The sequence below is a fragment of the Panulirus ornatus genome, chromosome 44, assembly GCF_036320965.1.
Source record: "Panulirus ornatus isolate Po-2019 chromosome 44, ASM3632096v1, whole genome shotgun sequence".
NCBI classification, from domain to species: Eukaryota; Metazoa; Arthropoda; class Malacostraca; order Decapoda; family Palinuridae; genus Panulirus; species Panulirus ornatus.
The window spans coordinates 6,199,674-6,343,852 of NC_092267.1; the positions used below are offsets into that span (position 1 = coordinate 6,199,674).

The 144,179-nt window shown below is 40.3% G+C and overlaps 2 protein-coding genes and 1 long non-coding RNA gene across 23 annotated transcripts in view; 2 read left to right on the forward strand and 1 right to left on the reverse strand.

The window, feature by feature from the left end:
- The window catches only part of LOC139762694 (uncharacterized), a 74,312-nt gene extending 33,436 nt beyond the window's left edge, over window positions 1-40,876 (reverse strand). For 2 of the 21 annotated variants that reach the window (XR_011715794.1, XR_011715795.1), the window contains exons 1-8: window positions 40,803-40,876; window positions 26,253-26,832; window positions 25,946-26,034; window positions 25,640-25,728; window positions 25,091-25,179; window positions 21,884-21,972; window positions 14,657-14,762; window positions 4,733-4,875 (exon numbers count right to left, since the gene is read on the reverse strand). This is a non-coding gene — a long non-coding RNA (uncharacterized lncRNA). The other 19 variants (XR_011715791.1, XR_011715780.1, XR_011715782.1 and 16 more) reach the window with 19 other exon arrangements.
- A 1,393-nt stretch (window positions 40,877-42,269) lies between these two features.
- LOC139762795 (uncharacterized) lies at window positions 42,270-120,739 on the forward strand. The gene is made up of 49 exons (XM_071687951.1): window positions 42,270-42,442; window positions 42,590-42,739; window positions 43,486-43,615; window positions 46,364-46,523; window positions 47,364-47,472; window positions 47,721-47,947; window positions 48,392-48,521; window positions 50,655-50,823; window positions 50,929-51,041; window positions 51,780-51,972; window positions 52,154-52,416; window positions 55,387-55,530; window positions 55,748-55,882; window positions 57,768-57,927; window positions 59,424-59,653; window positions 60,246-60,435; window positions 66,623-66,850; window positions 69,747-69,913; window positions 70,808-70,935; window positions 71,825-71,921; window positions 72,301-72,426; window positions 74,130-74,241; window positions 74,369-74,395; window positions 77,322-77,515; window positions 77,600-77,798; window positions 88,420-88,586; window positions 89,481-89,608; window positions 90,498-90,594; window positions 90,974-91,099; window positions 92,803-92,914; window positions 93,040-93,219; window positions 95,991-96,184; window positions 96,269-96,461; window positions 98,529-98,692; window positions 98,984-99,176; window positions 101,411-101,523; window positions 101,622-101,838; window positions 102,956-103,065; window positions 105,330-105,444; window positions 105,615-105,832; window positions 107,993-108,182; window positions 108,455-108,627; window positions 110,167-110,270; window positions 112,513-112,670; window positions 112,812-112,933; window positions 114,886-114,996; window positions 118,999-119,157; window positions 120,202-120,366; window positions 120,459-120,739. Exons 1-49 carry the CDS (start codon window positions 42,293-42,295, stop codon window positions 120,615-120,617), a joined length of 7,599 nt encoding a protein of 2,532 aa, XP_071544052.1. The 5' UTR covers window positions 42,270-42,292; the 3' UTR covers window positions 120,618-120,739.
- LOC139762690 (uncharacterized) lies at window positions 77,323-85,436 on the forward strand. Its single transcript, XM_071687653.1, has 6 exons — window positions 77,323-77,515; window positions 79,861-80,024; window positions 80,330-80,522; window positions 82,777-82,889; window positions 82,988-83,204; window positions 84,326-85,436. Exons 2-6 carry the CDS (start codon window positions 79,896-79,898, stop codon window positions 84,454-84,456), a joined length of 783 nt encoding a protein of 260 aa, XP_071543754.1. The 5' UTR covers window positions 77,323-77,515; window positions 79,861-79,895; the 3' UTR covers window positions 84,457-85,436.
- Window positions 120,740-144,179: the final 23,440 nt, after the last annotated feature.

Sequence of the window (144,179 nt, forward strand, 5' to 3'; positions counted from 1 at the left end):
TTGGAGAGAGGGGCAAGTATGCAGTCTGTTGCGAATGAGAGAGCTTGGGAAGTGAGTCAGTTGTTGTTCACTGATGATACAGTGCTGGAAGCTGATTTGGGTGAGAAACTGCAGAAGTTGGTGACTGTAAAGTGTGTGAAAGAAGAAAGCTGAGAGTAAATGTGAATAAGAGCAAGGTTATTAGGTTCAGTAGGGTTGAGGGACAAGTCAATTAGGAGGTAAGTTTGAATGGAGAAAAACTGGAGGCAGTGTTTTAGACATCTGGGGGTGGATTTAGCAGTGGACGGAACCATGGAAGTGGAAGTGTGTCACAGGGTGGGGGAGGGGGCGAAGGTTCTGGGAGCGTTGAAGAATGTGTGGAAGGCAAGAATGTTATCTCAGAGAGCAAAAATGGGTATGTTTGAGGGAATGGTAGTTCCAACAATGTTATACAGTTGCAAGGCATGGGCTGTAGATAGGGTTGCGTGGAAGAGGGTGGATGTGTTGGAAATTAAATGTTTGAGGACAATATGTGGTGTGAGGTGGTTTGACCAAGTAAGTAATGAAAGGGTAAGAGAGATGTGTGGTAATAAAAAGAGCATGGTTGAGAGAGAGCAGAAGAGGGTGTGTTGAAATGGTTTGGTCACATGAAGAGAACGAGTGAGGAAAGATTGACCAAGAGGATATATGTGTCAGAGGTAGAAGAAACGAGAAGAGACGGGAGACCAAACTGAAGGTGGAAGGATGGAATGAAAAAGATTTTGAGCAATCGGGGCCTGAACATACAGGAGGGTTAAAGGTGTGCAAGGAATAGAGTGTATTGGAACGACGTGGTATGCCAGGGTTGACATGCTGTCAATGGATTGAACCAGGGCATGTAAAGCATCTGGGGTAAACCATGGAAAGGTCTGTGGGGTCTGGATGTGGAAAGGAGTTGTGATTATGATGCATTACACATGACAGCTAGAGACTGAGTGTGAACGAATGTGGCCTTTTTGTCTTTTCCTAGCGCTACCTCGCAGGGGGTTGGGGTGGATGCTATTTCACGTGTGGCGGGACAGTGAGGGGAATGGATGTAGGCAGCAAGAATGAATATGTAAATATGTATATATGTATATATATACATATGTATATATGTATATGTATATGTATATGTATGTATATATATATATATATATATATATATATATATATATATATATATATATATATATATATATATATATATATATGGACTGACATATGGAACTGTATATCCTTAGACTTAATCCTCTGTTCTAATGTTTATAAGGAACTTTAACCTCTCTTGAAATGGTTTGGCCACATGGAGAGAATGAGTGAGGAAAGATTGACCAAGAGGATATATGTGTCGGAGGTGGAGGGAACGAGGAGAAGTGGGAGACCAAATTGGAGGTGGAAAGATGGAGTGAAAAAGATTTTGTGTGATCGGGGCCTGAACATGCAGGAGGGTGAAAGGAGGGCAAGGAATAGAGTGAATTGGATCGATGTGGTATACCGGGGTTGATGTGCTGTCAGTGGATTGAATCAGGGCATGTGAAGCATCTGGGGTAAACCATGGAAAACTTTGTAGGTATGTATATTTGCGTGTGTGGACGTATGTGTATACATGTGTATGGGGGTGGGTTGGGCCATTTTTTTCGTCTGTTTCCTTGCGCTACCTCGCAAACGCGGGAGACAGCGACAAAGCAAAAAAAAAAAAATATATATATATATATATATATATATATATTGTGTGTATATATATATATATATATATATATATATATATATATATATATGGGAGCGGGGGGCTGGAAATCCTCCCCTCTCATTTTTTTTTAAATTTTCCAAAAGAAGGAACAGAGAAGGGGGCCATATGAGGATATTCCCTCAAAGGCCCAGTCCTCTGTTCTTAACGCTACCTCGCTAATGCGGGAAATGGCGAATAGTATGAAAAAAAAATATATATATATATATATATATATATATATATATACAGAAAAGAAGAGAGAATGTTGGGGTGAAGAGAGTGGTGAGAGTAAGTGAACTTAGGAAGGAAACTTGTGTGAGGAAGTACCAGGAGAGGCTGAGTACAGAATGGAAAAAGGTGAGAACAAAGGACATAAGGGGAGTGGGGGTTGGAATGGAATATATTCAGGGAAGCAGTGATGGCTTGCGCAAAAGATGCTTGTGGCATGAGAAACATGGGAGGTGGGCAGATTAGAAAGGGTAGTGAGTGGTGGGATGAAGAAGTAAGATTATTAGTGAAAGAGAAGAGAGAGGCATTTGGGATGATTTTTGCAGGGAAATAATGCAAATGACTGGGAGATGTATAAAAGAAAGAGGCAGGAGGTCAAGAGAAAGGTGCAAGAGGTGAAAAAGAGGGCAAATGAGAGTTGGGGTGAGAGAGTATCATTAAATTTTAGGGGGGATAAAAAGATGTTTTGGAAGGAGGTAAATCAAATGCGTAAGACAAGGGAACAAAGGGAACTTCAGTGAAGGGGGCTAATGGGGAGGTGATAACAAGTAGTGGTAATTTGAGAATGAGATGGAGTGAGTATTTTGAAGGTTTGTTGAATGTGTTAGATGATAGAGTGGCAGATATAGGGTGTTTTGGTCGAGGTGGTGTGCAAAGTGAGAGGGTTAGGGAGAAAGCCAGCAAGGCAGTGGGTTTGGATGGATTGCAGTGGAATTTATTAAAAAAGGGGGTGACTGTATTGTTGACTGGTTGGTAAGGTTATTTAATGTATGTATGACTCATGGTGAGGTGCCTGAGGATTGGCGGAATGCTTGCATAGTGCCATTGTACAAAGGCAAAGAGGATAAAAGTGATTGCTCAAATTACAGAGGTATAAGTTTGTTGAGTATTCCTGGGAAATTATATGGGAGGGTATTGATTGAGAGGGTGAAGGCACGTACAGAGCATCAAATTGGGGAAGAGCAGTGTGGTTTCAGAAATGGTAGAGGATGTGTGGATCAGGTGTTTGCTTTGAAGAATGTATGTGAGAAATACTTAGAAAAGCAAATGGATTTGTATGTAGCATTTATGGATCTGGAGAAGGCATATGATAAGAGTTGATAGAGATGCTCTGTGGAAGGTATTAAGAGTATATGGAGTGGGGGCAAGATGTTAGAGGCAGTGAAAACTTTTTGTCGAGGATGTAAGGCATGTGTACGTGTAGGAAGAGAGGAAAGTGATTGGTTCTCAGTGAATGTTGGTTTGTGGCAGGGGTGTGTGATGTCTCCATGGTGGTTTAATTTGTTTATGGATGGGTTTGTTAGGGAGGTGAATGCAAGAGTTTTGGAAAGAGGGGCAAGTATGCAGTCTGTTGTGGATGAGAGAGCTTGGCAAGTGAGTCAGTTGTTGTTCGCTGATGATACAGCGCTGGTGGCTGATTCATGTGAGAAACTGCAAAAGCTGGTGACTGAGTTTGGTAAAGTGTGTGAAAGAAGAAAGCTGAGAGTAAATGTGAATAAGAGCAAGGTATTTAGGGATAGTAGGGTTGAGGGTCAAGTCAATTGGGAGGTAAGTTTGAATGGAGAAAAACTGGAGGAAGTGAAGTGTTTTAGATATCTGGGAGTGGATTTGGCAGCGGATGGAACCATGGAAGCGGAAGCGAATCATAGGGTGGGGGAGGGGGCAAAAGTTCTGGGAGCGTTGAAGAATGTGTGGAAGTCGAGAACATTATCTCAGAAAGCAAAAATGGGTATGTTTGAAGGGATCGTGGTTCCGTCAATGTTATATGGTTGCAAGGCATAGGCTATAGATAGAGTTGTGTGAAGGAGGGTGGATGTGCTGGAAATGAGATGTTTGAGGACAATATGAGATGTGAGGTGGTTTGATTGAGTAAGTAATAATAGGGTGAGAGAGAGGTGTGGTAATAAAAAGAGTGTGGTTGAGCGAGTAGAAGAGGGTGTTTTGATATGGTTCGGTCACATGGAGAGAATGAGTGAGGAAAGGTTGACCAAGAGGATATATGTGTCAGAGAGGAGGGAACGAGGAGAAGTGGGAGACCAAATTGGAGCGGGAAGAATGGAGTGAAAACGATTCTGAGCAATTGGGGCCTGAACATGCAGAATGGTGAAATACGTGCATAGAATAGAATGGTTTGGAATGATGTGGTTTACTTTGGGTCGACATGTTGTCAATGGACTGAACTAGGGCATGTGAAGTATCCGGAATAAACCATGGAGAGGCCTGTGGGACCTGGATAGGGAGCTGTGGCTTTGGTGCATTACACAACAGCTTGAGAATGAGTGTGAGTGGATATAGCCTTTTTTCGTGTTTCCTGTGAGTTGGGATGGTACCGAGAATGAAGACAAACAAGCATGAATATGTATATATGTATATGAATATCCCTGGGGATAGGGGAGAAAGAATACTTCCCACGTATTCCCTGCGTGTCGTAGAAGGCGACTAAAAGGGGAGGGAGCAGGGGGCTGGAAATCCTCCCCTCTTATTATTTTTTTTTAATTTTCCAAAAGAAGGAATAGAGAAGGGGGCCAGGTGAGGATATTCCCTTAAAGGCCCAGTTCTCTGTTCTTAACGCTACCTCGCTAACGCGGGAAATGGCGAATAGTTTGAAAGAAAGAAAGAAAGTATATGAATATGTATATGCATATATGTATGTATATATACAAGTGGATGGGTCTTTCTTCATCTGTTTCCTGGCACTTCCTCGCTAATGCAGGAAACGGCGATCAAGTATAATTCAGACATGACTGCGTTCCTACATTCACTGCAGTTACCTACCTTTCATATTCCTCCCTGCATTTCTTCTAGTTCATCTTCTGGCTTGCCATTACTTTTACCTCTACATTCTTCCTTGCACCATGCCTCCACCGGACTCCTGGCCGAAGTATTCTGATGAAACGCTTGATGACCATGGTACGTACCTGCAAAATGTTCAGTTTTATAGCAAAATCAATGGATATAATTACAATACATCCAGGCTGTTATATTTGAGTAATAGTCATAAGGAAACATAATGGATGGGATTGTGTCATTTTGTTGTATATGTGGATTGTTTCTAGCGCAGGAATATCAGTAATTGCCATTTTGTCAGAAAAAGTATGTTTTTTTCTTCCAGAAACTTCATATGATTTGACTTTATCAATATTTTTTCTCCCTTTTGCAGGATTGGTTCTGCTTGAGACCTTCAGGAGAGCAGTGTTGATGATGGCACCCACTCTGAGGAAGAAGGTTCAAGTGTTCTCCATGGAACATAAATGTCCATCTCATCAGGACTTCATAAAGGAGGAGTTGGGGGTGCTCCCTATGGTTACACCCCTGGTATCATATGTACATTGTCATGTTTATCCCCACCAGAAATCTCTCGACAACAATAGCATCAGCTGGATGGGCAGGAGTGAAGATGAGAGCGGAGCAATTGGTTGCAAGAAGATACTAATCAATTTTCCTCTTTACGTTGACAGATTGAACAGCAACAGCAGCAGCAGCAGTAAGGGGAGGATGAGAGTTTGGCACGAGAATGAAGCAAGAGTGTGGGGTACAGGGGATGCTAATTCTATTTGTGTTTACAGACTGAGAAGCAGCAACAGTGGCAGCAGCGGCAGCAGCGGAGTAGCAGGAAGGGAGTTGGTTTGGGTGGGAGGGGGGTGGAGGAGGGTGGGCGGGGGGTGCGGGAAGGTAGGCAGGGGGATGGGTGGGTGGGGGGGGTGGGGGGCAGGGGGGTGGGGGAGAGGGCAAGGGGGGAGGTTTGGGAGGGGGGTAGGGGAAGAAGGGAGGGGGTAGTAGGAGAGTGGGAGGTGTGAGAGGGAGGGAAATAACCCCCCATGCTCTACCCCCACTGCTGCAGCAACAAGAGCAGCAGCAGCAGCAGGTTTAGGTAGTGAGGGGGTGAAGGTAGTGGTGGTCTGGTATAGCAGGTAAAGGGTAATAATAATCTTTGCTTTCAGTATGAACACTGCCACCACCCTGCAGCAGCAGCAGCCACTGGAAGAGAGAGACAGAGTACTAGTCATCTTTGCTTTTAGCTTGACCATCAGCAACAAATCTGCTGAGAACATCAATATCTAATGGTCTTGCTTTACATTTTTCAGATTGTGAAGTGGCTGTGAGAGGGAGGGAGAGAGGTCCAGGAAACAGGCTGCAGTGATGAGAAGAACCAAGAATACATTTGATGTATTATAAGAAAAGATCAATAAAAAAATGAAAGGGAGATACATTTTTCATTGATCCACAGTACAATGAACTTAGAAAAATACTTATGAAAGCACTGATCAGAAAAATGAGTCTTTGATACTTATGAACTTAAGCCAAGTATTGGAGTTATTTATGAAGAAATTTAATACAATGGGACTTATAGGAATTCTTGTTATAAATACTTAAATCCAATTTACCATTTATGAAGGATAAATTCAACATACTTATAGTGTAAACATTTGCCTCCTACTTAAGTCTAAATTATATAACTAATTTCTTAGTATAAAAGAGCTACAGTAATGTGTGAGCTCAAGTCCCCATTATGTCATTTACTGACTTAGTACTTTATTGAAAGTTTATAGCAGGTTTTATCTTACAAATTTACTTAATTACATGCCATTATCTCTGGCTGTTATCAAAGTTATTCTATTTCAACTTGAGTAAACCTTAGTGTGCTCCTTTCCCCATTTATTCTCAGAGATGGGCAATCTCATAGCCTGTAAATTTATAATTATCCCATGTAATGAAGGTGCCATTAGACATCTTATGGGATAATTTAATTGTAATGCCCATGTAATTAGCTTCCTTATGTACTTCTAATGCTTCCCTAATAGCATCCATTAGGTAACTTCAACATTCTGCTATGGGATCTCATAAGGTGATTACTCCCTCAGTCTTGCTGCAGCTGCCCTTTAATCAAAAATAGCCAGCTCACTTGTAGTTTAAGCTGCTAAGCATGTATGTCATTTGGTGCAAGGGAGTTAATGGCAGACAGCCAAATATCTTTAAAATTTTTTCATTGGTTTTTCTTTAAACTGTTTAGGATATAAGTGCTCTACAGTCGATTTCCCTAATCTTTATTATTTTGGAATTCATACAAAAGGTACTTTTAGCAATATGAAGTATTTTTACAAACTTCAGTGCAAACATTTTTAACAAGATATACAAATTCAATGATCAAAGTTTCTTCAGTGCAACTGCATACAGATTTACATTGCAGAATTTCCTTTTTCATAAAGCACAGTAGAAAGACTCATCTTTACAACCATTCCCTCATCAGTCGCATAATGCATCCTGTATAATTTTACAAGTGACAATGTACATCTTAAAAAAAATATACACAAATAAGGTGTCAAGGAATAACATACACCAATTTCATAGTTAGATAGCTAGTAAGGCGGTTAATTCAAAATGATCTATCAAGGCAAGGGTTACTTGGGGAAAAAAATTCATATTGGTTTCATTTACATGTAACCCAACTTAACACATTCCTTTTCTTTGGCTTGGTACAAGATTAGATAGCAGGAAAAGCTTTATTATTTGGCTCAGATATGCAAAATCACTGGTTCCACAAAAGGTCCCCAAAGATATTTCACTGGAATTACTTTAATGACGTGAAAATATATAAATTGATCAGTATTGGACCAAAGATCTGTGCATCTCATGTAGTTTAAAGCCATTCATACAGGATCATCTTTAGCTGCCATCTTCTGTCCCCAGGATCCCCTTGCACAACATAGAGGGGAGGGGACCACCAAATAAAGAGGTATTGTGGTGACATGTAGTCATCCTTGTGAGGAAAGTAAACAATGGAGGAGTAAATGTACAGCATCTTCAGTGGGGAAGCTGCGTCTTGGACATGCAGGACCTTGCAATATTTCCAAAGGGAACATTGGTAGAGTCCAGAACACACAAGATTTAATTTTCATATTTGAGGAGTTTAGTTTCAAGTGGACATGTGCCTGGGTTGGAAACATTGCCTATTAAGCCATTAAATTGTAAATAATCTATGTTTTGTCAATATACTGCATTTCTAGGGTAGGGAAGAGGGTACTACAAGTACAGTTTACAGCGATTGAGAGCAGAATTGGGTTTGTCAACATCACAACAAGATTTCCTGTTCAATTCTACCATAAAAATTCTACAAGCATAGAGGGGAAAAGTAAACATGGTGGATAAAATTGTCTGGTTACTGTATGCTTTTCCACAGTGAAATATTAGAGCTTTCCAGTCACTGAAAATCTAGATTAGAACTTTTACTCTAACTATCATCCTTGTTCCTGGATGGCAGACAATATGAAGTGGTTTTCAAAATTGATTTATACAACAGAATAATGACATTTAATCAGTCTTATGTCTTAAAAGTAGTTTTTGATGCAAAATACAAACTGTCATCATTGCCATCATTCAATGACAACAACTAAAGCTTTATCCAACATGTTACATGCTTCCCTGAACAAAAGAAAAATTGCCACTTTCTCTTCCTAACACAAATACCTGTACTTCTCACCATCATTCACCTTTTGAATTTACCTCCAAGAATGTAGAGGTAAAACTTGGTATGGTTAGCACAGTTCCATGTGTGATGCATGGTGAATGAAAAGCAATTTTGTCATTTATATCTCATATATAAAGACAAGAGTTGATAGAGATGCTCTGTGGAAGGTTTTAAGAATATATGGTGTGGGAGGCAAGTTGTTAGAAGCAGTGATAAGTTTTTATCGAGGATGTAAGGCATGTGTACGTGTAGGAAGAGAGGAAAGTGATTGGTTCTCAGTGAATGTAGGTTTGCGGCAGGGGTGTGTGATGTCTCCATGGTTGTTTAATTTGTTTATGGATGGGGTTGTTAGGGAGGTGAATGCAAGAGTTTTGGAAAGAGGGGCAAGTATGCAGTCTGTTGTGGATGAGAGAGCTTGGGAAGTGAGTCAGTTGTTGTTCGCTGATGATACAGAGCTGGAGGCTGATTCATGTAAGAAACTGCAGAAGCTGGTGACTGAGTTTGGTAAAGTGTATGAAAGAAGAAAGTTAACAGTAAATGTGAATAAGAGCAAGGTTATTAGGTACAGTAGGTTTGAGGGTCAAGTCAATTGGGAGGTAAGTTTGAATGGAGAAAAACTGGAGGAAGTAAAGTGTTTTAGATACTTGTGGATCTGGCAGTGGATGGAACCATGGAAGCAGAAGTGAATCATAGGGTGGGGAAGGGGGTGAAAATTCTGGGAGCCTTGAAGAATGTTTGGAAGTCGAGAACATTATCTCGGAGAGCAAAAATGGGTATGTTTGAAGGAATAGTGGTTCCAACAATGTTGTATGGTTGCAAGGCGTGGGCTATGGATAGAGTTGTGCGCAGGAGGGTGGATGTGCTGGAAATGAGATGTTTGAGGACAATATGTGGTGTGAGGTGGTTTGATCGAGTAAGTAATGTAAGGGTGAGAGATGTGTGGAAATAAAGAGAATGTGGTTGAGAGAGCAGAAGAGGGTGTTTTGAAATGGTTTGGTCACATGGAGAGAATGAGTGGGGAAAGATTGACCAAGAGGATATGTGTGTCAGAGGTGGAGGGAACGAGGAGAAGTGGGAGACCAAATTGGAGGCGGAAAGATGGAGTGAAAAAGATTTTGAGTGATCGGGGCCTGAACATGCAGGAGGGTGAAAGGCATGCAAGGAATAGAGTGAATTGGACCGATGTGGTATACCAGGGTCGACGTGCTGTCAATGGATTGAACCAGGGCATGTGAAGTGTCTGGGGTAAACCATGGAAAGTGTGTGGGGCCTGGATGTGGAAAGGGAGCTGTGGTTTCGGTGCATTATTACATGACAGCTAGAGACTGAGTGTGAACGAATGGGGCCTTAGGTGTCCTTCCTAGCGCTAACTCGCACACATGAGGGGGGAGAGGGTTGTTATTCCATGTGTGGCGAGGTGGCGATGGGAACAACTAAAGGCAGACAGTACGAATTATGTACATGTGTATATATGTATATATCTGTGTGTATAATATGTGTACATTGAGATGTATAGGTATATACATTTGCGTGTGTGGACGTGTATGTATATACATGTGTATGTGGGCGGGTTGGGCCTTTCTTTCGTCTGTTTCCTTGCGCTACCTCGCTAACGCGGGAGACAGCGACAAAGCAAAATAAAATAAAAAAAATTAATTGATAGGCAGGTAAAAGAAAGACTTGTGGATGTTAATGTGCTGAGAGGGGCAGCTGGAGGGATGTCTGATCACAATCTTGTGGAGGCAAAGGTGAAGATTTGTAGAAGTTTCCAGAAAAGGAGAGAGAATATTGGGGAAGAGATAGTTGTGAGAGTAAGTGAGCTTGAAAAGGAGACTTGTGTGAGGAAGTATCAGGAGAGATTAAGTGTAAAATAGCAAAAGGTGAGAGCAAATGACATGAGGGGAGTGGGGGAGGAATGGGATGTATTTGGGGAAGCAGTGATGGCTTGCACAAAAGATGCATGTGGCATGAGCAAGGTGGGCAAATCAGAAAGGGTTGCGAGAGGTGGGATGAATGAAGAAGTAAGGTTGTTAGTGAAAGAGAAGAGAGGCATTTGGACGATTCTTGCAGGAAAGTAGTGCAAATGACAGTGATGTGTAAAAGAAATAGGCAGGAGGTCAAGAGAAAGGTGCAAGAGTTGAAAAAGAGGGCAAATGAGAGTTGGGGAGAGTATCATTAAATTTCAGGGAAAATAAAAAGATGTTTTGGAGGGAGGTAAATAATGTGCATAAGACTAGAGAACAAACGGGAATATCGGCAAAGGGGGAGTTAATAAGTTGTTATCAAGCAAGGAGATGGAGCAAGTATTTTGAAGGTTTGTTGAATGTGTTTGATGATAGAATGGCAGATATAGGGCATTTTGGTCGGGGAGGTGTGCAAAGTGGTACAGGGGCTGAAAAAGAGGGCAAATGAAAGATGGAACGAGTGTGTCCGTAAACATCAGGATAATGTTTTGGAAAGATTTAATAATTCATGAAAACAAAGCAAATGGAAACTTCAGTGAAGGGGCCAATAAAGTGGTAACAGGAAATGACGAGAGATCAAGTATTTTGAGGGATTGTTGAATGTTTGATGATAGGGCAGCAGATGTAGGGTGTTTGGGTCAGGGAAGTATGTGAAGTGATCCAGCCATGGAAAAGAGTTTGGTGAAAAAATGAGAAATTGAAAGCCTTACATGTGATGAAACATAGCAAGGTAGCAGAAGTGATGATATTGCAGATGAATTTCTTATGAAAGGACAATTGTTTTAGATTGTTTAGACAGGATTTCCAATGTACATATGGATCATGGAGAGGTCCCCAAGGATTGGCAGAATGCATGTATAGTGCCACAGTCTAAAGGCATGGGGAACAAAAATAGAGTTTTCAAAATACAGAGCGTACATGGTAAGCTGTAAGGAAGAGTGGTGACATGGCAAAGGCAGGTACAGAACAGTACACTGGGGAAGAGCAACATGGTTTCCCAAGTGGTAAAGGATCTATGGATCAAGTGTTTGCATTCAAGACTGCGAAAAACAAATATGGGTATGTGGAATTTATGGACATGGATAAAGAATTTGATAAGGTTGACAGATGCCTTGTGGATGGTCTTACAAATACTTGGTCTAGGAGGAAGCAGCTAGAAGCAATGAAAATTATGATGGGTGTAAGGTACGTGTGTGTGTGGGTGGGTAGGAAGAAAGGAAAGTGGCTCCATGTGAAGGTTTATGTTATGGGTCTGGGGTGTCACTATGACTGAAGTGGTAGGAAGATAAATACAAAGGTCTTGAATAGAGGGGCAAGTATGCATTCTGTAGGTAGTGAGGGCCTGGAAAGAGATTCAGTTTGCCGATGACACAGCAGAAGTGGCAGATTATCAATTGAAACTGCATAAGTTGGTGACCGAGTTGGTATTGTGTGTTAAAGACGGCAGTTGCGAGTAAATGTCAATAATTGCAAGGTTATTAGGTTTAGTAGGATAGAGGGACAGGTTTCCTGAGTTGAAAGTACGAATTGAGAAGATTTGAATCGTTTTAGTTACCCGTGTGGTGCTCGCGTGCATGCATACATGCATGGGTATGTGTGCTCATGCGTGCATGCACACGTATGTGCACATGCATGCATACCTATCTATACGTGTGCATGGATGTGTGTGCATGCACACGCATGTGCACATGCATGCATACGGATATGTACGTGTGCATGGATGTGTGTACATGCATGCATACATGCACACGTACATTCACGTGCATGCATACATGCACACATATGTGCACATGCATGCATACATGCATGCATATGTGCACATGCATGCATGCACGCATATGTGCGCATGCATGCATGCACGCATATGTGCGCATGCATGCATGCATACGTGCATGCGTGTGTGCACGTGCTCGCATACGTGTGCACATGCATGCATGCCTGTGTGTGCATGTGCATGAGGGGAGGGGCAAGAAACAAGAACTAACTTCTTATACCAAGAGCTGCAATTACTACACTATACTTCTACAGTCTATCCCTTGCTACTTTTCAATTAGAAAATATTTTACTACATACAGTGCACTAATACATCTACTACAATCTATGCTACAATACACATGCAGTTTTAATGAAATTAACAAAACATGCACAATATCATATCTAAATTGGTAAACCATAGTCGTCAGTCAAGTCAGTCCATCAAACAGCTGTTTGTTTCTGCCGGAGTCATACACACAATACCAAGCACCAAACATCCTCAGAAGCACATACCAGAAGAGGAGAATATCTAATTAACTCTATGAAGGAGCCAAGCAGAGAGTTCTCATCCTCTTTGAAGGCTCAGGCTGGGGTGTCTAAATGTATGTGAAAGTAATCAAGATGAGAGATGGTGCATTTCAGCAAAGAAACCGGGATGTTCTGGCTGAGTGAAACGAAGCTCAAGGATAAACAGTAAGAATGGTTTGGAAATGCCATTGTGCTACATTCAGGGGTTTGTGAGTGGATAAGATCCAAGGCAGTAGCAGCATTACTCCTGAAGTTGTGGAGCCATTTGAAAGAATAAGGAATTGAATTCTAGAAAGATGCAAGGCATGGAAGGCAGAGGAGGGTGGATGTGTTGGAAATAAATGTTTGAGGAGAATATGTGGTGTGAGGGGGTTCGATAGAGTAAGTAATGAAAGGGTAAGAGAGATGTGTGGTAATAAAGAGTGTGGTTGAGAGAGCAGAAGAGGGTGTGTTGCAATGGTTTGGATACATGGAGAGAATGAGAGAGGAAAGATTGACAAGGAGGATATATGTGTCAGAGGAGGGAAGGAGAGGCAGGAACCAAATAGGAGGTGGAACAATGGAGCGAAAAACTTTGAGCGATCAGGGCCTGAACATACAAGAGGGTGAAATGCATGCAAGGAATAGAGTGAACTGGAATGATGTGGTATACCAGGGTGGACATGCTGTCAACGGATTGAACCAGCACATGTAAAGTGTTTGGGTTAAACCATGGAAAGGTCTAAGGGGCCTGGATGTGGAAAGGAAGCTGCGGTTTCGGTGCATTATACATGACAGCTAGAGACTGAGTGTGAACGAATGTGGCCTTTTTTGTCTGTTCCTGGTGCTGCCTCACTAGATGGGGGGAAATGGTATTTCATGTGTTGCAGGGTGGCGAAAGGAAATGGATGAAGGTGGCAAGTATGGATACGTACATGTGTATATATGTATATGTCTGTATGTACATACATGTATATGTTGAAATGTATATGTATATATGCGTGTGTGGGTGTTTATGTATGTGGGTGGGTTGGGCCATTCCTCGTCTGTTTGCTTGTACTACCTCGCTAGCGCAAAGAGACAGTGGTTAAGTATAATAAATAAATATATGTTTTCAGAAGTATCTAATCTCATGCCTTGAAAGCCATTTTCTATTGAATGCATTTTGTTCAATAGACACTCAAATTTTGCCATTAATATTGGTCTCCCTTAAAACAATTTTCAATATATATCAACCAATTACCACAACTCATTTGTCATATATCCATAGCAGTGCCGACAATGCTATTGAAGAAAATTTCTTTTTCCAAATTGCTGGTGTGCTACACAGTGTACCTGAAAGTCAATGCTAAATATTAATTTCTACAACTGAGCAACAAAGTTAAATCAACCATTCAACAAAGTGCAAGAATGTTTTCTTCCATAATTTAATTTTCAAGTCTAATATATACACAAAATCATTTTTATGTGTAAGAAAATGCTCTCTACAAGTTCTGTAAAGTATGTTTTAACATAAGCCCTGCTGGACCATATCTATGAAAGTCTTCATTGCATTTAAAACTATTTAAGAATCATCTTTCGATGAACTTCCATGCAAGTAAAAATTTTATTCTTGCTGGATTTTATAGATTTATCACTAAATCCTCAAGTATTTGGAAGACTGGTAAACTAAACTTACAGTTATACAAAAGCATACTTCTATTATCAGCTAAGTTCTCTTGAGTCTACGATGACCATGTAAAGTATGTTCAAATATAAGCAACTCTGGACCATATCTATGAAAGTCTCTCGATCGCATTTACAACTATGATTCAAAAATTATCTTTTAATGAACTTCTATGCAAGTAAAAATGTTATTCCTCATTCAAAAATTATCTTTTAATGAACTTCTATGCAAGTAAAAATGTTATTCCTCCTAAACTCAATCTGTAAGAATGACATCACTAAATCCTAAAGTATTTGGAAGCCTGGTAAATAAACTAAACTGGCACTTATATACAAACATACTTCTATTATCAACTAAGTTCTGTCGAGTCGGCAGTGGTCACGTGTTTCTTGCTGCTGCTGCTTCATATCATGCACTAACGCCATTCCACATTCGTACAGAAGACACCTGGAAAATAAGTCAACAATAAAAAGAGCTTAATAAAACTAAGCAAGTGCAAGGAGCACTGCTACTGCTATCGAGTTATAACTTAGGTATAACACTGCACCTATCATTTGTTGCCATATATATGTACTCCACCCAGTGCTGTAATTCTTACATTAACATGTACACCAACATGAGCTTGCTACATCATCATCTCTTACCTAATCGCCAAATATTTTCATAGTTTCAGATGCTAAAAGCTACCAAAACTAAGTCCTCTCACAAATATAATCAAAATCAGAAAACACAGCCTCAGCAGTACATACACAAAAACAAAATCAAGAGTTTATACTTATCTAATTGCACAGATTGTGATTTTCCAAATCTTCAAGCCTCACCTACATGTGGACTGCAGGCACTATGTCCATAAACATATAATCTCTCCTTGTCACACACAACACTAAACACTTGGCTCATCTCATTCTTTGCAACTCTATTTTCCTGCAGTAAGCACTATGAGTTAGCCCTGCCTTTTAGCACAATGGTAGGATCAATAGATATTAGAAATAGTTATGAACATTATGTAGTAGTAGGAGATAGGAGCATTAGCTGGAAGCATTAGACAGAAGCAGTAGGTTGGAAAATTAAGCAGGAATATTAAGTAAACACATTAAGCAATAGTAGTTGGTAGGAACACTAAGCAGGAGCCTCAAACACTAAACCAGAGTTCCCTCTGCCAATGGCCTGTTAAGACTGAGGCAACAAATGGTAAGAAGTAGCACTGGATTCACCAGTTATGAAAAGAACTATGGATGGTGGTACCTAGCACTGTTTATACTGTAGAGTAAATGGTCCAACAATGTTAAGTTCTTTTAAATATATATTTTCATTAAGTTCCTTTATATATTTCTATGATAAAGCTATTCATAATCTAATTTGATATACAATAATAAAGAAAAAACACACTAACCCTTTAAAGCCATTACTCTGATGTGGTTCAGGCTTGTAGAAAAAGCGAAAGAAGTTTACAAGGAAAGTATAATTAACGGGGTTGGAGTGAGGATCATCATCAGTGACCTGAAGAAATAGATTAGAGGAGTACTGGAGGTAAAAAATGAGGCAAGAATGTGTGGAAGTATGTAAAGAAAGAGCGAGCGGAAACTAGCCATTACCATTCCCTTGTAGAGTTTTGAGGGGAACGGTAGTCAGAGAGACATATCTATAGGAACATGAATCTGGAAATTTATCTACCAGAAGCAAAATTTCATAAAAGTATGATGTGTAATCCAATCTTTGCCGACTACATGACATTCTCAATTAATGCCAACATCCTAAAATTTCAAAAAAGTTATAAGTGAGAAATACCATGTTATTGACAAAAATGGCAAGAGTAAATGAACCTAGGGGAGTGATAGAATTGGGAGGTATTTAAGGGGGCAGTGTTGGCATGTGCAAGTACAAGGTGGGAGATGGGTAGGTGAGAAAGGGTAAAAAGTGGCGAGATGAAGTTACAAGTGAAAGCGAAAAGGGAGGTACATGGGAAACACAAGGAAAAAAGTACAAACGATTGAGAGATGTATCAGAGAAAGAGGTCGAAAGGAAGTTGAAAAGGCTGCAGATAAATGAGGGCTGAGGTGAGCACCTATCAGGAAACTTCAGGGTGAATGAGAGTTTTTGGAAGCTCAAACGGTACGAGGAAAACAAGAAAAACGAGAACTTCAGCGAAAGGGGAAAATGAAGTGGTGACAAGTAGCAATGAGATGAGATGGAATTAGTATTTTGAAAGATTGGTTAAATGTGGTTGATGAAAGGCTGGCTTATGTAAGGAGTTCAGGTCAAGGAAGTATGCAGTACGTCATTGTCATGGAAAGGAGTTTGGTGAAACTAGTATGCAAGTCTTGCACAAGATGAAATGTGGCATATCATCTGGAGATGAAGGCATTGCATTTGAATTTCATATAGGGTTGACTGCTGTAATTTGGTTGATTAGGATTTTCAATGTATGGATGGATTGAGGGTTGGTGGAATACTTGTATAATGCCACTGTACAAGATCAAGGAGACAAATGTTGAGTTTTCCAAATTCATTGGTACAAGATGTTTGTCAATTGTACCTGGCAGTTTGTTTGTGAGTGGTGACTGAGAGGGTGAAGGCAAGTACAGAGCAGCAGAGGAAGGATGAACAATATGATTTCATAAGAGGCAGAGAATGAATGAATCTGGTGTTTGCTTTAAAGGATGTGTGTGAAAGAAACAACTGGAGAAACGAGAATTTGTATATGGCATTTATGGATCTAGGGAAGAATATGATGGGGCTAATAAAGATGCCTTGCCTAAGTTCTTACAAACTAGTCCAAGAGGAAAGTTGCTGTAAGCAGTGAAAAGTTCTAATGAAGGTTGTAAGGCTCATGCAAGAGCAGGGAGAGATGAAAGAATTGTTCCAGTTGAAGGATTGTCTATGACAGGGGTCGATAATGTTATGTAATGTTATCATGGCTGTTAAATTCACCTATGGATGAAGTAGTGAGGGAGGTAAATGCAAGGGTCTTTGAGAGGGGCATGTATGCAGTCTGTAGCAAGCGAGGACCTGAGAAGCAAGTCATATGTTTGGTGGTGACAAAGCACTGGGAGCAGATTGCAATTTGAAACTGCGCTTGTTGTTTAAAGAGTTCAGAAGTGTTTATTAAAAGAGAAATAGTAAATGTGATTAGAGTAAGGTTATTAGGTTTAGCTAGGTTAGGGACAGAGATTGTTGAGGTGTGAATCTGAATGGAGAAAATTTGGAGGAGTGAAGTATTTCAGATACCTCGGAGTGGACATGGTAACAAATGGAACCATGGAAACAAAGAAAATATTAATTTGGAGAATGACAGGATGTGTAGGAATTATAGGGGACATGGACAAGGGAAAGACCAAACAAGATGGAAAAATGGGATGAGAAAGATTATGGTGGTCAAGGCCTGAACATACAGGAGGATGAAATGCGTGCATTAAACAATGAATTGGAATATGTAATACAGGGGTAGAAGTGCAGTTAAGTGACTGAAACAGAATGTGAAGCAGCTGGAGGAAACCTTGGAAAGGTCTGTGGGGCCTGGCTTTGGATAGAGGGCTGCAGTTTTGGTGCATTTCATGCAAAAGCTAAAGAATATACATGTATGCAAGTGAATGCGGCCTCTCTTAGTTTGTTCGCGATGCTGACTCACTAACACGAGATACAGCAAACAGAAAATAATAAGCAAGTTTTTCCTTGTTGTAGTGCCTAAATTTGCCAAATAACACATACTGACCACTTAAAAGGAACGGTTATGCACACAAGATATCGCACGAATCTACCAATTTTCAGAATTAACAAATGCTCTAGTAGATAAAATCAATTTTGTTAATTCAGAAACTTCCATTACTAGTATATGCTTTCATGATTATCCTAATACAACTATGCCTATCAGATCTTTAAATCTTACTTGATGCTGACCAGAGATATAAAACCATTCCTCTCCAAGGTATTTATTTTATTTTTATTTTGCTTTGTCGCTGTCTCCCGCGTTAGCGAGGTAGCGCAAGGAAACAGACGAAAGAATGGCCCAACCCGCCCGCATACACATGTATATACATACACGTCCACACACGCAAATATACATACCTATACATCTCAATGTACACATATGTATACACACACAGACATATACATATATACACATGTACATAATTCGTACTGTCTGCCTATATTTGTTCCCATCGCCACCTCGCCACACATGGAATAACAACCTCCTCCCCCCTCATGTGTGCGAGGTAGCGCTAGGAAAAGACACCAAAGGCCCCATTCGTTCACACTCAGTCTCTAGCTGTCATGTAATAATGCACCGAAACCACAGCTCCCTTTCCACATCCAGGCCCCACACAACTTTCCATGGTTTACCTCAGACGCTTCACATGCTCTGGTTTAATCCACTGACAGCACGTCGACCCCGGTATAACACATCATTCCAATTCACTCTACTCCTTGTACGCCTTTCACCCTCCTGCATGTTCAGGCCCCGATCACTCAAAATCTTTTTCACTCCATCTTTCCACCTAAAATTTGGTCTCCCACTTCTCCTCGTTCCCTCCACCTCCGACACACATATCCTCTTGATCGATCTTTCCTCACTCATTCTCTCCATGTGACCAAACCATTTCAAAACACCCTCTTCTGCTCTCTCAACCACACTCTTTTTATTTCCACACATCTCTCTTACCCTTACATTACTTACTTGATCAAACCACCTCACACTACATATTGTCCTCAAACATCTCATTTCCAGCACATCCACCCTCCTGCACACAACTCTATCCATAGCCCATGCCTCGCAACCATACAACATTGTTGGAACCACTATTCCTTCAAACATACCCATTTTTGCTTTCCGAGATAATGTTCTCGACTTCCACACATTCTTCAAGGCTCCCAGGATTTTCACCCCCTCCCCCACCCTATGATTCACTTCTGCTTCCATGGTTCCATCCGCTGCCAAATCCACTCCCAGATATCTAAAACACTTCACTTCCTCCAGTTTTTCTCCATTCAAACTTACCTCCCAATTGACTTGACCCTCAACCCTACTGTACCTAATAACCTTGCTCTTACTCACATCTACTCTTAACTTTCTTCTTTCACACACTTTACCAAACTCAGTCACCAGCTTCTGCAGTTTCTCACATGAATCAGCTACCAGTGCTGTATCATCAGCGAACAACAACTGACTCACTTCCCAAGCTCTCTCATCCACAACAGACTGCATACTTGCCCCTCTTTCCAAAACTCTTGCATTCACCTCCCTAACAACCCCATCCATAAACAAATTAAACAACCATGGAGACATCACACACCCCTGCCGCAAACCTACATTCACTAAGAACCAATCACTCTCCTCTCTTCCTACACGTACACATGCTTTACATCCTCGATAAAAACTTTTCACTGCTTCTAACAACTTGCCTCCCACACCATATATTCTTAAAACCTTCCACAGAGCATCTCTATCAACTCTATCATATGCCTTATCCAGATCCATAAATGCTACATACAAATCCATTTGCTTTTCTAAGTATTTCTCACATACATTCTTCAAAGCAAACACCTGATCCACACATCCTCTACCACTTCTGAAACCACACTGCTCTTCCCCAATCTTATGCTCTGTAAATGCCTTCACCCTCTCAATCAATACCCTCCCATATAATTTACCAGGAATACTCAACAAACTTATACCTCTGTAATTTGAGCACTCACTCTTATCACCTTTGCCTTTGTACAATGGCACTATGCAAGCATTCCGCCAATCCTCAGGCACCTCAACATGAATCATACATACATTAAATAACCTTACCAACCAGTCAACAATACAGTCACCCCCTTTTTTAATAAATTCCACTGCAATACCATCCAAACCTGCTGCCTTGCCGGCTTTCATCTTCCGTAAAGCTTTTACTACCTCTTCTCTATTTACCAAATCATTTTCCCTAACCCTATCACTTTCCACACCACCTCGACCAAAACACCCCACATCTGCCACTCTATCATCAAACACGTTCAACAAACCTTCAAAATACTCACTCCATCTCCTTCTCACATCACCACTACTTGTTATCACCTCCCCATTAGCCCCCTTCACTGAAGTTCCCATTTGCTCCCTTGTCTTACGCACTTTATTTACCTCCTTCCAAAACATCTTTTTATTCTCCCTAAAATTTAATGATACTCTCTCACCCCAACTCTCATTTGCCCTCTTTTTCACCTCTTATACCCTTCTCTTGACCTCCTGCCTCTTTCTTTTATACCTCTCCCACTCATTTGCATTTTTTCCCAGCAAAAATCGTCCAAATGCCTCTCTCTTCTCCTTCACTAATAATCTACTTCTTCATCCCACCACTCACTACCTTTTCTAATCAACCCACCTCCCATGCTTCTCATGCCACAAGCATCTTTTGCACAAGCCATCACTGCTTCCCTAAATACATCCCATTCCTCCCCCACTCCCCTTACCTCCTTTGTTCTCACCTTTTTCCATTCTGTACTCAGTCTCTTCTGGTACTTCCTCACACAAGTCTCCTTCCCAAGCTCGCTCACTCTCACCACTCTCTTCACCCCAACATTCTCTCTTCTTTTCTGAAAACCCCCACAAATCTTAACCCTTCGCCTCCACAAGATAATGATCAGACATCCCTCCAGTTGCACCTCTCAGCACATTAATATCAAAAAGTCTCTCTTTCGTGCATCTATCAATTAACACGTAATCCAATAACGCTCTCTGGCCATCTCTCCTACTTACATACGTATATTTATGTATATCTCGCTTTTTAAACCAGGTATTCCCAATCACCAGTCCTTTTTCAGCACATAAATCTACAAGCTCTTCACCATTTCCATTTACAACACTGAACACTCCATGTATACCAATTATTCCCTCAACTGCCACATTACTCACCTTTGCATTCAAATCACCCATCACTATAACCCGGTCTTGTGCATCAAAACCACTAACACACTCATTCAGCTGCTCCAAGAACACTTGCCTCTCATGATCTTTCTTCTCATGCTCAGGTGCATATGCACCAATAATCACCCATCTCTCTCCATCAACTTTCAGTTTTACCCATATCAATCTAGAATTTACTTTCTAACACTATCACATACTCCCACAACTCCAGATTCAGGAGTAGTGCTACTCCTTCCCTTGCTCTTGTCCTCTCACTAACCCCTGACTTTACTCCTAAGACATTCCCAAACCACTCTTCCCCTTTACCCTTGAGCTTCGTTTCACTCAGAGCCAAAACATCCAGGTTCCTTTCCTCAAACATACTACCTATCTCTCCTTTTTTCTCATCTTGGTTACATCCACACATATTTAGACACCCCAATCTGAGCCTTCGAGGAGGATGAGCACTCCTCGCATGACTCCTTCTTCTGTTTCCCTTTTTAGAAAGTTAAAATACAAGGAGGGGAGGGTTTCTGGCCCCCAGCTCCCTTCCCCTTTAGTCGCCTTCTATGACACATGAGGAATGCGTGGTAAGTATTCTTTCTCCCCTATCCCCAGGGATAAAATACCTCTCCAAGGTATAAGTAATTATTAGGTAAATATATGGAGGTATGGTATAATAACTTACTTGAGAGCAGCCATTCCTATCAATTATATACAACAGCAGGGACTTCTATTTTCTTGAATGATGCCTTCTCACTACATCATACAACAGGACTGAAAATAATAAATGAGAGGTTGACATAGGATACACGTGTCAATTCAGAAACTTCCATTACTAGTATATGCTTTCATGATTATCATAATACAACTATGCCTAACAGATCTTTAAATCTTACTTGATGCTGACCAGAAAGACATAAAACCATTCCTCTCCAAGGTTTTTATTTTATTTATTTTGCTTTGTCGCTGTCTCCCGCGTTTGCGAGGTAGCGCAATGAAACAGACGAAAGAAAATGGCCCAACCCACCCCCATACACATGTATATACATACACGTCCACACACGCAAATATACATACCTATACATCTCAATGTACACATATATATACACACACAGACATACATAAATACCCATGCACACAATTCACACTGTCTGCCTTTATTCATTCCCATCGCCACCTCGCCACACATGGAATACCATCCCCCTCCCCCCTCATGTGTGCGAGGTAGCACTAGGAAAAGACAACAAAGGCCTCATTCGTTCACACTCAGTCTCTAGCTGTCATGCAATAATGCCCAAAACCACAGCTCCCTTTCCACATCCAGGCCCCACACAACTTTCCATGGTTTACCCCAGACGCTTCACATGCCCTGATTCAACCCACAGACAGCACGTCAACCTCGGTATACCACATCGATCCAATTCACTCTATTCCTTGCCCGCCTTTCGCCCTCCTGCATGTTCAGGCCCCGATCACTCAAAATCTTTTTCACTCCATCTTTCCACCTAAAATTTGGTCTCCCACTTCTCCTCATTCCCTCCACCTCTGACACATATATCCTCTTGGTCAATCTTCCCTCGCTCATTCTCTCCATGTGACCAAACCATTTCAAAACACCCTCTTCTGCTCTCTCAACCATGCTCTTTTTATTTCCACACATCTCTCTTACCCTTACATTACTTACTCGATCAAACCACCTCACACCACATATTGCCCTCAAACATCTCATTTCCAGCACATCCACCCTCCTGCACACAACTCTATCCACAGCCCACGCCTCGCAACCAAACAACATTGTTGGAACCACTATTCCTTCAAACATACCCATTTTTGCTTTCCGAGATAATGTTCTCGACTTCCACACATTCTTCAAGGCTCCCAGGATTTTCGCCCCCTCCCCCACCCTATGATTCACTTCCGCTTCCATGGTTCCATCTGCTGCCAGATCCACTCCCAGATATCTAAAACACTTTACTTCCTCCAGTTTTTCTCCATTCAAACTTACCTCCCAATTGACTTGACCCTCAACCCTACTGTACCTAACAACCTTGCTCTTATTCACATTTAATCTTAACTTTCTTCTTTCACACGCTTTACCAAACTCAGTCACCAGCTTCTGCAGTTTCTTACATGAATCAGCCACCAGTGCTGTATCATCAGCGAACAACAACTGACTCACTTCCCAAGCTCTCTCATCCACGACTTCATACTTGCCCCTCTTTCCAAAACTCTTGCATTCACCTCCCTAACAACCCCATCCATAAACAAATTAAACAACCATGGAGACATCACACACCCCTGCCGCAAACCCACATTCACTCAGAACCAATCACTTTCCTCTCTTCCTACACATACACATGCTTTACATCCTCGATAAAAACTTTTCACTGCTTCTAACAACTTGCCTCCCACACCATATATTCTTAATACCTTCCACAGAGTATCTCTTCACTGCTTCTAACAACTTGCCTCCCACACCATATATTCTTAATACCTTCCACAGAGCATCTCTATCAACTCTATCATATGCCTTCTCCAGATCCATAAATACTACATACAAATCCATTTGCTCCTCTAAGTATTTCTCACATACATTCTTCAAAGCAAACACCTGATCCACACATCCTCTACCACTTCTGAAACCACACTGCTCTTCCTCAATCTGATGCTCTGTACATGCCTTCACCCTCTCAATCAATACCCTCCCATATAATTTACCAGGAATACTCAAACTTATACCTCTGTAATTTGAGCACTCGCTCTTATCCCCTTTGCCTTTGTACAATGGCACTATGCATGCATTCCGCCAATCCTCAGGCACCTCACCATGGGTCTTTTTTTTTTTTTTTTTTTTTGCCGCTGTCTCCCGCGTTTGCGAGGTAGCGCAAGGAAACAGACGAAAGAAATGGCCCAACCCACCCCCATACACATGTATATACATACGTCCACACACGCAAATATACATACCTACACAGCTTTCCATGGTTTACCCCAGACGCTTCACATGCCCTGATTCAATCCACTGACATGACATGAGTCATGCATACATTAAATAACTTTACCAACCAGTCAACAATAGTCACCCCCTTTTTTAATAGATTCCACTGCAATATCATCCTTGCCGGCTTTCATCTTCCGCAAAGCTTTTACTACCTCTTCTCTGTTTACCAAATCATTTTCCCTAACCCTCTCACTTTGCACACCACCTCGACCAAAACACCCTATATCTGCCACTCGATCATCAAACACATTCAACAAACCTTCAAAATACTCACTCCATCTCCTTCTCACATCACCACTACTTGTTATCACCTCCCCATTAGTGCCCTTCACTGAAGTTCCCATTTGCTCCCTTGTCTTACGCACTTTATTTACCTCCTTCCAAAACATCTTTTTATTCTCCCTAAAATTTAATGATACTCTCTCACCCCAACTCTCATCTGCCCTCTTTTTCACCTCTTGCACCTTTCTCTTGACCTCCTGTCTCTTTCTTTTATACATCTCCCACTCGATTGCATTTTTTCCCTGCAAAAATCGTCCAAATGCCTCTCTCTTCTCTTTCACTAATAATCTTACCTCTTCATCCCACCACTCACTACCCTTTCTAATCAACCCACCTCTCACGCTTCTCATGCCACAAGCATCTTTTGCGCACTCCCTACATCATACAACAGGACTGTAAAAAATAATGAATGAGAGGTTGACATAGGATACATGTGTCACTTCAGAAACTTCCATTACTAGTATATGCTTCCATGATTATCCTAATACAACTATGCCTATCAGATCTCTAAATCTTACTTGATGCTGACCAGAAATATATAAAACCATCCCTCTCCAAGGTATAGGTAATTTTTTGGTAAATATATGGTGGTATGGTATGATAACTTACTTAAAACAAGCCATTCCTGTCAATTATATACAACAGCAGGGACTTCGGTTTTCTTGAATGATGCCTTCTCACTAAATCATACAACAGGACTGTAAAAAATAAATGAGAGGTTGACAGATGATACATGTGGTTTTGGCATATTTCATGCAACAGATAAAGACTGGATGAGAATAAACGCAACCTTACTTCATATGTTCCTGGTGCTATTTCACTAACACGCAAAATGGTAAATATAAAAAACCAATTTTCTTGTAGTGCCCAAGTTTATCTAATAACCCAGATATTCACCATTCTAAAGGAATGGTCATATACACAAGAGATACCTCAGGTGAATCCTACCCAATTTCAGATGTACAACAAATGCTCTAGTACATAACTCCTACTGTCATCTCAGTTAACATGAAAACTGCAAACTTCTATGTTTTCATTATAATACAACTATGCCTATCTTTAAATTTTATTGTGCTGACTAGAATGATGAGAACAATCCCTCTCTAAGGTATAGGTAATTATTTGGTAAATATATGGTGGTATGGTATAATAACTTACTCGAGAGCAGCCATTCCTGTCAATTATATACAACAGCAGGGTCTTCTGTTTTCTTGAACGATGCCTTCTCACTACATCATACAATAGGACTGTAAAAAAATAATACATGAGAGGTTGACAAAGGATACACATGTCAATTCAGAAACTTTCATTACTAGTATATGCTTTCATGATTATCATAATACAACTATGCCTATCAGATCTTTAAATCCTACTTGGTGCTGACCAGAAAGATATAAAACCATCCCTCTCCAAGATATAGGTAATTATTATGTAAATATATGGTGGTATGGTATAATAACTTACTTAAGAGCAGCCATTCCTGTCAATTATATACAACAGCAGGGACTTCCGTTTTCTTGAATGATGTCTTCTCACTACATCATACAATGGGACTGTAAAAATTAATAAATGAGAGGTTGACAGAGGATACACGTGTCAATTCAGAAACTTCCATTACTAGTATATGCTTTCATGATTATCATAATACAACTATGCCTATCAGATCTTTAAATCCTACTTGGTGCTGACCAGAAAGATATAAAACCATCCCTCTCCAAGGTATAGGTAACCATTTGGTAAATAAATGACAGTATGGTATATTAGTACTTACTTAACAGCAGCCATTCCTGTCAGTTATATACAACTGACTTGTGACCTTGAATGCTGACATCACATTATACAACAGGCCTGGAAAAAATAAAAATCCAGAAACAGACATTGTTGAAGAAAGGAAAAAACAAAACAATGCAAGTGTGTGTGTGTGTGGTGTGTGTGTGTGTGTGGTGTGGTTGTGTGTGTGGAAGATGCAAAGAACTGCAGCTGCTTACGCAAAGAGTTGCAATAATTGTAGTCTACTACGATATTTTTATCCCTTGCTACTTCCTCAAACTAATTATCAGATATGTTACTATATACAGTGTATTACTACATCCACTACAACATATGCTAAAATATGCATGCAATATTAGTAAAGTTAACAGTAACATATAACCAATACCATTTCTAAACCAATAAAACAAAGCTGTCAGTCATGTCAGTCACTCTGTCAAATTGGGTCATGTCAAAAAATCACCAGACACGAAACATCCTCAGCATGTATCAGGAACACTCGGAGAGGATATCTTCTAATGACCTCGATGATGGTTTGGAAGATCAAGTGGATGACCCTTGCGGCTGCATTTGTCCTGCTCCTGCAAAATGAGTGAATAGTCTCGTATTAAAAACAGTCATTTGTTAAATGAAGATATTCTCAACATTCCCAGCGTAAGCAGTTTCTCCTTTAAAATCAAATGACTTTCATGATCCTCAATATATTTATCAACTAGTTACCACAAAACCAAAAATACTGACGTACCCATGAGTACAAAAGAAAAAAATTGGGCACACTTCCTAAACTGTACATAGGATAAGCAGATTGTTTTAACATGTTCTCTCTTGTGCACATACTAGAAATTACATCTTCCGCAGATCTTTATGCCAATCCACAAGCAACCTACTTAACTGTACAATAAATTAACTGCATCTTTCCTTTAACAGAAATATGGGTGATAAATGAAACGCTTGATCCATACATCATTGGAATTACTGTAACGTAACAATTTTTACCCTCCCAGAAGTGAAATCTTATGCCATACATTCCTCGATGCTCCATTACCATTGCGACATAACCATTCTTACCCTCCCAGATAGTGAAATCTTATCCCATACATTCCTCGATGCCCCATTACCATTAACCAAAACCCCTTTCTCTTAAGTAAATCCTGCAGTTTCATAGCTGCACTATTTCCAGTAGCACGGAAATAATGGGGCTCCTTTGGGGTAACAAGTTCATCACTGAGAATGACATTCTTTTGTCGACAGACTATTTAGTTTGGCCTAATGTGACTTGTCACATGACAATCATAGTCAATACATAACTGATGGTTTAACGGCAAACTACACAATTATTTCCGCTATGGAAGTACAGGTATAGATTTCAAGTCTCCAGTGATATTCTAAAAGGATTATCCCCATACTTCTAAATAATCCTCGACAACTGCCTTATTTAAAACCATTGAATAAAGTCATGATTCGGGTCATGCTCCACTGATATTAAATTCTTAAAACATTACCACAGGAGAAAGTAGCTTAATATTCAAAGCTAGAAGTCATGAAGAACTTAAGTGGTAAATTACCCAATTTACTCGATGCTGTATATACCTCAATCCATCAACATAGGTTTCAATGGGCACCTGAATAAAGTCAACCTATCAACCAATTCCAAGTACAGAACTACTGTTGTTGTTTATATTAACCGACGCCATGTTGGATCTGATTTCCTCGATTGGTAAATAATTATGTAAAATAATCAATGTTAATGACAAAAGATTTACGAGGTTTAAAACGATCCTAAGGGGCAGATAAATGTAAATTATAAAAATACTAAACTATCTGCTGAGCAAGGTCAGAAGACGTTTGGATAAATTTATACCAAATGTGTATCATCCAATTACCCTCCATTTTCCCTGGCAAACATATCCCTTAATGCTTTATTTAATCGCTGTAAAACATTCTACGAATCATAACTTGCAGCAAGTAATTCTGTAAAAACTACACAATTATGGAATAAATGAAACATTCAAGCTGTTGGTCAATCAAACCTAACCTACACATTCAACTAATGTCAAAATAATGTTAAAGACCCCAGACCAATCACAAATCTGCCATTGATATAGTGAAATAGACTTCCAATCCGCCACTATGTACCAAGACGAAATAAAGTCACAATTCGCCATTAATAGGTTTTCAAATCTGCCAAAGTTTAATATATATATATATATATATTATATATATATATATATATATATATATATATATATATATATATATATACGAAACCGTCGATTAATGGCGTCAAATTTCAATTCCTCCCTATATCAAGTAGGGAAATAATGCACATCATAAAACCCAAGAGGATTGAAGAACTTACCCTCACGGAGCCGATGAACAAAGAGGTTGCAACTGGTAAGGACTCGTTCTCGAAACCTCGGTATGTTGAAGATTCGAAGCTGCTTCGAACACAAACCTTCAAACGAATATTGATTTTTTCCCCATGTCTTTCTCATTATTTCCAGAACAAACTCAATAAAATCTCCTCGAATATTAAGACAGAGAATATATATGTAAATGTAATAAGCTCATCCATCAGATAATGATAAAAAATAAACCCGAGATATTTCTTGAGTTCATTCACGGTTCAAAGACGAGTTGAGCGGGGTGAAGCAACCCGAGTCGTTTTAACAAGCCATTAAGAGCGGTTCGGTTGTTTCAACTTTAACCGAATATTTGCTACAGATATAGATAAAGATACTCAAATTTTGGTTTGAACAACTGTGAAGGTAAATTTTTACTTTAAAACGTCAAAAAGACTATAATCATCGAGATACGTATGTTAAAAGTAATGATTCACGATATAAGTGTCTATTTGGTAATTTTACATGATTTAAAATGTGATGTTAAGGACCACGACAGCAGCGACATCTTGCTCGGATCAGGAAAAGTAAAATGTGTCCAAGAAAATATATAAATGAATAACATTGATGTGGTTGTTTGGCGGCCGAGCCGAAGTTCTGCATTCATTCCCATATGAAAGCAATCATTTTACCCGAATAAACGTATTATAACGCAATCTTAACATTAATTGAAAATTAAACAGCCACTTCAACAATTGGAATATGACATTGTCCAGTCTAAAGTACGAGACGCGACATTCCATTCATCTAGAGACATTTGCGAGTTCATGAACATTCTCGCTGGGGAAGCCCTGTTAGGTTTAGGTCATCTTGATGTAATCTAAGATGTAGAGTTACGTTGCTTATGAAGCCATGTGAGCGAACTACAGTAACAAATTATACTGTTAACGGAGAGGTGTTCCATATTAATTCCTTCCTTATCATCTCCTCTCTTACCTGCTTCAGAAAATACGTTCAAATCGGCTTCCATGTGTATTCAATGGACACAAGTTATCGATATTCAAATATCAGAGAAGAATGAAGATATTTCACAAAGTAAACATTTTCATTTAATTTCCCTCTGGATGGTCTCATATTTTTCCTTTCTCGTTATTTCCCCTGCAGTTATTGGTGTTCATCTGAACAAAATGCTACTGTTCTGTCTTTTCCGTATCAAAAACAAACTAATTCTATCTATATACAATATAACATTTATGTCTCTTTCACACTCTGCCTCTCCTTTTATCTATATGCATGTATTGCTTAAATCAAATGTCTACCAGAGTCAATAAAACAAAATTCCTTGTATTTCTTATGGACTAAATGTCTAAAAATGTAATAAATCAGTTACTAAAAGGCGACTAGAGGGGACGGGAGCGGGGGGCCAGAAATCCTCCCCTCCTTGTAATTTTAACTTTCTAAAAAATGGGAAACAGAAGGAGTCACGCGGGGAGTGCTCATCCTCCTCGTAGACTCAGATTGGGGTGTCTAAATGTGTGTGGATGTAACCAAGATGTGAAAAAAGGAGAGATAGGTAGTATGTTTGAGGAGAGGAACCTGGATGTTTTGGCTCTGAGTGAAACGAAGCTCAAGGGTAAAGGGGAAGAGTGGTTTGGGAATGTCTTGGGAGTAAAGTCGGGGTTAGTGAGAGGACAAGAGCAAGGGAAGGAGTAGCAGTACCCCTGAATCAGGAGTTGTGGGAGTATGTGATAGAGTGTAAGAAAGTAAATTCTAGATTGATATGGGTAAAACTGAAAGTTGATGGAGAGAGATGGGTGATTATTGGTGCATATGCACCAGGGCATGAGAAGAAAGATCATGAGAGCAAGTGTTTTGGGAGCAGCTGAATGAGTGTGTTAGTGGTTTTGATGCACGAGACCGGGTTATAGTGATGGGTGATTTGAATGCAAAGGTGAGTAATGTGGCAGTTGAGGGAATAATTGGTATACATGGGGTGTTCAGTGCTGTAAATGGAAATGGTGAAGAGCTTGTAGATTTATGTGCTGAAAAAGGACTGGTGATTGGGAATACCTGGTTTAAAAAGCGAGATATACATAAGTATACGTATGTACGTAGGAGAGATGGCCAGAGAGCATTATTGGATTACGTTTTAATTGGCAGGCGCGCGAAAGAGAGACTTTTGGATGTTAATGTGCTAAGAGGTGCAACTGGAGGGATGTCTAATCATTATCTTGTGGAGGCTAAGGTGAAGATTTGTATGGGTTTTCAGAAAAGAAGAGTGAATGTTGGGGTGAAGAGGGTGGTGAGAGTAAGTGAGCTTGGGAAGGAGACTTGTGTGAGGAAGTACCAGGAGAGACTGAGTACAGAATGGAAAAAGGTGAGAACAATGGAAGTAAGGGGAGTGGGGGAGGAATGGGATGTATTTAGGGAATCAGTGATGGATTGCACAAAAGATGCTTGTGGCATGAGAAGCGTGGGAGGTGGGTTGATTAGAAAGGGTAGTGAGTGGTGGGATGAAGAAGTATGATTATTAGTGAAAGAGAAGAGAGAGGCATTTGGACGATTTTTGCAGGGAAAAAATGCAATTGAGTGGGAGATGTATAAAAGAAAGAGACAGGAGGTCAAGAGAAAGGTGCAAGAGTTGAAAAAGAGGGCAAATGAGAGTTGGGGTGAGAGAGTATCATTAAATTTTAGGGAGAATAAAAAGATGTTTTGGAAGGAGGTAAATAAAGTGCGTAAGACAAGGGAGCAAATGGGAACTTGATTGAGAGGGTGAAGGCATGTACAGAGCATCAGATTGGGGAAGAGCAGTGTGGTTTCAGAAGTGGTAGAGGATGTGTGGATCAGGTGTTTGCTTTGAAGAATGTATGTGAGAAATACTTAGAAAAGCAAATGGATTTGTATGTAGCATTTATGGATCTGGAGAAGGCATATGATAGAGTTGATAGAGATGCTCTGTGGAACGTATTAAGAATATATGGTGTGGGAGGCAAGTTGTTAGAAGCAGTGAAAAGTTTTTATCGAGGATGTAAGGCATGTGTACGTGTAGGAAGAGAGGAAAGTGATTGGTTCTCAGTGAATGTAGGTTTGCGGCAGGGGTGTGTGATGTCTCCATGGTTGTTTAATTGGTTTATGGATGGGGTTGTTAGGGAGGTGAATGCAAGAGTTTTGGAAAGAGGGGCAAGTATGAAGTCTGTTGTGGATGAGAGAGCTTGGGAAGTGAGTCAGTTGTTGTTCGCTGATGACACAGCGCTGGTGGCTGATTCATGTGAGAAACTGCAGAAGCTGGTGACTGAGTTTGGTAAAGTGTGTGAAAGAAGAAAGTTAAGAGTAAATGTGAATAAGAGCAAGGTTATTAGGCACAGTAGGGTTGAGGGTCAAGTCAATTGGGAGGTAAGTTTGAATGGAGAAAAACTGGAGGAAGTAAAGTGTTTTAGATATCTGGGAGTGGATCTGGCAGCGGATGGAACCATGGAAGCGGAAGTGAATCATAGGGTGGGGGAGGGGGCGAAAATCCTGGGATCCTTGAAGAATGTGTGGAAGTTGAGAACATTATCTCGGAAAGCAAAAATGGGTATGTTTGAAGGAATAGTGGTTCCAACAATGTCGTATGGTTGCGAGGCGTGGGCTGTGGATAGAGTTGTGCGCAGGAGGGTGGATGTGCTGGAAATGAGATGTTTGAGGACAATGTGTGGTGTGAGGTGGTTTGATCGAGTAAGTAATGTAAGGGTAAGAGAGATGTGTGGAAATAAAAAGAGCGTGGTTGAGAGAGCAGAAGAGGGTGTTTTGAAATGGTTTGGGCACATGGAGAGAATGAGTGAGGAAAGATTGACCAAGAGGATATATGTGTCGGAGGTGGAGGGAACGAAGAGAAGTGAGAGACCAAATTGGAGGTGGAAAGATGGAGTGAAAAAGATTTTGTGTGACTGGGGCCTGAACATGCAGGAAGGTGAAAGGCGGGCAAGGAATAGAGTGAATTGGATCGATGTGGTATACCGGGGTTGATGTGCTGTCTGTGGATTGAATCAGGGCATGTGAAGCGTCTGGGGTAAACCATGGAAAGTTGTGTGGGGCCTGGATGTGGAAAGGGAGCTGTGGGTTTGGGCATTATTGCATGACAGCTAGAGACTGAGTGTGAACAAATGGGGCCTTTGTTGTCTTTTCCTAGTGCTACCTCGCACACATGAGGGGGGAGGGGGATGGTATTCCATGTGTGGTGAGGTGGCGATGGGAATAAATAAAGGCAGACAGTGTGAATTGTGTACACGGGTATGTATGTATGTGTCTGTGTGTGTATATATATGTGTACATTGAGATGTATGGGTATGTATATTTGCGTGTGTGGACGTGTATGTATATACATTGTGTATGCGGGTGGGTTGGGCCATTTCTTTCGTCTGTTTCCTTGCACTACCTCGCAAAAGCGGCAGACCGGCAAAAAAAATAAATAAAAAAAAATAAAAAAATACTAAAAGGCAAAAGCAATTCTCATAAATTTGTCACATACAATCGTCAGTTTCATATAAAAGCACACTGGCTTTTTAAGTCCAATGTGTTGTAATCCAATTCTGATTACGTAAACTATTAGGTTCTCACTAGCTTATAATGACTTAATCATCAGGAAAAATCTTGATGATGCAAGAAATAACATGCCAATCTGGATTATATATATCTAATAAAACCTAGTATGTTTGAAGGTCATCTTACTCATACCAAAAAACGTACTGTTGTGATTAACAATATTCCTCACACTAAAAAAAACTACTGTTGTGGTGATGGTTCCATCCTCCCTAGTAACTTTTTCCTCATCGTGGAAAAATCTATGCTCACTACACAGCTGTCACCAACCTTTCCTGATATATATAATCATGATATAATTCTCCTGATCCAATCTAACAGAGTACCATTCGGTTAAACTTTTCCCAATGTTCTCTTTAGCTTTTTCAACTGAGACAGCACAGGCAACTGAGAGCCCTAATCAGAGCCACCTTGGTTACACTATATGTACATGTCCCCTAGCCTAAGGCTAGTTCCATTTTACTGACTAATGCACAATGGAACATGAACAGCTTGTGTTGACTGCAGACTGACTATCACACCCTGGATTCAAACCTATGTGGGTTCAACATGTGTGGCCTGTAAATGCTATCATTCATTTTCCTGTGCTCTATTTCAGATTTGAAGGCAGTAATGAATCACAGTCATTTCTGCTTTTTTGTGGTATTTCCTCTGTAATGGTATCCAATCCCAGCATTTCATCTTACGTAAATACCACTCTGTTCCCTAGTCTAAATTACACCAGTCACAAGCATGGACAAGAAAGAATTTTGGGTAATTACTATAAATAATTTTCAAATGTTTTATTAAGTAATCATTTACATAGTTTACATAAATAAAACATTCAAAAGCTGGAAAACCATATCTGAAAGATCAGTAATATATCTATAATTCAAAAACTCGGAAATACAACTGCTGTTCAACTCTGAAATATGAATGCAGATTAATCAAATTAATTCAGAATGACACTTGGGTCTGATATACGCACTAATTTGGGAACACCTAATCTATGTATCAACCTTGGCATCAAAATGAATTTATTGTATTTTAAGGAATTTTATCATATTATCATTACACTTGGTCGCTGTCTCCTGTGTTAGCAAGGTAGCGCAAGGAAACAGATGAAAGAATGGCCCAACCCATCCACATACACATGTATATACATAAACACCCACACACGCACATATACATACCTATACATTTCATTATCTACATATATACAAGTACATATACGTACATATATAGGTGAAGATTTGTATGGGTTTTCAGAAAAGAAGAGTGAATGTTGGGGTGAAGAGGGTGGTGAGAGTAAGTGAGCTTGGGAAGGAGACTTGTGTGAGGAAGTACCAGGAGAGACTGAGTACAGAATGGAAAAAGGTGAGAACAATGGAAGTAAGGGGAGTGGGGGAGGAATGGAATGTATTTAGGGAATCAGTGATGGAGTGCGCAAAAGATGCTTGCGGCATGAGAAGCGTGGGAGGTGGGTTGATTAGAAAGGGTAGTGAGTGGTGGGATGAAGAAGTAAGATTATTAGTGAAAGAGAAGAGAGAGGCATTTGGACGATTTTTGCAGGGAAAAAATGCAATTGAGTGGGAGATGTATAAAAGAAAGAGACAGGAGGTCAAGAGAAAGGTGCAAGAGGTGAAAAAGAGGGCAAATGAGAGTTGGGGTGAGAGAGTATCATTAAATTCTAGGGAGAATAAAAAGATGTTTTGGAAGGAGGTAAATAAAGTGCATAAGACAAGGGAGCAAATGGGAACTTCAGTGAAGGGCGCTAATGGGGAGGTGATAACAAGTAGTGGTGATGTGAGAAGGAGATGGAGTGAGTATTTTGAAGGTTTGTTGAATGTGTTTGATGATAGAGTGGCAGATATAGAGTGTTTTGGTTGAGGTGGTGTGCAAAGTGAGAGGGTTAGGGAAAATGATTTGGTAAACAGAGAAGAGGTAGTAAAAGCTTTGTGGAAGATGAAAGCCGGCAAGGCAGCAGGTTTGGATGGTATTGCAGTGAAATCTATTAAAAAAGGGGGTGACTGTATTGTTGACTGGTTGGTAAGGTTATCTAATGTATGTATGACTCATGGTGAGGTTCTGGAGGATTGGCGGAATGCGTGCATAGTGCCATTGTACAAAGGCAAAGGGGATAAGAGTGAGTGCTCAAATTACAGAAGTATAAGTTTGGGAGGGTGGTGAGAGTAAGTGAGCTTGGGAAGGAGACTTGTGTGAGGAAGTACCAGGAGAGACTGAGTACAGAAAGGAAAAAAGTGAGAACAATGGAAGTAAGGGGAGTGGGGGAGGAATGGGATGTACTTAGGGAATCAGTGATGGATTGCGCAAAAGATGCTTGTGGCATGAGAAGAGTGGGAGGTGGGTTGATTAGAAAGGGTAGTGAGTGGTGGGATGAAAAAGTAAGATTATTAGTGAAAGAGAAGAGAGAGGCATTTGGACGATTTTTGCAGGGAAAAAATGCAATTGAGTAGGAGGTGTATAAAAGAAAGAGACAGGAGGTCAAGAGAAAGGTGCAAGAAGTGAAAAAGAGGGCAAATGAGAGTTGGGGTGAGAGAGTATCATTAAATTTTAGGGAGAATAAAAAGATGTTCTGGAAGGAGGTAAATAAAGAGCGTAAGACAAGGAAGCAAATGGGAACTTCAGTGAAGGGCGCAAATGGGGAGTGATAACAAGTAGTGGTGATGTGAGAAGGAGATGGAGTGAGTACTTTGAAGGTTTGTTGAATGTATTAGATGATAGAGTGGCAGATATAGGGTGTTTTGGTCGAGGTGGTGTGCAAAGTGAGAGGGTTAGGGAAAATGATTTGGTAAACAGAGAAGAGGTAGTAAAAGCTTTGCGGAAGATGAAAGCCGGCAAGGCAGCAGGTTTGGATGGTATTGCAGTGGAATTTATTAAAAAAGGGGGTGACTGTATTATTGACTGGTTGGTAAGGTTATTTAATGTATGTATGACTCATGGTGAGGTGCCTGAGGATTGGCGGAATGCGTGCATAGTGCCATTGTACAAAGGCAAAGGGGATAAGAGTGAGTGCTCAAATTACAGAGGTATAAGTTTGTTGAGTATTCCTGGTAAATCATATGGGAGGGTATTGATTGAGAGGGTGAAGGCATGTACAGAGCATCAGATTGGGGAAGAGCAGTGTGGTTTCAGAAGTGGTTGAGGATGTGTGGATCAGGTGTTTGCTTTGAAGAATGTATGTGAGAAATACTTAGAAAAGCAAATGGATTTGTATGTAGCATTTATGGATCTGGAGAAGGCATATGATAGAGTTGATAGAGATGCTCTGTGGAACGTATTAAGAATATATGGTGTGGGAGGCAAGTTGTTAGAAGCAGTGAAAAGTTTTTATCGAGGATGTAAGGCATGTGTACGTGTAGGAAGAGAGGAGAGTGATTGGTTCTCAGTGAATGTAGGTTTGCGGCAGGGGTGTGTGATGTCTCCATGGTTGTTTAATTGGTTTATGGATGGGGTTGTTAGGGAGGTGAATGCAAGAGTTTTGGAAAGAGGGGCAAGTATGAAGTCTGTTGGGGATGAGAGAGCTTGGGAAGCGAGTCAGTTGTTGTTAGCTGATGATACAGCGCTGGTGGCTGATTCATGTGAGAAACTGCAGAAGCTGGTGACTGAGTTTGGTAAAGTGTGTGAAAGAAGAAAGTTAAGAGTAAATGTGAATAAGAGCAAGGTTATTAGGTACAGTAGGGTTGAGGGTCAAGTCAATTGGGAGGTAAGTTTGAATGGAGAAAAACTGGAGGAAGTAAAGTGTTTTAGATATCTGGGAGTGGATCTGGCAGCGGATGGAACCATGGAAGCGGAAGTGGATCATAGGGTGGGGGAGGGGGTGAAAATCCTGGGATCCTTGAAGAATGTGTGGAAGTCGAGATTTATCTCGGAAAGCAAAAATGGGTATGTTTGAAGGAATAGTGGTTCCAACAATGTTGTATGGTTGCGAGGCGTGGGCTATGGATAGAGTTGTGTGCAGGAGGATGGATGTGCGGGAAATGAGATGTTTGAGGACAATGTGTGGTGTGAGGTGGTTTGATCGAGGAAGTAACGTAAGGGTAAGAGAGATGTGTGGAAATAAAAAGAGCGTGGTTGAGAGAGCAGAAGAGGGTGTTTTGAAATGGTTTGGGCACATGGAGAGAATGAGTGAGGAAAGATTGACCAAGAGGATATATGTGTCGGAGGTGGAGGGAACGAGGAGAAGTGGGAGACCAAATTGGAGGTGGAAAGATGGAGTGAAAAAGATTTTGTGTGATCGGGGCCTGAACATGCAGGAGGGTGAAAGGAGGGCAAGGAATAGAGTGAATTGGATCGATGTGGAATACAGGGGTTGACGTGCTGTCAGTGGATTGAATCAAGGCATGTGAAGCGTCTGGGGTAAACCATGGAAAGCTGTGTAGGTATGTATATTTGCGCGTGTGGACGTATGTATATACATGTGTATGGGGGTGGGTTGGGCCATTTCTTTCGTCTGTTTTCCTTGCGCTACCTCGCAAATGCGGGAGACAGCGACAAAAAAAAAAAAAAGTTTGTTGAGTATTCCTGGTAAATTATATGGGAGGGTATTGATTGAGAGGGTGAAGGCATGTACAGAGCATCAGATTGGGAAAGAGCAGTGTGGTTTCAGAAGTGGTAGAGGATGTGTGGATCAGGTGTTTGCTTTGAAGAATGTATGTGAGAAATACTTAGAAAAACAAATAGATTTGTATGTAGCATTTATGGATCTGGAGAAGGCATATGATAGAGTTGATAGAGATGCTCTGTGGAACGTATTAAGAATATATGGTGTGGGAGGCAAGTTGTTAGAAGCAGTGAAAAGTTTTTATCGAGGATGTAAGGCATGTGTACGCGTAGGAAGAGAGGAAAGTGATTGGTTCTCAGTGAATGTAGGTTTGCGGCAGGGGTGTGTGATGTCTCCATGGTTGTTTAATTTGTTTATGGATGGGGTTGTTAGGGAGGTGAGTGCAAGAGTTTTGGAAAGAGGGGCAAGTATGAAGTCTGTTGTGGATGAGAGAGCTTGGGAAGTGAGTCAGTTGTTGTTCGCTGATAATACAGCGCTGGTGGCAGATTCATGTGAGAAACTGCAGAAGCTGGTGACTGAGTTTGGTAAAGTGTGTGAAAGAAGAAAGTTAAGAGTAAATGTGAATAAGAGCAAGGTTATTAGGTACAGTAGGGTTGAGGGTTAAGACAATTGGGAGGTAAGTTTGAATGGAGAAAAACTGGAGGAAGTAAAGTGTTTTAGATATCTGGGAGTGGATCTGGCAGCAGATGGAACCATGGAAGTGGAAGTGAATCATAGGGTGGGGGAGGGGGCGAAAATCCTGGGAGCCTTGAAGAATGTGTGGAAGTCGAGAACATTATCTCGGAAAGCAAAAATGGGTATGTTTGAAGGAATAGTGGTTCCAACAATGTTGTATGGTTGCGAGGCGTGGGCTATGGATAGAGTTGTGCGCAGGAGGATGGATGTGCTGGAAATGAGATGTTTGAGGACAATGTGTGGTGTGAGGTGGTTTGATCGAGTAAGTAATGTAAGGGTAAGAGAGATGTGTGTAAATAAAAAGAGCGTGGTTGAGAGAGCAGAAGAGAGTGTTTTGAAATGGTTTGGGCACATGGAGAGAATGAGTGAGGAAAGATTGACCAAGAGGATATATGTGACGGAGGTGGAGGGAACGAGGAGATGTGGGAGACCAAATTGGAGGTGGAAAGATAGAGTGAAAAAGATTTTGAGTGATCGGGGCCTGAACATGCAGGAGGGTGAAAGGCGGGCAAGAAATAGAGTGAATTGGATCGATGTGGTATACCCGGGTTGACGTGCTGTCAGTGGATTGAATCAGGGCATGTGAAGCGTCTGGGGTAAACCATGGAAAGTTGTGTGGGGCCTGGATGTGGAAAGGGAGCTGTGGTTTCCGGCATTATTGCATGACAGCTAGAGACTGAGTGTGAACGAATGGGGCCTTTGTTGTCTTTTCCTAGCGCTACCTCGCACACATGAGGGGGGAGGGGGATGGTATTCCATGTGTGGCGAGGTGGCGATGGGAATGAATAAAGGCAGACAGTGTGAAATGGGTATATATGTATGTGTCTGTGTGTGTATATATATGTGTACATTGAGATGTATAGGTATGTATATTTGCATGTGTGGACGTGTATGTATATACATGTGTATGGGGGTGGGTTGGGCCATTTCTTTCGTCTGTTTCCTTGCGCTACCTCACAAACGCGGGAGACAGCGACAAAGCAAAATAAAATAAAAAAATATAAAATAGCTTTCATATCTGTATGGTTAATTTGTTTAAAATGACCTTTAAAATTAATATCTAAATACAAGGATAATTCTTTAAAAATGTTTTGAAGAAAAATAATGAAATGTCTGATACGAGAATCTTGTTTGCTTTGTGATACTGCTTCACTTGCAGTTTGTCACTTCAGCTTTTCACATCTGAAACATGAAAATAGAGCCTGTGTTGGCTGCTGCATAAAGTCCAAATTATCACCAAATGATGAAAAGTGCTGATCACTTTTACCAAAACAAAAATTTTTGTACTTCTCAAAAAAGTACCTTAATTGTGAGAAAATTGCATCTACGAGTAAATAAAATTTTGTTATAATAAACTAAAGAGAAATTTGCATCCATGGGTAAATAAGATTTTGACATAATAAACTTAGAATATGTGGGTTACAATACGTACATACACGATAGCTGTTTTAATTTTGTATGCATCTGTGGGTACTATCATTCAAATTTATGAGACCAAGTATAGTAATTCCTCAACTTCTTGCATACTGTTGAAGCCCTCTATCAGAATAATTAAGAAAAAAAATGTTTGTTCAGCATTCCCTAAACCAAGCCTGACAGCCTAGCATTATGCTTCTGTGAAAACCCGAACAAATCACGTCTAGCTGAAGGTTCAGAGAATAACACATCCATGAGGCACTTTCATGAAATGATATAAAGCTTTATTGTTTAAAACTTGATTTACACACCAAATAAAGCTCTCTAGAATGTAAACAGAGCAATGTGTGGATAAATGGTGTCACCCGCCTGCAAGACCTGTATAAAATTCATGACAGATTTTGATGAAAGTGGTACCAATGGATTTTTGAAAATCCATATTGTTGATATTGAGTAATTCTGGCCATCTTTCCTCAACTTCATGGACCTAATCACATTGCGGGGACACCACTCTATATGAGGTCTATAGTTTAAGGAACACATTAGTACCATTGTCGTCAAAATTCATTCACTGTAATACTTGTTTCCATAAACTGATGAACTGCCTCCACATTTTCCTTTTTATCTACAACAGTGTAGTGTTTTATCTCAACACTACAATGTGTCATAAATAATAATGATGCCAAGTTGAAAAGATGAGACAATAGAAAATGCTTATGGTACATAATTGATGTAAGATACCAGGACACAATTATAAACAACTACACTTTATATTAGAAATACTGACAAATATCAGATAAAAATGAGTTTCAAATCACCAAAACATTATATTAACCCAAATATTGTAAAAATTCAACGATAGTTTATTTCTGGAAGTTTACAAACGATGTGACACCCTTATTTGAGAATTCCATAACTACCTTAGTGGATAAAAACGTATCTACTTTTTAAATGGTACGAAGGTTACATTACTCACTTATGGTTGCTGCATACAGTAGATAATCTATAATCACTTCGTAATTATGGATGAAACATACAAGAAACTTTTCCCTCCATCACATCAAAAACATTACAGAAGTCACAACGAAATTTTAATTACAGGTTGCGTTATATATTATCTCATGGCTTTTGTATATATTTTCAGTATTGATTTCAAACCAATTTCATAAATGCTGGTTTAGAATTTATTGAAAGGAGTATGTTCTATTAGATAACATATACTACACCTTATTTGCATAATTCATAATATAAATTGTCCTAAAAATATCTTACGTAAGCTGTATATAATCATTTCACCTCTTAGGACATTCTCTGATAAGTCGGATTAAAATTTTGGAAATCCAGATTATCCTCCTGGTTGGTAATATATGGCTCCTGTCACTAATTAAATTGTAATTACCTAGACATATTTAGGCTTTTTAATCAAAAATAGATATATTAATTCGGGTTTCGAAAGGGTTCTATAAAAGATTAATTTTCTAATAGAAATTAAATCGACCCTGTATGAGTTTATTTTGTACAGGTAATTCGGTAAGATTACCTGTACTAGACAATTAAATTTGCATATCTGCCTTTATAATTACCATCTTCTACGTTGGCATATAGTTAATTTTCGAATATATAATCATATCTAAGATTATTGCATTTCATATTTTGATAGCAAAGCTCGTATCTTGGCAATTGCTGTAATATCTACGATCGCCATTAATGGCGGCACTAGCGGTCCCTGACTCCTGATTGGTTGGCTCCTGGTTGCCGGTGGGGGTCATCCTTGCCCGATGATTGGCTGGTTCTCCCTCAGGATGGCATGGCCTGCAATTCTGATTGGCTAACTCCATTTTCTCTTGGCCAATTGGGTGCTTTTTTTTTTATACATGACGAAGGAGAACACGACTTATTTATTGCAACTATATCCAATGAAGGTGATAACCATGAGCAAATGTATATAAGATGACCTAGGCTGATGAACAAAGCAGGGATTTTCAAAGCTTATGTAATACGTAAATCAGAATTTGGCTTATATGAACGGTATTTATCAGTGAGGTGTTCGTGATTACTCTAATCATCATAGGAAAAAAAGTCAGGAGAAACCATGGGTGGAGCAGGTGGCGGGAGACCATGTGATGTAACTCTCGTGTCACCAGAGCGAGCAGTTACCCTTTGGGTTCCAAGTAGGTGAGATCTAGTGTGTGATATTGTAATTACCACTCTCGTTATAGATGATTGATGTGTTTTCTTAGATTAATGAGATGTCTTTAGATAAGAGGACGGTGTATGTGATTGATGAGGAAAGAAAACAAATCTGTCCTACTTTGAACTGAGAAATACCTCGAAAATGATAGTTCGCTCTTTAGTATAGTTAGTTGTATCTTTGGATGGTGTATGTGGGGCTCGGCCATGATGGAACTGGTATGTTGTCAAAGGCAGGACTGACATTTGGTCAGCATTACAATAACTCTTGTGTTCATGTGTTTACTAGTGTTATGGTGTTTCTTTAAGAGTTTTCTCGCGAGTTCAGTGAAAGATTCTTGGCTCATTCCGCACTGGTCATATACGAATGAAAATATTTATTTATGGATAAGATTTATTAGTTTCCAAGGAGAGTTTAAGTTCTCGGTCAGTTATGATTGTGGCTCTGCCGTATTGAGCATATCTGAACCCATTTATTAACGTATGACATGTGCTTATCAAAATGAATATGCTTGAACAATGCCAAATACTTTATGACATACTTTTGTTGTCTTTTTCTCCTCCCCACCCCAGAGATCAGCGATGAATTGGGGTAGTTATTATGGTGGTGCAAGACCTGCAGTGGTCATGGCTCACGTGTTGTGGACACTGGCTTTCATGATGGGAACAGCGGCTGTGCCAGGTGAATTACCCCAGCAGCAGCCACCCTCAACCCCATATATGGTAAGTCTACCTAGTCTAGGGTTGTAGTGGGGGGGGGGGGGGGGCGGGATATGGTTAGCTTAAAGGGGTATTGGGGTCTAGCATTCATGATGGGTCTTGGATACTTCCCATTCCATTATGTATGTAAATAGAACATCTTATGCTTTTTCTTAGTTTTTTTTTTTTTTTTTTTTTAGCCAGTCGTCCCCCTTTGTCTTAAATTCCCCTCCTTAATAACATGTATCCATCTGGATAGAAAAGGTGAGGAATCTTTCGTAAACTTTGTATCCACAACTCCTAAGAATATCAAGTGTATTTTCCTTTATACAAAATTGTAATTCCTAATCTTAATATACTACTGATGGATAAGTATTTGTATTAAATAATATGTCGAATATTACCATTACTGACCTCCATAGTTATGGCAGAGGTGGTTTCCTCTTGCCTCATTTTCATTTTAGCCCCCTCCTTTGCTAACAATTTATTGTATTACTTCCCTATTGAGTAAATGCAGCATCTGAAATGTAGAAAAGACATTAGATACTTTTTGTAGAGGAAATGGTGATTGATGTCTGTCTGTAGGGCGAAGCCTTCATGAGGCTTGAGAAATGTATACCTCCTTTTTCTTCAGAATTGTATATATCCGCCATTGATCGGGTAATTGCATTTGTCAAACTAATATGACGAGGTGTTTACAGATGGCCAAAAGTATTAGGTTACCACATTGCACTTGATAATGTCTATTGTGTAGTTTTGTTTTTCTTCAGTCAATAATGATGGAAAATAGGCCCCTGGAAACTCTGGCTGACCTAGACTTGTACATGGACAGCCTTGTTGACCAGGCTCGTCTTCACATTTCTAAGGCATTCACTGAGGAGTCTCGTCGTTACAGAAGAAGTGAGTATTGGTGGGAGTTGGAGAAATAGTAGCCTTGTAGTTTACATTGAAGTAAATTGTCCAAAGTGGACTGAAAGATTAATGTAGGTTGTCATAGTAGGAGTAACAGCACTGCGGAAGCATTGGTTAGATTGAATTTAAGGAAGTAAATTCTAGGTTGATGTTGGTAAAAATGAAAGTGGATTCCGAGCGTTGAGTGACTAGTAGTGATTATGCACCTGGCCATGTGAAGAAAGCTCTTGAAGCAAGTGTTTTGGGTGCAGATGAATGTGTTGGCAGTTTTGATGCAAGAGACTGGTGATTGGTGATTTGTGACTTTGATGCAAAGGTGAGTAATGACAGTTGAGGGTATAATTGGGAGGTACGGGGTAATTGGTATTATGATTGGAAATGAACAGCTTAGTTGTGTGATGGAAAAAAGATTGGTGACTGGAAATCCTTCGTTTAAAAATGGGGCATACAAAAGTATTTTTATGCAGGGTGGTGGGCAGGCATTATTGTATGTGAATGTGCTGAGAGGGACTGTTCATCTTATGTAGAAGAGGATGAATATTTTTCGAGGTTTTTGGGAAAGAGGAAACTGTATCGGTGAGGAGTGACGAGAGTGAGTGAGCTTGGAAAAGATTTGTGTGAGAAATACCTGGATAGTTCATGTAGAATGGCATAAGGTGAGCGTGAGTGGAGTGAATGAGGAATGGGAGGTATTTAGGGAAGCAGTGCTGGCATGAGAGAGATGTATGTGGCATGCAAGAGGTGGAAAATGGGCAGATTAGAAGGGGTAGAGTGGTGGGACAAAGTATAGTTGCTAGTGAATGAGGAGAGATGTTTGGACAGTACTTGTAGGGAAGTAGTGCAGGTATGGGAATGTATGAGAAAGTGGCAGGAGGACAAGAGGATGGTGCAAGAGTGAAGGGGCAAATGAATTGCGAATGAGTATCTGTAAATTTTATGGAAAATAAGATGTTTTAGATATGTTAATGTGCAAACAAAAAATGAGATTGAATGGGAGCATCAGCGAAGGAGGCAAAATGGGAAGTAGTAACATTTAGTGGTGAAGTGAGTAGGAGAGGAGAGGAAGGGAGTATTTTTTAAGGATTGTTGAATGTTGATTAGTATGGTAATTTAAGGTGTTTGTGTTGGGATGGTATGCAAAGTGAGTCGTGGAGAGTGGTTTGGTAAAAATAGAGGAGGTAGTGAAAGCATTATGTAAGATGGAATATGGCAAGGTGGCAAGAGTGGATGCTTGAGGATTAGCAGAATGCATGAATAATGCCATTATGTAAAGGTGTCTTCAAACTATAGAGGTACAAGGTAGTTGAGTGTGCCGGTAAGTTGTATGGGAGGGTATTTAAGAGGGTGAGGCATGTGCAGAGCATCAGTGTGGGGAGGGGCAGTGTGGTTTTAGAAGCAGTGGAGGATGTGTGGATCAGGCGTTTCCTTCAAAGAATGTGTAAGAAATATGTGGAGAAAGATTTTGTTTGCAGCATTCATGGATGTGGAGAAAGCATACGGTAGGGCTGATGGAGATGCCTTATTTTAGATCTTGGGATTGTATGATGAGACCACAGCTGCTAGAGGCAATGAGAAGTTTTTGTTGAGGGTGTCAGGACTTAGTCAATATGGTTGTTCATTTGGTTCATGGATGGGATGGTGAGGGAGATGAATGCAAGAGTTTTGGAGAGAGGGCCAAGTATGCAGTCTGTGGGTGAGATAGGGCATGGGAAGAGTTGGTTGTTCCTTGCTGATGACACAGCACTGATGGCTGAGTGAGAAACTGTGGAAGTTAATGACTGAGTTTGAAAACGAGTGTGAAAGGAGGAATTGGAGAGTTACTGTGATTAAAAGCAAGATTAAGTTTAGCAGGGTTGATGGACTTTAGTTGGGGATGTGAATTTGAACTAAAACATATTGGAGGAAATAAAGTGTTTTGGATATTTGGGAGTGGACATGTCAAAGAGTGGAACCATCAAAGAGGAAGCGAGTCGTAGAATGGACGAGGTGCAAAGGTTTTGGGAGTGCTGAAGAATGTGCAGAGATTACCTGGTAGGGCAAAAATGGGGATGCTTGGAGGTATAGTAGTCCCAGCAATATTGTATGGATGTGAGGCATGGGCTATATATAAAGGCTGTGAGGAGGAAGGGGGATATGTTTAAGTTGCTTGAGGTGTGAGGTGGTTTGATAAGAGTAGGTATCGAAAGTGTGGTTGAGAGCTGAAATGTTTTGGACATATGGAGAGAATGAGTGAGGAAAGTTTGACAAAGTATATGTCAGAAGTGGAGGGAACAAGAGGAGGGAGACCAAATGTGCAGGAGGCCAGAGTTGAGTAAATTAGGGCAATGGTATACAGCGATTGATGTGCTGTCAGTGGACAATCAGGGCATGTAGAGCATCTGGGGTAAACCATGGAAATGTCTGTAGGGCCTAGTTGTGGTTAGGGAGCTGTGGTTTTAATGCATTACGCCTGACAGGTAGAGAATGTGAGTGAATGCAGCTTTTTTGATATAAGAAAACGAAATGTATCGTCCTCTTAGTCTGAAATTTGTGGCCAGCACTGTATCGTGACAGTAATTCCTTGGTAGATATCTTTTGAACATTTCACTGTTTAAGAAAATTTATGAATTGGGCTAAAGATTTGATATCCAAGCAAGTGAAATTTTATGAAATTGAAATATTGAAAAGTTTTAATAACTGATGAGAGAAGATAATGAGTTGAATTCTGTTTTATCCACTCTGTTGGTTTCCTTCCAGCTATGGACTTGGCATCAATAAATGTGACAGACTTGGAACTGACAACATTCAGAATGGAAGGTGCAGCAAAAATAGATGATAGCTCGTGGACAGAAGGGGTGACAGGTCTCGAGCTGTTGACCTATGACTACATCACTTACTGGATTTTGGGAGCGCCAAGGTAAGGGTGGGACTTGGTCTAAGCTTGGGGTGATGAATAAGTGTTAATGCCATGTTAATTGATTCTGGTCAAGGGACATGAACTCTATCCAGAATCTTGCATTTTCCAGATATTGATCAGCAAAATAAGAACTAGGTGGGCATGTGTAAGGACAAGGATTTGTAGAGGAAATGCAAGGGAAAGAAATTTTCATGAACTTTAGGATGTTGTAATGTGGATAGAGAGAGTGAAAGAAACTGAAGGAGTTAGGGAAGGTAGTTGGAACAAGTGACTGACCTGATGTTAAGGAGTTAATATGATTTGGAATTTAGGAAAATGAAAAACTGGGATCCAAAGTTTATCTGCTTGATGTAGGTATTTTAGGAGAAAATATGATAAAACTTCAGGACAGTGTCAAGATGTGCAAGTGTCCGAGGAAATAGTGAAAATACCGATTAACATTGACGATATTTAGAAGTTTGGTAGTAAGGTAAGGAAAAAAATGAATTTTAATTTGTGGCTTGGTTTTATAATTTCTTAGCATTTTAGTATGGTCTATGCAGTTACTGGATGGATGGAATGGTTCAGTTAAAATGGATTTCTTGTAGACTTGAAGTGAATAGTAGTGAATAATGTCTGGTACATCATAAAGAATGGAATGGCTGATGAACTGAAAGATGGATTTGAAATACTATGATCCAGGTTTGAGAAAATGTCTAGAGTTGAACTTGGCAGAGGTGTCAAAGAAAGGCAAAGGGAAGAGGGGTTGAGGGAAATTTCAGATGTTACTTGAATTTATAGTTTGAATTAATGAAGATTGGATTTATTTGTGACTAATAAAAATGTCAACTGGGTTGGCAGGAGTCATTACCAGAAAATTGTTGCCTGGTCTGCTATCGACAACAGTGTGAAGATAATTTCGAGGTTCCAGTTGACTTCAATCAGCCTCGATAAAGTCAACAGGATAGCAGTGAGTGTTTTTGAGAACAGAGTAACAGGGTTGTATAAGAAAATAGGCAGGTCAACTTTTGTGCATTACTGCATACAGTTTTTGCATAGTATTGCAATAGTGTGCTCTTGTCGGCTTGACGTATTGCTTGTACATATTCTAGACTGAAGATTATTAGCATTTCTAAGGTTATTCTGAAGAACTGTTAAAATTCTCTACTAAGGTGACTACTCTGAACGTTTTTGTATTTTGATAATTTTGTCTTGCAGGCCCATACATACTCTGGGTTCCTCTTCCTTGCTCTGGGGTCATCGTCTTCACGACTGGTGAGCATTGTCTGTGTTAACTTGCAGACAGGGCAGCTGCGCATGCCACACACCATCCTCTCAAGGGGCATAGTTGGAGGACTGCACCTCTTCTACACACATGGTGAACTATATTTAGTTGTTGGAGAACACTACTATTCTACCCCAGATGATGATCTCACACATTCTGTGTAAGTTATGCTGCTGGAAGAGGAATGAGTAGAACATTAATTTTCCTCAATTTTATTGCTGTTGAACTAAGCATGGCATTTGCATCATGTCAGTAGCATTTATCATGAAAGAAATATCTTGATTTAACCCTTGCTACATTATAGATGTACTCTGTTTCTCCATGTATGTATGCATGATTCTGTGCTGCTTGTACTCTTCACTAAATAACAAGGTACTGACTGTAATGGACCAGAGTTTTTCTTGTGTATCCATTTGTTCAAACAAAATGAGAAAATGTTCAAACACCAATTTTGGCACCTTTTAAATTTCTTATGCTAAAAGTCTCTCTTCAGTCTCTTGTGATCCTATTTGTCATTCTGATTGAAGATCTTGCTGAAAATCTGAACTAGACTATGAAGAAGATCGAGCTTTTGCTTAGCTTAATCCGATATTTTTTATTGCAGAATGTATGTGCTGGTGGGAGAGTACTTTGATAAGCGAGATAGCCTCCAGCTAAGGGCTTCTGGAGTACGGGACATTGCAGGGTTTCCAGATGGTGGCAGTTACTATCTTGTTTTCGGCATGAAATCTTCAGCAAGTATCGTTATTAGTTTGGACTCTAGTTCTGCCGAGCTTTTACAAGACTGCATGTATATTGCTTTGATGTTAATTGATGTCAATGTTCTCTAGTAAATTCTCAGCTATTCAAAATGTACTACTTGCATAAACTTAAGTTTGCTCATAAATGTTACTTTCACGGATTAAGCATGAAGTGAGAATATCTTCACTGAATTTTGAGCTTGGAAACTTGCACTATTGTCAGAATTTTCCCAGCACTTCAACATAATAACGGGAAAGCATTACAATGGTCATTTAGTAACATGTTATCGATACTTTTAATGCTGGATGAGGGCTGGTGTTATTTACAAAAAAGTCGTTAGTATTGATATACCTTTGAAAGAAATTGTATTTTAGGTTGCACTTTAGATTAAATCTAAAACCCTAATTTAGATAAATTTGCCTGTGTAATACCCATCCTGAAATCCTCCAAGTACCCCTACACACAACCTTTCTTCCTACTCTACCAAATAAGTTGTCAATGTCCAAACTCCTCAGATTTGCCAATTTACTGAATAATCGAGCAAAACAGTCTACTTGCCCACCTTCCATGGCATTGGACCCACTTCTCCACACCCACACTGCATACGAACCTCACACGACACATTATGGATGACTTCACCTGTCTACAATTTTCATACAGTACTAATGCCATTGAACATATGGAACCACTAACGTCATGCTCCAATATCTTGCATGAAAGATTTTTTTCTATCACAGTTTCCCACATTAGCAAGGTAGCATAAGGAACAAAAAAAAAAGGCCACATCCAGTCTGTAGCTGTCATTTGTAATACACCAAAACCACAGCTCCCTATCCATACAGGGCCTTGGAGACCTTTCCATGGTTTACCTCAGACACTTACAAGCCCTGGTTCAGTCCATTGACAGCACGTTGTCCTTAGCAGTCCTTAGCACACCAAATTGTTCCAGTTCACTCTATCCATTGAATGCTTTATCCCCCTCCTGCATGATCAAGCCGTTATCACTTTAACTTTTTCACTCCATCCTTCCATCTCCAATTTGGTCTTTGTTTTCCATGTTCCATCCACATCTGACTTGTATATCCTTGTTTCAACCTTTCCTCGCTCATTCTACCCATGTGTCCAAACCATTTAAGCACACCCTTCAAAGGTCTCCCTACCATACACGTTTTATTACTGCACCTCACTTGCCCTTTCATCACTAATTCTATCAGAATCCTAAAAAAGAAAGAAATAGTTTGCCTATGAATCAGCTAGCTGCTAAGCAGTCATCCACAATGGCTACATGCAAAGCTTTTGAGCTATGCCATACAGTACCCAAAGTACTGCACAAAAATATATTCTCGACACATCACATGATTGGAAGACAGTCTACCTCCAAAGAGAATATCCTTATTCCCACAAGTTCATTTCTCCTTAATCCCTTACAGCCTTGAATAAAACCTGCACCCTCCCAGTATTCTGTAATCAATCATTCCCACTTGGCAAGAAACTAACCACACTAAGTATCACATTAGTATCTTTCTAGTAAGTTTCTGTAAGTTACTAGAAAATTGAGTTAGGGTAAAGCATCACAGCTTTATCAGGCCAAGACAGCTGGAACCTTTTATCAGTGTATGTTTCCTCTTGGTTGTCATTTCTTGGAACATAATCCCATGGCCCTCACTAACAGGCCTGAACAACAACCTATCAGGGAGTGGTATTGTACATTTGTATGCTCTTAAATGTGCATTTGAATTAAAGTAGGCAGCCACCTACGTGACTGAAATTGCTAAACTTTCACACTAGATCCACTCCTTTGGGATGGGGAAAGGTATTTTTAAAGGAAATATAACCTATCTCATCAAATTGTATATATATTGGCCACCATTATTCATAATTATATACTATATTAAAGAAAGATCATGGGTTTGTGAAAAAATTGGAATCTTGCATAGCTGCTCTGGTAAGTAATTATAGTCTTGTCATAATACTGAAGGATTGTAAGTTAAGATCCTAATATACAAACTGGTGTTTTGGCAAAAGGATTTCTGAAGTAAGATGGATAAAGGAAATTTTAAAAAACAAATAAATTTGCTGTAGTGGAACATGCCTGTTTTATGAATAGCTTGCTATTGCATTTGCAGGAGGGTTGCCATGTATATGAATTCAACCCAGTGTTAGACAGTGTAACGCTGATCCAACAGTTGCCAGATACAGATGTCGTAAAGGTTCTCCACTTCAGTGACCCACATGATGACAAACATTACGTTCTTCTGCTAAGCCATGACTATGGAAAGATTTATTGGTGGAGAAGTAAGAACTTTTTTCTTAAATCCTTGATATTTATAAAGTGTTTTCCTTTGAGAAAGGTTCTTTTGAAATGGCTGTGATTTTTTTTTTTTTTTTTTCTCTCTCTAGATAACCAGCTGCAGCAGTGGCAAATGTTGCAACTATCAAAGGCCGTCGGACCGAGCTCTGTGGGGGTTTTACCCCTGCACAACTTTGAGAGCATCATCATGATCTCTACTGGGGTATGCAAAAAGTGCTTTACCAATTTGTTTCCCGTAGTTTCTTAGTTTATATGTGCCATGTATCTATTTAGTAGTTTTGGCTAATCGGGTAAGATTTTTCTGAGCCTTATAGAACAGATGGTGAAAGTTTATAACATACTTGGTATACTTGAGGTGCTGATGATATACTTAGTCACTGGCAGCCAAATTGACATGTTCACTTTGAGGGATGCACCCCGGTAGATAAATGTCATGAGGGTTGTAATGCACTTTGCATTTTCAAAATCATTTATGTTTTATCAGCTCTATTGTGGATGATTTAAGAATATAATCTTTTTCAAACTTGTTCACTGTTTTTCCCCATTGGTTAGAAATTGCCTGGGACAAAAAGGCCTCATTCCCTCTTGTCGATTCTGTCATGCGAAATTTGCCTAACCACATCCCCTTGCCCACATTCAGGACCCACAGACCTTTTCTTGGTTTCCTCCAGCTTGTCTCATGCCCTTGTCCAGTCCATTAACAGCATGTTCCCCGTTTGTTTACCAAATTGCTCCATTTCACCATTTTCCCGTGCACACCTTTATCCCTCCTGCATGTTCAGGCTCCAGCCACTTGAATTATTTTTCACTCCACCCTTTTAGAAGATATGTTAAACTTTGCTGCTAGAATTAAGAATCGTTAATTTTTGTTGTTAGTTGGGAGAATTTTACTATTGTGTTGATAAATACACATTTGCTCTATTCATATTGTCTTCTACAGGCCACCATCAGTCTCTACACGGATGACTTGACTGGACACTATTTGCCCTCATTCACAGTGAACACCACTTGTAATGCTGTCCATGACCTTCATGGAGTTAAACTGGGACCAGACTATCATATTCTGTACGTGTGCACAGGTGCAGTGAGCAAGCTGGAGGCCAGGATCCTCCACTTGGAGGATATTTTATTAGGTATGCACAAATCTGATTGCACCTTTTCAATGTCATGAGCCTTTGTGAAGTCCAGGAGAAGCATTGAACAGAATAAAATAAGATTTAAGCACAATCATGTTTTAAGAAAAACTCACAATTTGGGCAAATTTTATAGTAGATATTTAATAACTTAAAATGAGATAAGCATGGGCATTCACAGGAGAGGTGGAGACTGGAGGAGACCCACTGTTACGATGTCTGGTGGACACTACTACTTTGCTGGACCAAAGGAAGAGGGACATTGATTATTTGGAGGGTATCATCGCCCAAGATTCCTTGATGACTGTTGACCATCCTCAGGTTAGGGTTATGGCTCTGGAACTTCGGTTATATCTTGTCGTTGGATGGCAAGATGTTCATGACATGTCACGTGTCATCGAGATTATGGTTATTACAACCAAAGGTTGTCAGCTAAGATTTCAAGTTTCTAATAGTATATAAATTTAACCAAATGACTAAGTAGGCAAGACTACCTGTTTATATACTTGCAAGTACTTTTGATGATACTGACAAGGGGAAGGGTTAGTGCAATGAGAAAACTAGAGACACCGCAAGCATACCACATATGCTACCCTATTATTCAATGTATTGAATTTTTTCAAAATACTCGCTGCATCACTTTTATGCCTGCTGCCTTTCTCAAACACTCTCCTTGTTGTTGTCTCTTTGTATTCCCACTTTCACCCTTATCTATCATTTCCACTATTCTTTAGCTCTTGTACCTTTTCTTAAAATTGCCACTTTTTCTTGTATTCCTCCCAGTTACTGCATTAATTCCATGTACATACCATCTGACTTCCCTTTTCTCTTTTGCAAGCAACAGATTCATTCCACCACTCTTCCTAATCTCGTCTTCAATCTGTCTATATCTATGTTGCCCATTCCCTCTGGGAACTCCTTCAGTAGGGAGAACGTGGCAAAATTCTCCATAAGTGGTGAACTTCATTGCTGCTTTGTAGCCTTGAGTGCCTACCCTTAACAGGCCCCTGGCACAGGGAATGGCCAGTGCATTGTTTCCAGAGGTTCCTACTGAATGTCTCTACCAACTACCACTGAATGTATGTGCCTAATGTTCCTGTCTAATCTTCCGTTCTGCTACTTCGTAACGCTTAACGTTCTTGCCTATTACATCTACCTAATGTTTCAACCTAATGCTCCAGCCTGATATTCCTGCCTGCTGTCTGTTGCTCCTACCATTTTGCCAAAAGGGAGGGCTACAGCATAGCTCTCACCATAGGAAAATCTAGGGTTTGATGAATGAGTAGCATGAGTAAAGTTTTGTGTGTAACAAGGAGAGATTGTATGCTTGTGGACAGAATACCAGCAGTCTACATATGGCTGAGACAGAAAGAAAGACGGCTGTCTGGGTCGGAGGAGTGCAGCTTGACAACCATTGAAGTGCTGGCTCAGTATGCAGTTATCACTAATCCTCATGATACCTAGGTGGGTAGGATCAGGAGTATCACTTCTTTATCCCATCTTTCACATGCCATACACATCATTTGTCTATGTAAGTATTTAAACCTTTCAGTGCCCTGGTTTTATTTAACTTATGTGTGTGCCATTTTTTAATATCTCTAGGTATTGCAGCACAACAAGCCACTTTTCTAAACCCTCTTCCTCTTGCTACTTTATTTTAGACTTTTTTCTTCATTTGTTCATTACAGACTTTCACACATTACTTCACCAAAAAATGGCATTCCACCTGCCACTCCCTTTAACGTACTTGCATATAACAACCTTTTCTGTGCAAGCCAGTGAATTGCAACAGGCCAATTATGTATGTTGATGCTCAGTCCCTCACATGTGTACTCTTTCCCATGTGCAGCTTATTGAATCCAGTATTCCCAGTTACCCCTCCTCTTCCAGCAACTGTCAAAGCACTCGCTTGGCCTTTTAAATGTAAAGTGGAACTCTCTTAAATGGGTGTCCATGGCAGTAGTCCCTCCATATCTAGGGAACTCCAGTGCCACTTCATAGCCTCTATTGCTTCACCCTTAACAGGCCATGTAGAGAGCTTCTACCTAATGTTCCTTATTACTATTACCTAATGCTCCAGCCTAAATGTTCCTACATACTGCTACCATCTGTTGCTTCTGCCAATTTTCCAAAAGTCAAGGCTATTGAATGGTGCTCCGCAGGAAAATCGGTTACGAATAATGATCTATGCGAGTCAAGTGTTGTACATGACAAGGAGAGATGCATGTTTCTGGACAGAATGCCAGTAGTCTACTTGTGGTTGAGGTTTTTAAAAGCTATTTTTTATATAATGGAGTTTATACTATCCTCAGCAAAAGGGGGTAGAACACTTCTCTTAAACCTGTGCTCTAGTGCGTCTTGATTCTTCCATGCTTTCACATCACTACAATTGTTTCCATAAACTAATTTTTTTTCATTAGGCATTTTACCTAATGGGATTGCAAAAGAGCATTGCAAGTCTTTTTCCCAGTACCTTCTGTGGTTGTAAACAACCTTGCCCTTGGATATAATGTCTTGTCCATCCTCTGCATTTTCATTCTTCAAATAGTCATTTAGAATTGGATAACATATCCTCCCAACTTTCTTTTTTCACTGGACTGTTATTCATTTAGACTTGGATAACATATCCTCCCAACTTTCTTTTTTCACTGGCCTGTTATTTAGTAAAAGTGGAGCTTGTAAGGCTCTTTCCCATTAGTTGCCATGCTTGTCAGTAACCTCACCTCTATGTGTCTGGGCCATAATCTGCACTTGTCTTGGAGTTGAATTGCAATAAACAGCGATTGTCAGCACTGGGCAATCTCTTCATATCAGTGTCCTACACTCTTGCATGTTTGAGAGGTAACCACCTAGAGTTGGACCAAACCCTCTCAAGACCTCATTTGATTAAGGCTACACCCAATTGAACAAGGACTCATGTGTTCTGACTGATTCCATTAGGGCACATAAAAACTTTCATTCTTGTACTACCACCAATTTAGAGAGTCCTTTAATTCCAACACACCACTACAATATCATTGCTCTCTTCTTTCAGTGCCCTCTGCTCCATCATAACATTTCATTTTCTTGCACAACTGACCTCTAGTCTTCACTCTACTTCTTCCATCATTACCCTCCCTGCCACTCTCGGTACTTGTCCATCACCTGCGATATCAAGACTCCAGTTACTTTGAGTTCTTTTTCACAGTCATTATCCCAGGTCTTATCCCAAGACAACTTCATGCCTCTAGCATATAACTATTTAAACACACTTACAGCCTGCACATCACTGCTGGATCTACAAGTGCCACTTATTCTGTTGCTTGGCTATTACCAAAATGTGTAAATGAGGTTGATTTTTAATGATGCTGACTTGGTAAGGTAGGAGAGGCAGTTGGATATGAAAAAAGCGTGAACTGTTCTTTTGAAAGGTATGGAGTGGGCCAGGTCATCTTCCCAGAACTAACAGTGAGTGGAACAACTACCATTGATCAGACTGTTAACATCAGGAACCCCTTGGAAGGGAGCTCAGCCAATCAATCCTTGGAGGAATATGTTGCAGCTGTAAGCGAACTTCAGGTATTTAAAATGAATGTTCTCTTGGTTATTTCCACAAAAAATGGGATGAGGGAGTGGCAAGTCTGATAATGCTCATAATCAAATAATGGTTATACTTCAAAAAAGTCAAAACCTGACTGATCATACATGAGAATTCCCTTTTATGACAGGATACTGGTTTTACATTTGCTTTACCATCTAGTAACTTGGTTGATTAACCACTTGGTGATACTTGCAGACAGAGGTACAGCTTCTGAAGGATGCCCTTCCTACAGTGTTGTACCACTCCGGCCAGCAAGCTATCACTGGATTTATAAGTGCTGCATCCCTCACTGTTGATAATGCCCATTTTGATGAACTGACTTTACATAAGGTGAGTAAGTTGCATCATACCACTTGAGATATCATCATACCACTTGAGATATAAAACACTTCAAAGTTTTGATTCTGGAAAGGGATGTTAAAAAGATTTTTAATCCAATGGAAATTTTTTTGAGAATTTGAGGGGATATCACTTTGTAAATGTGGATTCAAGTAGGCATACTTCTTGCATTGCAAACCAGTATGAAACTGGTGTCCTTTATATGGTTAATACTGCTTTATACTGGCTACTAAACATGTTGTGTTATATACAGAGGATGTCTATATTTGGTTTCCTGTTTATCGAATGGATCAGGTGCACAGTTGGCTAACTCATATATTCCTGCACTTTAAGTCGATGTATGTGAGCAAACCAAGGCTGTATGCTCATGATTTAATACATATAACTGGGAACCAAAAACTGTCGTGTTGGCCTTCATAATTTTAGACAAACTAGCAGGCATATCTGTAGATGAGTGGTGTTCAGTGGTAATAATAGTAATAGTTGAGGAAATGGAGTTTAGTGGTTCTGACGTGTTGTGGTTTTTTTTTTTTTTTTTTTATACTTTGTCGCTGTCTCCCGCGTTTGCGAGGTAGCGCAAGGAAACAGACGAAAGAAATGGCCCAACCCCCCCCCCCATACACATGTACATACACACGTCCACACACGCAAATATACATACCTACACAGCTTTCCATGGTTTACCCCAGACGCTTCACATGCCTTGATTCAATCCACTGACAGCACGTCAACCCCTGTATACCACATCGCTCCAATTCACTCTATTCCTTGCCCTCCTTTCACCCTCCTGCATGTTCAGGCCCCGATCACACAAAATCTTTTTCACTCCATCTTTCCACCTCCAATTTGGTCTCCCTCTTCTCCTCGTTCCCTCCACCTCCGACACATATATCCTCTTGGTCAATCTTTCCTCACTCATTCTCTCCATGTGCCCAAACCATTTCAAAACACCCTCTTCTGCTCTCTCAACCACGCTCTTTTTATTTCCACACATCTCTCTTACCCTTACGTTACTTACTCGATCAAACCACCTCACACCACACATTTTCCTCAAACCTCTCATTTCCAGCACATCCATCCTCCTGCGCACATCTCTATCCATAGCCCACGCCTCGCAACCATACAACATTGTTGGAACCACTATTCCTTCAAACATACCCATTTTTGCTTTCCGAGATAATGTTCTCGACTTCCACACATTTTTCAAGGCTCCCAAAATTTTCGCCCCCTCCCCCACCCTATGATCCACTTCCGCTTCCATGGTTCCATCCGCTGACAGATCCACTCCCAGATATCTAAAACACTTCACTTCCTCCAGTTTTTCTCCATTCAAACTCGCCTCCCAATTGACTTGACCCTCACCCCTACTGTACCTAATAACCTTGCTCTTATTCACATTTACTCTTAACTTTCTTCTTCCACACACTTTACCAAACTCAGTCACCAGCTTCTGCAGTTTCTCACATGAATCAGCCACCAGCGCTGTATCATCAGCGAACAACAACTGACTCACTTCCCAAGCTCTCTCATCCCCAACAGACTTCATACTTGCCCCTCTTTCCAGGACTCTTGCATTTACCTCCCTAACAACCCCATCCATAAACAAATTAAACAACCATGGAGACATCACACACCCCTGCCGCAAACCTACATTCACTGAGAACCAATCACTTTCCTCTCTTCCTACACGTACACATGCCTTACATCCTCGATAAAAACTTTTCACTGCTTCTAACAACTTGCCTCCCACACCATATATTCTTAATACCTTCCACAGAGCATCTCTATCAATGTTGAGCATCTCTACCACATGTTGTGGTAAAGGAATATAATCAATAGTACATGGTTGCTTTTGGTTAAGCATTTCACTTTGCAGGTGAATGGCCACTCGCTAGACAGCATAACCCGGGAGTTCCTACTAGATGGTGTAGATCAGAATGTACAGGAAAGTTGGCGTGCACACTACATGGAAGTGGATGTCTTCACCACCCGTGGCAGTCCCATAGCAGGAACGATCTCTGGAGTGCTAACTAGTGGTAGGTTTTCTGCTATATAATGGTCTTGTTTTGATTTAGCTGGGCATAGGAATGGGATAAGGAACCTCTTAATTTTTCTGGAGGAAAGTTCTACTATTTCCTAATATTTTCTAACCATAAAAGTGATATCAATGTTAAATGAAGGCGAACTTGGGATGAGGGCGAGTTGCCTAGGCAAGGTGGCAGAATAGGGTCAGCGCAAGGATTACCTTACTTGATGCTAGAAGCTTTATTGGTTATAGTTGTACACACACAATGGCACTCTTGGCCTTCTCTCCCTTTTTTTTTTTTTTTTTTTTTTTTAAGAAAAGGAGTTAGGGCAGTAAAAATAATGCAGGCATTATGTATTTACAGAATAGTTCTTGATTACTAACAAGACTGCTTAGGAAAGACAACAGGGAAGTTGCCATTACACTGTCCTTGCACATTCATTGCTCCTAGCTTGTCCTCCTAAACGGTACCTTTTCAAAAATAATTTTAATGGGCTTTGCTTAGAATTTAGATGTGAACAGTAATTTAAAGATAAAGGATTTTTAGTTAATTGTACATAGGGTACTGTTAAAAGTAGGCATAAGTAGAACTGCATGTAACATTGCAGTACAGTATATCTTAAGGTATTTCTTTGCTTTTGAAATAAATTATATTTTTTGTACTTGTTACATTTCATGGAGAAAGATTGATTGGTTGAGGAAGTTGTGAAAATAGGCCATGACTATCTATCTACGTTACTGACACCCTTTCCCTCTGGTGACGCCCCATACTCTGATTGCACATTTGCAAATTACACCGATAATTTTCATTCATTCATGGCCATACCTCTCCTCTTTCCTCATCCTCCCATAACTTGCATTTTCTCTCCATACACCCTGCTAAGGATATGGGCTTCCCTAATCTCTAGAACGTCCAAACTATAACTTTCAAAATTCTCCCCAAGTTCCCTCCTAAACTCGCTTGTCAACCCATTTACATTGAGCCATCACCCTCAGTCACTTGTCCCTTTTACTCCTCGGCCTTTTATGCCTCACATTTGACAGGCCAATGGCCAAGAGCAACTACAGGGCAGTGTCTCCCCAAGACAGCAGAGCTCTCAAATTGTTCAAAAGACTAAAATCCCACCTCGCCTCAAGTGTTTGTATTAAATAACCTACTATTTCCCTGATAAAGTTAGGCAATGACACCCATAGTGTTCCATTCCTAAGGGTGTTTTAACAAGGTAACCACAAAAAGACAGGGTAAGACTTGGATACTCCAGAAAACTCGAGAGTATCCCCGTAAGGCATTGAAATTCAAAGCCTTTCCCAACTTTCTTCGAGCCCGTACTGCAGTAGCAGCACCTCCAAACCTCATTAGTTACAATACTGTCACTGTTCTATCATAATTCTGTATGATTAGCTATCTTGAGTCATCTTAAGGTAATTCTTCAGTTTGACCATATAGTTTCCCATTTGAGAAATTTGGAAAATATAAAACTACATGTTGCTTCTCTGCATCAACAGAGTACATGCGGCAGAGTGTGAGGGATCAGCAGGTTGTGGGACACCACAAATACAAGACACTGGTGGCTGAGGAGATCATCCACACACTTGGGAACAATAATTCGATCGAAATTAATGGTGTAGACACTGATACTATAGTAACCAAAGGGGCCAGTGTAACCTTCCAGGACAAGAAAACCTTCACAAGCTTGAAGATTAATGGAGACTTGTTTGTTGAAAAAGTTAACAATGTGAGTAAACTTGTCTTAAGTATGCATCTGATGCTAGGTGAGCAGTTCTCTTGTGTGAATGGTCCTGAAAACTTATTCTTTTTTGTACTCGAAATTTGAAATATTGCCCTTTCTTTCCCTAAGAGCAAATAGTTCCATGTAGTTGCTCTGTCATAGAAATATATATTTTCTGTGTTTTGTCTTTAATTTGGGACCTTGGATCATAGATTGATAGCCTAAAAAAAAAAAAAATGAACACTGCAGTGTGTTGATAAGCAAAATGACTAGTGTTCAATAAATGCATAGCATTTTTTGATTAGTGTTGTAATTAAATCCATATTTTGCTCAAACAACATATTAAAGATAGATTGTTTGGTTTAGGGGATGCTATCTTGTATTAGTTGTTTACTGCAGAAATTTCCATGATTTTAAGGGAAAGTTTGTTTATAAAAGAGAGAGTAAGGTTAGTGTAGTATCATATACACACATAAAAAACTCTGTGAGGGAAAAGCATTTCTGAAATAGAAATTATCGTACTAAAAACTGGGCACTACTTTTCATTTTGCTGGCAGTTTTTGAATATTTCACTTGTTATTGGTTGTTATATTTGCAGGTAGATGTGAGGCAACTAGCAAGCCAGGTAGTATATACAGATAACATATCTCGGCAAACATTAGTGGGAAACTATGATCTTGGACTTCTCCTGGTGAGGGGCAATATGGATGTGTCTTCAATTAATGATATCAACATCGTGGAGCTGGACAGAAGTGTTGTTAAGAAGTATGGCAACTACAGATTAGCTGGTACGTGGGTCTTTTGTTTATAGAATGAGAGGATGGTAGATGTATATCTTATGATTAGCGTATAAGGAGTGTTCAAGTCTGGTTTTCATAACTAAAGGGTGTCAGATGTGTCTTTGCAAGATTACTATTAAACTAGTATTGTGTGTGTGGTGGTGTACAGCAATAACAGGATTGTGGGATGAATGGTTTGTATGGTAGAAGCAGAATACGGAACAAAGGTCTAGATTGTACATTGCAGCTTAACGTGGTGGTTTATAAGATGTGGTTGTGTGGTTGGCAAACTTTGGTCTCCTATATGTTTACTAGACATGGGTTTAGGTTAGTGCATATGGCAGTACTGACTATCTGACAATGTTCATATAAGATGAACAAGATGGATAGGATTCACATTCAGGATTAATTGCAAGAAAACTTGTTTATGGTAAGGCATCTTTAGAGCAGAATATGAATACTGTAAAGAAATGCCTAAAACAGTAGTATACCCTTAGGAAACTGAAGTATAGGAAGGCATTCCTAGAGTAGTTTAAAGATCTGCTCTCTATTTGTGTTAAAGTATGATTCATACATAAAAACTGGTATGAATGATTTGTACAGTCTGTTATAAGAAATATTACATATGGTGGGTTTGTGCAGTATGAGAAGAATTAATAAATTTATCAACTACTTTTGGTTATATTAATTTTTGCTTCTGATACACTGAATAATAACTATGGATTTTTTTTTATAGATATGTAAATTCATGATGCATTCAGCACCCTTGGAAGGTGACTATATCTTTTTCTTTTTTATTTATTTATTTTGCTTTGTCGCTGTCTTCCGCGTTAGTGAGGTAGCGCAAGGAAACAGACGAAAGAATGGCCCAACCTGCCCACATACACATGTATATACATACACGTCCACACACACACAAATATACATACCTATACATCTCAATGTACACATATATATACACACAGACATATACCTATGCTCAAATTACAGAGGTATAAGTTTGTTGAGTATTCCTGGTAAATTATATGGGAGGGTATTGATTGAGAGGGTGAAGGCATGTACAGAGCATCAGATTGGGGAAGAGCAGTGTGGTTTCAGAAGTGGTAGAGGATGTGTGGATCAGGTGTTTGCTTTGAAGAATGTATGTGAGAAATACTTAGAAAAGCAAATGAATTTGTATGTAGCATTTATGGATCTGGAGAAGGCATATGATAGAGTTGATAGAGATGCTCTGTGGAAGGTATTAAGAATATATGGTGTGGGAGGAAAGTTGTTAGAAGCAGTGAAAAGTTTTTATCGAGGATGTAAGGCATGTGTACGTGTAGGAAGAGAGGAAAGTGATTGGTTCTCAGTGAATGTAGGTTTGCGGCAGGGGTGTGTGATGTCTCCATGGTTGTTTAATTTGTTTATGGATGGGGTTGTTAGGGAGGTAAATGCAAGAGTTTTGGAAAGAGGGGCAAGTATGAAGTCTGTTGTGGATGAGAGAGCTTGGGAAGTGAGTCAGTTGTTGTTCGCTGATGATACAGCGCTGGTGGCTGATTCATGTGAGAAACTGCAGAAACTAGTGACTGAGTTTGGTAAAGTGTGTGGAAGAAGAAAGTTAAGAGTAAATGTGAATAAGAGCAAGGTTATTAGGTACAGTAGGGTTGAGGGTCAAGTCAATTGGGAGGTGAGTTTGAATGGAGAAAAACTGGAGGAAGTTAAGTGTTTTAGATATCTGGGAGTGGATCTGGCAGCGGATGGAACCATGGAAGCGGAAGTGGATCATAGGGTGGGGGAGGGGGCGAAAATTCTGGGGGCCTTGAAGAATGTGTGGAAGTCGAGAACATTATCTCGGAAAGCAAAAATGGGTATGTTTGAAGGAATAGTGGTTCCAACAATGTTGTATGGTTGCGAGGCGTGGGCTATGGATAGAGTTGTGCGCAGGAGGATGGATGTGCTGGAAATGAGATGTTTGAGAACAATGTGTGGTGTGAGGTGGTTTGATCGAGTGAGTAACGTAAGGGTAAGAGAGATGTGTGGAAATAAAAAGAGCGTGGTTGAGAGAGCAGAAGAGGGTGTTTTGAAGTGGTTTGGGCACATGGAGAGGATGAGTGAGGAAAGATTGACCAAGAGGATATATGTGTCGGAGGTGGAGGGAACAAGGAGAAGAGGGAGACCAAATTGGAGGTGGAAAGATGGAGTGAAAAAGATTTTGTGTGATCGGGGCCTGAACATGCAGGAGGGTGAAAGGAGGGCAAGGAATAGAGTGAATTGGAGTGATGTGGTATACCGGGGTTGACGTGCTGTCAGTGGATTGAATCAAGGCATGTGAAGCGTCTGGGGTAAACCATGGAAAGCTGTGTAGGTATGTATATTTGCGTGTGTGGACGTATGTATATACATGTGTATGGGGGGGGGGGTTGGGCCATTTCTTTCGTCTGTTTCCTTGCGCTACCTCGCAAACGCGGGAGACAGCGACAAAGTATAATAAAAAAAATATATAGAAATATACCTATATACACATGTACATAATCATACTGTTTGCCTTTATTTTTTCCCATCGCCACCTCACCACACATGGAATAACAACCCCCTCCCCCTTCATGTGTGCGAGGTATCCCTAGGAAAAGACACCAAAGGCCCCATTCATTCACACTCAGTCTCTTGCCGTCATGTAATAATGCACCGAAACCACAGCTCCCTTTCCACATCCAGGCCCCACAGAACTTTCCATGGTTTACCCCAGATGCTTCACATGCCCTGGTTCAATCCATTGACAGCACGTCGACCCCAGTATACCACATCGTTCCAATTCACTCTATTCCTTGCACGCCTTTCACCCTCCTGCATGTTCAGGCCCCGATCACTCAAAATCTTTTTCACTCCATCTTTCCACCTCCAATTTGGTCTCCCACTTCTCGTTCCCTCCACCTCTGACACATATATCCTCTTGGTCAATCTTTCCTCACTCATTCTCTCCATGTGACCAAACCACTTCAAAACACCCTCTTCTGCTCTCTCAACCACACACTTTTTATTTCCACACATCTCTCTTACCTTTACATTACTTACTCGATCAAACCACCTCACACCACATATTGCCCTCAAACATCTCATTTCCAGCACATCCACCCTCCTTTGCACAACTCTGTCCTTAGCCCACGCCTCGCAACCATACAACATTGTTGGAACCACTATTCCTTCAAACATACCCATTTTTGCTTTTCGAGATAATGTTCTCGCCTTCCAAACATTCTTCAAGGCTCCCAGAATTTTCGCCCCCTCCCCCACCCTATGATTCACTTTCGCTTCCATGGTTCCATCCGCTGCCAGATCCACTCCCAGATATCTAAAACACTTTACTTCCTCCAGTTTTTCTCCATTCAAACTTACCTCCCAATTGACTTGACCCTCAACCCTACTGTACCTAATAACCTTGCTCTTATTCACATTTACTCTTAACTTTCTTCTTTCACACACTTTACCAAACTCAGTCACCAGCTTCTGCAGTTTCTTACATGAATCAGCCACCAGCGCTGTATCATCAGCGAACAACAGCTGACTCGCTTCCCAAGCTCTCTCATCCCCAACAGACTGCATACTTGCCCCTCTTTCCAAAACTCTTGCATTCACCTCCCTAATAACCCCATCCATAAACAAATTAAACAACCATGGAGACATCACACACCCCTGCCGCAAACCTACATTCACTGAGAACCAATCACTTTCCTCTCTTCCTACATGTACACATGCCTTACATCCTCGATAAAAACTTTTCACTGCTTCTAACAACTTTCCTCCCACACCATATATTCTTAAAACCTCCCACAGAGCATCTCTATCAACTCTGTCATATGCCTTCTCCAGATCCATAAATGCTACATACAAATCCATTTGTTTTTCTAAGTATTTCTCACATACATTCTTCAAAGCAAACACCTGATCCACACATCCTCTACCACTTCTGAAACCACACTGCTCTTCCCCAATCTGATGCTCTGTACATGCCTTCACCCTCTCAATCAATACCCTCCCATATAATTTACCAGGAATACTCAACAAACTTGTACCTCTGTAATTTGAGCACTCAATCTTATCCCCTTTGCCTTTGTACAATGGCACTATGCAAGCATTCCGCCAATCCTCGGGCACCTCACCATGAATCATACATACATTGAATAACCTTACCAACCAGTCAACAATACAGTCACCCCCTTTTTTAATAAATTCCACTGCAATACCATTCAAACCTGCTGCCTTGCTGGCTTTCATCTTCCATAAAGCTTTTACTACCTCTTCTCTATTTACCAAATCATTTTCCCTAACCCTCTCACTTTGCACACCACCTCGACCAAAACACCCTATATCTGCCACTCATCAAACACATTCAACAAACCTTCAAAATACTCACTCCATCTCCTTCTCACATCACCACTACTTATCACCTACCCATTAGCCCCCTTCACTGAAGTTCCCATTTGCTCCCTTGTCTTACGCACTTTATTTACCTCCTTCCAAAACATCTTTTTATTCTCCCTAAAATTTAATGATACTCTCACCCCAACTCTCATTTTCCCTCTTTTTCAACTCTTGCACCTTTCTCTTGACCTCCTGCCTCTTTCGTTTATACCTCTCCCACTCATTTGCATTTTTTCCCTGCAAAAATCGTCCAAATGCCTCTCTCTTCTCTTTTCTAATAATCTAACTTCTTCATCCCACCACTCGCTACCTTTTCTAATCAACCCACCTCCCACGCTTCTCATGCCACAAGCATCTTTTGCGCAAGCCATCACTGCTTCAATAAATACATCCCATTCCTCCCCCACTCCCCTTACCTCCTTTGTTCTCACCTTTTTCCATTCTGTACTCAGTCTCTCCTGGTACTTCCTCACACAAGTCTCCTTCCCAAGCTGACTTACTCTCACCACTCTCTTCACCCCAACATTCTCTCTCCTTTTCTGAAAACCCCCACAAATCTTCACCTTCGCCTCCACAAGATAATGATCAGACATCCCTCCGGTTGCACCTCTCAGCACATTAACATCCAAAGTCTCTCTTTCGTGCGTCTATCAATTAACATGTAATCCAATAACGCTCTCTGGCCATCTCTCCTACTTACATACGTATATTTATGTATATCTCGCTTTTTAAACCAGGTATTCCCAATCACCAGTCCTTTTTCAGCACATAAATCTACAAGCTCTTCACCATTTACAACATTGAACACTCCATGTATACCAATTATTCCCTCAACTGCCACATTACTCGCCTTTCCATTCAAATCACCCATCAGTATAACCCGGTCTTGTGCATCAAAACCACTAACACACTCATTCAGCTGCTCCCAAAGCACTTTCCTCTCATGATCTTTCTTCTCATGCCCAGGTGAATATGCACCAATAATCACCCATCTCTCTCCATCAACTTTCAGTTTTACCCATGTCAATCTAGAATTTACTTTCTTACACTCTATCACATACTCCCACAACTCCTGATTCAGGAGTAGTGCTACTCCTTCCCTTGCTCTTGTCCTCTCACTAACCCCTGACTTTACTCCCAAGACATCCCCAAACCACTCTTCCCCTTTACCCTTGAGCTTCGTTTCACTCAAACATACTACCTATCTCTCCTTTTTTCTCATCTTGGTTACATCCACACACATTTAGACACCCCAATCTGAGCCTTCAAGGAGGATGAGCGCTCCTCGCGTGACTCCTTCTTCTGTTTCCCCTTTTAGAAAGTTAAAATATAAGGAAGGGAGGGTTTCTGGCCCCCCGCTCCCGTCCCCTTTAGTCGCCTTCTATGACATGTGAGGAATGCGTGGGAAGTATTCTTTCTCCCCTATCTTTTTATGAAGCATTATAATTTGAATATGAGCACGAGTGTTTTGTATGACGCTAAATGTCATTTTGAAAGCCTGTATTAATTGGTTAGTTACCGTTAAGCTGTAAGTTCTTATGATATCAGAAACTCCAAAATGTAGGACTGTCAAATGATTGTGCATTAAGTATGGGTAAAGCACCACAGTTTTGAAGGGTCTGCCCAGCTGATAGCTTGTAACTTTCATCAAGTTTTCCTTGGCATGTCCATCATCAAGGTATTGCTGACATTGTATCTAATGTGCTTACCTGGGGCTGGCTTTTTTTTTTTTTTTTTTTTCTTCCTCTTTTCCCCTATGGGTCAAGATAACCATTTACTTTTTTTTATCCAACAGGTGGTCTCGTCTACAAAGATGATGTGGTGGTGACTGGTTCGGTCCAAACAGATACCATCAATGATGAGTTGTGGTCCAACTTGGTGGACTACAACTCTCCTGACAAGATCACCAATACTTATCACTTCCATGAAGTGGTAGTTGCTGGTTTCTTGGACTCCAACAGGATAAACAAACTGGACTTGAGCCAAGAAGTAGTGCTAGTGGACACTGTTCAAAGAATCGATGGTAATGCTTAATGGTGGCCTTTTCAACATCCCCCTTTCTTCAGTTTGCTGGGGGGGGGGGTTTATTTCATTTTAGGTAATGCAAGGACCCTTTCTGTGGAGCTCCTTGGACTTAGAGTTTGCACACCATGCTGGAGCAGGATAAGATGTACTCTTGTGGGGTGAAAGTTGTCAGTGATATAGTTACCTATTTGCACTGTAAGGGGATGGTGTTTTATGTTTGTAACATCTCTATTTTACAGCTTATTAGATTTTTGTGTGGTGCCTGGATTAACCCTTTTTTGCCATTTTATTCTGTTCATGCACCACTTTTATACTATAAAGGCATTGCTCTACATTTTTGTACAAGTCTTGTGCTTAATTTCATCAGCTGATGATGGTCTCAAAGGTGACTTTTCTCCATGGTGTAACCACTTGCAGTTTGTCTAACATATTTTGGGGCCTGAGTGTGGATAGGGATCTGTGGTTACAGTTCATTACACATGACAGCTAGAGACTTTAGTGTGAACGAATGTGTCCTTTTTTTTTTTCTGACACTACCTCTATGAAGCATGGGGTAGCAATGCTGTTTCCTGTGGGGTGGGGTAGTGCCAGGAATGGATGAAGGCAAGCAAGTTAGAATATGTACATGTGTTTGTATATATATGGGCAAGTATGTATATATATGTGTATATGAGTAGATGGGCCATTCTTTGTCTGTTTCCTGGCGCTACCCTGCTGATGCGGGATTCAGCTGTTATGTCTTTAAAGAATGTATATATATAACCAGGTTAAACCCGGTGACTGAATTTCTCTTATATCAGATTTTTTCGGTTCATTGCTCCAAACTCTTTCCTTCTTGAATGTTCAAGCCCTTGTACCTGAAACCCTTATACTATCCATGCTTATGTCCTTGCCTTAGTCTCCCTATCCCTTTGTCTCTCCACTTCTGACACTGATCAAAATATTTTTTCATATCTTCATGTCAGTTAAAAGAAGTGGTAGCAAGCGCAATCAAAGCTGACCAGGGTGTGCTATAACTGACTTTTTTTTTTTATTTTTTTTTTTTGCCGCTGTCTCCTTGCGCTACCTCGCAAATGCGGGAGACAGCGACAAAGCAAAAAAAAAAAAAAAAAAAAAAGTCAGTTATAGCACACCCTGGTCAGCTTTGATTGCGCTTGCTACCACTTCTTGTAACGCTCCTATCCATTCACCATATTAGGACCACTGTATAAATATAGCCTTCTTATCCTAAGTTGACAGTCTCATCCTTCACATGATCCTTAATGCATGTAGGACCATTGCTCCTTCACTCCAGCCTCATGGTTTTATGTTGCCATATCCTCTGCCAGTTACCTGAAGCCCTTCTCTTTCTCTTCGTCCTCTACATCCTGAAACTCAAACCATCCTGTCTAATCCCCACATTTTCTTGAATTTCTTCTGTCTTGAATGTCACTAGCTAGAGATGTTTTTGGAATCTGCCACTAGAGCTGTATCATCTGCATAAAGCGGCTAGTTTATCTCCCATGCCATTTTAACTCCAAGCATATTGTAGTCCTTCCCTCTACCCAAAGATGTTCCCTCACCACCTCCATCTATCTATCTACCTATATCTCTTAGCCTATTCCTTCCTGAAGCTCCCTGTTCATGAGTTGAGTATTCACGTATAGAGAAAGCTCATGTTTAATGCAGACCCACTTTTTCTTGGAAGCATTCCACCTCCTCCCTCTCCACTTGAACACATGTCTTAACTTGCCAGGTAAAATCCTCCTCATTCGGTTGTGTAACATTAGTTTACCCCATATATTCATAGCACATTGCCTCTTAACCTAAAGTGCCAAATGCTATCTACTCGGATATATGACAATCTAGGCAAATGCCTTGGCACATCATGAAGCCACACTTTCTTCCCAATCTGATGTTTTGTGCATGGCCTCCACTCCAACTTGCATTACCAGGTATACCAAACAGACTTGTACCTTTGTAATTGAGCACTCACTTTTGTTCACATTTTTCTCTATGAGGAAACTGTGCATGCATTTTACCCTTCCTGAGGCACCTCACTCTGGGTCCCACAAACTTTGAATATTTTGACAAAGTAGTAAGCATCACTGTCATCCCCTTGCTAGAGAAACTCTGTCTACTACTTGTGCAGGATTTCCATTACTTTCTCTTTTCAAAATACAATTCACCAGGACTCTTTTAACCCACATGCCCCTTGTCTCAAACGTGATGCCACTGCTGCTACCCTATCATCAAACATTCAGCAGTCCAGCATATACGTACCAACGTTTTTTCACTTTGTTTGCTTATCTGTATCTCCATTTGCTCATTTTACTGTTGCTTCCATTTATTCTCTTGCTTTCATCACTATGATACTCATTTCAAAAATTTCTTTGTTTTCATGACTTCTTTTGCTCCTTTATTCGGCACATTAACCTTTCTCTTAACATCTTGTTGCTTGCAGTTTTACACTTCCTGGTCTTGCACACCTTTCCTGCAGATGATATCCATATGCTTCTTTCACTTGAATCTTCACTCCATCCCAATTTTCATATATCCACATCCCACATTTTGCATACCAAACATGTGACCTGCACAGGTAAGCAGTGCTTCCCTAAATGCCCTCCACTCCTCTTTCACCCCTTGTTTCATATACTTGCCCTATGTTGCTCTTGATTCAGTTTCTCGTTATTTCTGTAAGCAGGCTTTCTTTCAAGCTGAATCTCCCTCACCACTTCTTTCATGTCATTTCATTTTTCCTTGACACCAAAGTCAAATGCTGAGTATCACCATTGTTCAGATTGTTGTGTTTAAGATGCACTATGTACCTCTACAAGAGTTCAGGGTTTTTAAGTGGCTGAAAATTATATACACTGACGTGCCAGTTATTGAAAAATGAACTTTGTATATTTCAGGTCGCATAAAGTTTAGAGAGTCAGTAAGTGTGGGCAGTGCAGAGGGTGTAGTGATGGAGGAGGGAGGTACTGTTAATGGTATAGATCCATCCAACCTTCATGTAACGCTTGCAGAAGTGGAAGAAATTATTATTGCAGAAGAAATTAATTTCACAAGCCCACTACATGTGAGTATGATATTCATTTCTTTGGAGGTCTTCTCAAATTGTTTGAGGTAGTTATTTCAGTCTACTAGAAAAGAAATAATGGCTTGTTTTAGAATTGTATGTATTATATTATTATTTTGCTTGGTCACTGTCTCCCGCGTTTGCGAGGTATATTAACCAAAATAATAAATGCTTTAGAATATGAATATACCAGGGTTGACGTGCTGTCAGTAGATGAACCAGGGCTTCTGACATGTCTGGGGTAAACCATGGAAAGGTCTGTGGGCCTAGATGTGAATAGGGAGCTGTGGTTTTGGTGCATTACACAAGACAGCTAGAGACTGAGTGTGAACAAATGTGGCTTTTTTTGTCCATTTTTCTGGCGCTACCTTGCTGAAGCAGGAGGTAGTGATGCTGTTTCCTGTGGGGCAGGGTGTTTTGCTAGGAATGGATGAAGGCAAGCATGAATATGTTGATGTGTATATATGTGTCTATGTATGAACATAGACACATATATGCTTATGTGCATGTATGGGCATTTATGTTTGTGTACATAAGTGGATGAGCTGTTCATCTGCTTCCTGGTGCTACCTCACTGATGCGGGAAATGGCAATCAAGTATTATGAAATATAAATAATTCATTTTTGCTTTTGTTATTACCACCCTACTACTTAATTTCATAATTGTTTTTCCTTACTTGAACTGCCAGTTTTGTATGTACATACAAGTGTTGCATTGTTCATTTGTATGTGCTGGCTGCTTTGCCTTCTAATTAAAGTTTCTTGTTGGAGATTTCCAGCTTGTTTGTTTTGCTAGATGTCATGTACCAGTTTGCCCAGGTTTTGTTTATTTCTAAAACATAAATTTAGTATAATTTTGTGAAAAAAAAAAGAAATTTACTTTGCAACCCCAAGATATCTGGCGATGTAACGGCAGTAAACGTAAACAACCTGGTGTTGGAGGGATTGGGTGACCGCTACTGGCGAAGATCGGCTTATCAAGACATTATCATCCCTGTCCAGTTGCAGAGTGCTGTATTTGAGTGAGTATAATAACAGTAAATAAAGTCTGTACTCGAGTATTTTGTTTTCCATTTCTTGAACACTATCATACAATCTCTTGAATTTATGTATGCTGTCAGTTAAAGTGGATAGGTTTATGTGCCTTGTTGTGTCCATGTTTGATACTTACTATTGGAGTTCATCTTGAGAGGATGGATAAGTTTTTTGTAGGAATATTATCTTGGAAAGCAAAAATGGGTATGTTTGAAGGAATAGTGGTTCCAACAATGTTGTATGGTTGCGAGGCGTGGGCTATGGATAGAGTTGTGCGCAGGAGGATGGATGTGCTGGAAATGAGATGTTTGAGGACAATGTGTGGTGTGAGGTGGTTTGATCGAGTGAGTAACGTAAGGGTAAGAGAGATGTGTGGAAATAAAAAGAGCGTGGTTGAGAGAGCAGAAGAGGGTGTTTTGAAGTGGTTTGGGCACATGGAGAGGATGAGTGAGGAAAGATTGACCAAGAGGATGTATGTGTCGGAGGTGAAGGGAACAAGGAGAAGAGGGAGACCAAATTGGAGGTGGAAGGATGGAGTGAAAAAGATTTTGTGTGATCGGGGCCTGAACATGCAGGAGGGTGAAAGGAGGGCAAGGAATAGAGTGAATTGGAGCGATGTGGTATACCGGGGTTGACGTGCTGTCAGTGGATTGAATCAAGGCATGTGAAGCGTCTGGGGTAAACCATGGAAAGCTGTGTAGGTATGTATATTTGCGTGTGTGGACGTATGTATATACATGTGTATGGGGGGGGTTGGGCCATTTCTTTCGTCTGTTTCCTTGCACTACCTCGCAAACGCGGGAGACAGCGACAAAGTATAATAAAAAAAAAAAAAAATATTATGCATGAACTCTATAATAGAATTTTTATTTGCAGAGGCCCAGTGGTGGGAGAGACATTGAATGGCTATCCATTGAGTGAATACCTTCATAAGACTGGCCAGGCGAGTGTTTTTGGTAACTACATATTTCAGGTGAGTTATGAAATAAAACAGATTTGCTATGAAATTAACATGAGAAATGGAAATATTTACTGCCTTATTGAAAAAGGGGTAACAATAAATTGAGATTCCTTCATTCCATGTGAACTAGTGCTTCAGGTTATGGACACACGTGTTATGAGATGTTATTTTAATTTATTTTTCCTGTAAGTCAGATGCTTGGAAATGTATAAGGAATTTGTGTTTTGTAGATATCTCCCATGAACAAAATTTTAATGTCTTATAAAAGTATTGATGGTTGAGTAGAAATAAAGCTGATACTTGGACATTAACTTTCAAAACTTAACACTTTATTTGATAGTTTATCTATATTTCGGGCTATATTTTGTAACATTATACTCTTCATTGTTAGGGTCAAGTGTTTGTGCAAGGAGACCTTAAAATGGGAGAGGGTTTCCTAGTTGACAATGTGGATGTTTCATCACTGCAGGAGAATATAGTTACTCTGGATGGCTACCAGACCATCACTGGACAGATCGTGAGTAATTCATTAGCTTTACCTATCTTGCTTATTAAATGCTTAAAAGTTTGGCATGACATTCAAAGACTGTATCAAGGGAAAAGATTCTTGGTTTTTGTCATACATTTCTAACCAGGGATTCCCTTCCGTGCAGTGATAGGTATGTTTAAAACTGTAGTAGTCCTAATAATGATGGATTAGTGTCTTAGACCTTGTGAACTTGAGAATGGAAGGTGGATTTGTTGGAATTGAAGGGCATGAGAACACTATGATGAGGATTGATCTTGTAAGGAACGATAATGTAAGTGTTATGGTTGTAAAGAGCGGAGTATAAATGAGAGCAAACAAGAGTGTGCTGAAATAGTTAGGATATATGGAGATTATGAGGAAAGGATATGCATGAGATATGGAATTTCCAAACGGGATGGGACACTGAAAAGATGGAAGTATAAAGTGAGAGTTCAGAGCTACTGGGGCCTAAATGTATTAAGAGGGTCTGAAGTGAGTAAAGGGTAAAGAATTGGAATGGTATAATATACAGGGAGCAACATGTCAGTGGGCTGAATTGGGGTATAAGAGGTGGGGGGAATCCATATTAGGATCATTAGGGTTTGTTTGTAGATGGGAGATGGTTTCTATGCATTGTACATGATGGCTATAGATTGGATGCAAGTAAATGTGGCTTTTCATCTGTTCATGGATCAATCTTGTTAATATAAAATGTTGCCAACAGAAATATATTTTTTTTTACACTGGAGGCTTCATTCATATACGTAAGTCCACATCAGGGTTGGTCCTTAATTGAAATATAAAGAGGTTAATGCAAGGAAAAGCATATGCAAATTTTAGAGGAAGTGAAAAGCTTGTCCATTAAAAAGTGCAAGCTCTTAGTTATTCACTCTTCCATTCTCTAGATGTTATGCGTAATGCACTAAATTCCAAGGTGCCTATCCACAAGCAAGCTTACATTGCTTCTTAATAGTACATGCTGTCATATAATACTACTTACTCTGGTAATGGAATTTTTCTAATTTTGTTTCTAAGGAATATGTTCAACTATGAAATTTTTCTTTTGTAGCTTATTATGGTTTCCTCTTCGTTTTCAATATTTTCCCCTAAACTCGTCCTCAAACATGAGCATTATGATTCGGACAATTACGAAAGTGTATGCAGGACATTATCACCAGTTTCTGTTTCTTTTAGTATTACCACAGTAACTTGTGAACAATACACGTTAGAATCTAAGGTTTTTACTTTCACCATGAGTACCCCTGGAGGTAATGAACAAATGAGATTTGGGAGCACATGGATGAATTTGCACATTACCTAGGATGAATGTATTTTGGAAGGACTAAGTCGAGGTTGTTGAATAATAAAGTTCAAAATAACATAGGTGAAGACAAATACCATGATGTACCTTTTTAGCATATTTTAACTTTTGGTGGGACAATAGGCATTGCAAGTACCTGTTATTCCTTTGATAACATAATTTTCAATTTCTAAACTGAGTAAACAAGAGATCCAGTACTGACTTGCCCCTCAGACTAGGATGCCCATTTGAAATGTTTGTTCAGGAAATCTGTATTGTACAAGAAAACATCAAAAGATGTGTCCTTGTTCAACTTCTCCCATATGGATCTAAATGCAAATGTGTGCACAGCTGTTATTGAATTCGAATCACAAGCATCAGAGTTTGTGATATGGATGGTGAATACTTTCAGGATTTTGGTGGTAAAGTGAATGTTATTGGAAATTTAGACCTAAAGGGCAGATTGAATGGTCTTGATGTTGCCACTGACCTCATGCGACTTGATAAGAATATCCCTCATACAGGTAAGATCCAGTGTTGAAGACTGCTTGTTGATTATAATTGTATGCATATAGTGATATGATGCCATGCAATTCTTTGATCTTTGTTAGGCTAGTGTAAGAATTAAATATATTTTTTTCCCCATTTTAGGGTATTTGACATTTGAAAAAAAAGACGGTTATGACATCTTTGGATCTGTTGAATTCTGACCTGACTGGAATCTCTGAATAGCTTGGATGTGGAGGCTGCAGTTGATAATCTTGTGTTAGTGGATCAGGATGCCACTATTACAGGAGGTGTGGGTCTCAGGTATACTGGAGATGTTCATGGTATGTTGAATCGATTCTTGAAATTTTAAGGTAGCCCATACTAGATTTTGATTGACATTTAAACTGTAGTTGAATATCTGGGTTGATGTCTTGTAGAGGATGCTTCACTGTTGCTATTAAACTGTATACTAGCAAGGTCCTGATATCCACAGACAGATATCCAGAACAGCAGGTTAGTGCGAGGAATTTGAAGAAAGTATTTTGCATCAAACTTCCTGAAAATCGAGGAATGAGATGGAGTAAGATGGATTTGTCCTTGGTACGCCCACCTGTCTAAGGCTTGGGGTTTGTACATACACACATAGGAGCAGAGATGTGGTATATATACAAGATTGAGACAGGACAACGCATCTGTAGAACTCTTTCCAAAACATGCATCCTTGAATACCATATCTGCACATACAATGTGATAATGGTAAAGAACTGGAATTCAGGCATCTTGCAATGGAAATTTCACCTGATTTTATTGGTGTCTTGGAAACAATGTATACCAGCGATAAGATCTCGCCTGTTATACCCAGATGGGTACATGATTCAGACAATACATAGCAACTGTAGGAAAGAGCAGCACTGTGGTGTTACTAGTATATAATCCTCCAAAGAATTGCAATGAAATGAAACTCATACACAGTGATAGCAGTGAAGGAACAATTAGGATGGGACATGAAGCAGTGTGTCCAACACTTTTTAAAGATGGTATTTTAGTAAAATACTGATTGGTTATATAGTGTTAGACTGGGGAATGGATGAGAGGGACTAATACACCATCATTACTAGATGTTATTTTTGCAGTAGCATGGATATTGGTAACTTGTACACCTATTGGAGGAATTGATCATGTATTGCTCAAATTTGAATGTGATGAAAGACTACAGTAAAAGAGCAGAGGTGAGACAGAAAATAGATGATCATGGAAACTAGACAATCCTCCAAAATTTGTGGTAACATAGATTGGGAAATGGCATTCAGTAGCTAGGAAGCAGGGCATGGCAGTGAATGAAACCATGGAAGCATAGGTGAGTCACAGTGTGTGGAGAGGATGAAGGTTCTGGGAGCAATTAAAAATTTTATCGGAGCAAAAATTGGTATGTTTGAAGGAATAGTAGTTCTAACATTATATGGTTGCATGGTATAGGCTGTAAATAGGGTTGAATAAAGTAAGGTGGATGTGTTGGAAATTAAATGTTTGACAATGTGTGGTGTGAGGTGGTTTGATTGAATAAGTAATGAAAGGGTAAGAGAGATGTGTGGTAATGGAAAAAGCGTGGTTGAGAGAGCAGAAGAGGGTGTGATGAAATGTATACACATGGAGAGAATGAGTGAACAAAGGTTGACAAAGAGGACATATGTCAGAGATGGAGGGAAGGAGAAGCAGGAGACCAAACTGGAGGTGGAAGGATAGTGAAAAGATTGAGTGATCAGGCCTGAACATACAGGAGAGTGAGAGGTGCGCATGGAATAGTGAATTGGACCTATGTGGTATACTGGGGTTGATTTGAACCAGGGCATGTGAAATGTCTGGGGCATACCGTGGAAAGGTCTGTGGGGCCTGGATGTGTATAGGGAGCTGTAGTTTCTATGCATTACACATGACAGCTAGAGACAGTGTGAACAAATGTGGCTTTTTTTTTTTTTTTTTTTTTTTTTTTTTTTTTGCGCTACCTCGCTGAGGCAAGGGGTGATGATGCTGTTTCCTGTGAGGTGGGGTGGCACCAGAAATGGACTAAAGGCAAACAAGTTTATGTACTTGTGTATGTATGTATGTATATGTGTTATGTATGTGTGTGTATGAGTGGATGGGCCATTCTTTGTTTCCTGGCACTAACTCTCCGACACGGAAATCGGCTATCAAGTATAATAGAATATGAATGTGTAATTTTTTTAGGATCCAGTCACATTAAAGTCCACATCAAAGCCAGGCCTTAATTGAAATAGAGAGTATTATGAAATGGAAAAAGAAAAGACAAGGGAAAGTTTTTACGAATTTTGCAGTAAGTGGAAGCCCTGTCTTTTGCAGTGTGCCAGGTCATTGTTAGTGGGAAAAATGTGGAGATACTTCCAAAGCTTCAACATGTAGGGAAAGGAGCAGCTATCAAAACTACCCACCCTTGAGTTACTGATGGCCACACAATAATCATGTGATGCAGCAACTTGCCGAGTATTGCATAGTCTGGCTTGTGGTGAGGGCACACAAATGGCCAACTTTTGGGAGGAGAAACCAAAGAATACCAATAGAAGAGGGAAAGTGAACCAACATTGCAGCAAAGGGCAAGAGGGTCAAGTTCAAAAGTTGGTGTGTGACAGTTTGTCAGATTGCTTTCGATTCTAAGTGTGCATACAGAGCTAGGTCCATCCCAATTGTGAGAGCAGTACTCCATACGAGGTTGAATCAATTCCTTGTATAAATGGAGTAACTGCTCAGAAGGGAAGTTTCATCATCTAAACAGAATACCCAGTTTCTTAGAGACAGAATTGGCTATTCCTGTGCTGTGAGGTTTCCAAGAAAGAGTAGATGTTACAGCAATATCAATTATTTTCACTTAAGCAAGAGGTGGAATTGCAGAACCATCAAGAGACAAGAGTTGAGTTTTTGATAAAGATTGGTAGAAATTGGGTCTTGGAGGCATGAAACTTTTAAGATTTTGTTTACCCCACTGAAATATCCTGTCCAGGTCTGTATGTGTGTTTCTTAAATGTTGTCTATTCACATGAATTTTTGAAGTTGTGCAATGGTAAATATGCATTGTAGCTAGCAGATTTCTTTACATGTACAGTAAACAAGTTAACAGTGAGTGGTTTAGTGGATGGAGTTGACGTTTCGAACATGGTAGCTCAAGCTCTGAAGAAGACATCACAATTGCCACAACATGTAACATCAAGAGTTACTATCGAGAATGACGTCCACTTTGTTAAGGAGCTGTCACTCTCGACAGTCAATGGAGAAGATTGGATTAAGCATCTCAACAATGTAAGCTTCTGAATTCTAAATATATACAATAATCTAACATGACTGAATGTACAGTGTAACTAAAAACACTTTGTTTCCCAATAGGTGGTTCAAAAAGACTACAGTGGAAAAATCTTTGGTCACAAGATTTTCACAGAGGCTCTGTACATTGGAGGGAACTTCAATCCCACAGAAATAAATGATATTGATGTAAGCACACTTGCTGCAAGAATTCTAAGGCGGTCAGGTGAACAGGTCATCGACAGCATATACACCTTCACTGGTGACATCATTGCAAATATGTGTAATATAAATCATAGTCTGTGCATCAGTGATCTTTTAATTCTTTAAAAAGAAATCTGTGGCCTGACCTTACCATGTAATAGCATGCATGAAATATGACCTACTTGGGTAGGCACTTGCTGCTTTTACCAAGGGAATAATATCTCTGCTGCATGTTATCATTGTTCATTGCAGAATGTACTGTATTTGGTGTGTTTTCTTGACCCTCATCATAGTCCGTGCTAGGGTAAGTTTTGGAAATAAATTCTAGTCTTTACTGCAATACTGGACTATCACATTAACTGCTTCCATTATTGCTAAGCTAATTAGGATGGTGCTTCACACCATGACTGTGGCTTTGGTATTTTGCAGATTTAAATTCCCAGTTGAAGTATAATTCCATCGCAAGCAACCTAACTAAAGAGTTGGAAAAAATGTAATTGAGCATATATCATCATAGTGTATTCATAAAGGTATGAAGTAAGATTTATGCACAAATTATTAGATTCAAAAGTTAACCTTATTGTTTGGTCAAAATACCTGATGAAGGCATACAGAAGGGAATGGTTGAAGACAGGTAATGCCAGGAAAACTGACTCCACTGATTCCGCTCTTGTTAATATCCATGGATATAAAACCACCCCAGTTTGTGATTAGTACTCCATACTGTGGCATATAAAAGCCCCATAGTTATCAAACCAACTCGATGATAATTGCAGCACCCATAACATACCACTATCCTATGGAAAGCAGACTTTGCAATGATTGTGGGGTTTCCAGGTTATAGTTGTGGAAATGCTTATGATTGACATGTTTATATTATTACAGGGTTGAATTATGGCGTTTTGAAATGGAATGAATGAAAAGAATGACTTAGGTAGATACAGGAAAAGATTTAAATTTAGCACAGTTGCTGCAAAGGTGTTAATTGAAAGGATATGTTAAGTATGAGAAAGAAGATAAGTATTAGTAGACCGAAGGTAGGGAAATCAAGTTGAAGTATGCAAGTGAAATCATCAGCATAAAATTGAATATTGTTTGAAATAGAGGAAAGATCATTTATAGATGGCAGAGAGTTTTTGGGTGATGACACAATCCTGAGGAACACCATTGTTGGTGGAATCTGAGTGAGAAGTTGCGACAACTACTACTGTGGTGGAATGACCAGAGAGGAGCCTTTGCCTAAGGAAATGCAGAAAAATAAAAGAAACGGAGTTTAGAAATAGACATGCTTTAATTATATTCATCTACATTTCTCTCAATAAAACTGATGCCTGTGCCTTTTGGGAACTCCTCAAGGGGGTGGCCATGGATAAAGTCTCTATGACTGGTGAATTCCAGAGCCACTTCTTATCTGTGTAGTGTCTTGTCCTTAACAGGCTACTGGCAGAGGGCAACTCTAGCTAGCGCAGTGTTTTCAGAGGTTCCTACCTGCTGTTCTTACCAAATACAACTAATGTGTATACCTAATGTTCTTCCATTATTTTCCACCCTACCACTTACACCTAATGCTTCTTCCTATTGTTCATTTTAACTATCAGTTACCCCTACCATTTTGCCGAAAGATAGGGATAGTGCATAGCACTTACTGCAGTTAAATCTAGTTATGAAGACTGAATTGTCTGTGTTGTCAAATGTTGTGTGACAAGTAGATTGTATGTTTGTGGACCGAATGCTGGAAGTCCAGATGCGGGTGAGGCAGAAAGATATAGCTGCCTGTGTTAGAGCGGTAAAACTAGACAACTATTGAAGTTCTGGCTTGTTGTGCAGCTGTGAGTAACCTTCCCAGTACCCAAGCAGGTAGTACCAGTAATTTACCTCCATGATTGGTGGCCACGTACCTGCTACTACCTACCCATCTAGTTCTATGACACTTACTAAACTATTTCTACCTTTTGATAATGCAACACTAGCTGAAGATTAAGTTGGTGCTGCACTTTCCCAGTGAACACTTGTAGCCTAACTACACAACTCCCACGAAAGGCACCCAGTTTCTCTATTACCTGTATCCACATGATGTTATTTTTCATGTATTAAGAATATTTTTTATGTTTACAGCATATCTTTTATTGTTAATCTTCCAGAGGATTTGTATGCTCCAGTGATTGACTGAGTTAACATGGACACAATTATGTTGGTGGATGAAGCTGGACAAGTGGGTGGAAAGGTGACATTTACTGAGGATCTTAATCTTTTTGATGGACTTTCATCTGACTCAAACGTACTGGATGGCTGCAATATAGCAGAGGTATTACAAGCTAAACACGACATTCAAGACTCTTTTGTTAGGGATAGATAATCATAACCATGCTTGTGGTCACTGCATATTGGTATGCTCTTATCTAATTGGATAACTGATCAGTTAACTATTTGCATATTCCCATAACAAAGCATTACATGGGAACTTTCATCTCTTTGCTGCTGCATGAAGTACAACCGATGCCAGTCACCCAGATAAAACTTCTTTTTCCTGGACTGATGATGTAGAATGTGAATTTGATTACCTTATATCATTTGTAAAAAATAAAATAATCCGACTTTTATCTTTGTCAGCTTCAGAACGGAGCAATCTGGAAGGATGAGGGTGATGTGACAATTGACTCTGATGTAATTGTCGACAACTTAATAATCGAGGGAAATGTAAAAGCTAGTGCTGATATTACTGCGGTTAAGGCTGGAAATAAGGTTGATGTTAAACATTTCTTAAATTCTCTGGTCTTGAAATCATCTGATCAGAGTATTACAGGTAAGAACTTCAATATCATTATGTACATTTTGTAAGACAAGTGATATTTGAATCTTAGAAGTGGCAACTGTCCTTTGATACCAAGGATAAATATCATACCTTGGTTGTTGATATAGGGTTTGAAGGATTATTATTTGTATAGAACAACTTTTGCATGAAGATCCACGTTGTGTTCAGATGTTAAGAGGCATGTTTCTTGCTGTATGCTTGATAATGTTTGGTGTAAACTGTCATGTAGTGCAAACGCTTCACAAGTGTATGTCCCCTTGATCAGAAATGAACCCACCCTTGATGAAATGAGAAGATTGGAAAAATCTGCCCAAAGAACTGGTTGTGGTGATTTGAGAAGTTCTTGCAGAGGCTCCTACCTAATGCTTGCACTGAGTACTTGTATCTAATGCTCTTGCCTAATATCCTTACTATTTCTACCTGATGCTCCTGCTTAGATGTTCTTGCTTGTTACTTCTATCAATTGTTCCTATGATTTTGCCAGAAGTGAGGGCTAGTGCATAGTGCTCACTGCGTGAAAATCTGGATATGAAGAATGAGATGTAAGAGTTGTGTTGTGTGCAACAGATTGTTTGTAGACAGAATGCAAGTAGTCCACTTGTGGGTGAGGCTGAAAGAAAAGACAGCTACCTGGGTCAGAGGAGTTTAACTTGACAACCACTGTAGTGCTGGCTCACTAGGCAGCCATCACTAATCCTCCCAGTACCGAGGTGGGTACGACTGGTAATATATCTCCCTGGTCATTGGCTGCATCGTAACTATTCCAACTGCATAATTGAGATAAAAATGGCTGTTGCTGTGAATTTGCTTTATGAGCTCATTACTGTTCTTGTTAATTATCTTTTTTAGTTACTTCTTATACACAGGAGAAAAAAAAAGGGAAGGGGACCCAGTAAAATTGTTTGCTCTAGGGCTTGTGCTGACACTCGGTGCCCCTGTACCTCTCTTGCACTACCATTCCTCACACAATCAAACCTCCTTGTGCTGCATTTTGTCCTTCATCTTTTTTCAGTACACCTGTCTTCAGTTCCTTTCTGTCTAGGGCCCTCAACTCTAATTCATACCATTGGGACTACTGAATCACCAAACATCCATCTTTGCCCTTACTAATAGTGAACTCTCCACATACTTCAAAATGCACTCTGTGCTTCTACACACACACACACACACACACACACACACACACACTGATCATTTCAGCACCCATAGGTCCAAGAGAAAACCTTGAGAAAAGTCTGTAGAGCTAAAAGACCCCATAAACAAAAGTCTATGGGGTCAGTTGTGGATAGGAAGGCTGTGGTTTTGGTGCATTAGACATGATGGCTAGAGAATGGATGCTCGTGAATGGGACCTTTGTTCCTGGTGATACCCAGATAATGCAGAAAATGACAAACAAATATTAAAGACAGACAGACTGATGTGGAAAAATTAGATGTGTACATGGAATGACTACAAAAAATTAAAAAGATTACTCGTGGTTGAAAACGCCAAATGAACCTGTTAGACAGCCTTGCTAAAGGAGTAGCTGTAAAAAAACATTGTAGCATTATACATCAAACAAATTGTGATAGGAGGTAGCATCATAGCATAATCTCACTGGTGCTTATAGATTGGTGCTCCCAAACACAATCCTCTATAATTTGCTCTTTCAATTAGGTGCTCCTTACACACATCACTGTGGAAGTCTAATTTGTACCAGGTGCACTATCATTCTTACCAACATCACTCTGGATCTCTCTTACTCACACTCTTTTACTCACACTCTTTAACCCATATCCACAGCTTATCCTTCGACTGAAGTGCCATACTCTTCTTTGCCCTCACCCTCATATTTAGCGCTTGAACATAACCTAACCATCCTTCCCCTTGAGGTTAGTTTCCCTCAGAGCTAGAACATCCAGGTTCCTCTTCCCAGACGCATCCTCTCTTCATAGCTTTCATCCTGGTTACATCCATGCCCATTCATACGCCACAGTCCAAGCATTGGTTTTTGTATTGTTACCACTTTTAGAAACTGAAATGTGTGGAAGGGAGGGTTTCCGTCTATTTTTCCAGCCCCTTGCTTCTACTCCTTTTAGTAGCCTTCTATGACATTTTAGTTATGAGGGCAGTACATTTCTTGCCAATCTTTGGGGGTATAATTAGTTCTTTTAACTGCCTGAAGTATTCTGTATAGACAGCATTTCAGTGATGTATATTTTTTCAAGCTTCCTGTATCAATTATGGTATATTTTTTCTTCAACAGCTAAGGTACAGTTCCTTAATGATATATACATTGGTGTTGTTAAAGTGGATACCATCAACAATGTGAATATTGATGAGCTGTACCGTTTGGCTGTTCTTCAGAATGAAGATGTGGTATGTTGCTCTCTTCTGAACCATATGACATTTGCATTTTTTGTATATGAATATAACCTAAGTGAACCATTTGATTTGACAGTACATCTGTGTTGCAGGTAATAAAATGTGACTTAAGTTTCACAAAAGGTCTAACTGTGAGGAATCTCAAGATAAATTCAACCCTTTCTGGTAGAGGCAGCAAAGGGGTGCTGGTAAATGGTGTAGATTTGTCTGAAATGAGAAACCAAGCTGTCCTGACTTCTGATGGTTCCTCTATTGTTAGAGGCAGAAAGACATTTGTCAATGCTTTCACAGCTGATCACCTTAATGCTGGTAAGCCTAGATACTCTCAGATGACATTATACATGTTCGTCATATTTTCTCTTGACAACAGCTTGTCACACTTGTCTTGCTCTGTCTTCTTGCCACCTCTGCTGTATATTCTTATGATATTTTGGTGAAAGGCTATATTTACAGCATGTATACCACATATCCTGTTAAGATCATCTGGTACTGTACCAGTTGCCACTTATCCTTTATACTCTTACCAATTTTTTGTTACCCATCATAACAAGCCTCTACCCTAATTCCACTTCAGCAATTTATTTAAGGTATCTCTGGAAAGTTTTATTTTTTACATCTTTGCATGATTGATAAAAAGCTGATTAATCAGTTTCATTTTAACTAGTAACCTACATCTTTTGTATTTGTAATAGACCATCTATTCAGACTACTTAGCCTAGATGTCTTATTGATAATTGTTTTTCAGACTTGTTGTCAAATTTTCCACACCTTGAAATACATAATGTAGCCAGTTGACATGCTTTTATTGGACTGAACCAGGGCTTGTGAAACAGCAGGGGGAAACCATGGCAAGATGTGCAGGCTGTGGTTTTGGTGCTTTGCACATGACAGGTAGAGAATGGATGAGTGAATGTAGCCTTTCTTTTTCTGTTCCTGGCACTGCCTCACAAATACAGGAAACTGCAACCAAGTATGAAAAAATGTAGTCATCCATAGACAAAGCCTGAGTTTCTACCACTCGCTCACTGTTTGGGTAAAATGTTCCAATCTCAATATTATATAAATAGTTTGCACACTTATGCCCTCAGTTGCTTCAGTAAAACAAATTTAATTGCCCTTCCTTTATATGCATTTCCTGCATCAGTGTTAGGTTAGATTGTTTTGGCTTTGCTGGCTTTTTTTTTAAATCGTTCTTTTTACTGTTAGATTGTTTGATGTCTTATAAAGTACTAAGTCTCTGAATGGTCATTCCTTTTTTCATGTAGCATTTGGTTGCCAAAACACTTAAAGTAGTATCTTCACCCATATAGGAGTGGTGTATCTTATGAGAGCAAATCCATAAGTGGTGTAACTTTACTTTTAGCACTTTTTGAATATTGGTTGTGGTATTTTGTAAATTTACATTGTCCAAATTAATTTACTTTACCTAGTGTCGGTGGGTGGCGTGATGGTACGTGACTTGGTAGTTGTGACCAGAGATGATATCATAGCAGACAACCTTGTTTACACGGCCCCCATCTCCATATTTGGTGATCTTTTGTTGAGATTTCATGATTACTAAGCTTCATATTTCTATATTTTGTGGGAATGACAAAGGTAAGGTGGAAGGTTTAGTATAAAAATGGCACTTGAAAAATCTGCAGAAACAACTCTGGTGTGTAGTAGCAATAACCACCCAAGTTTCCTATATATGGTTTTAAAAATGATCTAGGTTCTATGATGAAATATTTCATCTATTTCAAACCTAATTTACACTTTCAGTACTTCAACCCTTCCTATGTACTACTCCTCCTTATGCTCATTCCCTTTCTCATACTGAAAATATATCTACTTATTTTGTACCTTTGCAGCATCTTAGAGATGAGAAGCAGCAACCTAGTTAATTCAGTGGTGCTTCTAATGCAATTTCTTCCACCATTCAACCCTAGAGTAACAAAAAGATGTTGAGAATAACCACACACTCCACTCTTTCCTAGAAATCCCACATAATCAACATGGCAAAGTCTGCTTCCCAAAAGCTGGGAATGTTGTATAGGCACCCTAATTGTTTTTCTTGTGAGCAGTTATCACATCTACAAAGGTTTCATATACACATCCCTAGTGACTCTTCCTCCACCTGTTTAGTAACCAGAGGAAGAATTAAAAGCCTTCAGTGTTATTAACTAGTTTGGCTTTGACTCCCTTCACAGCCATCACTTTGTTGCTATTCTCACTCTCCTAGAGATACAGGAATTATTTCGGTTTCAATTCTCATGAACAGTCTGCATGTGTTCCTGCTCCAAATGCATGGATAAAAGCTACACAGGAGGCCATTGCTTCCCATAGTTTATGTGTAGAGACTGGTCGCTTGGTAAGTGTTAAAATACCTACGTCTTACAAACAGCTCTTCCTCCTTTGTCTTGCCTTCTTCACGACAGAAAATTTGTACCTTTAAAAGTCAGGTCTACAAACACTTGTAGAGCCCTATTCAACTTCTATTTACTTTTCCTTGTACTTTATTTCTTTCATACAAGATGGCCTTCAGTTGGGGCATGTTATGTCTGTGCCACATTGTTTTCTTATGAAAAAACTATAAAAGATTTGCTTAGATTGTAATTAGTAAAATACAGCAGTTATGAAAATTATTTGTATTGCTTTATGAAATTACTTTTTTCACATGGAGATTACCATTATTGCAAAATTAAATCACTTGATTGGTAAACTGAAATGTTTAAATAATTGTACTCTCAATACACTAAGTGTTATTGCTCAAGCAGTCTGACTATATGCTAAATTAAATGGTTGAGTGCATTTGAAGAATGATCCAAGAAAGTTTTTGCTAAGAATGCATTATAGTTACCAAGTGAAATACGACTGGTTCGAAAAGTTGTTTGGAAATAATGTCAAAAATATAAAGTTCCATGTCCAAGTTAGTTATCTTTAGAAATAAGGTCAAATTCCTGGCTAAAAAATTTTATTAGTGGAATTAAACTCAAACCTGGTTCTTTAGGTCCTGGAAAACTCTGTAAAATTTAATGGCCAAAGACTGAATTTGATTGATACGTAAAGCTGCAGATCAAGCAAATTTAAGAAAGTTGTTTGTCATATGCTATTCAGTTCTTTAGAGACTGAAAGAAATCTGCTAGAGACTGAGTGTGAACAAATGTGGTGTAGTGCTAGGAATGGATGAAGGCAAACAAGTATGAAAATGTACGAGTGTATATGTCTGTGTATGTATATGTACATGTATGTGTATTTATGTATGTGGATGGGCCCCTCTTTGTTTCCTGGTGCTACCTCTCGGATGGGGGAAGCTAAACTGAAGATCAGAGGATGGAGTAAAAAGATTTTGAGTGACTGGGGCTTGGACATGCTAGAGGGTGAAAAGCATGCTTGGGACAGTGTGATTTGGAACAATGTTGTGCAGTTGGTTGACTGAACCCCAGCATCTAGGGTAAACCGTGGAAGGTCTGTATGGCCTGGTTATGGATAGGGAGCTGTGGCTTCGGTTCGTAACACATGACAACAAGAGAGCAGGTGTAACTGGATGCAGCCTTTCTAAATATTTTTCTGGCTCCACTTTGCTAATGTAGGAAATAGTATTCGGGAATTAAAAGGAAATTTACGTAAGTTATCAGCTACATTGAAGGTTAAAATGTGACTCCTGGGGATGACAACAATGGACAAAACAAACCTGTAGTGTCTGCCATGCTATGCAGACGGTGAAACAAAGTAGAATGGCTGCAAAGTTTGTTTGTTTTTTTTTTTTTCAGTTATAGCACACCCTGGTCAGCTTTGATTGCGCTTGCTACCACTTCTTGTAACGCTCCTATCCATTCACCATATTAGGACCACTGTATAAATATAGCCTTCTTATCCTAAGTTGACAGTCTCATCCTTCACATGATCCTTAATGCATGTAGGACCATTGCTCCTTCACTCCAGCCTCATGGTTTTATGTTGCCATATCCTCTGCCAGTTACCTGAAGCCCTTCTCTTTCTCTTCGTCCTCTACATCCTGAAACTCAAACCATCCTGTCTAATCCCCACATTTTCTTGAATTTCTTCTGTCTTGAATGTCACTAGCTAGAGATGTTTTTGGAATCTGCCACTAGAGCTGTATCATCTGCATAAAGCGGCTAGTTTATCTCCCATGCCATTTTAACTCCAAGCATATTGTAGTCCTTCCCTCTACCCAAAGATGTTCCCTCACCACCTCCATCTATCTATCTACCTATATCTCTTAGCCTATTCCTTCCTGAAGCTCCCTGTTCATGAGTTGAGTATTCACGTATAGAGAAAGCTCATGTTTAATGCAGACCCACTTTTTCTTGGAAGCATTCCACCTCCTCCCTCTCCACTTGAACACATGTCTTAACTTGCCAGGTAAAATCCTCCTCATTCGGTTGTGTAACATTAGTTTACCCCATATATTCATAGCACATTGCCTCTTAACCTAAAGTGCCAAATGCTATCTACTCGGATATATGACAATCTAGGCAAATGCCTTGGCACATCATGAAGCCACACTTTCTTCCCAATCTGATGTTTTGTGCATGGCCTCCACTCCAACTTGCATTACCAGGTATACCAAACAGACTTGTACCTTTGTAATTGAGCACTCACTTTTGTTCACATTTTTCTCTATGAGGAAACTGTGCATGCATTTTACCCTTCCTGAGGCACCTCACTCTGGGTCCCACAAACTTTGAATATTTTGACAAAGTAGTAAGCATCACTGTCATCCCCTTGCTAGAGAAACTCTGTCTACTACTTGTGCAGGATTTCCATTACTTTCTCTTTTCAAAATACAATTCACCAGGACTCTTTTAACCCACATGCCCCTTGTCTCAAACGTGATGCCACTGCTGCTACCCTATCATCAAACATTCAGCAGTCCAGCATATACGTACCAACGTTTTTTCACTTTGTTTGCTTATCTGTATCTCCATTTGCTCATTTTACTGTTGCTTCCATTTATTCTCTTGCTTTCATCACTATGATACTCATTTCAAAAATTTCTTTGTTTTCATGACTTCTTTTGCTCCTTTATTCGGCACATTAACCTTTCTCTTAACATCTTGTTGCTTGCAGTTTTACACTTCCTGGTCTTGCACACCTTTCCTGCAGATGATATCCATATGCTTCTTTCACTTGAATCTTCACTCCATCCCAATTTTCATATATCCACATCCCACATTTTGCATACCAAACATGTGACCTGCACAGGTAAGCAGTGCTTCCCTAAATGCCCTCCACTCCTCTTTCACCCCTTGTTTCATATACTTGCCCTATGTTGCTCTTGATTCAGTTTCTCGTTATTTCTGTAAGCAGGCTTTCTTTCAAGCTGAATCTCCCTCACCACTTCTTTCATGTCATTTCATTTTTCCTTGACACCAAAGTCAAATGCTGAGTATCACCATTGTTCAGATTGTTGTGTTTAAGATGCACTATGTACCTCTACAAGAGTTCAGGGTTTTTAAGTGGCTGAAAATTATATACACTGACGTGCCAGTTATTGAAAAATGAACTTTGTATATTTCAGGTCGCATAAAGTTTAGAGAGTCAGTAAGTGTGGGCAGTGCAGAGGGTGTAGTGATGGAGGAGGGAGGTACTGTTAATGGTATAGATCCATCCAACCTTCATGTAACGCTTGCAGAAGTGGAAGAAATTATTATTGCAGAAGAAATTAATTTCACAAGCCCACTACATGTGAGTATGATATTCATTTCTTTGGAGGTCTTCTCAAATTGTTTGAGGTAGTTATTTCAGTCTACTAGAAAAGAAATAATGGCTTGTTTTAGAATTGTATGTATTATATTATTATTTTGCTTGGTCACTGTCTCCCGCGTTTGCGAGGTATATTAACCAAAATAATAAATGCTTTAGAATATGAATATACCAGGGTTGACGTGCTGTCAGTAGATGAACCAGGGCTTCTGACATGTCTGGGGTAAACCATGGAAAGGTCTGTGGGCCTAGATGTGAATAGGGAGCTGTGGTTTTGGTGCATTACACAAGACAGCTAGAGACTGAGTGTGAACAAATGTGGCTTTTTTTGTCCATTTTTCTGGCGCTACCTTGCTGAAGCAGGAGGTAGTGATGCTGTTTCCTGTGGGGCAGGGTGTTTTGCTAGGAATGGATGAAGGCAAGCATGAATATGTTGATGTGTATATATGTGTCTATGTATGAACATAGACACATATATGCTTATGTGCATGTATGGGCATTTATGTTTGTGTACATAAGTGGATGAGCTGTTCATCTGCTTCCTGGTGCTACCTCACTGATGCGGGAAATGGCAATCAAGTATTATGAAATATAAATAATTCATTTTTGCTTTTGTTATTACCACCCTACTACTTAATTTCATAATTGTTTTTCCTTACTTGAACTGCCAGTTTTGTATGTACATACAAGTGTTGCATTGTTCATTTGTATGTGCTGGCTGCTTTGCCTTCTAATTAAAGTTTCTTGTTGGAGATTTCCAGCTTGTTTGTTTTGCTAGATGTCATGTACCAGTTTGCCCAGGTTTTGTTTATTTCTAAAACATAAATTTAGTATAATTTTGTGAAAAAAAAAAGAAATTTACTTTGCAACCCCAAGATATCTGGCGATGTAACGGCAGTAAACGTAAACAACCTGGTGTTGGAGGGATTGGGTGACCGCTACTGGCGAAGATCGGCTTATCAAGACATTATCATCCCTGTCCAGTTGCAGAGTGCTGTATTTGAGTGAGTATAATAACAGTAAATAAAGTCTGTACTCGAGTATTTTGTTTTCCATTTCTTGAACACTATCATACAATCTCTTGAATTTATGTATGCTGTCAGTTAAAGTGGATAGGTTTATGTGCCTTGTTGTGTCCATGTTTGATACTTACTATTGGAGTTCATCTTGAGAGGATGGATAAGTTTTTTGTCGGAATATTATCTTGGAAAGCAAAAATGGGTATGTTTGAAGGAATAGTGGTTCCAACAATGTTGTATGGTTGCGAGGCGTGGGCTATGGATAGAGTTGTGCGCAGGAGGATGGATGTGCTGGAAATGAGATGTTTGAGGACAATGTGTGGTGTGAGGTGGTTTGATCGAGTGAGTAACGTAAGGGTAAGAGAGATGTGTGGAAATAAAAAGAGCGTGGTTGAGAGAGCAGAAGAGGGTGTTTTGAAGTGGTTTGGGCACATGGAGAGGATGAGTGAGCAAAGATTGACCAAGAGGATGTATGTGTCGGAGGTGAAGGGAACAAGGAGAAGAGGGAGACCAAATTGGAGGTGGAAGGATGGAGTGAAAAAGATTTTGTGTGATCGGGGCCTGAACATGCAGGAGGGTGAAAGGAGGGCAAGGAATAGAGTGAATTGGAGCGATGTGGTATACCGGGGTTGACGTGCTGTCAGTGGATTGAATCAAGGCATGTGAAGCGTCTGGGGTAAACCATGGAAAGCTGTGTAGGTATGTATATTTGCGTGTGTGGACGTATGTATATACATGTGTATGGGGGGGGTTGGGCCATTTCTTTCGTCTGTTTCCTTGCACTACCTCGCAAATGTGGGAGACAGCGACAAAGTATAATAAAAAAAAAAAAAAATATTATGCATGAACTCTATAATAGAATTTTTATTTGCAGAGGCCCAGTGGTGGGAGAGACATTGAATGGCTATCCATTGAGTGAATACCTTCATAAGACTGGCCAGGCGAGTGTTTTTGGTAACTACATATTTCAGGTGAGTTATGAAATAAAACAGATTTGCTATGAAATTAACATGAGAAATGGAAATATTTACTGCCTTATTGAAAAAGGGGTAACAATAAATTGAGATTCCTTCATTCCATGTGAACTAGTGCTTCAGGTTATGGACACACGTGTTATGAGATGTTATTTTAATTTATTTTTCCTGTAAGTCAGATGCTTGGAAATGTATAAGGAATTTGTGTTTTGTAGATATCTCCCATGAACAAAATTTTAATGTCTTATAAAAGTATTGATGGTTGAGTAGAAATAAAGCTGATACTTGGACATTAACTTTCAAAACTTAACACTTTATTTGATAGTTTATCTATATTTCGGGCTATATTTTGTAACATTATACTCTTCATTGTTAGGGTCAAGTGTTTGTGCAAGGAGACCTTAAAATGGGAGAGGGTTTCCTAGTTGACAATGTGGATGTTTCATCACTGCAGGAGAATATAGTTACTCTGGATGGCTACCAGACCATCACTGGACAGATCGTGAGTAATTCATTAGCTTTACCTATCTTGCTTATTAAATGCTTAAAAGTTTGGCATGACATTCAAAGACTGTATCAAGGGAAAAGATTCTTGGTTTTTGTCATACATTTCTAACCAGGGATTCCCTTCCGTGCAGTGATAGGTATGTTTAAAACTGTAGTAGTCCTAATAATGATGGATTAGTGTCTTAGACCTTGTGAACTTGAGAATGGAAGGTGGATTTGTTGGAATTGAAGGGCATGAGAACACTATGATGAGGATTGATCTTGTAAGGAACGATAATGTAAGTGTTATGGTTGTAAAGAGCGGAGTATAAATGAGAGCAAACAAGAGTGTGCTGAAATAGTTAGGATATATGGAGATTATGAGGAAAGGATATGCATGAGATATGGAATTTCCAAACGGGATGGGACACTGAAAAGATGGAAGTATAAAGTGAGAGTTCAGAGCTACTGGGGCCTAAATGTATTAAGAGGGTCTGAAGTGAGTAAAGGGTAAAGAATTGGAATGGTATAATATACAGGGAGCAACATGTCAGTGGGCTGAATTGGGGTATAAGAGGTGGGGGGAATCCATATTAGGATCATTAGGGTTTGTTTGTAGATGGGAGATGGTTTCTATGCATTATACATGATGGCTATAGATTGGATGCAAGTAAATGTGGCTTTTCATCTGTTCATGGATCAATCTTGTTAATATAAAAAGTTGCCAACGGAAATATATTTTTTTTTAAACTGGAGGCTTCATTCATATACGTAAGTCCACATCAGGGTTGGTCCTTAATTGAAATATAAAGAGGTTAATGCAAGGAAAAGCATATGCAAATTTTAGAGGAAGTGAAAAGCTTGTCCATTAAAAAGTGCAAGCTCTTAGTTATTCACTCTTCCATTCTCTAGCTGTTATGCATAATGCACTAAATTCCCAGCTGCCTATCCACAAGCAAGCTTACATTGCTTCTTAATAGTACATGCTGCCATATACTGCTACTTACTCTGGCAATGGAATTTTTCTAATTTTGTTCCTAAGGAATATGTTCAACTATGAAATTTTTCTTTTGTAGCTTATTATGGTTTCCTCTTCATTTTCAATATTTTCCCCTAAACTCGTCCTCAAACATGAGCATTATGATTTGGACAATTACAAAAGTGTATGCAGGACATTATCACCAGTTTCTGTTTCTTTTAGTATTACCACAGTAACTTGTGAACAATACACGTTAGAATCTAAGGTTTATACTTTCACCAGGAGTACCCCTGGAGGTAATGAACAAATGAGATTTGGGGGCACATGGATGAATTTGCACATTACCTAGGATGAATGTATTTTGGAAGGACTAAGTCGAGGTTGTTGAATAATAAAGTTCAAAATAACATAGGTGAAGACAAATACCATGATGTACCTTTTTAGCATATTTTAACTTTTGGTGGGACAATAGGCATTGCAAGTACCTGTTATTCCTTTGATAACATAATTTTCAATTTCTAAACTGAGTAAACAAGAGATCCAGTACTGACTTGCCCCTCAGACTAGGATGCCCATTTGAAATGTTTGTTCAGGAAATCTGTATTGTACAAGAAAACATCAAAAGATGTGTCCTTGTTCAACTTCTCCCATATGGATCTAAATGCAAATGTGTGCACAGCTGTTATTGAATTCGAATCACAAGCATCAGAGTTTGTGATATGGATGGTGAATACTTTCAGGATTTTGGTGGTAAAGTGAATGTTATTGGAAATTTAGACCTAAAGGGCAGATTGAATGGTCTTGATGTTGCCACTGACCTCATGCGACTTGATAAGAATATCCCTCATACAGGTAAGATCCAGTGTTGAAGACTGCTTGTTGATTATAATTGTATGCATATAGTGATATAATGCCATGTAATTCTTTGATCTTTGAGGCTAGTGTAAGAATTAAATATATTTTTCTCCCCATTTTAGGGTATTTGACATTTGAAAAAAAGACGGTTATGACATCTTTGGATCTGATAAATTCTGACCTGACTGTGGATTCTCTGAATGGCTTGGATGTGGAGGCTGCAGTTGATAATCTTGTGTTAGTGGATCAGGATGCCACTATTACAGGAGGTGTGGGTCTCAGGTTTACTGGAGATGTTCATGGTATGTTGAATCGATTCTTGAAATTTTAAGGTAGCCCATACTAGATTTTGATTGACATTTAAACTGTAGTTGAATATCTGGGTTAATGTCTTGTAGAGGATGCTTCACTGTTGCTATTAAACTGTATACTAGCAAGATCCTGATATCCACAGACAGATATCCAGAACAGCCAGTTAGTGTGAGGAATTTGAAGAAAGTATTTTGCATCAAACTTCCTGAAAATCGAGGAATGAGATGGAGTAAGATGGATTTGTCCTTGGTACGCCCACCTGTCTAAGGCTTGGGGTTTGTACATACACACATAGGAGCAGAGATGTGGTATATATACAAGATTGAGACAGGACAACGCATCTGTAGAACTCTTTCCAAAACATGCATCCTTGAATACCATATCTGCACATACAATGTGATAATGGTAAAGAACTGGAATTCAGGCATCTTGCAATGGAAATTTCACCTGATTTTATTGGTGTCTTGGAAACAATGTATACCAGCGATAAGATCTCGCCTGTTATACCCAGATGGGTACATGATTCAGACAATACATAGCAACTGTAGGAAAGAGCAGCACTGTGGTGTTACTAGTATATAATCCTCCAAAGAATTGCAATGAAATGAAACTCATACACAGTGATAGCAGTGAAGGAACAATTAGGATGGGACATGAAGCAGTGTGTCCAACACTTTTTAAAGATGGTATTTTAGTAAAATACTGATTGGTTATATAGTGTTAGACTGGGGAATGGATGAGAGGGACTAATACACCATCATTACTAGATGTTATTTTTGCAGTAGCATGGATATTGGTAACTTGTACACCTATTGGAGGAATTGATCATGTATTGCTCAAATTTGAATGTGATGAAAGACTACAGTAAAAGAGCAGAGGTGAGACAGAAAATAGATGATCATGGAAACTAGACAATCCTCCAAAATTTGTGGTAACATAGATTGGGAAATGGCATTCAGTAGCTAGGAAGCAGGGCATGGCAGTGAATGAAACCATGGAAGCATAGGTGAGTCACAGTGTGTGGAGAGGATGAAGGTTCTGGGAGCAATTAAAAATTTTATCGGAGCAAAAATTGGTATGTTTGAAGGAATAGTAGTTCTAACATTATATGGTTGCATGGTATAGGCTGTAAATAGGGTTGAATAAAGTAAGGTGGATGTGTTGGAAATTAAATGTTTGACAATGTGTGGTGTGAGGTGGTTTGATTGAATAAGTAATGAAAGGGTAAGAGAGATGTGTGGTAATGGAAAAAGCGTGGTTGAGAGAGCAGAAGAGGGTGTGATGAAATGTATACACATGGAGAGAATGAGTGAACAAAGGTTGACAAAGAGGACATATGTCAGAGATGGAGGGAAGGAGAAGCAGGAGACCAAACTGGAGGTGGAAGGATAGTGAAAAGATTGAGTGATCAGGCCTGAACATACAGGAGAGTGAGAGGTGCGCATGGAATAGTGAATTGGACCTATGTGGTATACTGGGGTTGATTTGAACCAGGGCATGTGAAATGTCTGGGGCATACCGTGGAAAGGTCTGTGGGGCCTGGATGTGTATAGGGAGCTGTAGTTTCTATGCATTACACATGACAGCTAGAGACAGTGTGAACAAATGTGGCTTTTTTTTTTTTTTTTTTTTTTTTTTTTTTTGCGCTACCTCGCTGAGGCAAGGGGTGATGATGCTGTTTCCTGTGAGGTGGGGTGGCACCAGAAATGGACTAAAGGCAAACAAGTTTATGTACTTGTGTATGTATGTATGTATATGTGTTATGTATGTGTGTGTATGAGTGGATGGGCCATTCTTTGTTTCCTGGCACTAACTCTCCGACACGGAAATCGGCTATCAAGTATAATAGAATATGAATGTGTAATTTTTTTAGTATCCAGTCAGATTAAAGTCCACATCAAAGCCAGGCCTTAATTGAAATAGAGAGTATAATGAAATGGAAAAAGAAAAGACAAGGGAAAGTTTTTATGAATTTTGCAGTAAGTGGAAGCCCTGTCTTTTGCAGTGTGCCAGGTCATTGTTAGTGGGAAAAATGTGGAGATACTTCCAAAGCTTCAACATGTAGGGAAAGGAGCAGCGATCAAAACTGCCCATCCATGAGTCTGATGGCCACACAATAATCATGTGATGCAGCAACTTGCTGAGTATTGCATAGTCTGGCCAGTGGTGAGGGCTCACAAATGGCCAACCTTTTGGGAGGAGAAACCAAAGAATACCAATAGAAGAGGGAAAGTGAACCAACATTGCAGCAAAGGGCAAGAGGGTCAAGTTCAAAAGTTGGTGTGTGACAGTTTGTCAGATTGCTTTCGATTCTAAGTGTGCATACAGAGCTAGGTCCATCCCAATTGTGAGAGCAGTACTCCATACGAGGTTGAATCAATTGCTTGTATAAATGGAGCAACTGCTCAGAAGGGAAGTTTCATCATCTAAACAGAATACCCAGTTTCTTAGAGACAGAATTGGCTATTCCTGTGCTGTGAGGTTTCCAAGAAAGAGTAGATGTTACAGCAATATCAATTATTTTCACTTAAGCAAGAGGTGGAATTGCAGAACCATCAAGAGACAAGAGTTGAGTTTTTGATAAAGATTGGTAGAAATTGGGTCTTGGAGGCATGAAACTTTTAAGATTTTGTTTACCCCACTGAAATATCCTGTCCAGGTCTGTATGTGTGTTTCTTAAATGTTGTCTATTCACATGAATTTTTGAAGTTGTGCAATGGTAAATATGCATTGTAGCTAGCGGATTTCTTTACATGTACAGTAAACAAGTTAACAGTGAGTGGTTTAGTGGATGGAGTTGACGTTTCAAACATGGTAGCTCGAGCTCTGAAGAAGACATCACAATCGCCGCAACATGTAACATCAAGAGTTACTATCGAGAATGACGTCCACTTTGTTAAGGAGCTGTCACTCTCGACAGTCAATGGAGAAGATTGGATTGAGCATCTCAACAATGTAAGCATCTGAATTCTAAATATATACAATAATCTAACATGACTGAATGTACAGTGTAACTATAAACAATTTGTTTCCCAACAGGTGGTTCAAAAAGACTACAGTGGAAAAATCTTTGGTCACAAGATTTTCACAGAACCTCTGTACATTGGAGGGAACTTCAATCCCACAGAAATAAATGATATTGATGTAAGCACACTTGCTGCAAGAATTCTAAGGCGGTCAGGTGAACAGGTCATCGACAGCATATACACCTTCACTGGTGACATCATTGCAAGTATGTGTAATATAAATCGTAGTCTGTGCATCAGTGATCTTTTAATTTTTAAAATAATTCTGTGGCCTGACCTTACCATGCAATAGCATGCATGAAATATGACCTACTTGGGTAGGCACTTGCTGCTTTTACCAAGGGAATAATATCTCTGCTGCATGTTATCATTGTTCATTGCAGAATGTACTGTATTTGGTGTATTTTCTTGACCCTCATCAAAGTCTGTGCTAGCGTAAGTTTTGGAAATAAATTCTAGTCTTTACTGCAATACTGGACTATCACATTAACTGCTTCCATTATTGCTAAGCTAATTAGGATGGTGCTTCACACCATGACTGTGGCTTTGGTATTTTGCAGATTTAAATTCCCAGTTGAAGTATAATTCCATCGCAAGCAACCTAACTAAAGAGTTGGAAAAAATGTAATTGAGCATATATCATCATAGTGTATTCATAAAGGTATGAAGTAAGATTTATGCACAAATTATTAGATTCAAAAGTTAACCTTATTGTTTGGTCAAAATACCTGATGAAGGCATACAGAAGGGAATGGTTGAAGACAGGTAATGCCAGGAAAACTGACTCCACTGATTCCGCTCTTGTTAATATCCATGGATATAAAACCACCCCAGTTTGTGATTAGTACTCCATACTGTGGCATATAAAAGCCCCATAGTTATCAAACCAACTCGATGATAATTGCAGCACCCATAACATACCACTATCCTATGGAAAGCAGACTTTGCAATGATTGTGGGGTTTCCAGGTTATAGTTGTGGAAATGCTTATGATTGACATGTTTATATTATTACAGGTTGAATTATGGCATTTTGAAATGGAATAAATGAAAAGAATGACTTAGGTAGAGACAGGAAAAGATTTAGATTTAGCACAGTTGCTGCAAAGGTGTTAATTGAAAGGATATATGTTAAGTATGAGAAAGAAGATAAGTATTAGTAGACCGAAGGTAGGGAAATCAAGTTGAAGTATGCAAGTGGAATCATCAGCATAAAATTGAATATTGTTTGAAAGTAGAGGAAAGATCATTTATAGATGGGAGAGAGTTTTTGGGTGATGACACAATCCTGAGGAACACCATTGTTGGTGGAATCGGTGTGAGAAGTTGCGACAACTACTACTGTGGTGGAATGACCAGAGAGGAACCTATGCCTAAGGAAATGTAGAAAAATAAAAGAAACGGAGTTTTGAAATAAACATGCTTTAACTATATTCATCTACATTTTTCTCAATAAATCTGATGGCCTGTGCCTTTTGGGAACTCCTCAAGGGGGTGGCCATGGATAAAGTCTCTGACTGGTGAATTCCAGAGCCACTTCTTATCTGTGTAGTGTCTTGTCCTTAACAGGCTACTGGCTGAGGGCAACTCTAGCTAGCGCAATGTTTTCAGAGGTTCCTACCTGCTGTTCTTACCAAATACACCTAATGTGTATACCTAATGAATGTTCTTCCATTATTTTCCACCCAACTACTTACACCTAATGCTCCTTCCTATGGTTCATTTTAGCTACTATCAATTACCCCTACCATTTTGCCAAAAGATAGGGATAGTGCATAGCACTTACTGCAGTTAAATCTAGTTATGAAGACTGAATTGTCTGTGTTGTCAAATGTTGTGTGACAAGTAGATTGTATGTTTGTGGACCGAATGCTAGAAGTCCAGATGTGGGTGAGGCAGAAAGATACAGCTGCCTGTGTTAGAGCAGTAAAACTAGACAACTATTGAAGTTTTGGCTTGTTGTGCAGCTGTGAGTAACCTTCCCAATACCCAAGCAGGTAGTACCAGTAATTTACGTCCATGGTTGGTCTCCAGCTACTACCTACCCATCTAGTTCTATGACACTTACTAGACTATTTCTACCTTTTGATAATGCAACACTAGCTGAAGATTAAGTTGGTGCTGCACTTTCCCAGTGAACACTTGTAGCCTAACTACACAACTCCCACGAAAGGCACCCAGTTTCTCTATTACCTGTATCCACATGATGTTATTTTTCATGTATTAAGAATATTTTTTATATTTACAGCATATCTTTTATTGTTAATCTTCCAGAGGATTTGTATGCTCCACTGATTGATGGAGTTAACATGGACACAATTATGTTGGTGGATGAAGCTGGACACGTGGGTGGAAAGGTGACATTTACTGAGGATCTTAATCTTCTTGATGGACTTTCATCTGACTCAAACGTACTGGATGGCTGCAATATAGCAGAGGTATTACAAGCTAAACACGACATTCAACACTCTTTTGTTAGGGATAGATAATCGTAACCATGCTTGTGGTATGCTCTTATCTAATTGGATAACTGATCAGTTAACTATTTGCATATTCCCATAACAAAGCATTACATGGGAACTTTCTTCTCTTTGCTGCTGCATGAAGTACAACCGACACCAGTCACCCAGATAAAACTTCTTTTCCTTGGACTGGTGATGTAGAATGTGAATTTGATTACCTTATATCATTTGTAAAAAAAAAAATAATCCGACTTTTATCTTTGTCAGCTTCAGAATGGAGCAATCTGGAAGGATGAGGGTGATGTGACAATTGACTCTGATGTAATTGTCGACAACTTAATAATCGAGGGAAATGTAAAAGCTAGTGCTGATATTACCGCGGTTAAGGCTGGAAATAAGGTTGATGTTAAACATTTCTTAAATTCTCTGGTCTTGAAATCATCTGATCAGAGTATTACAGGTAAGAATTTCAACATCAGTATGTACATTTTGTAAGACAAGTGATATTTGAATCTTAGAAGTGGCAACTGTCCTTTGATACCAAGGATAAATATCATACCTTGGTTGTTGATATAGGGTTTGAAGGATTGTCATTATTTGTATAGAACAACTTTTGCATGAAGATCCACATTGTGTTCAGATGTTAAGAGGCATGTTTCTTGCTGTATGCTTGATAATGTTTGGTGTAAACTGTCATGTAGTGCAAACGCTTCACAAGTGTATGTCCCCTTGATCAGAAATGAACCCACCCTTGATGAAATGAGAAGATTGGAAAAATCTGCCCAAAGAGCTGGTTGTGGTGATTCGAGAAGTTCTTGCAGAGGCTCCTACCTAATGCTTGCACTGAGTACTTGTATCTAATGCTCTTGCCTAATGTCCTTACTGTTTCTACCTAATGCTCCTGCTTAAATGTTCTTACATGTTACTTCTATCAATTGTTCCTTTGATTTTGCCAGAAGGGAGGGCTAATGCATAGTGCTCACTGCGTGAAAATCTGGATATGAAGAATGAGATGTAAGAGTTTTGTTGTGTGCTACAGATTGTTTGTGGACAGAATGCAAGTAGTCCACTTGCGGGTGAGGCTGAAAGAAAAGACAGCTACCTGGGTCAGAGGAGTTTAACTTGACAACCACTGTTGTGCTGGCTCACTAGGCAGCCATCACTAATCCTCCCAGTACCGAGTTGGGTACGACTGGTAATATACCTCCCTGGTCATTGGCTGCATAGTAACTATTCCAACTGCATAATTGAGATGAAAATGGCTGTTGCTGTGATTTTGCTTTATGAGCTCATTACTGTTCTTGTTAATTATCTTTTTTAGTTACTTCTTATACACAGGAGAAAAAAAAAGGGAAGGGGACCCAGTAAAATTGTTTGCTCTAGGGCTTGTGCTGACACTCGGTGCCCCTGTACCTCTCTTGCACTACCATTCCTCACACAATCAAACCTCCTTGTGCTGCATTTTGTCCTTCATCTTTTTTCAGTACACCTGTCTTCAGTTCCTTTCTGTCTAGGGCCCTCAACTCTAATTCATACCATTGGGACTACTGAATCACCAAACATCCATCTTTGCCCTTACTAATAGTGAACTCTCCACATACTTCAAAATGCACTCTGTGCTTCTACACACACACACACACACACACACACACACACACACACTGATCATTTCAGCACCCATAGGTCCAAGAGAAAACCTTGAGAAAAGTCTGTAGAGCTAAAAGACCCCATAAACAAAAGTCTATGGGGTCAGTTGTGGATAGGAAGGCTGTGGTTTTGGTGCATTAGACATGATGGCTAGAGAATGGATGCTCGTGAATGGGACCTTTGTTCCTGGTGATACCCAGATAATGCAGAAAATGACAAACAAATATTAAAGACAGACAGACTGATGTGGAAAAATTAGATGTGTACATGGAATGACTACAAAAATATTAAAAAGATTACTCTTGGTTGAAAATGCCAAATGAACATGGTATACAGCCTTGCCAAAGGAGTAGCTGTAAAAAAAACATTGTAGCATTATACATCAAACAGATTGTGATAGGAGGTAGCATCATAGCATAATCTCATTGGTACTTATAGATTGGTGCTCCCAAACACACTCCTCTATAATTTGCTCTTTCAATTAGGTGCTCCTTACACACATCACTGTGGAAGTCTAATTTGTACCAGGTGCACTATCATTCTTACCAACATCACTCTGGATCTCACTAGCCCATATCCACAGCTTCTCCTTCAACTGAAGTGCCATACTCTTCTTTGCCCTCACCCTCATATTTAACGCTTGAACATAACCTAACCATCCTTCCCCTTGAGGTTAGTTTCCCTCTGAGCTAGAACATCCAGGTTCCTCTTCCCAGACCCTTCCTCTCTTCATAGGTTTCATCCTGGTTACATCCATGCCCATTCATACGCCTCAGTCCAAGCATTTGTTTTTGTATTGTTACCACTTTTAGAAGCTGAAATGTGTGGAAGGGAGGGTTTCCGTCTATCTTTCCAGCCCCTTGCTTCTACTTCTACTCCTTCTATGACATTTTAGTTATGAGGGCAGTACATTTCTTGCCAATCTTTGGGGGTATAATTATAATTAGTCCTTTTAACTGCCTGAAGTATTCTGTATGGACAGCATTTCAATGATGTATATTTTTTCAAGCTTCCTGTATCAATTATGGTATATTTTTTCTTCAACAGCTAAGGTACAGTTCCTTAATGATATATACATTGGTGTTCTTAAAGTGGATACCATCAACAATGTGAATATTGATGAGCTGTACCGTTTGGCTGTTCTTCAGAATGAAGATGTGGTATGTTGCTCTCTTCTGATCCATATGACATTTGCATTTTTTGTATAAGAATATAACCTAAGTGAACCATTTGACTTGACAGTACATCTGTGTTGCAGGTAATAAAATGTGACTTAAGTTTCACAAAAGGTCTAACTGTGAGGAATCTCAAGATAAATTCAACCCTTTCTGGTAGAGGCAGCAAAGGGGTGCTGGTAAATGGTGTAGATGTGTCTGAAATAAGAAACCAAGCTGTCCTGACTTCTGATGGTTCCTCTATTGTTAGAGGCAGAAAGACATTTGTCAATGCATTCACAGCCGATCACCTTAATGCTGGTAAGCCTAGATACTCTCAGATGACATTATACATGTTTGTTATATTTTCTCTTGACAACAGCATGTCGCACTTGTCTTGCTCTGTCTTCTCGCCACCTCTGCTGTATATTCTTATGATATTTTGGTGAAAAGCTATATTTACAGCATGTATACCACATATCCTGTTAATATCATCTGGTACTGTACCAGTTGCCACTTATCCTTTATACTCTTACCAATTTTTTGTTACCCATCATAGTGAGCCTCTACCCTAAGTCCACTTCAGCAATTTATTTAAGGTATCTCTGCAAAGTTTTATTTTTTACATCTTTGCATGATTGATAAAAAGCTGTTTAATCGGTTTCATTTTAACTAGTAACCTACATCTTTTGTATTTGTAATAGACCATCTATTCAGACTACTTAACCTAGATATCTTATTGATAATTGTTTTTCAGACCTGTTGTCAAATTTTCCACACCTTGAAATACATAATGTAGCCAGTTGACATGGTTTTATTGGACTGAACCTGGGCATGTGAAACAGCATGGGGAAACCATGGCAAGATGTGCAGGCTGTGGTTTTGGTGCTTTGCACATGACAGGTAGAGAATGGATGAGTGAATGTAGCCTTTCTTTTCCTGGCACTGCCGCGCAAATACAGGAAACTGCAACCAAGTATGAAAAAATGTAGTCATCCATAGACAAAGCCTGAGTTTCTACCACTCGCTCACTGTTTGGGTAAAATGTTCCAATCTCAATATTATATAAATAGTTTGCACACTTATGCCCTCAGCTGCTTTAGTAAAACAAATTTAATTGCCCTTCCTTAATATGTATTTCCCACATCAGTGTTAGGTTAGATTTTTTTGGCTTTGCTGGCTTTTTTTTAAATCGTTCTTTTTACTGTTTTGTTAGATTATTTGAAGTCATATAAAGTACTAAAGTCTCTAAATGGTCATTCCTTTTTTCATGTAGCATTTGGTTGCCAAAACACTTAAAGTATCTTCACCCATATAGGAGTGGTGTATCTTATGAGAGCAAATCCATAAGTGGTGTAACTTTACTTTTAGCACTTTTTGAATATTGGTTGTGGTATTTTGTAAATTTACATCGTCCAAATTAATTTACTTTTTCTAGTGTCGGTGGGTGGCGTGACGGTACGTGACTTGGTAGTTGTGACCAGAGATGATATCATAGCAGACAACCTTGTTTACACAGCCCCCATCTCCATATTTGGTGATCTTTTGGTGAGATTTCATGATTACTAAGCTTCATATTTCTATATTTTGTGGGAATGACAAAGGTAAGGTGGAAGGGTTAGTATAAAGATGGCACTTGAAAAATCTGCAGAAACAACTCTGGTGTGTAGGAGCAATAACCACCCAAGTTCCTATATATGGTTTTAAAAATGATCTAGGTTCTATGATAAATATTTCATCTATTTCAAACCTAATTTACACTTTCAGTACTTCACCCCTTCCTATGTACTACTCATGCTCATTCCCTTTCTCGTACTGAAAATACATTTACTTATTTTGAACCTTTGCAGCATCTTAGAGATGAGAAGCAGCAACCTAGTTAATTCAATGGTGCTTCTAATGCAATTTCTTCCACCATTCAACCCTAGAGTAACGAAAAGATGTAGAGAATAACCACATATTCCACTCATTCCTAGAAATCCCACATAATCAACATGGCAAATTCTGCTTCCCAAAAGCTAGGAATGTTGTATAGGCACCCTAATTGTTTTTCTTGTGAGCAGTTATCACATCTACAAGGGTTTCATATACACATCTCTAGTGGCTCTTCCTCCACCTGTTTATTAACCAGAGGAAGAATTAAAAGCCTTCAGTGTTATTAACTAGTCTGGCTCTGACTCTTTTCAAAGCCATCTCTTTGTTGCTATTCTCACTCTCCTAGAGATACAGGAATTATTTTGGTTTCAATTCTCATGAACAGTCTGCATGTGTTCCTGCTCCAAATACTTGGATAAAAGCTACACAGGAGGCCATTGCTTCCCATAGTTTATGTGTAGAGACTGGTCGCTTGGTAAGTGTTAAAATACCTACATCTTGCAAACAGCTCTTCCTCCTTTGTCTTGCCTTCTTCACGACAGAAAATTTGTACCTTTAAAAGTCAGGTCTACAAACACTTGTAGAGCCCTATTCAACTTCTATTTACTTTTCCTTGTACTTTATTTCTTTCATACAAGATGGCCTTCAGTTGGGGCATGTTATGTCTGTGCCACATTGTTTTCTTATGAAAAAACTATAAAAGATTTGCTTAGATTGTAATTAGTAAAATACAGCAGTTATGAAAATTATTTGTATTGCTTTATGAAATTACTTTTTTCACATGGAGATTACCATTATTGCAAAATTAAATCACTTGATTGGTAAACTGAAATGTTTAAATAATTGTACTCTCAATACACTAAGTGTTATTGCTCAAGCAGTCTGACTATATGCTAAATTAAATGGTTGAGTGCATTTGAAGAATGATCCAAGAAAGTTTTTGCTAAGAATGCATTATAGTTACCAAGTGAAATACGACTGGTTCGAAAAGTTGTTTGGAAATAATGTCAAAAATATAAAGTTCCATGTCCAAGTTAGTTATCTTTAGAAATAAGGTCAAATTCCTGGCTAAAAAATTTTATTAGTGGAATTAAACTCAAACCTGGTTCTTTAGGTCCTGGAAAACTCTGTAAAATTTAATGGCCAAAGACTGAATTTGATTGATACGTAAAGCTGCAGATCAAGCAAATTTAAGAAAGTTGTTTGTCATATGCTATTCAGTTCTTTAGAGACTGAGTGTGAACAAATGTGGTGTAGTGCTAGGAATGGATGAAGGCAAACAAGTATGAAAATGTACGAGTGTATATGTCTGTGTATGTATATGTACATGTATGTGTATTTATGTATGTGGATGGGCCCATCTTTGTTTCCTGGTGCTACCTCTCGGATGGGGGGAAGCTAAACTGAAGATCAGAGGATGGAGTAAAAAGATTTTGAGTGACTGGGGCTTGGACATGCTAGAGGGTGAAAAGCATGCTTGGGACAGTGTGATTTGGAACAATGTTGTGCAGTTGGTTGACTGAACCCCAGCATCTAGGGTAAACCGTGGAAGGTCTGTATGGCCTGGTTATGGATAGGGAGCTGTGGCTTCGGTTCGTAACACATGACAACAAGAGAGCAGGTGTAACTGGATGCAGCCTTTCTAAATATTTTTCTGGCTCCACTTTGCTAATGTAGGAAATAGTATTCGGGAATTAAAAGGAAATTTACGTAAGTTATCAGCTACATTGAAGGTTAAAATGTGACTCCTGGGGATGACAACAATGGACAAAACAAACCTGTAGTGTCTGCCATGCTATGCAGACGGTGAAACAAAGTAGAATGGCTGCAAAGTTTTTTTTTTTTTTTTTTTTTGGATTATGAGAATTCACCCTTAAATTATGATTGAGATTACACCTTTACAAGTTTACTTATCTTTAAGATTCGCATCGTTCCAGGTGTCTGGACTAGTGGATGGCCAAGATCTGGATCACCTGTTTTCTACCAGGGTCACACTGGATGGAATCCAAACATTATCTGCATCTTATATATTTGAAGCAATCAGAGTGGAGGGTAAGCAACTTGTTTAACATAGAAATTTATATATAGTGTTCTGTGTACTTCATCTACTGTATGGCATTTTATAGAATTTCCAGAAATTAATCAAATTCTGTACTATAAGAATTTTGTAATATGAATGCACAATGACTGAATTGCTATGGATACAACTTTTGGTTTTGCAGGTGATCTGGAAGTGGATAAAATCAACAATGTTTCTGTATCGGACCTCATATTGAAGTATGGCAGCCAGCACCAGGTGATTTCTGGTAAAAAGGTCCTCCATGGTGGCATTCACATTGCTGGAGACATCCTTGCTGCAACAGTAAATGGGCTTGACTTCGTGGAACTCAATCGCACTCTAGTCAGGGTAGACCAGAATGCCATCATCGAGGCTGCTGTGGTAACTATTTCGGGTGTTTTAGTACTGAAATGACCCAGTTTTACCCATGCAAGTTAAACCTGGAAGCAGGTTTGTCCTTAATACTGATGCGAGATATAATCTGATTTTGTGGACATGCATAGGTTATTGGGCACTATTACACCATGATTAGGTTGTTCTGTAAGTGGTATAATCAGTACCTTATAAAAAGGTTAGTATGCATGATAATTACACAAGTATTCATTAATGGCCCTCTGAGATATAGCTTTAAGAACTGCTTAACATTATTAAAAGGTAAAATGGGTTAAATATATGAAAAGGGACTGTCTGTAGACAAAAGTTAATGTCTGGCAAACAAAACCTATTTGCACAGGATGGGCGGGAGTTCTATATTCATTGAGTCTGTCTCCTGAACTTCCTATGTCATTGAGTAGCCTTTTAAACCTTTGTATACTGCTGGCATTTAGTCACCTTTGATATTTTATTTCAACCATCCTAATAGTAAACCAGCTCCACATAACATCCTTTGTAAACTTTTTGCCAATCTTTCTGTTATTGCCTTGAAGTTGCATGTGTGATTTGTTCATTGTCAGTATAAAGTTAATTTAGAAACCTGAATGCAATTACCAAAATCCCCCTTCTCTGTCCATACCTCCTTGACATACAGGTTTGCAGTCCTGAGCTTCATATTGTAGTTTGATCATCTCTCTTTTTCTTTATCAGATATTTGTGCTTCTTGATGCAGTCACCAGATATTAAAGGCATAATGTACTTTAGGTATGACATATATCTTGTGAATAATTTACCGAACTAGTCTTTAACCATATACATACCTGAATGTGATAATTACATTTGCTATCAAATGTTTTGCCCCTTTCACAATTCTTATTAGTACCTCTGAGACTACAATGGTCCTTAACTCTCTTTTACACGCAGACTTGTTATTTTCAATTAGGTAATAATTGCACTGAAACCTTTCACCCTGTCCCATCCTGTCTTGCACATACTTGAATTTTATCTTATCATCCATGTCTAAGTTGCAAGTTTATACACGTCATCGTGCAGGCTTATTCACTTGCCATCTTTGCTTGTTTCTCTTGTGACTTGTAATATCATATGCAAACATGTTTAGGCAAGATTCCAGTCCATCAGGCTAATCTTTTACATATGGTACGCAAAGAACAGTAGCAGGTCCAAGACGGCCCTATAACATGCCACTTGTGATCCCAGCCCACTCCAAAGATGTGCCACTTAATTGTATCTTTTGATCCCTTCCACCAAGGTAATTTTCTATCTAGTGAAGGAGCCCGTCTATTATTCCTGCTTGTTTGTCTTTATCAATTCAGATTCAGTACAGTGTTGGAAGCTTTCTGGCCAGGATCACATTCTACCTATCACTATCGTTGAACTTGGTTGGAGTTCACTTTTTTTTATGGGTCTAGAAGGTTGGTTGTTATGCATGAATTCCTTTCCCTAAAATAGCATTGAATCTGTTAAAGCTTCATCTTTGCAAGTCATCTTTCTTTTGCTTTAATTACCTTTTCCAGTCTTTCACATTCAAGCTTGTTATCAAGACCAACCTTTAGTCAAGATTTTCTAAACTTTATAAGATTCAGGCCCAACATTTGTCCCCTTCAACATCTTTGGAACCACCCATTCCTCAAGTAGCCTACTGACCAGTTTTTCAAGTTGGCAAGCAAGTGTATCTGCATATTCCTTGAGCATGTAGGGTAGACTTCATGAGAACCATAGACCTTGTACGAGTCAAACTATTGTAATTGTTCCAATATTATTTCTGTACTTCCTAAGACTTCATCCTCCTCCCTCCTTGATAATGCTGATGCATTAGTGTCCACCACAGTGAAAACACTGGTATTTATCATTCCACTCCTCACAAGCATGCTAATTACGCTCGAATATCTTTCACCCAAGGTCCATCGCCCATTTAGTTGCTCTTTAAACATTTTGCCTCTGTGAACTTCAGTAAAAGTTTTATTCTTTTCCTTTATCTACAATGATTTCTTCAAAATTGCTAGCCTGCTTGTCCCTCCTTACCTAACAGTGTTTATTCTTTGCTTGCCAGTGCAATAAGCTCTTGTAGGTTTACATCAAGGTCCTAGTATTTTAACTTTAGATTATTTGTATTAGACGTAGCTTTATTAAAATTGCTTTGTACTGCAGACATTTAAAGACAATGTGACATGCCTTTCGAGTGTGGATGTTAAAGGCACAGTCAACAAGTATGACTTATCGGAGCTTGGCCGCAACGTGTCTAAGATTAAAGATACAATAAGTGAAAACTACCACAGGATAGACAACCTACTCAGCCAGTTTGGCTACATTAATGAAGAAAACTATGAAAGTGCTAAAGGTAAGAGAAAAAGATGGCATGTGAATACATGAAATACTTTTGAATGGGAACATAAGTAGACTGTTTAGGGATAATTTTCAGATATGTGATCTTTCTTTTCTTTCATACTATTTGCCATTTCCCGCATTAGCGACGTAGCGTTAAGAACAGAGGACTGGGCCTTTGAGAGAATGTGATGTAACAAGTTAAATCTCCTTGATCTTTTCAACCTTTTAATATTTGCATGAAGTATTTTATGAATAAGGGAACAGAACAGGAAAAAATTATTGCAGGGATGTATGCAGAATTGTCATTTTTGGAGAGAATCGCATTCCCAAGAGATACTGAAGTGTTTGGTAAACTCTGGGTGGGTCACATTGCTGCTGAGGGAGAGGGGCAATTTTTAAAGATTACCAGCTGCCCAGTCCCTCCATGCATCTGCAATTCTGAGTGTCACTACTATAAGGTATGTACTTCAGAATTTAGTGCTTAATCTCTTATTGTCTCATACCGAAGACTGCACAATCATTATTACATGGTAGGATAAGTGTGTGTGGATTTGAATACAAAATGTACTACAAATCTTTGTAACTTGTATTCAGATGATGTGTTGTAGATGCTATAGGTTGTCTGTTTTAGTAGATTTTCAACTTCAAAGTATTGTCAGCATTTTTAAGTTATCAAAACCTAGTACACTGGAAATGTGAAAATTAGCAGGGGTTACTTTTGTAGTAAGTTGTCAGTTTGTACACCCTCTAAAAAATGTTTCTGCACCCTTGGCTACAGTATTCCCCTGTAACAATCACTGATGTGGTTGGTATCCCTGTCTTTCATTATGTGTGTGTGTGACAGTAATATGATGTTTTCTGCACCATGTATATTTAACAGTTAATAAACGGCAATACATAGGGTTAGTATGACTCTCTAAACGGCATAGCACTCCCTCTTTGATATAATGATCGAACCCGCAATTTGTATTATGTGCATGGCGGCCAAGGAATTGGGGTGCCATTTAGGGATTTCTTATTTTATGAGATGCAATGACAAAACCCCATTATACAAAGTATATAGTGGACAGTATATAAACGATCTTTAATATAAGACCACATGCACGAAACATGAAGCAGGAAATGAGTTATGAAACTAGGTATATTTCTTTATGCTAAACCTAAGATAAGTAGGTCCTTAGGGTGTGATTGGTAGGGAAATTCATGTGACAGTATTAGTTAACTCTCATTTACCATAGGAAGTTCGTTGTCAAATATGGTGTATCAAATATGTTGAAAACTGAACTGGTTCATCCTGCAGAGTTGAACTTCGGAGCAGAAGTTAAATTGTGTCCTAGCAGTAGGGGATTCCTGTGCTAACTATTGATAGAATTAAAAAAGATATAACCTCTTGTGAAACATGTTTACCTCTTACCGAGCGATTACCCTGCCTGGCACATTACCGTTCAGCTTTTATGATATATCTGGTACTCTTTGACAGTAAGTCTGTTACTAGCAAGAATAGATACTACTGTAGTGTTAATGTGAACACTGTTGTGATAAATTTGTATAATGAAGCATAATTTTAGCCATTAAGCACAATCTGCACATAAAGCTGCTATAAAATCTTATTGGTAGTAGTCACAAGCTCCACAGTAAATGGCAGTTCGGGAGGGCAAGAATACCAACCATGCACTGCATCTTCGAAATTTTTTCAAAAATTTTTGTGTCGTGTTGTATCACACCATAAGGGTGCCGAATGATTTTTTATTGGGTGTACGTTCCCTTGCTGCAAATATGTCTGTGTGCCTTCAGCAGAACATAAGTGGAGCTTTTTTAAGGTGGTGTATTGAGATAGGTAGAGGTTTAGTTTTGCAGTACATGTGTGAAGGATATTAAAATATTTTTGTAATTGTAATTGTTCACCTTTTCGCGGTAATAGTTAACTTGTTTATTAAATATTCATGGATTTAGATAGATTACTCATGAAATACTGAACAGGCACCTTTTTCCACCAGGTCAAGAGCAATAGTCAGTTGGAACCAGTGACAAAACTTGGCTTCAGAGTGGACATAGTAAACCTCCCCTTGAATAAAGACAACTTTGTTGCTATTTACTCAAGGTAAGTTGATCTAGTGTAGGTATGTACAGTACATTTATGCCTTGTGTTGATTTTTTTTTAACACTGAAAAATGTATCTTATCGGATGAGTCCAATTGATTTCAACATGGGTCTGTACGAGCCATGTTGTCTTGGTAGATTGGTAAGTGTGAACAGTTTTAAAGATTGCTTAATGATTATGGTAATCCCACTTTACAGTTATTTCCATAGAAGTATAACATGGCAATTGGCAGAAAATGTTACTAGCATTTGAAATATTACTAAATCAAGAAACGAGCTACAAGCAATAGGCATGTCTTGAAATCCTTTATCTATGGTGTATTGCTTCACAAAAACAGTAGCACGATCCTTTTGCATGCAGTCAATAAAACTGGTAGTGTTTTAGAAAGAGATGGAGTTAATAGAAATGAAATGTGATCTTTTTATAGGGGGGCAAAAATATATTGGATGGTTTACATCAGAATTAGTCCATTGCTTAGTGCCAGCCTGCAAGTTGATTCTAGTTATACAAAACTTATTACACTGAAAGGTTCATGTGTATTTGTACTTAATCCACCCCATGTAAAGGGGAGTGGTATGAACATTGAGAAACATTTTTCAAACTTTCAACATATTCTTTGCTTTGTATTAACATACCAGAGGCTAAGCCTTATTGGATGGAATGCAATGTATAGGCAAGGGATAAAAGAAAAGAAATGCTTGAAATAGAGGCATTAGTCTGTGGAGTATACCTGGTGAGGTGAACAGCTGACTGGTAAGGGGAAATGGGAATTCAGGTGAGGTAGAGAATGTGGACCAGTTTTTTTTCGTTGAATAGTCTGAGAAATATTTTGAAAGTGACTTGTATAAAGCATTTATTGATATGCAGGAAGTGTATTATAGGGTTGATGGAAAGACCATGTGGAAGGTGTTTGAATTCATGGAGGAAGTGGAAAGTTGATAGATATAGGAGTTTTATGAGCAAAAAATAGGTACAAGTAGGAAATGGAAGATGATGAATGTCTCGTTACATTATTTGTGTTGAGCATGTTTGATGCTGCTGTGATTTTTTTAATGTTTATGGGCAGTTTGATGAAGGGGTGAATAAAACGGTCTTCCAAAAACTAAGTTTTCCAGGGCTTTGATACATACAAGACTGACTATTTTGAAAAGAATGCATAAAAATGTAATTTTGTATGAAATAAGATGAATTTACTGGACTCTCCTGGTAATTCGATACACCAAAAGCAAGAAGTCTCGTTTGGTAAGACTGTAACATCATTGGACCAAAGAAATCCAGTTTCATTGAGGACCTTTTTACTCTATTCCATAACATCCCTATTCCTATGTGGAGTACAGCCTTGAAGCTGCGGGAGTTCCATGCAGGCTCTTTCACACATTTCAGTTGCCCCTTAACCTCTTTATGCACAGTCTTGAATTTCTTTATTTTATATTGTCATTTTCATTATCAAATATTTTGGTATTACTGGGTCTTTCTAACTTTATCAGTGTGGCTTTTCTACATGCCTGTCAGGCCATTTTTCCTCTATTTCATCTATTAAATTTTCCCTTGACTGGCCTGGTCATTCCTCACCTAATGATGCTGCTTATTTTTGCTTTGCTCCTTATGATGTTACCAGCCTTCATCATTGTAGGAAGGTACTGCCCTTGCTTTTCTCCTTTTCCTTGTAGCAGGTACCTTCCCACTTTTTCATGTTCCACACTATTCTTTATCGTGAAGTGGGGAAATGGACATTGAAATAATTAGAGCATGGGGATTGTGTCTGCTGTTGCTTGTTTAAATGTAAATGTATTATTGTGTTTAAAAAGAATTTGCTTAGAATTGCTTCTTTACAGTAGGCATTATTTAATCTAATGGCTCTAAATCTGGTTTACAAAGCATACTTTGCTAGATCTTTATAACTAAAGTTCCTTGCATCAAGACAGGATGGTCCAAGCATAGTCTTGAAAATTATTGGTGCCAAGGTGCATAAATTAGACTTTACAGCAGTGCTTAAGAATTTTTGATATCACATTGAACATGAGTCTGCTACCAATCCAAGCAGTGAGTGGATGGGGGAAGATTATTAAAATGAGTTAATTTTAATCCTAGAAACCATATTAGTTATACATATATCTAAGAAATTACTGTACAGTTCTACACACTTCTGACATAATGCAACATAATACATATATATATGTATACCATGTCCACTTGCCCATCATCGCCCCATTCTAATAAAAATAAACTACTTTTGATACAGCTGTCAGAATGGACTTCCAAAAGCCAATGTGGATATAGACTACTATAACGGTAGTTCTACCATTGCCACTCAATCTCTTGTGGGCATGGTAGCAGACACTGGCTTGTTCACATCAAATGGAATAAATTACCTGGTTGTTATGTTGCAGTACGTGAAAGGTGAGTTAAACGGGAAGGTTATTTTTTTATTTAAACATATTTGTCATTTAACTGGTAATACTTTAGAAATAAGCTTCATTTTGTGATTGGTCATCATAATGTAGAGGTCAGGGATGTCACTAAAATAACTAATCTTTACAGAGCTTGATACCAAGGAAAGGACCATAATTTTTGTGCTCAAGTTGGATTCGGCAGGGAAAAAGGTAACCAAGACTTGGAGCAGAGAATCGAGACTAAAGGCCGTTTCTGTAGATCTGGCTTTTGTAAGTATACCTTAAGTAAAATTCATTGCTGCTTACAAATACCATGAAAATTTTCAATTGTTGAAATATAATAAAAACTTGTTCATTTGTTCATCGCACCATAATGTTCAAGTAAGATGTATATGAAACCTATAGTTCTATAATTTGCCCAACTAGATAGTTGCAGTAGAGTTCTAGAGAAGTTTACTGTAAAGGACAGCGAGGGCAGAATCTCTATCAGAAACGTGACATTTGTGCTTGAACCTCCCATCCCCCCAAATTGCTATTATGCTTAACCTATCCTTACCAACAGCTTTATGCTTGCACAGATAAAGTCCCAGTGAAGCTCATTTAGGACAGGCGCATTTGTATTTAATTGAAGAGCTGCTGCTCTGCACTGCATACTAAATTTGCTGTACTTTTCCATTTTCATTTGACTAATGTAAGACCAAGCCATACGAGTAAGTGTTGATTCTTCCCATCCTCATTTGAATTCAAAGGCATGCTTTTTTAGTAAATAGAGGTCTCTTTTCTTCATGGGGAAATGTAATAAGAACTGGGGAAAATTCCTAATTATACTAATCTTTATAGTACATCTTTCCTTATGGGGACCATAACCATATTTGTATAAGTTGCCTATTCCTGCTGTAATTTAAATGGAAAGATGCTTTAGCTGGGTATGTAAAGATGATTGACACCAGAATTTACTACTGGAAGGACCAAGAAAGTGTAGTGACCCAGTGTCTCTTCAGTTACCCTACTGACAGCTACTTGACTTTGTGGCAGGTCATGCCAGTGACCTAACTGGACTAGCTAATTTTCAGAGAAATGAACTTTGTGGCCCAACCTGCATTTGCACCTGGAGTATTTACTCAGTGACACCCATACTCTATGTTCAATGATGGCTGGTCAACAGCTGCTGCTGAAATCCAGTGTAGCGGGTGCTGTTATAGTGTGTTATTTCAGCATTGTTCAATATGTTTAGGTGGGATGATAAGGGAGGTAAATGCAAGTCTTTGACAGAGGGGTGAGTATGCAGCCTGTGGGGATGAAAGGGCCTGGGAAGCGAGTGTGTTTAATGATACAGTATTGGTGGCAAATTCAAATGAGAAACTGCAGAAGTTGGTGACGAGTTTGGAAAAGTATGTGAAAGGAGAAAGCTGAGTGAATGTTAATAAAAGTAATCCCTACTAGTATGGCATCATAACATAAACCATACTAGTTTGGTTGGGGTCCTTTATAGGTTAAATGAAAATGTAATGCAGATTTGATATGCAGTGCAGACTAGCAGGTCTTCAGACAGCAAAAATGTATGTGCAACCATAGTTTGGACCATAAAGCTCATTTCTCTGGGAATTGGTAGGTTAGGTGAGGTCACAGTCCTTGACCTGCCACCTCGTCAAGTTGCTGTTAGAAAGGTGCCCTGCTGTACGCCCCCTATCATTTAGTGGCTAATTAGCACATCTTTGGTGCACTAATTATAATATGAAAGTGGAACTGTTAGCATTGAGAATAGTTCTCTCTCAATAATCAATTGGTGCTGACAGAGAAGGGACAAAGAGTTGGCAAAATTCAACAAACTTGATAGGCAAACTTAGTGCACCAAATTTAAATGTGTGTACAGCAATAAATATACAGTTTGCTCATTTTCCTTTTTCTATGTAACTTTTCTTGCCACATTCCTTGGAACCACCCAAAATTTCCATGGCTAGGCTACTTAAGAGATAAAAGTGTATTAAAGGGATACCGGAAAATATTTTTCAGCATATTTTGGTTGCAATGAATATACTAGGTAAGGGGAAAACAGGATTGAAAATACTGCCAATGTCTCTCCTGTGTGTCATACAAGGCAACTACGAATTATAAATGAATAGTAAAGATCTAAATTTCAGAATGAACATTTGCTGTTCTCATTGTTTTTCTTGCACTATATCTTTCATTATTATGGTACTACATTTTGATGTAAATTTCAGGTTGATGACACTTGGTTCATGTTGGTGGCTAATGACTATGATCCTGAAGACTTGGTTGACCCATACACTGTAACATCAGAGGTCTTTGCCTGGAACAGTTTCTCAGAATCGGTAAGGTTAAGTGTTTTTGTTAGTACGTATAATTGAAGGTCAGGTACCTTAGGACTGGTGGAATGCTTGTTCAGTGCCATTGTATAAATGCAAGGGGAACAGAAAGTGAATATTTGAACTAGAGTTGAGGAAGTTTGTTTAGGATACCTGGAAAGTTGTATGAGACTTGTGATAGAGGGTAGCACGCACAGAGCATCAGATTGTGGAGGAACAAAGTGGCCTCAGAAGTGGGAGATGCTGTTTCGATCAGGTGCTTGCTTTGAAGAATCTTTGATATACTTAAGGAAAACACTTTGTGTGTGGAATTTATAGATCTGGAGAAAATATATGATGTGGTTGACATGCTTTGTGTATACTCTGAATGTATGGTGCTGGAGGAAAGCTACAAAAACTAGCTTAGATTTTCTATCAAATGAATAAGGCATGTGTGTTAAGTGACAAAGAAGGTGGAGTGGTTCCAGGTGAAGGTAGCCGTCATATGTAATGCACCGAAACCACTGCATTATATATTGAACCAGGGACATGTGAAGTGTCTGGGGTAAACCATGGAAAGTTTTGTGGGGCTTTGATGTGCAAAGGGAGCTGTAGTTTCGATGCATTACACATGACAGCTAGCAGACCGAGTATGAACGAATGTGGCCTTTGTTGTCTTTTCCTAGCGATACCTCGTGTATGCACGGGGGAGGGAGGTGTTGTTTCATGTGTGGCGGGGTGGCAATGGGAATGGATGAAGGCAGCAAGTATGAATATGTATATGTGTATGTATGTATATGTCTTTGTATGTATAGACTTTTGGATGTCAATGTGCTGAGAGGTGCAACTGGAGGGATGTCTGATCATTATCTTGTGGAGGCTAAGGTGAAGATTAGTATGGGTTTTCAGAAAAGAAGAGTGAATGTTGGGGTGAAGAAGGTGGTGAGAGTAAGTGAGCTTGGGAAGGAGACCTGTGTGAAGAAGTATCAGGAGAGACTGTGTACAGAATGGAAAAAGGTGAGAACAATGGAAGTAAGGGGAGTGGGGGAGGAATGGGATGTATTTAGGGAATCAGTGATGGATTGCGCAAAAGATGCTTGTGGCATGAGAAGAGTGGGAGGTGGGCTGTTTAGAAAGGGTAGTGAGTGGTGGGATGAAGAAGTAAGAGTATTAGTGAAAGAGAAGAGAGAGGCATTTGGACGATTTTTGCAGGGAAAAAATGCAATTGAGTGGGTGAAGTATAAAAGAAAGAGACAGGAGGTCAAGAAAAAGGTGCAAGAGGTGAAAAAAAGGGCAAATGAGAGTTGGGGTGAGAGACTATCAGTAAATTTTAGGGAGAATAAAAAGATGTTCTGGAAGGAGGTAAATAGGGTGCGTAAGACAAGGGAGCAAATGGGAACTTCAGTAAAGGGCGTAAATGGGGAGGTGATAACAAGTAGTGGTGATGTGAGAAGGAGATGGAATGAGTATTTTGAAGGTTTGTTGAATGTGTCTGATGACAGAGTGGCAGATATAGGGTGTTTGGGTCGAGGTGGTGTGCAAAGTGAGAGGGTTAGGGAAAATGATTTGGTAAACAGAGAAGAGGTAGTAAAAGCTTTGCGGAAGATGAAAGCCGGCAAGGCAGCAGGTTTGGATGGTATTGCAGTGGAATTTGTTAAAAAAGGGGGTGACTGTATTGTTGACTGGTTGGTAAGGTTATTTAATGTATGTATGACTCATGGTGAGGTGCCTGAGGATTGGCGGAATGCTTGCATAGTGCCGTTGTACAAAGGCAAAGGGGATAAGAGTGAGTGCTCAAATTACAGAGGTATAAGTTTGTTGAGTATTCCTGGTAAATTATATGGGAGGGTATTGATTGAGAGGGTGAAGGCATGTACAGAGCATCAGATTGGGGAAGAGCAGTGTGGTTTCAGAAGTGGTAGAGGATGTGTGGATCAGGTGTTTGCTTTGAAGAATGTATGTGAGAAATACTTAGAAAAGCAAATGGATTTGTATGTAGCATTTATGGATCTGGAGAAGGCATATGATAGAGTTGATAGAGATGCTCTGTGGAAGGTATTAAGAATATATGGTGTGGGAGGCAAGTTGTTAGAAGCAGTGAAAAGTTTTTATCGAGGATGTAAGGCATGTGTACGTGTAGGAAGAGAGGAAAGTGATTGGTTCTCAGTGAATGTAGGTTTGCGGCAGGGGTGTGTGATGTCTCCATGGTTGTTTAATTTGTTTATGGATGGGGTTGTTAGGGAGGTAAATGCAAGAGTTTTGGAAAGAGGGGCAAGTATGAAGTCTGTTGGGGATGAGAGAGCTTGGGAAGTGAGTCAGTTGTTGTTCGCTGATGATACAGCGCTGGTGGCGGATTCATGTGAGAAACTGCAGAAGCTGGTGACGGAGTTTGGTAAAGTGTGTGGAAGAAGAAAGTTAAGAGTAAATGTCAATAAGAGCAAGGTTATTAGGTACAGTAGGGTTGAGGGTCAAGTCAATTGGGAGGTGAGTTTGAATGGTGAGAGGCTGGAGGAAGTGAAGTGTTTTAGATATCTGGGAGTGGATCTGTCAGCGGATGGAACCATGGAAGCGGAAGTGGATCATAGGGTGGGGGAGGGGGCGAAAATTTTGGGAGCCTTGAAAAATGTGTGGAAGTCGAGAACATTATCCCGGAAAGCAAAAATGGGTATGTTTGAAGGAATAGTAGTTCCAACAATGTTGTATGGTTGCGAGGCGTGGGCTATGGATAGAGTTGTGCGCAGGAGGATGGATGTGCTGGAAATGAGATGTTTGAGGACAATGTGTGGTGTGAGGTGGTTTGATCGAGTAAGCAACGTAAGGGTAAGAGAGATGTGTGGAAATAAAAAGAGCGTGGTTGAGAGAGCAGAAGAGGGTGTTTTGAAATGGTTTGGGCACATGGAGAGAATGAGTGAGGAAAGATTGACCAAGAGGATATATGTGTCGGAGGTGGAGGGAACGAGGAGAAGAGGGAGACCAAATTGGAGGTGGAAAGATGGAGTGAAAAGGATTTTGTGTGATCGGGGCCTGAACATGCAGGAGGGTGAAAGGAGGGCAAGGAATAGAGTGAATTGGAGCGATGTGGTATACAGGGGTTGACGTGCTGTCAGTGGATTGAATCAAGGCATGTGAAGCGTCTGGGGTAAACCATGGAAGGCTGTGTAGGTATGTATATTTGCGTGTGTGGACGTGTGTATGTACATGTGTATGGGGGGGGTTGGGCCATTTCTTTCGTCTGTTTCCTTGCGCTACCTCGCAAACGCGGGAGACAGCGACAAAGTATAAAAAAAAAAAAAAAAAAAAAAAAAAATGTATATATGCATGTGTGGGCATTTATGTATATGGGTGGGTTGGGCCATTCTTTTGTCTGTTTCCTTGCGCTACCTTGCTAACGCGGGAGACAGAGACAGTTTAATAAATATATAAAATATTTATTTTTTTTCTATCGTACTTTGTTGCTGTCTCCTGCTTTAGCGAGGTAGCGCAAGGAAACAGACGAGAAAGTCCAACCCACCCTCATACACATGTAATACATGAACGCCCATACATGCACATTTACATACATGTACATTTCAACATATACATACACAGACATATACATATGTACATATTCATATGCACTGCCTTCATCCATTCCCGTCACCACCCTGTCATTCATGGAATGGTTTAGAAACATGATTTAGAATGAGAGGAAAGAGTGACTGAGAGGGTACAAGTCGGAAATGGAGGGAGGAAGACCGAGAACAAGGACAAGTTGGAAGGATGGAGTGAGATATGAGATGGACATGCAGTCAACAGGCTGGATCAGGGCATGTGAAGCTGTTAGGAGAAACTGTGAAAAGATGAGGGGCTTAACTGTGAATAAGGACATGTAGTTTCTGTGCATTATGCACGAGAGCTAGTGTATGTGAGCAAATGGGGCCATTTTTCCTCTGCTCCTGGTGCTGCCTCAGAGTGTGGAGAAATTGTGTACATAAACGATATATATATTTTCATATTGTGTATGTCATGTATGCATACTCTTCTTCACAGTTTACTGTAGTGGCAGAATATGTGGCAGACCACACCACCTCTGGGATGTTCATGACATCCAACCTTCCAGTCAAGGAAAGTTTCTTTACGTTAGCTCAGCTTAAAGTTGCAGACCATCCCCACTTTGAAGACAATGTAAAGTACACAGCAGGAGTCTTGGTAAGTTCTTTTTCTTTGTTCCTGGGAGTGTTATGGCATACAAATGAAATTCTGAAGTCAGTCACCAATTTATTTTCATGTGGTAATGAATATCTAAAGCATATTTTAACATCATGACAAAGGATATTAAATTCTTTGCACTTGCCTCTTATTTGGAACAAGTATGCTTTTATACTAGTTAAATTGAACAATTAGACTGTAAATTACTTTTAATTCTAAGGTGTCAATATGACAAACGAGAAAAATCCTGAAGAAAGCCTTTGCAACTAGTCTCGTATTGCTTTCCTTGTATGGGAATCTATTGAGCCATCAGTGACACGATACCAGTCTCTTGCCATAATGAATGACCACTTAACCCTACTGAGAGGAGAGCAGAGGTAGAATTCAATTTGATATCAACTGCACCCAGGGTAAAAGCAATTTATGCTGTGATTGTACATAGTTTCTTTACTAAAGTTCAGCAAAATCCTGCGTGGATATGGTATTGTCTCGTACTTAAAAAGTCTGTAAACTTGTCATGATGACTTACCTGTAGTTTACCTACATGATATTCTGCAAATAGTTTGTGTGGGAAAACAAGGGTACATAAAGTTGCAATCATGGTGCAAATATAGTATCTTGTGTAGGTCTTTGCTCCTGATTAGAAAACCTTCCCTTGAGACATGTAGGAATTGCTTAGCCTGTGAGGCCTTAAAAGGTCTCAGCTGGGCAGAGATTGATTTCATAAAAAGAAAAAGCCTGTTACAAAAAGTACTTTAGTTTTGTTCAAGAATGTTGGTTCCATTTATAAAATTTAGTTGCGGATATTTACAAAACACATTGTTGCCCACTTGGAAACCTATTGACAGTATTGTATTGGTTACGGAAGAATTTTGCCTTATTTTTTCCTATGACTTTTATATTAAAAAAGATGGCCATATTCATAATCCATCCTTACTGACCAGAGGTTTTATGCATTTTACAAAGTGATGTAAAGGAATCTGTATGTGCGCAAAAGTTGAAAACCATTGCAATATGTGAATACTTAAAAATTCCAATTTTCAGGTGTACCGTTACAATAAAGTGACAAAGAATTTTGAAATGTTCCAACATTTGACTGCTTATGGAGTGGTTGACCAGGCAGTGCTTCATGTGGATAACAGCCTTTATTTGCTCCTTGTTTCCAGTGCTGCAGCCAAGTTGTATGTATATGAATATCACCATCCTGAGGTAAGTTGAATGTTCTGGAAAAATAGAAAAATGTCAGTACCAGTAAATTTACCCTAGTCTCTCCTTTAATGAAACTAATTCCTTTTAACCAGGGTTTCGATCTTCTGTTCAAAATATCTGTGAAGGACCCATACTCGCTACTGATTCTGGAAGTAGAAGATGGGACCTTCGTAGCAGTTTCAACATCGCATGGTATTGTTCGATTCAAGGTTCACATAAAAGGTGTAGACCCGGACTTGCTGTTCCTTTAAACTTTGAATGACTTAAACTATATATCCTACTGAATTTTGCAGAGTAGTGTACTTATTTTTGAAAAAATAAATATAATGGTTTTGCTGACTTTGCCTATCTGAAAGGTTCGCTCACTTCAGAAGCTGTTTTGAATATTTCCTATAAGAAAACAAATAAGATATGAAGAGTAACCTTTATTCTTAGTCTAGTTTGGCAATCTAGCAATCAGTGCTGCAATGTGAATAACACTTGTGTAAAAGTGCTAGAAAATGCATGAAGACTTACCTACTGAAGGAATCTTAACCACCATGAAAATATATAACTGATTTTGAATGAAAAATTTAGCAAAGTGTCCGGTGCATGTTTGAATCCTGGTTGCTGCAGTTGTTCCATAATCAACCAACCTGTTCATCACCTTTACAGGCTGGTTGATAAAATGGATACCTGGCTCAGGCTAGGATCTACATGTATAAATAGCATATATGGGATGGCCTTTGTTAAGATCTGTTGCCCATGCCATCTCTGCCAACATAAAAATATACATAAATATGTACCACCAAAGAGGGTGGTGTACGCTGCCACCCTCTTGACTACCACTATCCCACACAACTTACCAGTCACACTCTACAAATTTGTATATTTGTAGTTTACCTTTATACAATGGGATTGTACAGGCATTCTACCAATCCTCAGGCCCCCTGCTCTCTCCCCTTTCAGGTGCCTTCTACAAAACACGGGGAATACATAGGAAGTAACCTTGTATGCACTCTCGCGGAGAGTGCTCATCCTCCTTGAAGGCTCGGATTGGGGTGTCTTAAATGTATGATAAACCAAAACCACAGCTCCCTTTCCACATCCAGGCCCCACGAAACTCCATGGTTTACCCCAGATGCTTCACATGCCCTGGTTCAATCCATTGACAGCACGTTGACCCTGGAATACCAAGTCGTTCCACCAATGCCATCCTCCATCAAGCCACCTCACAACACATTGTTCTCAAATATTTCATTTCCAACACATCCACCCTCCTCCGCACAACTCAACCTATAGCCCACGCCTCGCAACCATATAACATTGTTGGAACCACTTTTCCTTCAAACATACCCATTTTTCCTCTGAGATGCCATCCTCCAGCACTTCCTCACATGGCCCTCTCCCTCCCTCTCTCATTCCTTTACCAAGGTCCCCACCCTCCACCAGTGCCACCCTCCCTCCCTCCTTCACCAAGGTGACCACCCTCCACCATCGCTTCACTCCACATGGGATACGCTTCCAGATTTAGGGCCACAGAGGTATTTTGACACCAGGATCTTATTGAAGTTTGATACACATAAATCTCCGCCATCTTAGGTCGGGATGCTTCAGTGGGTGGAGACTGAACGATATTGGTGATAATGTTAGAGACAGACAGTAGGGGTAATGATGGTAGTGGTGAACGTCACCAGGGGATTCTCTGATGGGGTTAATTCCAGAACAAAAGTGGAAACATGGCCGAGCATTACACAGCAGATAAATGCTGCTTTCCCCTGCTTTTCAAGAACTGTGGAACAACAGGTTCAGAAGAGGTATCACAACATTATATCCTCAGGAAAGAATAAGATTGCTACTCATAAGAGGCTCTTATGTAAAACAGGTAAGTAACTTATGAAACTATACCCATTTTGTAAGTGGCTAACAGATAACACTTTCCAGAGTGGAGGACCAGTAGGTTGCTCTTTATGGAGCAAAAATGGAAATAAGACAGTTTCATTGTCTCACTGTGAAATAGGCTAGGCATAGCTAAGTTTAATAAAAAAGACTGGCATAGGCTAGGCTAAGTTATTGCCATACAATGCTTGTAAATTTCTTAATCGCTGTATGTATTTTTACAGGTGGTGGTCCACTACATGATAAGCTTCTGCTTGATCTTTTGTCACATGCAGTAGCAGGTATTCTTGGTGCTGACAGCCCAAGCATCACAGGAATTTCAGCTACGATTCTGTGACTAATGATTCCTGTAAGGATACCAGTAGTTTAGCAATTTGTATATATTTTCTTTGTTCACCAGAAGTAACCATTTGTGACGCTGAAATTTGTATGTACTTAAAATTTTTTCCCATATGACTTGGCTTAAGTCAAGAGGGCTTTTTATAGTATTATAGAAAAGTATTAAAGTTTAGTAAATCAAATGAGGTTACAATTTAGTTCATATTACAGCCAAAGTTTAAACTTACATTTTACAATTAACTTGATTCCTTTCTCTCCCACAGGACGCGCACCATGATGATACCTCCTTTTCAGGCCTTGCATGAATCCCTGCCTTCAGGTTCAATGCTGATGCATAGGCCTATGTCTACAGACTTGGGACAATCTATCAAAAAAAGTAGACCTAAAAATTAGAGAACTGCAAAACAAAAGTGCAATCTACTTGCCGTTAAAATTCCTAACCAATAATTCGTCTATTATTTCTTTGAAACAACTTTTTAACACCTCTCAGATTCACTTATAATTTGCTGATACTCTTATCTCCAAATCATAGTGTGTGGACAAGTTAATGTATTTCTTTACTGGAAATAAATATTCCCTCAGAGGCCCAGTCCTCTGTTCTCAACGCTACCTTGCTAATGCGGGAAATGGCGAATAGTTTGAAAGAAAGAAAAAAAATGTTTACGGAACTGAATGTTTGATTTCCCAGGTAGAAATAATTTATAACAATCCACAGATTGTTGTGACAAAGGTATGATATGGTTATGAACATCTTTGGAGTTTGTGTGATGTCTTTTATCAAATAAGGAATATGAACCGTATAACGGTCATTATTTATTTATTATACTTAGTTGCTGTCTCCCACGTTAGAGGTAGTGCAAGGAAACAGACGAATGAATGGCCCAACCCACCCACATACACATACATAAATGTCCACACATACATACCTATACATTTCAACGTATACATACACAGACACATACATATATACATGTACATATTCATACTTGCTGCCTTCATCCATTTTCGTCGCCACCCTGCCACGCATGAAATAGCACCCCACAATCTCCCCACACGGTAGCGCTAGGAAAAGACAACAAATGCCACATTCGTTCGCACTCGGTCTCTAGCTGTCATGTGTAATGCACCAAAACCACAGCTCCCTTTTCACATCCAGGCCTCGCAAAACTTTCCACGGTGTACCCTAGACACTTCACATGCCCTGGTTCAATCCATTGACAGCACATCAACCCCTGTATACCACATCATTCCAATTCACTATTTCTTGCACGCCTTTCACCCTCCTGTATGATCAGGCCCAAATCGCTCAAAATCTTTTTCACTTCATCCTTCCACCCCCAATTTGGTCTCCCACTTCTTGTTCCCTCCACCAATGACACACATATCCTCCTTGCCAATTTTTCCTCACTCATTCTCTCCATAACTACTAAAGAATTTGACACCTTAAAACCCATCCAAAAAAAAATAACCCCCAAAAAAAGAATGATAGTTAACAAAAATCACCAATCCCTCAAACCTACTGAATGCAATAACCTTGCTTTTATTCACATTTACTCTGCTTTCTTCTTTCACACACTTTACGAAGCTCGGTCACCAACTTCTGCAGTTTCTCACCCGAATTGGCAACCAGCACTGTATCATCAGCAAACAACAACTGACGTGCTTCCCAAGCCCTCTCATCCACAACAGCGATTATAATGATATGAGTATATATTTAGGAACAAGACACCCTACAGCCTCTAGTCAAGGCCAGCAAAAGAGCAGACCTAATTGTCATTATACATATTTATGATTTATTCACGCTGTTATGGAGGGTTGTTCATGCCCAGTTGAGTTAAATGGCGGCCACCAACATTTTTGTTTCTTTCCAGATATTTGGAATTAACAAGTGATAACGATCACAATAAAGTATTTGAATGGCTAATTTTGTTTGATTATATGTATATTGTTTTTATGCTGTACTAAACGCCGAATCTTCCACCAACACATGGCAACGGGACAGTGTTATACGAATGAAGAGTCGTCAGTAAAGAGAAAAAAGTTAATTTGAGTATTGGCCAACTTTACTGCTGACGAATGATGGAGTGTATCCATGTCCTGCTTATGAGAAGGACAAACCCATAGTGATAGGAGTATCCATGCGAATATCATAATGGGGAAATCGTGTGGCATAACTGTAACCTATTTCCATAATATCAGCAGTGTTCAGTTAAGTATACACGTTGCTGCTGCTCTCATACTTAACCATACTACAGCAGCACTTGGTTCAGTGGTTTGCATTAACCTCTTGCAGCTACCTCCAGCTTGATAGATATTACACCCTCTCTAACTGAAATGTCTGAGGTATATTTTGATTATTTGGATGATGAATGAGGATGAATGTCACTAGTCGAACATGGTAGAAGTTGATGGTATAGAGATAAGTAAGATCTACTTTCATCCAGAGGATAATGACACTATATATAGTTGTATGAATATACCACACATAATACAGAAAACCATTGTTCCACAAGCCTTTAGCACAAAATGACGGGTATGCATTAAGGAGAAAGTATGGGTAACATTGGTACACTTACTGTACCAAAGAAGAAATAAGTCATATGAGGGAATTGGAAGCAAATAGTACGGTATTGAAAGTGGTCATAAGAGGGATCCTTTGTGCCAATGTTTATGAAATTCTGCAAAAGAGAAAATCGTAAATACAAAGATAAGGCCTGTATATTTATAACAGTATGAAGCAAATCTCATTAAAATGAGGATATTACATAACATAGAAAAGAAATACAGAAATCTTGAACATTTTACAGAGACACAAAAGGAAATTTTATAGGAAATGTACAAAGATTACTAAATACTTTACTACATCGATTATTACATACAAAATATGTATTTCTCGCACACAAAAAAAATTGCATTTTCAGCAATTCAAAAGCGTTAGTTATATCTACAAATAAAGGCATGTGTGTCTTATCTGAGTTGTTTCAATATCAATTTTGGCACCGTTTCAGATGGTATTAATTAACAGGTGTTGTATTTGGAAATCATATGATTTATTCTCTTAACTGTCAGGTAGACAGTATAAGATTAATATGTTTACTTCACTTTGTGCTTGACACTATTAATTACATGTGTTCTCTTGTTTAATCGTTGACTGCATGTTTGTATGTATAATTCTATACTTCAGTAAATAAAATGCTAATACAATATCAACTGACTGCATATTACTGCCTGTGTTTTCATCTCCAGCGAGTATGACTGAATATATTTCCATTTTTTTTTTTTTTTTTTTTTTATACTTTGTCGCTGTCTCCCGCGTTTGCGAGGTAGCGCGAGGAAACAGACGAAAGAAATGGCCCAACCCCCATACACACGTACATACACACGTCCACACACGCAAATATACATACCTACACAGCTTTCCATGGTTTACCCCAGACGCTTCACATGCCTTGATTCAATCCACTGACAGCACGTCAACCCCTGTATACCACATCGCTCCAATTCACTCTATTCCTTGCCCTCCTTTCACCCTCCTGCATGTTCAGGCCCCGATCACACAAAATCTTTTTCACTCCATCTTTCCACCTCCAATTTGGTCTCCCTCTTCTCCTCGTTCCCTCCACCTCCGACACATATATCCTCTTGGTCAATCTTTCCTCACTCATTCTCTCCATGTGCCCAAACCATTTCAAAACACCCTCTTCTGCTCTCTCAACCACGCTCTTTTTATTTCCACACATCTCTCTTACCCTTACGTTACTTACTCGATCAAACCACCTCACACCACACATTGTCCTCAAACATCTCATTTCCAGCACATCCATCCTCCTGCGCACAACTCTATCCATAGCCCACGCCTCGCAACCATACAACATTGTTGGAACCACTATTCCTTCAAACATACCCATTTTTGCTTTCCGAGATAATGTTCTCGACTTCCACACATTTTTCAAGGCTCCCAAAATTTTCGCCCCCTCCCCCACCCTATGATCCACTTCCGCTTCCATGGTTCCATCCGCTGACAGATCCACTCCCAGATATCTAAAACACTTCACTTCCTCCAGTTTTTCTCCATTCAAACTCACCTCCCAATTGACTTGACCCTCAACCCTACTGTACCTAATAACCTTGCTCTTATTCACATTTACTCTTAACTTTCTTCTTCCACACACTTTACCAAACTCAGTCACCAGCTTCTGCAGTTTCTCACATGAATCAGCCACCAGCGCTGTATCATCAGCGAACAACAACTGACTCACTTCCCAAGCTCTCTCATCCCCAACAGACTTCATACTTGCCCCTCTTTCCAGGACTCTTGCATTTACCTCCCTAACAACCCCATCCATAAACAAATTAAACAACCATGGAGACATCACACACCCCTGCCGCAAACCTACATTCACTGAGAACCAATCACTTTCCTCTCTTCCTACACGTACACATGCCTTACATCCTCGATAAAAACTTTTCACTGCTTCTAACAACTTGCCTCCCACACCATATATTCTTAATACCTTCCACAGAGCATCTCTATCAACTCTATCATATGCCTTCTCCAGATCCATAAATGCTACATACAAATCCATTTGCTTTTCTAAGTATTTCTCACATACATTCTTCAAAGCAAACACCTGATCCACACATCCTCTACCACTTCTGAAACCGCACTGCTCTTCCCCAATCTGATGCTCTGTACATGCCTTCACCCTCTCAATCAATACCCTCCCATATAGTTTACCAGGAATACTCAACAAACTTATACCTCTGTAATTTGAGCACTCACTCTTATCCCCTTTGCCTTTGTACAATGGCACTATGCACGCATTCCGCCAATCCTCAGGCACCTCACCATGAGTCATACATACATTAAATAACCTTACCAACCAGTCAACAATACAGTCACCCCCTTTTTTAATAAATTCCACTGCAATACCATCCAAACCTGCTGCCTTGCCGGCTTTCATCTTCCGCAAAGCTTTTACTACCTCTTCTCTGTTTACCAAATCATTTTCCCTAACCCTCTCACTTTGCACACCACCACGACCAAAACACCCTATATCTGCCACTCTGTCATCAGACACATTCAACAAACCTTCAAAATACTCATTCCATCTCCTTCTCACATCACCACTACTTGTTATCACCTCCCCATTTACGCCCTTCACTGAAGTTCCCATTTGCTCCCTTGTCTCACGCACCCCATTTACCTCCTTCCAGAACATCTTTTTATTCTCCCTAAAATTTACTGATAGTCTCTCACCCCAACTCTCATTTGCCCTTTTTTTCACCTCTTGCACCTTTCTCTTGACCTCCTGTCTCTTTCTTTTATACTTCTCCCACTCAATTGCATTTTTTCCCTGCAAAAATCGTCCAAATGCCTCTCTCTTCTCTTTCACTAATACTCTTACTTCTTCATCCCACCACTCACTACCCTTTCTAAACAGCCCACCTCCCACTCTTCTCATGCCACAAGCATCTTTTGCGCAATCCATCACTGATTCCCTAAATACATCCCATTCCTCCCCCACTCCCCTTACTTCCACTGTTCTCACCTTTTTCCATTCTGTACACAGTCTCTCCTGGTACTTCCCCACACAGGTCTCCTTCCCAAGCTCACTTACTCTCACCACCTTCTTCACCCCAACATTCACTCCTCTTTTCTGAAAACCCTTACTAATCTTCACCTTAGCCTCCACAAGATAATGATCAGACATCCCTCCAGTTGCACCTCTCAGCACATTAACATCCAAAAGTCTCTCTTTCGCACGCCTGTCAATTAACACGTAATCCAATAACGCTCTCTGGCCATCTCTCCTGCTTACATAAGTATACTTATGTATATCTCGCTTTTTAAACCAGGTATTCCCAATCATCAGTCCTTTTTCAGCACATAAATCTACAAGCTCTTCACCATTTCCATGTAGATAGAAATGTTTTTTCTTTTTTAATTTTCCAAAAGAAGGAACAGAGAAGGGGACCAGGTGAGGATATTCCCTCAAAGGCCCTGGCCTCTGTTCTTAACGCTACCTTGCTAACGCGGGAAATGGCGACAAAGCAAAATAGAATAGATAGAAATACTCTTGCATATCAAGATGTTATGTTTTAAATTAATTATTTTGATATGTAAGACTTGAGTATTCTACATCCATGTACAATACACCATTCAATTCTAAAAGGCTATAATATCTTAGTGTCTGTGTATATATATATATATTTTAAGTAGATTTTTGACTGCTTGTGTGTGCATGTGAATGTCAACATACATGACCTAGGGTGAAAATATGTTCTGATATATATTCATCAATACTGTATTACACCAAATGAATATCACGCAATCATTTGTTTCCTTTTATCATAATATTTAAGAGTGAGGTGAAATATGAGAGTATTAGGGAAATCTAAATTGTGATGAATCACCAGCACAAACCCAAGATACGCTCAGGTCATATAAACAGAATTACCAATTCATATAAACACCAGCAAAACGAAAATAAAAATAAAGGTGAACCATGAAGAAAATTCTCATTTAACAAAATGTTAATTTTATATCGAGTTTTCCAGTGCTAAAGCAAAACATAACATTTATACCAAAGTAGAACAAAGGACTTATTCGCTGCAGAAATCATGACAGATTTGAATAACTAAGAATTACCTCAAATTTCCCGTTTTCGTTGCTAGTTTATATTTCCCGTTTTTTAATAGTTCTTAATCGCTCTTCCAGATGGCGTTACTGCAAGCATCACAAAAATTAGTATGACAAACTCAATCAATTGCTCTTCTTTGTATGTGTTTCTCTGAGCTCGCCCGCCATTTGTAGTCTTCTCTGTGTTGCCTCGCAAGACGGAAGTGTTCTTACGCTCTGTATTTCAAGTCTGTGTTGCCAGATATCGTTGTGTCTACTCGTCTTTTCGGTAAGTCAGACATTGCTTAGCACTATGGCAATGTTTCTGTGCATTTTTCCTTAACAAGTGGGGCTTCCTTGAGCTTTTATTCCGCGTGTCAATACGTAGGAAGGTTTACACAGCTCCTAGCTAGGAGGCCATTTGGGTTTCGTTTCGAATGCCATGATCAACTCTCTACTTTCAGCCTTTCATATTTTCAGTTAACCTTCACTGCTTTCTTTGGATTATTCACATATATTTATATTTGGTGTCGCATGTTAATTAGTGTTAGATATATGTGAAGTGCTGCTTCTGGTAACCTTGTATGTTCGTTTTTTTAACTGCAGAGCAATGTTTATAGAAGTGTTTCTCACTCGGTGAAGTGTTTACAGAGGAAGTGTTGTTTTTAAACCATATTCAAAACTTTGTTATGTTTCCGTGTACTTAGAGCTGCTGGGATCCGTTTACTCAGGTCTGCTGGGACCCGTGTACTCAGGGCTGCTGGGATCCGTGTACTCAGGGCTGCTGGGATCCGTGTACTCAGGGCTGCTGGGATCCGTGTACTCGGCTGCTGGGATCTGTGTACTCAGGGCTGCTGGGATCCGTGTACTCAGGGCTGCTGGGATCCGTGTACTCAGGGCTGCTGGAATCCGTGTACTTAGAGCTGCTGGGATCCGTGTACTCAGGGCTGCTGGGATCCGTGTACTCAGGGCTGCTGGGATCCGTGTACTCGGCTGCTGGGATCTGTGTACTCAGGGCTGCTGGGATCCGTGTACTCAGGGCTGCTGGGATCCGTGTACTCAGGGCTGCTGGAATCCGTGTACTTAGAGCTGCTGGGATCCGTGTACTCAGGGCTGCTGGGATCCGTGTACTCGGCTGCTGGGATCTGTGTACTCAGGGCTGCTGGGATCTGTGTACTGAGGGCTGCTGGGACCCGTGTACTCGGCTGCTGGGATCCATGTACTCAGAGCTGCTGGGATCCGTGTACTCAGGGCTGCTGGGATCCGTGTAATCAGGGCTGCTGGGATCCGTGTACTCAGGGCTGCTGGGATCTGTGTACTGAGGGCTGCTGGGACCCGTGTACTCAGGGCTGCTGGGATCCGTGTACTCAGGGCTGCTGGGATCCGTGTACTCAGGCCTGCTGGGATCCGTGTACTCAGGTCTGCTGGGATCCGTGTACTCAGGTCTGCTGGGATCCGTGTACTCAGGGCTGCTGGGATCTGTGTACTCAGGCCTGCTGGGATCCGTGTACTTAGAGCTGCTGGGATCCGTGTACTCAGGGCTGCTGGGATCCATGTACTCAGAGCTGCTGGGATCCGTGTACTCAGGGCTGCTGGGATCCGTGTACTCAGGGCTGCTGGGATCCGTGTACTCGGCTGCTGGGATCTGTGTACTCAGGGCTGCTGGGATCCGTGTACTCAGGGCTGCTGGGATCCATGTACTCAGAGCTGCTGGGATCCGTGTACTCAGGGCTGCTGGGATCCGTGTAATCAGGGCTGCTGGGATCCGTGTACTCAGGGCTGCTGGGATCTGTGTACTGAGGGCTGCTGGGACCCGTGTACTCAGGGCTGCTGGGATCCGTGTACTCAGGGCTGCTGGGATCCGTGTACTCAGGGCTGCTGGGATCCGTGTACTCAGGGCTGCTGGGATCCGCGTGCTCGGGGCTGCTAGGATCCGTGTACTCAGGGCTGCTGGGATCCGTGTACTCAGGGCTGCTGGGATCCGTGTACTCAGGGCTGCTGGGATCCGTGTACTCAGGGCTGCTGGGATCCGTGTACTCAGGCTGCTGGGATCCGTGTACTCAGGGCTGCTGGGATCTGTGTACTCAGGGCTGCTGGGATCCGTGTACTCAGGGCTGCTGGGATCTGTGTACTCAGGGCTGCTGGGATCCGTGTACTCAGGGCTGCTGGGATCCGTGTACTCAGGTCTGCTGGGATCCGTGTACTCAGGGCTGCTGGGATCCGTGTACTCAGGGCTGCTGGGATCTGTGCTCAGGGCTGCTGGGATCTGTGCTCAGGGCTGCTGGGATCCGTGTTCTCAGGTCTGCTGGGATCCGTGTACTCAGGGCTGCTGGGATCCGTGTACTCAGGGCTGCTGGGATCTGTGCTCAGGGCTGCTGGGATCCGTGTTCTCAGGGCTGCTGGGATCCGTGTTCTCAGGGCTGCTGGGATCCGTGTACTCAGGGCTGCTGGGATCCGTGTATTCAGGGCTGCTGGGATCTGTGTACTCAGGGCTGCTGGGATCCGTGTACTCAGGGCTGCTGGGATCCGTGTTCTCAGGGCTGCTGGGATCCGTGTACTCAGGGCTGCTGGGATCCGTGTACTCAGGTCTGCTGGGATCCGTGTACTCAGGGCTGCTGGGATCCGTGTACTCAGGGCTGCTGGGATCTGTGCTCAGGGCTGCTGGGATCCGTGTACTCAGGCCTGCTGGGATCCGTGTACTCAGGGCTGCTGGGATCCGTGTACTCAGGGCTGCTGGGATCCGTGTACTCAGGGCTGCTGGGATCCGTGTACTCAGGTCTGCTGGGATCCGTGTACTCAGGGCTGCTGGGATCTGTGTACTCAGGGCTGCTGGGATCTGTGCTCAGGGCTGCTGGGATCCGTGTACTCAGGCCTGCTGGGATCCGTGTACTCAGGGCTGCTGGGATCTGTGTACTCAGGGCTGCTGGGATCTGTGCTCAGGGCTGCTGGGATCTGTGTACTGAGGGCTGCTGGGACCCGTGTACTCAGGGCTGCTGGGATCCGTGTACTCAGGTCTGCTGGGATCCGTGTACTCAGGGCTGCTCGGATCCGTGTACTCAGGGCTGCTGGGATCTGTGCTCAGGGCTGCTGGGATCCGTGTACTCAGGGCTGCTGGGATCCGTGTACTCAGGGCTGCTGGGATCCGTGTTCTCAGGGCTGCTGGGATCCGTGTACTCAGGGCTGCTGGGATCCGTGTACTCAGGCCTGCTGGGATCCGTGTACTCAGGCCTGCTGGGATCCGTGTACTCAGGCCTGCTGGGATCCGTGTTCTCAGGGCTGCTGGGATCCGTGTACTCAGGCCTGCTGGGATCCGTGTACTCAGGGCTGCTGGGATCCGTGTACTCAGGGCTGCTGGGATCCGTGTTCTCAGGGCTGCTGGGATCTGTGTACTCAGGGCTGCTGGGATCCGTGTATTCAGGGCTGCTGGGATCTGTGTACTCAGGGCTGCTGGGATCCGTGTACTCAGGGCTGCTGGGATCCGTGTTCTCAGGGCTGCTGGGATCCGTGTACTCAGGGCTGCTGGGATCCGTGTACTCAGGGCTGCTGGGATCCGTGTACTCAGGGCTGCTGGGATCCGTGTACTCAGGGCTGCTGGGATCCGTGTACTCAGGTCTGCTGGGATCCGTGTACTCAGGGCTGGTGGGATCCGTGTACTCAGGGCTGCTGGGATCCGTGTACTCAGGGCTGGTGGGATCCGTGTACTCAGGGCTGCTGGGACCCGTGTACTCAGGGCTGCTGGGACCCGTGTACTCAGGGCTGCTGGGATCCGTGTACTCAGGGCTGCTGGGATCTGTGTACTCAGGCCTGCTGGGATCCGTGTACTCAGGGCTGGTGGGATCCGTGTACTCAGGGCTGCTGGGATCCGTGTACTCAGGGCTGCTGGGACCCATGTACTCAGGGCTGCTGGGATCCGTGTACTCAGGGCTGCTGGGACCCGTGTACTCAGGGCTGCTGGGATCCGTGTACTCAGGGCTGCTGGGATCCGTGTACTCAGGGCTGCTGGGACCCGTGTACTCAGGGCTGCTGGGACCCGTGTACTCAGGGCTGCTGGGATCCGTGTACTCAGGCCTGCTGGGATCCGCGTACGAGCAAAACACCTTTGCTTCGTTGCCAACCCACTTCCTGCGTACACTCTTGTGTTGTGACTGAACCTGAGAGGTTATATACAACTCTAATTTGTCTGTCTTCCCGCCGGGGGGCTACAACCAGGCACTTGTGAGAGCCCCGGAACTACAAGCTTTGTCCAGGTTGTGAGTCGGTAACCAGCGTACAAGCTGCTGTGTGTCCCCCCCTCAGTGCATCTGCCTAGTTCATAGTGAGGCAAAGCTGATGAGATTCGCTGTGCCTCCGCGTCCTGCTTGGCTTCCAATTCTTAGAATTCGGTTTCGCCAGTTGTGGTGAATGTTGGGTTGTTTGCTGCTCTACGATGGGCCAATTTTAGTTGCTTGCTGGCCATAGTTTTGTGTACAACGCTCGACTTCTCTCAAACACACTTTCAGAACTGCCAAAAGAGAAAGAAAGAATCTATTCGTCTCTATACTGAAGTTGTGGTGTTGAACGTCGACTGAGTGATGTTGGTAGTCGTAGTGATGTTATTTGGTTTATTTTTTACCTGACGGCCGTTTCCCGCGTGAGCGAGGTAGCGCCCGGAAAACAAACGAAGAACAACCCATCCATTCATATACACCTTTGTATACATATACGCACGTACACGTCCATATACACATATACATCTACATATATAAGTGGGAGACCGAATTGGAGGTGGCAGGATGGAGTGAAAAAGATTTTGAGCGATCGAGACCTGAACATGCAGGAGGGTGAAAGGCGTGAAAGAAATATTGAATTGGAACGATGTGGTATACATGGGTCGACGTGCTGTCAATGGATTGAACCAGGGCTTGTAAAGTGTCTAGGGTAAACCATGGAAAGTTGTGTGGGGCCTGGATGTGGAAAGGGAGCTGTGGTTTCGGTGCATTATTACATGACAGCTAGAGACTGAGTGTGAACGAATGGGGCCTTTGTTGTCTTTTCCTAGCGCTACCTCTCACGCGCGCGGCGGGGTGCAGGGGGGTGCCATTTCATGTGTGGCGGGGTAGTGACGAGAATGGATGAAGGCAGCAAATGTGGATGTGTACACGTGTATATATGTATATGTCTGCGTATGTATATGTATGTATACGTTGAAATGTATAGTTATGTATATGTGCGTGTGTGGACGTTTATATATGCGTGTGTGGGCGTTTATGTATATACATGTGTATGTGGGTGGGTTGGGCCATTTTTTCGTGTGTTTCCTTGCGCTAGGGGGCTAGAAAAAAAGAGAAAGAAAATACAATCATACTGGCGAATACAATACAGGGCAATAGATAGAATACAAGAATACAGTCGTTGCGTTATTATTGCTAATAATACTTATTAGATATTATCATTTGATAGTTAATGATGTTTGAGTGAGGTTATCATGCGGTTCCATGGCCATGGTTTAAGTAAATCCCAATTCAGACATTAATGACCCAACTAGGCCATTGGAGTGCTCAGCATACTTTGACTACACACTTTCCTGTACGCTAAGGAAAAGCCAATGACATTCTCACATTTAATACCTAATTAGAATGACATGGCTACATCTAACCTGACCATTAAATGTACGTAGTTACGCAGTGATTGGAAACTTAATATTTAACTTGTTGGAAGACTGCTAACTCAGTCATTGTACATGGGTCTGCTCACCTTTATTTAATATCAAATTTCTAAGACTGCTCACTGTATCATAATGTGGTATGTATCGTAACACAAATGGTAATAGTAACTAAACATGTTAATTCACAAGGACACGGGAACTTCTTGTTCTCTGGAGCTGGAAGTTCATTTGAATGTGTAACACATGGTCTTAGCTGGAAGTTTTAGTAGGTGGATGAAGTTCATTTGAGTGTGTAACACATGGTCTTAGCTGGAAGTTTTAGTAGATGGACGAAGTTCACTTGAGTGTGTAACATATGGTCTTAGCTGGAAGTTTTAGTAGGTGGACGAAGTTCATTAGAGTGTGTAACACATGGTCTTAGCTGGAAGTTTTAGTAGATGGACGAAGTTCATTTGAGTGTGTAAGACATGGTCTTAGCTGAAGTTTTAGTCGGTGGACGAAGTTCACTTGAGTGTGTAACACATGGTCTTAGCTGGAAGTTTTAGAAGGTGGACGAAGTTCACTTGAGTGTGTAACACATGGTCTTAGCTGGAAGTTTTTGTAGGTGGACGAAGTTCATTTGAGTGTGTAACACATGGTCTTAGCTGGAAGTTTTATTAGATGGACGAAGTTCATTTGAGTGTGTGACACATGGTCTTAGCTGGAAGTTTTAGTAGGTGGCCGAAGTTCACTTGAGTGTGTAAGACATGGTCTTAGCTGGAAGTTTTAGTAGGTGGACGAAGTTCACTTGAGTGTGTAACACATGGTCTTAGCTGGAAGTTTTAGTAGGTGGACGAAGTTCATTTGAGTGTGTAACACATGGTCTTAGCTGGAAGTTTTATTAGATGGACGAAGTTCATTTGAGTGTGTAACACATGGTCTTAGCTGGAAGTTTTAGTAGGTGGCCGAAGTTCACTTGAGTGTGTAAGACATGGTCTTAGCTGGAAGTTTTAGTAGGTGGACGAAGTTCACTTGAGTGTGTAACACATGGTCTTAGCTGGAAGTTTTAGTAGGTGGACGACAACCAGGGAGTGTGTCTGGCCAAGCCACTAGTGGCTCCCCCACGTCCACGTCAGGTTAGGTCTTCTGTGCTCGCGTTTCGTCCATCAGCGTTGAGTCCGTCACGCCAGAGGCACGTCCTCAGTGTTCACACATGCTGCGCTGGACACACACACACACACCACCTGCTGCTGTCCACGTCTCACATGTTGCAGTGTTGGAATCGAGTTGGTCACCGTCTCTTGTTGACACATTATTGGCTCCTTACCCTCACAGAGGGCGAGCCAGGCACACTGTATAGCTCCTTACCCTCACAGAGGGCGAGCCAGGCACACTGTATAGCTCCTTACCCTCACAGAGGGCGAGCCAGGCACACTGTATAGCTCCTTACCCTCACAGAGGGCGAGCCAGGCACACTGTATAGCTCCTTACCCTCACAGAGGGCGAGCCAGGCACACCGTATACCTCCTTACCCTCACAGAGGGCGAGCCAGGCACACTGTATAGCTCCTTACCCTCACAGAGGGCGAGCCAGGCACACTGTATAGCTCCTTACCCTCACAGAGGGCGAGCCAGACACACTGTATAGAGACATCTTCTGTAACAGATCGAGGTGTTAGCTTAGCGGGATTTCTCAGTGGATGTTGAATGCTAATTCCTCCCAGGGCTGGGTCAGTCTGGGAGCGGGTAGGGTGCGTAACTTCCCCCCCCGAGCAAGGTACCTCTCTCTCTCTCTCTCTCTCTCTCTCTCTCTCTCTCTCTCTCTCTCTCTCAAGGCGACCATTTCCGTGTCCCTGCTTCATTCCTTCGTTATGCCACTTTCTCTGTTTCCCACTTGGTCCCTACCACACTCGATACATTTCCACGGTGACCATATTTGAAATTCTGTATGATACTTTATGCCATAGCGAAGTAATTAAGCAGGTTCGGTCAAATGCTATCTGCTGGCTGTGTGCGCCCGTTGGGAAATGACCGGTGTAGACCCCGTTGCTCACCAACGTGAGACGAAGGGTATTCGAGTACATAGGATTCGAATAGTTATTTCCTATTTTAGCCAGGCCTATTGGTTAGCATTCCTGCCTCTGGCACTGGGGTCCCGGGTTCGATCCTGGCTGTTGGAGGTTTGTATGTTCTATGAAAGTGTGCGTTCCTATGCATTGTGTTCGTATATATACATATATAGTATATTTATTTATTATTTTGCTGTCTCCCGCGTTAGCGAGGTAGCGCAAGGAAACAGACGAAAGAATGGCCCAACCCACCCACATACACATGTATATACATACACGTCCACACACGCAAATATACATACCTATACATTTCAACGTATACATATATATACACACACAGACATATACATATATACACATGTACATAATTCATACTGTCTGCCTTTGTTCATTCCCATCGCCACCTCGCCACACATGAAATAGTACCCCCCTCCCCCCTCATGTGTGCGAGGTAGCGCTGGGAAAAGACACCAAAGGCCACATTCGTTCACACTCAGTCTCTAGCTGTTATGTAATAATGCACCGAAACCGCAGCTCCCTTTCCACATCCAGGCCCCACAAAACTTTCCATGGTTTACCCCAGACGCCTCACATGCCCTGGTTCAATCCATTGACAGCACGTCGACCCCGGTATACCACATCATTCCAATTCACTCTATTCCTTGCACGCCTTTCACCCTCCTGCATGTTCAGGCCCCGGTCACTCATGATCTTTTTCACTCCATCTTTCCACCTCCAATTTGGTCTCCCACTTCTACTCGTTCCCTCCACCTCTGACACCTATATCCTCTTGGTCAATCTTTCCTCACTCATTCTCTCCGTTTGACAAAACCATTTCAAAACACCCTCTTCTGCTCTCTCAACCACACTCATTTTATTACCACGCATCTCTCTTACCCTATTATTACTTACTCGATCAAACCACCTCACACCACATATTGTCCTCAAACATCTCATTTCCAGCACATCCACCCTCCTGCGCACAACTCTATCCATAGCCCACGCCTCGCAACCATACAACATTGTTGGATCCACTGTTCCTTCAAACATACCCATTTTTGCTTTCCGAGATAATGTTCTCGACTTCCACACATTCTTCAAGGCTCCCAGAATTTTCGCCCCCTCCCCCACCCTATGATTCACTTCCGCTTCCATGGTTCCATCCGCTGCCATATCCACTCCCAGATATCTAAAACACTTCACTTCCTCCAGTTTTTCTCCATCCAAACTTACCTCCCAATTGACTTGACCCTCAACCCTACTGTACCTAATAACCTTGCTCTTATTCACATTTACTCTTAACTTTCTTCTTTCACACACTTTACCAAACTCAGTCACCAATCTCTGCAGTTTCTCACATGAATCAGCCACCAGCGCTGTATCATCAGCGAACAACAACTGACTCACTTCCCAAGCTCTCTCATCCACAACAGACTGCATACTCTCCCCTCTTTCCAAAACTTTTGCATTCACCTCCCTAACAACCCCATCCTTAAACAAATTAAGCAACCATGGAGACATCACGCACCCCTGCCGCAAACCTACATTCACTGAGAACCAATCACTTTCCTCTCTTCCTACACGTACACATGCCTTACATCCTCGATAAAAACTTTTCACTGCCTCTAACAACTTGCCTCCCACACCATATATTCTTAGTACCTTCCACAGAGCATCTCTATCAACTCTATCATATGCCTTCTCCAGATCCATAAATGCTACATACAAATCCATTTGCTTTTCTAAGTATTTCTCAAATACATTCCTCAAAGCAAACACCTGATCCACACATCCTTTACCACTTCTGAAACCACACTGCTCTTCCCCAATCTCCTGCTCTGTACGTGCCTTCACCCTCTCAATCAATACCCTCCCATATAATTTCCCAGGAATACTCACTCTTATCCCCTTTGCCTTTGTACAATGGCACTATGCAAGCATTCCACCAATCCTCAGGCACCTCACCATGAATCATACATACATTAAATAACCTTACCAACCAGTCAACAATACAGTCACCCCCTTTTTTAACAAATTCCACTGCAATACCATCCAAACCTGCTGCCTTGCCGGCTTTCATCTTCCGCAAAGCTTTTACTACCTCTTCTCTATTTACCAAATCATTTTCCCTAACCCTCTCACTTTGCACATCACCTCGACCAAAACACCCTATATCTGCCTCTCTATCATCAAACACATTCAACAAACCTTCAAAATACTCCCTCCATCTCCTTCTCACATCACCACTACTTGTTATCACCTTCCCATTAGACCCCTTCACTGAAGTTTCCATTTGCTCCCTTGTCTTACGCACTTTATTTACCTCCTTCCAGAACATCTTTTTATTCTCCCTAAAATTTAATGATACTCTCTCACCCCAACTCTCATTTGCCCTCTTTTTCACCTCTTGCACCTTTCTCTTGACCTCCTGCCTCTTTCTTTTATACATCTCCCACTCATTTGCATTTTTTCCCTGCAAAAATCGTCCAAATGCCTCTGTCTTCTCTTTCACTAATAATCTTACTTCTTCATCCCACCACTCACTACCCTTTCTAATCAACCCACCTCCCACGCATCTCATGCCACAAGCATCTTTTGCGCAAGCCATCACTGCTTCCCTAAATACATTCCATTCCTCCCCCACTCCCCTTACCTCCTTTGTTCTCACCTTTTTCCATTCTGTACTCAGTCTCTCCTGGTACTTCCTCACACAAGTCTCCTTCCCAAGCTCACTTACTCTCACCACTCTTTTCACCCCAACATTCTCTTTTCTTTTCTGAAAACCTTTACAAATCTTCACCTTAGCCTCCACAAGATAATGATCAGACATCCCTCCAGTTGCACCTCTCAGCACATTAACATCCAAAAGTCTCTCGTTCGCGCGCCTTTCAATTAACACGTAATCCAATAACGCTCTCTGGCCATCTCTCCTACTTACATACGTAAGTTTATGAATGTAAGTTTATGAGTTGGCCTGTAAGGAAATAAGAAATAAATGATTCGTAAATGGATAAGTAAATGGATAAATTATTCGTATATGGATAAATGATACGTAAATGGATAAATAATTTGTAAATGGATAAATGATTCGTAAATGGATAAATCATTCGTAAATGGATAAGTAAATGGATAGATGATTCGTATATAGATAAATGATATGTAAATGGATAAATAATTTGTAAATGGATAAATAATTCGTAAATGAATAAATGATTCGTAAATGGATAAATGATTCGTGTATGGATAAATGATTCGTAAGTGGATAAACAATTCGTAAATGGATAAGTAAATGGAGAAATGATACGTGTATGGATAAATGATACGTAAATGGATAAATAATTCGTGAATCGATAAATAATTCGTAAATGGATGATTCGTAAATGGGTAAATGATTCGTAAATGGATAAATGATTCGTAAATGGATAAATCGTAAATGAATAAACAATTCGTAAATGGATAAATTATTCGTAAATGGATGAATAATTCGTAAATGGATAAATGATTCGTAAATGAGTAAATGATTCGTAAATGGATGAATAGTTCGTAAATGGATAAATGATTCGTAAATGGATAAATGATTCGTAAATGGAGAAATTATTCGTAAATGGATAAGTTATTCGTAGATGGATGAATAATTCGTAAATGGATAAATGATTCGTAAATGGATAAATGATTCCTAAATGGATAAATGATTCGTAAATGGATAAATGATTCGTAAATGGATGAATAATTCGTAAATGGATAAATGATTCGTAAATGGATAAATGATTCGTTAATTGGATAAACGATTCGTAAATGGATCCCTCTGCGAGATTCTAGCCACGCGACATTTTCTTTCTTGTGGAAATTAATCTTTGAATTATTCCAGTGGCAGGATATGTCAAGTGTAGGCTACCCTCATTCACCAGTTTACTTATAATGACTCAGTTTCTTCTACTTATTTAAGTTCCGCATCACTTTTGACTCGAAATTGGCTCTGAAATATATATTTATGTCTTGATTCTACATTTTCTCGTAAGCCCTTCTTCAGTTTTTTGAAAAATTTTGAAGAGTTGAAAATTGAAAAATACAACATTGTTTATGTAATTCTGGGTTGTTATATAGGTAAGATGTTATCTTACCACATGAATAATCTATATTATTCATAATATTTTTTTGGTATAAGAAAATTTTCAAGTTTCGCTCTGTCACCTTCATATTGGATTTAGTTAAATTCTTAGAAATAAAAACCGGGAGGTGAGGGAAATTATTAAGATTTTTGAAAAATGCTGTAAAACCTTCATATGATAAAAGCTTTGACCTCCAAAATGCTTTTGATAGTGTGACAAATATAAGATTAAGATAGTTGGCCATGACATAGAAAACGTGACGTGCTGAAGCTGGATAACAGAAAACGTTTGGCAGTCCAATTGGTGGGGGAAACCCTAGTAGTCTAGAATGCGACGTGCGATGGTGGTGTAACGAAGGACTTGGCTTCGAACCCATCCATATTTATCATCAGCGTCGCTGACGTATGGCCACAGGCGACTGAAGACTGATGAAGGAACTTGGGTTTATATAGTTGGGTTCTAGTGATCAGGGACACGAAGCAGTTACCCTCCGATGTATATATATTTATACAAATTCGTCGATTTAGCCGGTAAACAGCGAACCACAGATTCAATATATATTCAGTAAACCATAATTGGAAGTCCAAGGAGTGAAAGAATTCTTAAATGACAATGACTAACGCCTTAAGATACGCAAAAGAATGCGCAGTTTTGCGTATTATAGCGATAGCAAACACAAGAAATATTTTGCGTATTATAGCGATAGCAAACACAAGAAATTTTTTGCGTATTATAGCGATAGCGAACACAACAAATTTTTTGCGTATTATAGCGATAGCGAACACAAGAATTTTTTTTGCGTATTATAGCGATAGCGAACACAAGATTTTTTTTGCGTATTATAGCGATAGCGAACACAAGAATTTTTTTGCGTATTATAGCGATAGCGATCACAAGAAATTTTTTTGAGTTGTAAAGGGAAAAAATAAAAGTCGTCAGAGCCCATTTACGACCAGCCATATTCAGTTCTGGTCGCCAGAATCGACCAGAGACCAAGGAGAAATAGAAAGAATACAGAGAAGAGCAAAAAAAATAATGAAGTCCATTATTTAGAAAATAGTCAAAAGACATCCGAAAGTATTTCCTCTAAAAATTCTCAGCTTGTGCACAAATTCTATAGAAGTGTTCTTAAAAAATTCTTAATGTCAATAGCAAAATTTATGAACAAATTTTTATAAAAGTGATCATAAAAAATTCTTAATGTCAATAGCAAAATTTATGAACAAATTTTTATAAAAGTGATCATAAAAAATTCTTAATTTCAGTTGTAAAATTTTGGACAGATTTCATTACGACAGATAAAGGTCCAATGATCATATATAACATTTTGGAGTCCAGGGGAAGGGAGTGCAGTACAGGTGATGGCAAAAAGTTTTTTTTCGACACAGAAAACGGGGATGAGCCACCACTTGTCCACATGAAGGCATCCAGTACGTTTAAAAACAATTATTCATATATATCAATTATTTATCTATCAAGTTGTTTAGTGATAATTTAGTGTACATGTTTTCAAGTTTGATTAGCGACATTTTAGCCTCATTCTCAGATCACACAAGTGCCGGTGTGAGGTCATCATCTGCATTCCAATCGCACTTGTTTCCTGTAGAATTCCCGGGACAGTATACACTCTCCGTTCTGCCTGGTGGTGCTTCATGGCAATGAGCCTGCCGACCAGTGTGTGTGTGTGTGTGTGTGTGTATTACACGTACGCCCACACATCCCTGGCTATGTGCCCAATTCTCGACCATCCCTGAGGGGAAGATGAACAACCAGATCGTAAAAGGAGTTTCTTTTGCCCCGAGCCTAGCAAGCGTTCATATCCTAGTCTCCTTCCAGGAGTTCATTGTAACCAGTGGGTCGCGTTCATATCCTAGTCTCCTTCCAGGAGTTCATTGTAACCAGTGGGTCGCGTTCATATCCTAGTCTCCTTCCAGGAGTTCATTGTAACCAATGGGTCGCGTTCATATCCTAGCCTCCTTCCAGGAGTTCATTGCAGCCAATGGGTCGCGTTCATATCCTAGTCTCCTTCCAGGAGTTCATTGTAACCAATGGGTCGCGTTCATATCCTAGTCTCCTTCCAGGAGTTCATTGTAACCAATGGGTCGCGTTCATATCCTAGTCTCTTTCTAGGAGTTCATTGCAGACAGTGGATCGCGTTCATATCCTAGTCTCTTTCTAGGAGTTCATTGCAGCCAATGGGTCGCGTTCATATCCTAGCCTCCTTCCAGGAGTTCATTGCAGCCAATGGATCGCGTTCATATCCTAGTCTCCTTCCAGGAGTTCATTGTAACCAGTGGGTCGCGTTCATATCCTAGCCTCCTTCCAGGAGTTCATTGTAACCAATGGATCGCGTTCATATCCTAGCCTCCTTCCAGGAGTTCATTGTAACCAATGGATCGCGTTCATATCCTAGCCTCCTTCCAGGAGTTCATTGTAACCAATGGGTCGCGTTCATATCCTAGTCTCCTTCCAGGAGTTCATTGTAACCAATGGATCGCGTTCATATCCTAGCCTCCTTCCAGGATAGCTCGATAGTTGGCAACAGTAGAACTTCAAAAGAACTCCTGAAGGTTTTGGCTGTCTCCTCTTGCGTCCCTCCTTCCTCCTTCGTCTTGCTCCTCTTCCTCTTCCTCCTATACCTTCTTCTTCCTCCTCCTCCTCCTCCTCCTATACCTTCTTCCTCCTCCTCCTCCTCCTCCTATACCTTCTTCCTCCTCCTCCTCTTCTTCTTCTTCCTCTTGCAGGGTCATGGTGAAACCTTGAGCCACTGGCTGGATCCAAAGAATGATGGTGTTGGGCCAGCAATGCTAGGCTCCTGACCTTACCTTAAGGCACAAAATACATAAAACCAAAGAAAGTCTCCAGGTTTGAGCCATGTATAGCTTGGAGGATCATCAGAGGTCACTGGGGGTCATTTTGGGCACATGGGGTCACGGGTCTTCCCCCACCACAGGTCTCCAGGCGATATAGCTCTTATCACCAGGGCGATAAGAGCTATGCTGATAAAACAAGGCGTCCAGGCCAGGCCAGATTGGAAACGCCACGAAACATTCATTTTCTTTCTTTCTTTCATACTATTCGCCATTTCCCGCATCAGCGAGGTAGCGTTAAGAACAGAGGACAGGGCCTCTGAGGAAACATCCTCACCTGGCCCCTTCTCTGTTCCTTCCTATG

Coding starts and splice junctions, on each gene's coding strand:
- LOC139762795 (XM_071687951.1), top strand. CDS start 42,293: ATGTGTTTACTAGTGTTATGGTGTTTCTTTAAGAGTTTTCTCGCGAGT. Junction 77,516..77,599: donor GGATTAAGCATCTCAACAAT/GTAAGCTTCTGA, acceptor GTTTCCCAATAG/GTGGTTCAAAAAGACTACAG. Junction 88,587..89,480: donor ATTTCACAAGCCCACTACAT/GTGAGTATGATA, acceptor TGCAACCCCAAG/ATATCTGGCGATGTAACGGC.
- LOC139762690 (XM_071687653.1), top strand. CDS start 79,896: ATGGACACAATTATGTTGGTGGATGAAGCTGGACAAGTGGGTGGAAAG. Junction 80,523..82,776: donor ATCTGATCAGAGTATTACAG/GTAAGAACTTCA, acceptor TTTCTTCAACAG/CTAAGGTACAGTTCCTTAAT. Junction 83,205..84,325: donor AGCTGATCACCTTAATGCTG/GTAAGCCTAGAT, acceptor TACTTTACCTAG/TGTCGGTGGGTGGCGTGATG.